The sequence below is a fragment of the Urocitellus parryii genome, chromosome 5 (assembly GCF_045843805.1).
Source record: "Urocitellus parryii isolate mUroPar1 chromosome 5, mUroPar1.hap1, whole genome shotgun sequence".
NCBI classification, from domain to species: domain Eukaryota; kingdom Metazoa; phylum Chordata; class Mammalia; order Rodentia; family Sciuridae; genus Urocitellus; species Urocitellus parryii.
Window position 1 is genome coordinate 207,144,515 of NC_135535.1, and position 141,734 is coordinate 207,286,248.

The window sequence follows — 141,734 nt, forward strand, 5'->3', positions numbered from 1 at the left end:
TCGCTCAGACCTGGGGGGTGTCACTCAGACCTGGGGGTGTCGCTCAGACCTGGGGGTGTCGCTCAGACCTGGAGGTATCACTCAGACCTGGGGGGTGTCACTCAGACCTGGGGGTGTCGCTAAGACCTGGGGGTGTCACTCAGACCTGGGGGTGTCACTCAGACCTGGGGGGTGTCATTCAGATCTGGGGGTGTCGCTCAGACCTGGGGGGTGTCATTCAGACCTGGGGGTGTCGCTCAGACCTGGGGGTGTCTCTCAGACCTGGGGGTATCACTCAGACCTGGGGGGTGTCACTCAGACCTGGGGGTGTCGCTCACACCTGGGGGTGTCACTCAGACCTGGGGGTGCCAGGGGGCTCACAGGTGGCCCCATGCTGGACGTGGCAGTGGCCCAGGCGATGGCCTGGCTGAAGGGCACCGGCTGCCGTGAGCGTGAGGACCCTGGGACTGGTCTAGGACTTCCCACTGGCAGAGGGCGGCAGAGCAGATGGAAACATGGCTGGAAGTTGCAGCTGCGTATTTTTGACACTTCTAGAACAATTCCAACAATGCCCCTTTTTTCTTGGAAGTTTTGAGGGATGATGTAAAGCCTGCCCCTCGCCCTCCCAACATGCGGAGAGTCTGGTACACTGGACGTTTTCCCAAGGCCAAGCAAACGAGGCAAAGCTGGCCTTGGGCAGAGAGCATCAGATTCCTGGAGCCAGGACTGGACTTAGGTTGTGGGTGGGAGAGAGTGTCTTGGGTGGCAGGGGGCAGAGGCTATGATTTGGGGGGCTCAGACCCTCTTTGGTCCTTGGTCCCTCTGAGGTGAGCTGAGGGGCTCACAGGTACGTCTTGGGAGCCTGCCTTCATCCTCCACATTGCAAGCGTTCTGTGACACTCAGAGCCCCCTGCAGGGCCCCAAGCCCAATGGGCACTGAGGACAAGGCCTAGGGAGGTGGCACACCCCTGGGATATCTCCCCCAAGCTCTCAGAGGGTGGATGATGAGGTCAAGAAGGCTCTGAGAAGCTGGGCTGGGGATCCCAGAGCCTTGCCTTAGCTGAGTGTGCTGCAGGGACCCTCAGGGGCAGCCCAGGGGGACAAAAGGCATAGCCAGGAACTTAGTGCAGCCAGTTCCTAAGGGCTCAGGGAGGCAGAGAAGGCAGGGGCAGCCTGGGTCCCATTGCACTCTTCTGTGGTAGCGCACTTTGTGGCAAATGATTTACCTCTCTGGGGCTTGGTTTCCTCATCTACAAAGCGGATCTAGAACAGACTCCTCCTGGGAGTGTGGAGAGGGGTCAGAGGTCCCTGTTCATGCTTAGCAGGGCATCTGGCATGGACCCTGCTTTATGGTGGTGCTTCTCCAAGGAGCTTCCCTGATGCAGCTGTCCATAGCATCCCAAGCTGGAGCCCCTGCAGGGAAGCTGCTCATGGGACAAAGATTTGTTTAGAAAACCTGACAATGACTGTCACTATCTGAGAAATGGATACGCCCTGCACCAAGAGGCGAGAAAATCATTAAAGTGCCCTCTGGGGCTGGAGCAGACCCTGGCCCTCGGAAGACAACTGGTTCAAGTCACTGTGCTCCTAAAGTCCACAGTGATGTTAAGGGCACAGACAGACGACAGACTCAACAGTAAGGAAACCAGAGACATTTGTTCTCCCCAAAATGAGTCCCTCTGGCTTGCCGATTTGCATTGTTTCTAAATCCAAAGAGGGTGCTCCGGCCGGCCGTGGAGTAGTAAGAGAGGCACCTTGTGTGTGCTTGGGCTGGGGGTGCTGAGGGCAGGGTGTGCATGCATCTTTGTCAAGCAGCTGCCCATGAATACCTTCCTAAAAGTCGCCAAACATTTAGGAGTCTTGCTGTGTGTTGGCAGAATGCGTGGTTGAGGAAGTGGATACTTTTTTCCCTGCCTTTGCAGAATTATTTTTGAAGGTTTCAGCCCCTTTCCAGGTGGCTTGAGGCCTTGGGCAGGTGGATAAGGCTCAGCCAGACTCCTTCATGTCAGGGCGGCCTCCCTCCCACCCGCCCCGGCTGCAGCGGCTCCTTCCAGCCTTTCTTTCCTACATCAGAGAAAGTAACAGCTTTGCTGATGCTTGGATGGTAAACAAGGAACTGTGAGACTTGGCAGAGGGCGGCAGCGTGAGACTCTGAAGCCTGATGATTCAGAAACATGGTGCACTTCCCTCCTTGTCGTAGTCCCTGTGCTTGGAGGTCGCCGTGATCGGGAGAGAGTGGCAGTGTGTGCACCCCCCCATACCCGTGCTCTCTTATTCATGTCATCAGGCCAGCCCACTGTCTTTGCAGTGGGGGGCAGAAAGGGGAGCCCAAGAGAACACATCCAGGATGGAGGAATGTGGCCTGCGTTGTGATCTCACCACAGAACTTCTTCAAGATCCTTGTCCCCATTATTTAATTACATGAAGTATCATCATGTGTGACCGTGCTTTAGAAAAAATTCCATGCATCATTTAAAAGTTCGTATTTTAGGTATGTTTCACATGTAGAAATGTGTATGTAAACATTTTTAAATAAAATGCAAATCTGTATCTGAGCAACAAGGGAAGCTTACAGATTCGCACGCCGCTCAGCACCGTGATGCTGCCCACTCAGATGCTTGCAATGCTTTTAGCCCTGGGTGTGCGCGAGAGACATTTTGCTTTTGTCTGAGTTTGGAAAGATTGGCCCATTCTGTCCGTCTCGGAAATAACTGATTTCCCTGCAGTGGAACAGTTCCAACGGGCTGATTCTCACACCATAGACCTGTTTTCTTCTTCGCAGAGTTGGAGCCCACAATTACTTCCCCATCATCTCTCCATATCCAGAGCCACCAGGTTGAGCCCGCTCTGGCCACCCCCTTCAGGAGCTCCTGCCTCCTTATCTGAACTTGGCCCGCCCTCCCGCCTCTCTTGGGGCTGACTTTCCCTATTCCAGGTTGTCACAGCTGCTTTCCCAGGGTTTCCCAGGGCGGGCTGCGCTTCCTTCCTGTTCAGCTCCTGGAAGCAGAGTGGCAGCAACTGTGCACTCTGGGGACCCACCTGCCCAGCGCCAGCTCAGGGACCAGGCCACCCCCAGAGACCCAGTTCTCCCTGCAGGAAGGATGTGGACAACTGTCCTTCCAGGTGTTTTATGGAGCAGAGAACCCAGTGGCCTCTCCCTAGGACTGGAAGAGATTTCAAGGAATGAAGGATCCAATGTCACTGAGGCCCTCAGTAAAGTGCACTTTGGGGCTCCCCCTCCCTGTGAGCAGGACCCAGCCACTAGGAAAGCAGAGAGAGGAAGCGAGCCCTGCCTGAAGGGATTGCCACCTCCCTGGGGGAGCAAACCCCAAGCAAACCAAGGTGAAAGGCCATGCAGATGGCTTTCCCCAGAGGCCCAGCAGGGGGACTGGGCGGCCATTCCTGCTGCTCCTCCTGGCTCTGCAACCTGTGGAGAAGCTCTCCAAGCCTCAGCGTCCTCCTCTTAACAATGGTCTCCTCGCCTGTTGGGAGATGAGGCGGAGCAGCCCCGGGCACTCCATGGGCACTGTGAAGCTCAGCCCTCCTTCCCCTGCTGGAGGATGCTGCCCCCCAGGATACGGCAGGCAGCTTCCAGCTTGTGCAAGGAGGCTGCGCAGCCCTGGAGCCCCCAACCCATGGCCCTCATGTGCTTCTTTCACATTCTCCAACACTCTGCTCGGTGTCACAGTGACCATTCCCACTGGGGCCTTGGGAGGAGGTGTACTCGGGGACAGGTGTAGTTTAGGGAACAGGTAGTTGTCTGGGTTTTGCTCTACTTCTGTACTTAGAGAAGCTGAAGTTGTGGTTTCATGAACCACAAACGAACAAAATACATAATCTATTTGCAGTACCATTCTTCAATTATTCTTTGTTTAAAAAATCTTATTCAAAGTTAGGTTTTTAATGATCTGTGTTTGATCAGGGTTTTGTCGATTGCTTTATTCATTTATTTATCCAGTTGTTGACAAAATGCCCTCCTGAATTCATGCCGGGCTGGCTTTTCCTTGTGGTTTGACTTGAGCTTGCTGCCTCTGCTTGCCGCCCTGCTCCAAAAGCTGCTACTTACCACCAGGTTTCTTTAACTGCACTGAAGAATAGTTTTGAACATTTGTATCAACCCTCCTGAGAGAGTGGAGGCAATGTCCACACCTGGCTTCTCCCCTTTCTTGGCCTCAAGCAAACACAAGTCACACTTTCCAGAATCTTCCCTGGGTCTTGTAAAGTAAGAGCGGTGGACTCTTGTAATACGCTACTACAAAAAAAGCAGTTCAACTATCCCCAGCAATCCCCAGTGACCACCTCCTGCCCAGTCCTGAGTGCCCCTCTTCACCACTAGTGGGCTCTATGTTATGTGGGGCTTCACAGCTCCCCACCCAGAAACCCTCCATGATTTCACGAGTTGTTCCACAGATTGTCTCCCCATTGTTTTATACAGGTTTCCTAGGAGATACTTCTTTCCTAGTAGTGGCATCTTATTTTCTATGCAGACTATCACATCATTTGAGACTAAAACCTTATTCTTTTTTCCTTTCTAATTCCTGTGTATTTTATTTATTTTTCTTATCTTATTATATTGGCTAAGATTTCCAGCAGGATGATAAATATGAGTGATGAGAGCAGATATCTTTGTTTTGTTCTTCTTATTGGAGAAGGAAGCAATCCATCTTCCACCATTAAGATTAATTTTAGCTATAGATTTGCACAAGCAGATTTAAAATCGCTTAGTAACCACAACTATTTCTTTTGCTTCTTTGGCTTCAAACCTATTTCATGAGTCAATTTTTAATTTAACAATATAGTGATTTTATAACAACCTGTTATCATTTGTACTGTAGAGTCTTTATTGTGTTTGGTTTAAAATAACCAGCCTTGCCAGGACTCAGATAACAAGCAGTCTGTTTTGGTAGAAAACATCATGTACTGCTTTAGCTATTTTAAAACAGCAACAATCAAAACATGATTCCACCCCTCATCAGTGCAAGTATGCACTCCCAGCTGAGCACGGTGTCCACTAGCCCCAGTACCGACCACTCACACAGGAACATGAGCACTGTGTCCACCAACAGAATAGTGGGTAAAAAAACAAATGTGGTCATGAAAGATTAGTTTTCTGTAAAGTGTTGGCACACTCTGCATCATGGATGGACCATGACGCTCCGTGACAGAGCCAGTTGTAAAAAGGTCACATGTTGAGTGAACCCATTTAGGTGGATTGTCCAGAACAGGGAAATCCACAGAGATGGAAAGTAGCTGAGTGTCTCCAGGCCGAGGTGGAAGGGCAAAGCTGGGAGCCAGTGGGTGTGAGGCTTCCTTTGGGGTGAAAAAAATGTTCTAATATTAGATTCTAGTGATGGTTGCAAATTTTGTGAATATACTAAAAAACTGTTGAACCATACACTTTAAACAAGTGAATTTTGTCATGTCAATTATACCTTTAGAAAACCTTTTCCTTAATTAAAAAAAAAAAATCTAACATGAGAGCTAAGTGAATGGTCAGGCTGGATACTGGTGGCACTGCGAAACAGGGTGCCCCAGCCAGGTCTCACGGGGCCATCCTCAAAGGCAAGGAAACACACACGACGTTAGGAGCAGCAGACTGTGGGGGTCTTAGGGGCTGGACACCAGGCATCGGGGCCTATCAGGGGTCTCCCTTGGTGGACTGGCAGCCAGAGACCACAGCAGAGGTTGGGTCTGGACGCTGTCTGAAGCATGGACACCCGGAGTTCTCCAGGAGACTGACACTGTCTCTTCTTCTTTCTTTTTCAGACTATAGCCCTCGTTTTCACTTGGTGAGTACGAAACTTTTTTTTAAATTTGTTTTCACTGTAGAGTTAACTAGCTATAAGACTGTGTGGGATTCCACTGAGGGGCTTGTTTTCCTGAGGGCCAGGGGGCTTCACACTTGTAGTCCCATCTTTTTGTACCTCTGGCTCGGCTGCACCGGATCCTGAACTGTGTTGTTGAGAGCACCCTCTGCACGTGCTTCCTTTCTCTGACTCATGGGTACTTTCCAAAGGGCTTCCCTTATCTCGGTGGCACACATTTGACGCCTATTAGGGCACACGGAGGTGCATAATTGCACGGGTGGTAATTGCTTCTTAAATTGATCTGCTGTGGGGAAAACTGCTGAAAAGGAGATTTTCTGGATTGCACGCCTGGTAAAAACCGTGTCGCTGTCACACATTTTATGCCGTTGGGGGACCAGGCCACAGCAAAATTCCATGGCTTTGATGTCCTTAGAAAGGGAAAACTTTAAACACCATAGCTGTTTTGTGATCTATTTAATCAACTTAATGCTGTTTCGTTTCCTGCAGAAAGCCAGGGAAGGAAATCTGAGTGTCCGCAGTGTGTGTAAGAGGCGCATGGAACCCTCTCAACCCCTACCTAGCATCATGACCCTGGCCACTGGGAAGCTTTGTTTCCTAAACGCATAACCTTATTTGAGATTTGCTGTGGCCCAGAATTATTTTAAGGCCAATGGCTCAGCTCTTTTGTCCTGGCTGCCCCCTCTTATAGGCAGAGGCCCTTTACAGCATCATTCCATCTGGGCATGAATGTTTGTGGCTATTCCTGGTGTCACCAAAGGCGTTTCGGTTGCCTGGATATCTCTCCTTACTTCAGTAAAGAAATGTGAAATATAGTGAAAGATTTATTGAGTTAGAGAAGAGCTACCTACTAAACTGGTTTTGCTACCATTGTTGGCACCTGTTGCACCATGACTGGGTGTCATCCATTCTGAGTGGCATACCCTGCATGGGTAAACGTTAATGGTGGGATCAAAGAGGAGGATCTTACTGGAATAACATTTGTGGGATGGAGACATAATTACACGAAGTCTGCAATCCCTGTTGCCTCAGAGTCCCAGCCAGAGGTGTTGGCTTGTCCACGACGGCTAGGACGCATATGAAACATGATGCTCATCAAAACCGTGGATCCAAGGGCTTTGAGAATGCACCTCCCAGGCTGGAATGAAATATTTGAGGGTCAGACCCCACAAATGCATCTCCTTCTGAAGCCCAGGGGGCCTATTCTGGCTTGTTCCCAGCAAGACCTGGGCACTGCTCGGCTCCCTATTCTTGCTGGCCCTCCACTTGCAGCCTTGCCTTCCGCCGGTTCTAGGAGTTCCAGTCTCTTGGCCAGTGGACCCACTGCTGGGCAGTGAGTCAGCAGCTCTCCAGCGGAGAGATCCTGTGACAGGTGCTGGCTCAGTCCCCTCCTCCCCAGCATGTCTCAACCCCGGCTAGAAGTTTAGAAGTTGGGGCCCTGCCCAGACGCACCTATGTCCAGGAGCTGGCTCCGGTGCCTCCTGGTCTCTACCCGGGATGCGTGGTAGCCAGAGCAGCTCTGGGCAGCACCTCCTGTCCTCCTGGCCCCATCCCCGGCCACTATTTCAGTTCTGCTTAGGGAACTGCTGAGTTCCTGGATTTAAATTGCTTCCAATTTCAGGAATCTTTGTCTTTGGCATGAGGAGCAGATATTTGAAGTGTGGGCCTCCTGCCCACTGTACCTCATGCTGCCTTCATCTGGAACCAGTTACTGGGCTGCCCGGAGGACAATCCGGCTGGTCTTTTAACCTGTTGCATTTCCATTGCTGACCATTTTAGACTTCCCAGAGCCTCGGGATATCAATTAATAGAAGGAAAACTATTTCTAACTTGTGGGATTAGAGACTTACTTCTGAGTCAGTGAGAACTACATAAGAATCCCTGTTGGGCAGGGCAGGGCAGCCTCCTGTGATTGGAGACATCACAAACCAGGAGCCAGGCAGCCCCTTGCTGAGTGAATATGCCACCCCATGAATGAGTCTCTGGTTGTGATATCTAAATATGTGGCCCAAGGTAAGCATTTAATAAATGCCAGCTACTGTTATTACTGCTCTTCTAATTCTTAACCTCATCACAGAATTAAGACAACTGTTTTTAACTTTTAAAGGAGGCATTTAACTGGGCTGTTGTGTATGTGTCCCCCCTTTTGTGGATATCAGAGTTCCCTTTATAGAAATAATCCCTGATTTTTTCATTAAAAACCCAAATTAATATTTGACTTTCAAAAAATGAATCAGATTTTTTTCCTTATTGAGTCGAATTAGGGGTCTTTAGCCAGGCCCCATTCTCAAGCTTCTTTTCCTTTTCTTTTCCTTGCATGTAACCGTGTGCTTGTAGAAATGCCGCTGTCAACTGCTCACATTGGGTTTCAAGTGGACCGAGTTTCTTTCAGCCGGAGCGTGCTCACATCCCTGGGGGTTTCCGTGGCTCAGTATTTCATGCAAAGGAATTTAAAAACTAATAATTTATGGAAGACACACAATTGAAGTTAAATATTTCCTGCAAACTCTTTAAGGTCTTATATTTTTAAGCCTAGGGGTATCCACCATTAGGTAAAATTAAATGATATTGTCAGTTGACTGTTCCACTTTGGTTCATGGAAATACCAAAGGAACAAAAAAACCAACTAAACTAAAGCACAACTATTAGGCCGCCATGGATTTTTATTTTGAAGTTTAGTGGGACGGTCACCCACCAGCTGCCCTTCAGTGGTGCGCTGTGCTTCCTCCTCGGTCACTTTTGGTACCAGCCTGGTCATTTTTCTTTCTTGCTGTGGGTGTGAATGGCTACCACGACAGGGAAAAAAAGAATCTGCAGTTTTTAAAATTAAGCTCCTGGGCCTAGTATCATTCTGACGGGGCCGGTGAGCAGGCTAGCTGGCTGGCTGGCTGTGCAGCTGGGGAGACGGGCTTCAGGTGGCAGGACAGGAGGCATGTGCCCTGGGCTGGCCTTCAGGTCACAGGAGCGAGAGAGCTGCTGCAGGTCAGAGGAAGAGGGATGGTGTGCCCCTCTGTTGGTGCCATGGAGCCCAGGGGCACCCACTTGGAGGGACTGTGCTTCTTCCCATTGTGGGAAGGTTCTCCCAATGACTACTCCCGGAAGAGGCGGCAGGGGAAAGAATGCCTCAGGAAATGAGGTGACCCGCAGATAAGTCCACATGCGGCTCTGTTTCCACCCCCTGGGAAAGATTCCGCATTCTTTCAAGAAGTGCCTCCAGCAGGGAATCATTGGTCATAGAGGGAAGGCCCGGTGCTCAAGCGCAGTTTCCACTTGGAGGAAATGGGAACAGACTCCCCTTAGAAGCCAGCCTGCTCACTGCCTGTGCAGCAGACTCGGTTCAGAGCTGGGGTTCTTCTAGAAATCCTTTTGAGTGGACAAGGAAACATGGATTCCCCAAGGCCAGGATGTCTCCCCAGCGTCACCCCAGCAGGACAAGAGGTAAAGGGGGATTTTCCGGTTACTCTGAATTTATATCATGCTTGCTTGTAATTTCTAAGGTATCCAAAAATTCGGTTAAAGACTAACATCAAGAAGCCTTCATTAAATGAACCTTTGGCAACCACTTCAGCTGACTTTGCCCAACTGGTGCAGGAAATCTGGGGTTTATGTTTCAGGAAGCCATTTCTAATCCACCATAGCTCAGCCAGGCGTGCACGGGGGATGGCAGGAGGAACTTGCTTGGGCCTGCTGGGTTGTCAGACAGCCAGGAGTCAAAGGTTAAGTCACCTCTCTAGAAAAACAAACCTAACAATTGCAGAGGCCCTAGGCTGGCTGGACAACCTGTGGAAATCCCACCCATGGAAAGCTGGACCTTTCCTATATTTATTATCAAAACTGCCTTGTTGATTTTCCCTCCCAGCTGAATTTGTGAAGCAGCATTTTAAATTGACAGTGGTGCACTGAGAAATAGGAGATGACTGAGGCCAGGCAGCATGTAGCACTTCCAGGACTGTCCTGGCTGCACCAGGCCAGGCGGGCGGGCAGTGTGCGGTTTTCCTGTCTGTGAGCTCACAATGTGGGGACAGATGGCCCTGGTGGCTGCAGACATGGACCTTCTGCCTGAAAGGTGGCATCCTCCACTTTGGGGGACAGGAGGCCAGACGTTCATGAGCCCTTTGGAGTGCGAGAGTTACAGGTAGAGTGCTCAAGCCCAGCAGGCCACTGCATCAGGAACAATGTCAGGTGCCAAGTGCAAGGACAGGGACCAATGCCCCCAACACAGGAACTCATTGTCTCGGGCAGCACCGTCCCCTGGGCATCCACGTGAATGGGGACATCAAGCACCATCTAATCTGCCAATCCAAATGACTTTTCAAAGCTGCTTATTATGACGCAGAGTTTGGTATTAAAGTATTTTTTTTAAGTTAGAAAGGGAAAAAAAGGATCCTTATGGAATTCCTGAACAAAAAGGTGTCACATGGTGGATTCTTGGGACAGCTTTTCTCCTCAGTGAATAGAGGGAAGCACAAGCAAAACACAAAAACTGGGTTCGTGTTGTTTTTATGATGAGAGCTGATTGAATTCTAACAACGTTTAAAAATACCTCAATGGTATTTAACTGATTCAAACAAGTTTACCAAGACTGATTCACTGTCAGAAATGGTGTAAATTTCATGTTCAAATGAGACGCATGTGTGCGAGTATGTGTGTGTGTGTGTGTGTGTGTGTGTGTGTGTGTGTTAAAGCTATCACATTCCCATGTTGCTGATGAAAACTGAAATTTTAGGAAACATCACGCTGGTGGAAATTATTATTCAGAAAAAGAGGGTTTGGTCTATTTCCTGTTTTCCCAGATAACTTAAATGCCCGTGCTTAAAACATGCATTGAATTTAGACAGGACACGCGCATGTAGGGCCGTTGACAAAGCTGCTCAGATTCCTTATCTCGTGTGGGCTTCATAAATCCCTGGAGGAAGCCCAGGTGTGATTCATCACCTCTGCCTCCAAGATGAGCCAGCAGAGCCCGCAGGCTGGAGAGCGAGTTGCCAGGACCCTGAGAAAGGACAGTGGTCAGCAGCACCTGGTACCTCGCTGGCTCTCTTTCCCGTGGTCATGACGACACGTGCACGGTTTGTGATACCAGGTCAATCTTGGCAGAGCTGTTTGGAATCCATTAAAAACCCTCCAGCCACGTTCCTCCCAAGCTGGAACGCCAGTCGCTCCTCTCTCGACGGCCAAGGTGAAGTTCAGACCTGCCAGAGGAAAGCTCTTCCATTGAGAGAAGGGTGGTTTTCAGTGATGCGAGCAGTCGAGAGCGTTAACAAACAAGAACACATCCTGTGGGTTGGGCAGACTGTTTGGGAGGAGATCACTGTATTTTGGAACAACTTCATGATCATTGGAGTTGATCTTGGCCAGGGTTTCCAATGGCTTCCGCATGTTATCTGCTGACCAGACTCAGTTTTCTAATCTCCTTCCACACATTTGCCAGGCTTCCGCTCGCTCGCGGTAGTTGGTGGCTTGTGCGCCCCTCACCGAGCGCTTATCAGGTGTCTCCTGTGGGCTCAGAGTTGTGCAAAGTCTTGAAAAATGAAGTGCTAGCTCATAGTCCTGATTTCAGCAAGTCCGGTCGGTAGGCCGGCAGCTCGGGCCTCCTCTGGTGAGTGTGAATGGGGGTTCTGCACAGGAGCCTGAGTGCACAGAAGCAGTTTCATTCTAGAAAGCTGAATGACTTAGTCACCTCATCACTCTGAGTCAGACTTCTTGGTCTAAAAATAAAAGGCTGAGTGAGAATGTTTAAAGGTCCTTCAAGACACCGGGTTCTACAACAGAGGACAGTGCTTATCTGGATTTGGAGCTACCCAGAAACCCCCAGGAAGCCCTCGCTGCCAAGCATCCCTGACGACTGGCCAGTGTGTCCCCCCTTCCCTTCCGGGGCGAGGCAGCACATCATGATGAACGTGCCGATAATTTTTGCTTTGACAAGAGAGCAGCTGTCCTGAGGTCCTTTCTCTGCCCTTCTCCCTCATTTGTGTTCTCTCCCGCTGCCTCCACAAGAAGCAAGCACATATGATGGAGGGTTTTATTAATGGAAAATTGTCATTTGTAAAACAGTGATTTTCCCCCCATAATGTTGCTTATGTGCAGGAAGAAAATGCTGAGCATCCATGGGCTTTGGTTTTAAGGCTTAGGCAGAAACAGTAGTTAATATATTTTTAAAATATGGTTTCTTCACCGTTCAAAGCCCATTTTAGCAAAGGGTCCTGGGAGCCGCGTGATGGTTTATGTGACTTGCAGGTGTGGTTCACTGCAAAGGACAGTCATCTGCTTAGAAGCCATAGACCCCCCAGCCCTCCTACGACCCTCTTGGGGGGGTTCTCTGAAGAAGCCCAATGGCAAATGCCTGGCTGAGATGGCTGAGCACACACCCTGGAGCCAGATCACATTCAGAGGAATCACTGTTTTCCAAACCTGCTTTGGCTTCCTTCCAATCTGAAGCCAGCTCTGACATTCTGTCTTGCTGTTTCCTGTTGTGGGCGGATTGATTTAATTTTTAATGAGTGATTCACTGCCCATGGCTGTGTGTTTTCCTCCTGTTGAGATGAGAATTAAGTCATGTTTCCTTTAAAACATTATTTTTTATATAAACTGGGTAACATGGTACTCAGAGTTGGAGACAAAGAGACAGAGTAATATCCCTTAAGAGAGGGCCTCCGGCCCTTAGGAAATGGCAATCACATGACCAAGATGTTCTTCAAAGAGATATGTTGCTAAACACCAAAAACACTTCTTGCTCTAGCAATGTTTTCAAAAGTTGTGTAATTTTTCTAAAAACTTTTTCAAGGGGTTTCTACAAACTTCATGCATTTGGGAAACCGTGTGGTAGGTGTCCCTGATGGGAAGCCCAGCAATGTCATCCTTCTCTGGTGCGTGTGTGGGGCTTCCTTCCTGTCCACTGTGTTTACTCCAAGTGGCCTCTGACTGCGAAGCTGGGGCCTAGCGGCTTCTCTGTTGCCTGGATGCTGCTCCCTCAGGATGAGCTGAGCACCCGGCCGGGAGCCCGCCAGACAAGCTGTCCCTGCTTCGTCCTGACCCCCAGCATCGTGAGGTCCCCAGCATCGGATTTTACAAGCTGGTACCCAGGAACTTGCTGTCCACAAGAATGACAAGCACAGCCACCAAAGAGTGTCCAGAGGTGGAGGGAAAGGTACGGTCAGAGGAGAAACAAGGAAGGAAAACGCAGTGAGAGGACAAGGATGGTGGCCATTGGTGGAACAGTAAGATCTGGAGACGCAGAGGACGGGAAGCCCAAGAAGAGCTTGGATCACTGGGCTCACTGTGTGTGGCTGTCATCAGTCGCCTTCTTCTTGGACCTTGGTCTCCTCAGCCTCCCAGGCAGCACCTGGAGTCTCTTCTGCAAGGCTCTGGAATTGTCTGCTCAAGGTGGGGCCCCGGAGGAAACCGCAAAACTAATCTGCAAAAAAAATGGTCCATGCTGGAGGTGGGAACTCTGAAATGTGCCACAGGCAGCAACTGGGGTTGCTTTTGAGACAGTGCACCCCTGAGTGTCCAGGAGACTGAACCCAGGGCATGCTGGGTAAGAGCTTCGAGGTGCAGCCCCACCCCGAGCGGCTCTGCTCTCAACCCAGGATCTTGGCCTGGATGCAGGGCTTGCTGTTGCGCAGCGTCCATGCAGAGGAGACGCCCAGGCCTGGTGGAGCCCAGGAAGCACCCAGGACCTGAGGGCCCAGCGGCAGGCCTGAAGCAGCAGCCTCCATCCCTCCCCAGGGAGATGTGCCCCCATCAGAAACCCAGTGCTGGACCAGAAACGCAATGCCCCGTCAGATCTCCAAACATCACGTAAAAAGCTGCAAGACCTCTTACCCGACCAGAAAGCAGAGTCGTCCCTCAGGCAGTGACACTGATGATGCACCCAGCCATCTTCATGTTCCACCAGAACATGTTGACACCTTCCTGAAGGTGACGCCTGCCTTAATGATTAAAAAAGAAAGTCATTGTTTTATTTCAGCTGTGCTTTGACATGTATCATAAATGCGCCTGCTATACATATGGCTCCATTTGGGAAAATGTTAATGGCTCCAGCCACAGAACCTAGTGGCCTGGTTGGAAATAAGCAGAGGACAGAGGAGGCAGAATCGCTGAAATTCCTAATCCGCATTCTGTGAAAGACAAGAGAATCATGTCCAGGGGGCTCAGCGACCCTGGTGTGGCTCGTCTAAGCCTGTTAAATCCACAGCAAATGGTTTGCTTCAGGACCTGACTACACGAGGATGAAATACTGATCTTGGGAAGAAAAAGGTCAGCTTGGAAATGGCCTGATGATCCAGAGGTGTCCGTTCAGCTGCACAAAATGCATGTTTTCTGCTTTCTCCATAGTTTCTCTAGTGTGTGACATATAACCCGAAGCTCACGCTTGGCTGGATCATTGCCTAGAGACAGTGAACAGCTGATTTGGACCCCATGCCTGACTGTGACGGGGGGTGGGGACCAGGGTCTCAGATCATGGAGACCAGGAAATGAGCTCATTGTCTTTGCCCCACAGGGCCTGCCAGCACCTAGCAGACAGGGGGTGAGTGACCCAGAGGCCTGGCATGGGGGTCGGGATTGTGTCTCACAGCACCTGGGGCAGCACTTCAGCATGAAACGTGGGGTCACTGGCTCAAAGGCAGAAAAAGCTTCCTCTTTTCTTCGGTGTTCTCTCTGGGCCTGTCATAGTGGTTTTTGTTTTGTTTTGTTTTGTCTTAACTTCCTGTTGAACGTCTCATTCCTTCAAGCACCTGGTGCCCTTCAACCTTTTACCCGGTGGGTAGAAGCAGTGTTCATGCAGCCCCCAGCCTCCAACCTGGGCTCAGGCCTCTACAGGAAGAGAGGAACGTGGGCCTTACTCGTGGGGCTAGAGAGCAGACCGCCTGCAGGTGGGGACAGATAGTGGACCAGGCGTAAGTTGAGGCTCCAAGCCTCTGGCAAGTGTGCTATTGCCCTGTTTCCATTTGTAAAATGTAAATTCAAAAATGAAAGTATTAAGATGAATTTTAAGGCAGCCCCAAGCCTGGGCCTCTTCTGAGCAAGGCTGAGGGACCACTCTGACTCCCTGAAGCTGGCCCTGGCTGTGCCAACTGGTGGCCAGAGCACTGGTGTGTCCACCCAAGACAGGAAGTGCCTTCTTTTCCCCAAGAGCATGATCCTTTTGCAGCTACCATGCCAGTGGCCCCAGTTGCTTAGCAGTTTCTGGAAAGTTCTCCCTGCCCTCTCTCCCTGATGCCCTCTACGCAATGCCTGGTCCTGGGCTTTTTCTGCAACCCTGTCTTACTCTCTACGTTGTCATGGATGCCTGTGTCACTCTTTGGACCCACCATGTTTGTTCATCTTCTCCCATGAGAACACAGACCTCCAGCTCTGGTCCCTGCTCCTCCCACACATGCTGTCACAAGAGTGACACCAGCGAACTTCAGTGGCACAAATGGGTACAAGGAATCTTTCTCACAAAGCTTTATATCCTTTTTGAAGCAAGGCATAAATACATACATGAAGCCAGCTCACACTCGCAAGCGTGGCAGACAATCTTCAGCAGTTTTCTCTGCACAACACCAGACGGGTGCCATGGACGTGGCCGAGTTTATCTTGTTGCACTGTGTGGCCACGTAGCCGATGTGCAAGGGGCATGGGGTACTTCGGAGTCACTCCCTCTGAGCTCAGGGAAGAGCCCCGAGTCTGCTCTTTTGGTTTAGTCTGGGTTTCTGATGGGACTTCTCCTCCCAATGTCCCGCCCCCCAGGACTTCTGAGCTAAATGAATGTGGCAGAGCTCCTCCTCTGAGCCTCCTCGTCTTGACATGTTTCTGAATCGGTCACTGAAAGACCTATTCTAAGATGAGGTGTTGATACCAACTAAGTTCTATACACCAGGAAGAGTGGATCTGCCCTCAGCGCCAGGCCATCAGGACACCGTGACAGCAACTAGCTAGAGAGGGCTCTGTCTTGCCAGGAAGCAGGAGGTGCCAGTGGTCAATGGACATTCTTCTGAGGAGGAAAACCCAAAGTCCCCCTCCCAGGTCCTGGGTTCTGAGGATGGTGCAGGAACTGGAAGGATGCCCTGCCACTCAATATCAAGGACATCCATTTCCCTGGAGACCGGGTGTGCTGGGCCTCTTGCTAAACACACCCAGAAGTGGTGACAGCTGGGAGGGGCCTGGAGTACTCCCACTGGAGCATCCTCACCAGGAGCTCCGGAGATGCCAAGGAAATCCAAGCTGCAGGGCAGGTGGAGTCAGTCTGGCCATGAGGGTGTCTCCAGCAGGTGGGAGGAACCCTGAGGTGGAGAGACTCATTCAGCATGATTCTTTCCAGTACAGGAGGCTGCCCAAGCTGACCTGCTGGAAATTCCAGGGGGCTGATGACACACATGGTAACAAGGAGGTCAATTTCGAGTTCCCGTACCACCACCCTGGGCCACTTGAGTCGAGAGTGATGTGTTTTGCACATTCAGATTTCTTCCACCTAACTTCCTACGGTTTTCATCAGACACCCAAGTCGCCTGTTTTGCCAGGATTTGGAAGTTACCAGTGGACCTTGGCAGCCTGATGCAGGAAGTGATAACAAGAGCGCTCTGGCTCCAGGTGGTCACCTTCTCTCCTGGAATCAGAACCACCCTAATGGCTGCCTCTGGCTCTTGCCTCTGGTGCACCCTGTGCTCGGCCTGAGGTCGCATCACTGCTGGTTTGTGCAGCGATGCACTACCCTGGAACCTCGGTCTGTTTTGACTTCCATGTACCTGATGTTAGCCCCTGAACTGGATGGGGGCCATTTCTCTCCTCTCTGGAACCAAGGTGGTCAGTCCATGGTGTCCACCACCAGGAAGAGAGGTGCTCAGTGGGGACTTGACAGAGCCTGGGCAGGCAGGAAACCAAGTTCAAACACCAGCTCTGCCCTTACCAGACTCCTGACAGCAAATGAGTTGTATGCCTACTAGGACCTCCATTTGAAGGTTCTAGTGAGTTCTCCAAGGCCCCTGATATTTGTAGGGACTGGATGCAGAACAGCAGTACAGAAGTACCCAGCTGGTGCTTAGCTCACAGTCCAGACCTGATGTGAGGGTTTAGAGCAGGACAGTATTCGAGACTTGCTGTGATTTCATTGGAAGCATCGTATAATCACCTATGGGAAAAGCTATTTTCAGTGATGCTGCAACGTTTGATTAATTCTTCTGGAAGGGATAATGGGACACCTCTAGTCAGCACTGGGGTGAATTTGCCGAGTATCAAAGGAAAATTGTCATGAGCCTCCTCACTCTGCGTGCCCCATTTAGCATTCTGTCCGTGTTGATCCTAACTTGACAAACGCACACACAGAGGAAGAAAATGTCCAAGCCCACCTTGAACCAAATGGATTTGACCTCTATTAATAAATGTGCTTTGGTGTGAAAGAGGGAGCTCTCCCTGAGAGTTCAGCAGCCATCTCCCCACCCGCTCCTGCATAAGAGGCCAGCCTGGGTGCGAGAGTCTCTTGTCTCTCATAAAATTTGAGTCAGGGGCATCTCATTGCCAGGAATGGGCGAGATTCGCTTTTCATTCCAGGGGAATGTCACGTCCTGGGTGTCACTGCCACTGTGGACATGGAGCAGTGAATGGCGTCTGACCGTTTGGAAAGGAGCGTGTGTCTGAAAGGCTGCACAGTGTCAGATGCGTGCCTGGCTTTCCCTGTGCTCATCAGAGGAGGTTTAAATGGCCGACGACACCCCGTCTGACAGCTGCATGTCTCAGAACCTGCCCTGTTAAGACCATTACTGCCACAAGAGAAGGCAAGACCGAATAGCCCGTCCGAGCAGGGGCTGGTTGCAGGCTGCATCCCAGGGCACAGGTGTGAAGGAAGCCGGGCAGCCCCGTTTCTCCTGAACCGCACTCACGGCTGACATAGTCTGTTCACGTCCCTCATTTCTAACAGCGTGCTTCCAATCGGGGAATCTCCTTCAGAAAATGTGCCCCTGGACCAGGGAACACGGGGCACCAAGTCCCGGTCATCCAGCACTCCCATGGGCGGCAGCTCGACTCTAGAAAACGCTTCCTTCCCGTGAGGGAGGAAGAGCAGCGAGCTCTCAACAGGGCCCGTGCCTGCTCTGCACCCGGGAGCTCAGGCTGGCACCTGGGGGCTGCCCTGAGCTACTGCAAAGGCCCCAGCCCTCCCTTCTTTGCACAGTGGGTGTGGTAAGACGTGGGTCCATTGACTGTCGCAGCCTCCTTTTTGAGGCCCCCACAACATTCTTTCCTATGTGGAGAGTGTTTCTTTTGTGTTTCTAAAACAACAAAACCTCCAAGCTGGCAGCCAGGCGAATCTCTATTTAATGCCGTGGCAGAGTAAGGCAAAGTAGGAAGGAAGGAAGGAGAGCCACACAGCCACATAAATGGGGGGCGGGGGGTGCATTGCACAATCACAATGACCCACTCAGGTCAGCTTAATTAATTTGTGCCAAACTTGCATTTCATGCTTTCCTGGGAGCCCAGCTTCAGTAATTACCTGTCTTTTCCAAATAGCAGTATCTGAAGTTCCATCCGGGTTACCCATCCCCTTGATTGGCCCCTTGCTGGGAGTGGAAGCGGATCTCAGGAGCATTCCCAGGGCTGGAGCCCTGAGCATGCAGAGAAGCTGAGAAGGTGAAGGTGTTCCACTCAGGACTCCACAGGAGGCTCTCCCCTGCCTTTTTTAAGGCCCTTTCCCCTGACCCTCCGCTGCTGCTGGGCAGCGTCCAGCTTACTCCCATAAGCCAGCATCATGAGCTAGGACCTCAGGGTGTCAGTGTCCGCAAGTTGAAGTCCAGCTCAGCCCTCGAAGAGTCCATCCCATGGGCAGGTAGGTCAGTGAGACAGGAATCACATGAATAGTCTGCATATTTTCCTGGTAGAGGTCACAGATTCTCGACCTTAGGAATTAATAAAAGCCATACGTCACACCTGCGATGTGTATGTGTGAGTGGGTGTGCAGCTGCTGCAAATCAAAACAACATAGGAGGGCTGGGCTGGGGTGCAGTGGTGGAGCACTTGCCCCCCATGTGTGAGGCCTGGGTTTGATTCTCAGCGCCACATATCAGTAAATGAATAAAATAAAGGTCCGTCAACAACTAAAAAATTAAAAAAAAAAAAAAACAAGATAGGAGGCGTACAAATGGGGCAACAAAGCACCCTCATTCAAGACGAATATGGCAAAGGCTCAATTAACATGAATTCCTAAACAGAAACACCCTGTTCCTCATTTCTAGGTAAACGACTTCTGGTTTTTGAAAGTTTCTCAACTGATCAATGATGATAAGTATTCCCTCTCCTAAAGTCATTTGCTGAGGTGAACAAATTAATGGATTAAGGTGTTCTTTTTAAATCCGCGTCTGTCACAGTTTCACTGGCGTACACCCATACATTCATCTGTCCCCACCCGTCACCACTGAGATGACGCTGAGTCTGACTAACTGCAGTTTATACAGCCAGGTGTTTGTTTTCCAAAAAACCTGGACCACGTGAGGGAGATGGCTTGATTTAAGAGCGTGGTGCGCCTGCGGTGGGACGCGCGGTCGAGCACACAGCCTGCGTGCAGCAGCATCGCCATGGCAACCGGTGGAAATAATGGCCCCCTTCGGGAATAAGGGAGATCTCAAGTTCTCTTGCAGTCAGTGGCCTTGGCTGCCTGCACTGAGATGGTTCCAGTGATTGTTTCAGAAATTCCTTATCAGCAGAGAACGAGTGGGAAGGGGAATTTTCGGAAAATAAATGGATCTACAGGCAATAAATGTGGTCATCTCAGCCACCGAGGAACGCATGGCCGCGGTTGGGAAGCGGTGATGAAGTACCAGGGGCGTTCCTGCAGGGCTGCTGCTCCTCCAGCTGTCTGAAGCCAGGTCCTTGTCCCTGACATGCAGAATGAATCTCTAGCACCAATGCGGACCTGTGCTGCCGTCTCAGGCAGCCTGTCCATTTCTGTCTGGAGTTATTTTTCCTTTGTTGGAGGCAGAAATAACAGTGGATTAAAGATATGGAAGTCTAACAAATATCTAACACGCTCCATGGCATATAAAAAGCACTCAGCAAACAATGATTCAAATTAAATTCTCAGGATTAAAGTAAAGTGAATGCCTGGGTTGTTCACAGGAATTTTAATAGTTTTTTTTAAAAAAAAAAAGGGGGAAAGTACATCACGGCAGCCAACCGTTCTGCCAGCATGGTGTACGGCTTTGGCACACACCCCTGTCTCCTCTGAAGGCTGGAAGTTGTGTTGGGGCTCCGCACACACTGCTAGTGCACACGCCACCCATCCTGGGGAGGCACACTTTCCTGGGGAAGCTACCATGTTCCCAGGGCTGCCGTTCTCCCCATGCCACCTGAAATAAAGAAACTACAGAAAAATGTCCGTCACAAGAGAAAGAGCTTTGCTACGGGAGGCAGCCGCAGGAGCTTCAGATCTTCAGATAACAGAATAGAGAGAAAAACTTGAGAGTGCACTTCCCTATTTATTTTAGGAAGTGCTGTAGAAGAAAAAAGATCATTCTGATATGAGAGGTTATCTCTTGGAGGCAGCATGGTGCCTGAAATAGCATTGTTCCCTCAGCCCGGGGAGGGGAAGCCCGAGTTGTCAGTCAGTCAGGGGGGATAAAGTTTCAGTTATTCAAGATGAACAGGTCCCAGAGATCTGCTGCACAGCCCGAGCCTGTGGCCAATGACACCGTTCTTGGTACACTGCAACGTTGTTAAAGAGCAGACCTCATGTTTCATGTGTCTACTGCAGTGAAGAACTCTAGCCCACGCTGGAGGCGAGGCACCCGCACATGTGCTCCGAGTCTCCTTTGCGAGGCTTCCCTTCCTGATGGAGATCCATTAGCTCTCTTGGAAGCACCCTTTCAAGGTGCACCGTCAGCAGCGACTTCTCTCTGAGAGCCACGTCTGAAGCCTGGGGAGATATCATGGCTGAGTTGCTCCTTGTCCTCTCTTCCTCCCTGTGGGCTGAGAATCCAACGGGTCCAGGAGCAGGGTGCTCTCTCCTCTGTTCCTTCCCAAGCTCAGTGCACGGAGGCTTCGGATGACCCAGTGGGGACTGCCCACTGCAGCTAGACTGTGACTTTGCGCTGCCTTTCTTACTGATTTAAATTTACCCCCCAAACCCCTGTGCTGCCACGAATTGTGAATGTATTTTTAAGCATCTATTTCAACTAGAGATGAGCGATCTGTCCCGTGAATGTTTCCCTGCTGCACTTCTGCTGTGGTTTCTGATGACATGGTATGAGTGCCGGCAGCCGCAGGCCTCAGAAGGAAACGACAGAGGGAATACCCGCGTCAATAATGCATCAGCTTTTGCATGAGCGGCTGCCTGGAAGCGTTCAGCTGAGCAGCCATTGAGACTCTGGCGCGGTGGATATGGGTTTGAATGAGTTGATCACCTGGGGGCTGCTGTGTAAGGACCTATGGATACACAATACAGACGTTAGGAGGAATTTCCGGAATGTTCCTTCCCTCGCTGCTTTCAGTTATAAGAAAAATGCATTCTCCAACAGTTTTTAATTGAATCTCTAATGTTGCTACTTGCAGGGGAAATTTCGGAAAGTCACAGCAATTTTATTTCCCGACAAGTTTGAGTCGGAGCTTCGGCTGCCAGTTTGTAAAACGTGACATCACTTAGGAGGCAGGTTAGCAGCATTCGTGCAAATGAGTCCTACCTGTGTATGTCTTCGTACTTCATGAAGCTGCTCCTTAACACGTGATTCCTCTTGTGCTTAAAATATAAAAACTGAAAATTCCTTAAGCAAAGATAACATGCTTAAAATTTTGAATATGCATCTTTCATCTAATATGAAAATGTTAAAGGCATTTTGGGAAATATTTGACATGAAGCTGACTAACCAATGATTCAAAATGTCATGCCAAAATTAGAGGAAGAGGTTTTTCCTAGCTGCATTTTTTTTCTCCATCCCTATTATTTTAAGCATCCTGCCTATCACTTAAGACTGCATCACATTGAATGAATGGCATCTGTTCTCAGAGGCTGGGTATTTGCTAAATGCTCAGATTGCTTTAAATTGCCAACGCTGCCGTGTGGGTAAGCGCAGATACAGCTCACCTGTGAATCGTTTCTGATACTTATCGTGTGAACAGGCTTCCTGCAGAGAGCAAGTACCAGGTTTCATTCTATGTGGGGGTGTCTCTGAATGGGTTTGTCCCTGAGCCCTAGTCTTGTCGGGCCTCTTTGGCAAGCCCTGGCACTCCAAGGACAAGCTCTCCCCAGGTTCTGTAAGAATTCCACCCTGTCACTGCCCTGAAAAGCTGAGCATGTTCAGATGTGTCACTGAGCTCAGTGACAGGGAGGTGCTGTCTGGGCCCATGGTGGCGTGGAGCCATGGACAGTGGGAGAGGCCCTGTGCATCTGACCTCCACCTGAGCATACTGAGGGGTCCTCCAGCCCTCTGTGATGTGTGCTGTATTATGTTCACACGGACAGAGCGCATCCAACTGTGGCCGACTCTGTCTGGCCTGTGATGGGAAGGGGTTTCCGTTCCCTCTGGTCGGCTCATGTTAAAGAGCGGTCTGTGTGTGTGTGCATGTGCGTGGGTGTGTGTGTGCACGCATAAGGGGACAGCACACTGGAAGAAATGGAAGCTTATTATGGAAGTTGAAAGTTCTCAAGGAGCATTCAGTTTCTTTGTTTTCATCTTCTTATTTCTCCCACGAGTGCCCATCACAGTGCTGCACGTACAGAAGGTGCCCTGGAACTTCCCTGATGGACAGGACACTTGGTTTTACATGAGCGTCCACCTGGAGTGGCCTGTTATCTTGGTTGTCTATGTGGTGCAGAAAGGCTCATGGAAAGCAAACTTTGGGTGCCACCGGAGTGCTGGGGACTTTCTTTGCATGGTGTTTTGGCCCAGTGTGTGCACTGGGTGGCTCTGAGCATTTGATAAGATTTTGCTCCTTTTTTGATGGCAATTGAATCGATCTACTCCCAGAATCACTTCTTCAGGGGTTTCTCAGCAGTGCTCTGGGCCTGGGGCTATTTCCCACTTCTGCACCCCAGCAGACCCCAGGTCCTGCAGGGGGAGGGTGGCACATCTGCTCAGGGCCAGCAGAGGAGGAAGCGTCCTCCTAACAAGGCAGACTAAAGACTGTGGGCTGCAGGTCCTGAACAGTGGGCCTCCAGGGGCGCTGAGATGCTTGGGGAGTTAATGTACAGGAGGTTCTCGGTGTTGGGAAAATCCGTCGTGTGTTCGTTGGGCACGCAGGAGTAAGCCTGATGGTCACTGCACCAAGGGGTCAGTCAATGCTTGGAAACATTCCAGGGCTCTGAGGCTTGTGGAGGGCATGGTCTTTGCCTGGCTTCTCCTCATTCCTACCCCAGAAACTAGCTCCTTGACCCTTCTGAGAAGCAGGACCACGGCAGCGTGCCCTCTTATCACTCTGCAGGTTGGAGGGCAGTTCTGCTGCCAGCTGCACCCAGTGGGCCCCACTGCTGCCTCAGGACACCATTCCCAGCTGTGCCAAGGGACGACTCCAGTCCCCAGGCCACCGGGTCTCAGCTGTTCGCCTCTTAGAACCAGAGTAAATGTGCCCGTGGTGGGAAGAGCCAGGCTGTCACAGGAGCAAACGTGCAGCTCAGCCTGAACAGCTCCCTGCCACTTCTTGCTATGACCTCTCAGGGCTGTGGGGACCTGGAGCAGTGAGTCCATCCAGAAGAAGTGGGTGAGAACAAAGGGTTTCCAGGGAGTTTGTGTGAAGGGGCCACCTGCAGGAGCCACCAAGCAGACCCCGCAGGTGAGACATGCTCCGCCAGAGAGGCCAGTAGTGAGCATCCTTCTCTAACCGCAGGGGCCCTAGCAACTGGAACAGGTGCAGAGGAGGGGCCAGCAGGAAAAGCCAGTGACGGCAGAATGGCACAGGAGGGGAGCACGCGGCTGCGTTTGCTCATCTTCTGCCCAGCTCCTGGCACCCTGTGTGGCTCAGGCGTGTGCCCGAGCAGTGATTTCTGAATGGATGCAGATGAATGGATGAACATCACCTCGCCCGCAGCCTCTGGGAGTCTGTCTCCTGAGTGACGGCGCCGGCTGTCTACGTGCATGCATGCACATCTGCCCTGAGTCTGGAAAGATGGAGTGGGCTTTGGACAGACCCAGGGTCCTGGTTCACCACTTCTCTGCCGAGACCTTGCGGAGGTGGCCCGACCTCCATGAGGTGTTGCCATACCTCCCTCGGGGATCCTGCCCAGCACGCAGCGTGGTGGGCCCGGTGCCTACAGTGACTGTGGTTCATGGCAGTTCTTTCTTTGTGATCTCCGAACCATAATCATGGCGGTCATTTTCATTTATTTGTGGACAAAAATTTTAAAACCTGTTTTCTAATACAATGAGAAAAGAGCACCCCAGATATTGAGTGTGCTGTATGACTCTTGTTTTAAAGCTCTGCTCTGCTCCATTCATCCTGATAATAGCGTAAGAAAAGGAAACAAAGAAAGCAGCGTAATCGTGTTGGTAAGCAGTTTTTAAGGGTAAAATGATCTTGAATAGCTAGAAATGAAAAGCACATTTTGCTCCTCCCATCTGTGGCAGTTCACACGCGGACAGAGGGCTCTGGAGCCCTGCCAGTGTTTTAAAATTAGAGCCAAAGAAACGAGCCCAACTTAATTAGTATAAATGCTGCTGTGTAACTTCTAATAATGAGTGCAATTTGCAATGCATGCTCACCATGTAATTTAGCACAATGGGGCCTGCAGAACGTAGGACTCATATTTAATCAAGAAATGATTAATACAGCAGAGGACAAAGTCCATACTGGAAGCACTTGTGGGGCCTGCAGGAGCTTGGTGGGATGTCTCTATCCATGCCATCATCCCCAACACCATGCCTGCTCCCTGCCCTCAGTGTCCATGCCCACCCGGCCCATAGAGAGGAAGCTGTGCCACCCAGGTGACTGGCTCTAGCAAGGGGCTCAGCGTTTCTGTGTCTCAGCTTCCTCATCTGTGAAATGAAGGTAATGATAAGCCCAAGTCTTATTCTTGTTAGAATTAAATGAGTTAGTGATGTTAGGCATTTAGAAAATGACCCTGTGCCTGGCACTTGACAGATGGTACTCATTCTTGCTTTTGTGAACATTGTTAACCATGAGATTCTTGGATGCCAGGTTCAGAAAGGTATCATTCATCCCAAAGCACAGTGTCTGCATTAGTCAGTTTTTTGTTACTATAACAAAATGCCAGAAAAAAATCTACTTCATAAAGAAAAGAGGTCTATTTGGACTCACATTTCTTGAGGTACAAGGTTCAAATGCTGTGCTGCAGGCTCTGACCATTTGTGGGGACTTTACCCACCTAATCACTCTCCACAGCCCCCACCTCTGAACACCACAGTTAAGGTTTCCACCCCGATAACACCATTCACATGTGACTTTGGGATTTAAACTCCTGCATGAGTTCCAGTAAAAAAAATCATATTCAAACCAAGGCAGTATTGGTAGTCAGATATTTTATGAAAGTGACATAACCTAAAATTTGTTGCTCTGTGGTGTACAATCCAGTGGCGTCGACTACGTTCCTAGTGTTGTGCAACCGTGAGCTCTACCTCACTCCTTCTTGTCCATATCCCCCCAGAAGGAAGCCATCACCCATTAAGCAGCCCCCTCCTCCCAGGCCTGGCACTGCCCATCTGCGTTCTGTCCCCATGGAGTTACATGTTCTGGGTATTTTATATGAATGAAGTCACATGGTCTGTGTGGCCTTTGGGGTCCGGCCTCTTTCACTCAGCAGCATGCTTTTGCACTTTGTTGGAGCAACAGTTTATAGTATTACTTCCTTCTTGCAGGCTGAATATCCCCTCGTGTGGATACGCCCCTCTGCTTACCCACTGGCCAGCAGGGCGACATTTGGACTGTGAAGAGGGCTTCTGTGGATAGGCACTGCAGGGCGGGGTTTTGAGCACCTGTTCTCAGTTCCTTTGGGCGCAGGCCTGAGGGGAATTGACACAACCTCTAGGCTAAGATGGAGGAGCTGCCCAACTTTCCCACAGTGGCTGCCCCAGCTGGCTCCCACCAGTGCCTGAGGCTGTTCTTCTGCCTCCTCCCATGCTGTCTTCCTCCTGGCCCCCCAGTTAGCCGTCCAGCAGCTGGGAAGGCCTAGCGCTGGCTTGGTTTGCCCTGCCCAGGGCCAGCACTGCGCCTGTCCATGCGCTCGCCGGCTGTTTGTTGTCTTCTTTGGAGAAATGTCCCTTCAGATCCCTTGTGCATTCTGGGTGCTACGGCCTGACCACACTCAATTTATAAGCATGCCTCCTTTCTGAGGACTGTCTTTCTGCTTTCTGGAGAATGTCCTTTGGGGACAAGACTTGAGTCCGGGGGCTTTGGGTACACTTGAGGGCACCGTGAGAGAAGCTAGGACCATGAAGGGGTCAGCGCCTTCCTGTTCTGTTCCCATCCTCCTCACACTCAAAAAGAAAGGGTTGGTCTGACATTGCTGTGCCCAGAATGCCCGCCTAACCCTTGCCAATCTACCTTCTTAGGGGGAGAGAGAGAGACAGAGACAGAGACACAGAGAGAGAGAGAGTGCATGGGCTGTAGCCCAAGAACCTCCCCGGTGGTGCTTCCCAGGAACCTGGTACGGCCCTGCCCTCCTTCACTGCAGGTGGGCAGTGAAGGTCTTGAAGGCACCTCTAACCCCCTGAGGGTCCCTGAGGCCCGCCTAGTGTGAGCATCTCCTCTCTGGAGGTCCAGCCTTGTGGAGTCCATCCGCCAGGGTCTCTGGGGATTTCACAGCCAGAGGAGGAAGCAAATCCTCAGAGCCAGGATGAAACCTTAATTCGGAGCCCAAGAATTGTACACATAATCAGGTGCCCCACTCCCTTGGCCTTGACCATCACTGCTGAATTCAAGTCTGTTCCCTTCGGTCTGAGCTAAGGCTTCAGGAGGGCCAAGCATTTCCAGCTGGCCACGGTGTCTCACAGAGTTTCTAACTAGGAACAAGAGATGGAGCAACACTTGGGCCATGTCACCAGGGTCCTGCCTCATAGAGAACCTGACCACGTGGAGTTGGAGGACCTCGGGTGCCAGATTTGCCCTTTATTTCTGTTGCTTTGCTGTGCCGGGCCTGGATCCAGGAGAAAGGTCAGGAAGCATTTGTGGGTGAAGGATGCAGAAAGCACGTGCTGCCAGAGGGGGCCGGAAGGGCCCTGTCAGTCCCACAGAAGACCATTTTCTACCAGGAGGAGGTGTGTGTGGCCGCGGGCCGTCTTCTCTGCCCTCGTGGCCTCCTCCCTGCGGTACTTCAGCTAAGACTCTGCTCACACCCAGACTGCCTGCTCTCCAGGGGTCGCCCCAGGGGTCGCCCTGGCTCCCCCCAACACCTCCAAGCCCAACCCAACAAACTCAAAACTGCTGCTCGCAGCCTGCGTCCTTTTCCTGTCACCTGCCCTTCTGCTGGACGGCGGCGACCACTTCCTTTGCGGTTTCTTCTCTTCCGTTCTTCAACAGAGCAAGGAATCCTCTCGGGGACATTAAGAGCTGTGACTCTCTGTTGATGCACATTTGAGGAGAGGCAGCCACTGTTTATAGAGACATCGGTCAGGAGAGAATAAAGCTCAACTTGGGACTTTTCTTGTATAAACCTTTTGGCGATTTCCTACACCCACTGAGCAAATATTTATAAGGCTCCTATTTTAAGGATGCCAAGGTTCGTTCCAGGTAGGCGGCAGTACACGAAGCTCTGAGTGCAGATGTTTACAATCCAAACCCCACAAATGCTAACGTTGGTTGGTGCCAAAATAACTGAAGGGTCACTTTTTGGGTGGGGGGAGGAGGCAAAGTAAATATTTTCAGTGAATTTTGAAATTTATGAAATGTATGTGCGTTTGTCCTGAAGGAAACGTCTGGCTGTTTGGAAGAGTCTCTGCTCCCCTGGGCTCTTCCTGATGAAGTCCTGGTTTCAGGAGAGGGCACAGGAAGGGCTTCTAGGGTCTGGTTGCTTTGGGGCTGCCTGACTCTGAATTCAGGCCAGCTGAGTGGCCTTAGGCAGGTTGCTTAGCCTCTGATCCTCAGAGTCCCCAACTACGCGAAGCAGGCTCAAGCAGTCTCTTGACTGTCCCAGAGAGGCAGAGCAGGCAGGATTCTGGTCTGGCGGCAGCGGGGACCCTGTGTGGCCTTCCCGGCCAGGTCTGCTTGGGAACTACAGTGTCACTCCCGCTGTGGCCCAGTCCTGTCAGAAGCCCATGGAGGCCCCTTCTACTGTCCAGGAGGTATCGCACAGTCAGGGTTCCCCATCCTGAAGCCTGCTGGTTCTGGGGGCTCTGGTGTTGGGGACTGGAAAGGGAAAGCCCCTTTAGTGCTCCCACTCAGCCACAGCAGGGAGATCGGGGTTCTGCTGCCCCTTCCCCTTTAAGCCGAACACATTCTAAAGTGTCTATTTACACTGCAGAAAGGGGTGAGTATCAAAGGCTCCACGTTCTCCTTCTTCCTGAGAAACTGGGAAAGTTTCCTTGTGATCAAGTTAGGGAGAGACACAGGGACGCTTCCATCTGCCCCTGATGGCTGCCTGAGGCCTCGGGACACCACTCCAGAAGGCTCCTCCTGCCAGGGCCTTTCTTCTTACCTCCCATCCCCCTGAGGGACAGGTAGCTCAGGGAGGGAAAGAGCTGGCCCAAGGCCATTCGGCTAACTGGACTGGAGCCAGGGTCATCTTGAACTTGTGGTCCAGGCTCTCTACAGTGTTCGTGCTACAGGGACAGCAACTGTGGTTGGAAAGATGCTACAGTGTACAGTGCTGGGCTATCAGTTCCTTAATTGACTGAATGTCTTGATTGAACTGGGGGGGGGGGGTATTTAACATATTATTATTTGATTGGGTTTCATATACAGACAACAAAATCCCTCTCCTGTTTCAGTGTGCTGACCTCAACTCCCCCCGTGGTTCACTGTCAGGTGGACATGGGTATGACCCCCAAGGCCTGAGCGACAGCCAGAACGGACAGTCCAGGGCCCGCAGGGAGGGTGGAGGCTCTGTGATGGAGCATAGGGGTGGCATTCCCTCATTCCCTCGTTCCCTTTCATTTCTTCTGCAAGTCCCTGGGGCCACCCTCTGCTGAGGGCCACCCACCTTCCCTGCCCATTACCTGTGGAGCTCCAGCACTTCTGCACACCTGGCCTTGCTCACCTGGCCTGGGCTGACTTGGCACCAGAGAGGACTCCGTTTCACAGGTGTCATGACTTGCCCCACCTCTCGCACTTGGGAGCCCTCATACCTGGGGAGTGGCAGAGCCAGGGGACTTGGAAGCAGGTTCTCTCAGATGTCATGCTCTGCACAACAGGGGACTGACATCTTGCCTTGACTGAGGAACAAAGAAGCTGTGTCACCCACTGGTCACAGGCCCATGCCCACATGTGGGAAGAGAGGCACACTGCACCCAGCCCGCCCCTCTCCCTCCCTGTCTCTTTCTCTCTCTCCTTCTTCCCCATCTCCTTCTCTCCTACTTTGTTCCCGGGACCGAATGTCACAACCCCATGGCTGTCCTCAGTAGGCTTATTACACAGCTGATAACTGGCCCATTAAGCACAGGCAGGAAGCAGCGGGAGCCTCCATGCACTGCCCCCTCTGCCCTTGTGCTTCCCGTGACGTGTCTGGGCGCCTTGAGTGATGGTCTCCAGAGTAAGTAATGTCCATGTGCGCTGCAGAGTGGATCCTGGGAAGAAAGCCTTCCCCCCCCCACCCACCCCGAGCGCCATAGGGCCTGACGGTAATTGCTCTCTCATCTCAGGCAAGGAACTTCCTCGAGTGTTAAATTTCTTGGCTGGGGAAGAGCTAACAGGTCCATGGATTATGGAATGGAACTGCGGGCGGGCGGGCGACCTGGGTGGGCGCCGCATCCTGGAGAACTCAGGTGCATCCCAATTAGCCGCTTGGCAGAGTGCATGAATGGAGCGGGAAGGACTCAAGAACAAACGTTTATCCTGGCCTTGGTGCGGCCGTTTGGGGTTGCTGAGGGACCAGAGCCACGTTTCTGGAGTGACCCTGCCAAGATGCCGGCGGGTGGGAGCGCGGCCTTGCAGGAGACTCGCGCTGGACCAGGCAGGAGCGCCGGGATGGCTACGCCTCCCGATGGCGCCACCTGCTGGTCATCGCCGGCTTTGAACACGGGTTTCCAGAGCTGCGCATGCGCGAATCGGTCTCCTCCCCAGCTCTGAGGTTCCTAAATGCGTCAAGTTGAATCCAAACAATATGAAACAGTACTTAAATCATTTGAAATTCCTTCTCAGACATCCTGTGACTCTGCTTCCTCTTGAATATTCATCATGTTTGTTGAGTGTCCGTCTGCCTACTGGGCTGTGAGCAACCTGGAGCCCCCTGTACCAGTCTGCACCCCAGGACAGAGGTGTGAGTCCTTCCCTGTCCCCCCATCACCATCCCCAGGCCAAAGCCGAGCAGAACAGAACTGAGCAAAGCAGTACCCTCCCTTCCTAAAGATGCTCCGGATTACAGAGGAGGAGAGGGAGGTCATTGCCAGTGGCAGGTAGTGAGTTCAACTCTCCCTCCCGGCTGCCTCCAGATCCTCCCGTTGAGTTCCCAGGATGATTCCAGGACAGTAAAATGCTCAGCAATGACTCTGATGTCATGGTCACTCTGACTGTGAGACCAGACCCAGCATCCCCTTGAGCTGAAACAGTGACATTGCCGTGTTACCTTCCCTCTTGCTCTGCTGCAAGCCCCGGGAAAGCTCCTGCCCAGGGCAGGAAGAGCGGGACTCTGACCTCAGGGAAGAGGCACATCCAGCTTTCTGCTGACCATCCGGACCTCTGGGCAACTCAGGTTCCACTGAGGTGACCCACTACCTAGGAGGCATGGAAGATGCATAGTTTTCTGTCATAGGAGTGACAGGAGGGCAGAGGTGGGCACTTAGGGCCCTCGGCCTCTCCAACACCCAGGACATCTGGTGATGTCAGGAATCGAGGAAATCTTTAAAGGGTCCAGCACCTGCCATTCCCCTATCCCCCCTTGAACCTACTCAAGCTTTCCTCAAGGAAACTTAATCTCCCAGTGAGAGTGAAAACCCTTAGAAGGCAGCATGTTTGTCTAATCTCATCAATTAAACTATGCCTCCATGTCCAGTGGATACTTAGTAAATATTTCCTTAACAAGTGAACAGAAACAAATCTGAAAAAAAAAATCTCTATTACTGGCTCCTGGTCATACTAAATTCAACATTTCTTTAAAAATTCATGAGCACCATAATGTTTCCTGGTGTGAGAGCAAACCATTTTATGAAATTAGTATGAATTTTCTATTAAAGAAAAGAGTTCTATTTATTAATATTCCCCAAAGATAGCTTTTTGGTTTACTGTTATACTTCTGTTATAATTTTCCTTAATGGTATTGATTTGTAGTTTACCAACAAAGCATCAATAAAGAGAAATGTAACCCTGGAACTATATTACTTAAAGCATGCAGCCTTAATGAGTAAAAAGTACAGAGTTGGCTGGGCCATGGGTGGCAGAGAAGAACCTCCCCCAAAACCATGAGTAGAGAGAGTGCAGCTGCCCTGCGGATCTCCAGGTGTGCAGGCGGCACAACAGCACAGAGGATTCCCATTAGGACACTTGTTGGATCCTGTAGAAATGGAGAGAGAATTTTTTTTTCCTCTTTGTGGTGCTAGAGATGGAACCCAGGACCTTGCATGTGCTGGGAAATGCTCTTCCACTGATCTACACCCCCACCCCCCACCCCAGGAATCCTGTTTATGAGTACCACTAGGGACCAGGGGTAGAAAGCAGTTTGACAGAAGTCACCATGAAGGGACAGAGCCATAGATGAACCAGGAAGCAGCTTCCACCAGACACCAAACTTGCTGGCAACTTGATCTTGAACTTTCCGTCCTCTAGAACGGGGAAATCTCTGCTGTGTGATCGCTCTGTGGTCACTCAATCTAAGGTCTCTTGCTAGAGCGGCCTGAACTGACCGTGTGTGAAGAGAGGTCCCTAGGGACAGGTCTGTGTTTGCTTTGTTCACCTTTGGAACAATAAATAGTTGGATGAGTAATTGGATGAATGAATGAAGCTACGAAAAATTTGCTTCTATGAGACCCAAAGGTGGCCTCTGCCCCTCTCTACATGTGTGACTTGAGCTGAATGGCTTTGCTCTCTGGTGTGTGATCATCTCAGATCTAGAAGGAAATTCTGATTCCTCCTTCCCACATGGCCCAGCATAAAACAGGGGCAGTAAAACTGTTCAGCAGGTAATGTTCCCAGTGGGCCATGGGGTACCCATTGCTCCCTTATCAGGAATCTCAGGGGAGATTGGGAGGAAGCTGCTCTTCAGATTGACCGACAGAGCATCAAATGTGCCACCCTGGGCAGGTGAGTGATGGGCCAGGGCTGCGCAGGCCCCAGCCCCACGTGTCCCCTCAAGCAGCCGTGGGGCTGCCTGTGCCCACACAGTTGGGGTGTCCAAAGAAGGTCCAAACAGCTTCTCTGAGTTGTCAAATAGGGAGGCTTCTTTACTTAGCTGCAATTTGGGGTCAAGTTTTCTCCCAAATAAGCAGAGGAGCAGTTATAAATGATCCATGCACATTGTGTGGCCCAATTAGCATTCCTCAGAACACGGGGCAAGTCTTTGAAGTCGGTTCCCTTCTAGAGGGACGTCGTCACACCCCTGTTGGGCTAGGCCAAGTGTTTGCCCTAATTAGATATTTACACAAGGGACCCAAGTGAATAGGGTGGATTTATTTTTAATAAAAGAAGATTAAAATCTGTATATCTGCAGCATATTAAGGAAGACCAAACTAAATTAAAATCCTCCCACAACTTGGCACAGTGAGGGGCTGGAAGGAGGCATTTCACTTGGAAGTACTGCAACTTGTTATATTGAGTCAGGAGAAAGGAATTAGGCTTCCCTGGTCCAGACCCCAATTTCAAACTGGTTGGTTGGAGCTCTGAGTGAGAGAGCTGGCGATAAGACTGAGGCGCCCTCTGCATCTGGAGAGCCCCTTCAAACCCAGCCCCTGAGGCCAGGTGTCTACCTGTGGAGTGGCAGCCATAGACTGTGAGGGAGGAGGCAGGTGGGGGTGACACTGCCTGGAATAGGGTGGAGTGGGGACACTTTGGTTCATGCGGGAATGCATGCCACACCTGGTCTTCCCAAGAAAAGCCAAATTGTCAGACTTTTATGTGAAAGGTTTTCATTTGCAAATAATTCAAATTAATTTAACCTTCAGAAAGGTAAGTGTGCAGCTACTTCCTGAGCCAGCAACTCCAGGCAGAAGCATTAACTCCCAACACAGAAAGAACACTGATCCATGGAAAGACTTGTACCCAAGGGTCTAGCAGCTGGACTGGGAGTAGAAATTTCCAGAGAGCAAAAAAGGGAATGTCTTCCAGGAGGCAGGGCATTTGGGGTGGGGACATGAGGTAACTTCTTAGAGCCTCTGTTCCCAGGGGAACCTGGAGACCTGAATTCTCGGGCGCCTTCGTTCTTGCTCCAGCTCCAGGGCTGCTGGTCACCACCCCCCCCCCGCCCCGCGGTTCTCCAGAGGAGCCTTCCCACAGACAGGTGAATCAAGGCATCTCCCCAGCGTTTTCCAGCTGCAGGTCCAACAGGTCACCATCATCTTGCAGATCTTTCCACCTCTTGAATTTCCTTCCCTTGGTCCAATCAAAATAGACTGACCCAGCCCAGACTCTGTCCCCTGCTTTGCCAGGCAGGAGATTCTTGCTGTTCCTAGAGGCCAAGCAGGGTGGAGGCAGTGTTGGTTGAGCCCCTGCTGACAGCCATGCCCCAGGGGAGGGTCTGACAGAGGAATGGGGTCTGCTGAGCCTCACCACCGCCCCGATCTCCTCTGTGATCAGGGACCTCACCCTTCTGTTATCAAGCCTAATGCGGCCCTGCCCAGGGCTCCCAGACCAGCCCCATGGGAGACAGCAGCAGTGGAAAACCAGGACAGTGGGAAAACGGGGGCTTCTCAGCCTGGGGGGAGAGCTGAGACCTGGACTCTCCCATCCCCTCACCCACTCTGACCCCCGTGCCACTTACACACAGTGTTTTTGGTGGGTTTCTCAAGAAGTGACTGATTTGACACAGGCTTCACCAGGGAAGCACCACACACTAAGACGAGGATTCCAACCCTCTTGAGCCAAAGGTGTCGGCAGAGCTGTTCACCAAACTCTGGCCCAGTCCACAGACCAACCCACAGAGCCCTGATCTAGAGAAAGGTCGTTAACATGTGCCTTCCAGGACGCAGCCCGCCACACCAGCAGCTCCTCGGCCCTGGGCAAGCCCCCCTCAGGCCCTGGGGTCTTCTCCTGCGCCTGGTCCCAGCTCCCCCACCAACCCCAGGCAGCATGCGCAGGGTTCAGGTGGGACCTTGGGGGTCTGAGAGGGCTGGCTTCTAGCCCTCGTTCTTCTGCTTGTTTGGCTGAATGACCTTGGCCCTTCACTTGGCCGTCTAGGGCCTCCGTTTCCCCACGTGGGAGAGATGACAGTGCCTGCCTCCTGGGTGCCTGGAGCAGGAGACACGGTGCGGAATGTGCTTGGCACCAGCCTCGGAGGGTCTCCATGACGCTGCAGCTCCGGAGTGCGGCTGGCTCCTTCTGGCCCCCACTTGGCCTTGACCTCCAATAGCTCAAACCTGGGAGCAGGCAATCAGGACTAGACCTGTAAAGTACCAAAGGTCCAGGGTCTTCACCGGGACTTGCCTCGAGTAGCCAGAGCTGGCAGGAAACAGGATCTGCCCTTCTGCAGCGTGTCTGGTCCAGCCTGTTCGTTCATCCTCTCATCCTGATGATTTGCTCACCGGGCACCCCTCAGCATCCCCTGAGCATCCCCTGAGCATCTACCATCTGCACTGAGGTTGTCCCCCAAGCCTCTGTGGGTGGGGACCCAGACTGAGGTCAGATGGGCAAATGGGAGGGGGAGAGGGAGTGTCATGCAGGTCCTATGGGAGGTACAGGGTACTCGGTCACCACCACACACCTCCCTGAGGACCCTTACCCCTTTGCATGTCCCTGTGCAACACCCTGGTTACATTCTCAGGGAAACACTTGGAGTCTCTCAGGACAGTCCAGGTTTTTCCCTGGACTCCCCAAAGCCTTTTCCAGGAGGTCAGAGCTATGTGTGTGTGTGCACATGTGTGTGCGTGTGTCTGTGAATGCCCTGGACACCGGGCTGCGTGTGATCCTCCATTAAAGGCCGGGTACTCGTGCTCCAGGTGCGGCAGCTGGTCAGCCCGCCTTCTGAGGATGCACCAGAACTCAAGCAGCACGGTGCTGTGTGTTGCATACGAGGTGAAGACCCGCCGTCCTTGGCTCAGCTGGTGCCTCTGCGTCAGCACAGGTCCATTCCTCTCTCCACACTGGCTTGCTGATCAATTTTATTGACCTAAGCTCAGGCATGTGACCAGATCACAAACGGAAGCAGTTTTCACTGAATTTCTGCTATTTGGGTTCCCACAACAGAAACCTACTTAAGGACATATTAGCAGAAAACGAGCACAACCACCACTTCAACTTTGTGTGGCTTGGTATTTGGGTTTCAGAGCCTGGGAACTCAGATCTACCTGGATCAATCCTGTTCTTGGTTTATATTTAAGAGGAGAAATGAGCCCTGCGGGCGCAGCATCCTCTGGTGGAACAGTAGAGCCCTCAAGGAGAGCGTGTGCACAGGCTGTGGAGTTGCTGTGTACATTGGGGTTTGGCGCCCCAAGGGGCAGGGGCCATTTGTCCCCCACATGCTGTGCTGCTTCTGAGAAGACCATGGCCTCACTGGGACAGGTCCCTGACATTCTGAGAACTTCCTGAGCACTGAGCAAACTCCAGGGGCTTAGAAGGCATTTGCCAAATTGAGCCCAGTTGGATTTGAGGGCCGCAAAGAGCAGTGGCCTGCCTGAGCCTCAGGGTGCCTTGGCACCTGGCCAAGTGGCCACCTTCCCCTCCCCCAGAAGCGTGCTCAGGAGATAGTCCACGTCCAGAATTAGCACCATGGCGACTCAGCCCCTAAAGAGTGCCATGCCCTCTGGAGCCCCGTGGTGGGCATTAAAAGGTCATTGCCCATCCTGGTCATTAGCCAGGGTCACACTGAGTCTTCCTGCTGCTCGCTGTGCCCCAGAGTCTCACCAGAACCTGCTACAGTACCAAGGGCGCCTGCAGGAGGGACAGCAGAAAACCGGGAGGCCCAGGAAGCACCACTCAGGAGGCCGGAGTGCTGCCGGGTGCACCGTCCGCTCCCCACCAGGCTGCTTTAGCGAGGGTCAAGCATCTTTCTTCAGCTCTGGGTCAATTCCCCCTTCCTTTCCCAGGGCTCCGATTCCCAGAGTGATCCGCCTCAGCCTCCGAGAAGGACCCTAGACCGTGCATCCAGTCATTGACAGTCCATAGTGCTGTGTGCCCAGGCGATGGGGTCATTGCTGAGAGACCCTCTTAAGCATTCAGGCGGGGAACATTAGCCTCTCCTCCTGCTGCAGCTTCTGCCCTGGGAGCGCTGATGGCAGTGTAGGGTGATTTATGGGTTCTGTTTGAAGGACGACGTCAAAATTGATCTACAGTCCAGGTGAAGTCAAAGGAAAGTCACAGGATAGAGGAAGTGGTCTTTGTCTGATTATCCCATATGGAAGCTCTGGAGAGCTCCCAAGATGCCACCCTCAGAGCACAGGCCCCCAACAGAGCAGCCCTCCAGGGTCCCCAGGGTAGCCGGCCCACCTGTTCCCTGAGGTGGGCTTCACAGGCAGGGGCCAGGGATGCCAGTGGGGGGCAGGCAGAGGCACCGCCACTTCCAGGCTTTGTGAAAATGGGGGATGTGTCTCCCTCACCCTCCTGCACCTCCAGGTGGAACACAGCCCCGAGGGGCATCCTTTGGGCCCTTGTGAAAGGCAGGTCCTGAGAAGCACGTCCTGCTGACCGTCCTACGGGAGAAGCACAAGCCTGCCCTGTCCCTGAGCCAGGCTGTCTCCCTCAGCAGGGACCGCGCTTCCTTCCCCACTGTCCTGGGAACACCTCTGCAGTGTTCCTGCTGGCCTCTGCCTTCTCCCTCCAGGAAATGCAGGACCAAGAGAGGGCGCTGACTGACAGGAGCTCACGTGCAGCGGAGGAGCAGGCAGCAGACAAACGGCTGCCATCAGCAGCCGAGAGGAGTGGTCTCTCAAGAGTGCTGAGGGTTGGTGTGGTGACAGCAGGGCTCCCCAGGGTCAGTGACCATTGAGGAGCCCACCAGGGGAAAGCTGAAGTGGACAGAACAGAGAGCAGGGCACCTGCCCGGGAGAGCCACGGGGACAAGGCCCTGGAAAGGACAGAGAATTAGAAACCATCATCACTCCAAAGTCACCTGACGGTTTTGACAGTTTTGACACCTGAACATGTTCATTAATGCGACGACACAATAACGATAACGAGAGTGGACGCTAACCTGAGTGGCCTTCCCAGCGGGCAGAGCTCACCGTCCACACTGACTTCATGTACCTCCACAGGAACAGGGTCAGACACGGGTGAGACAGCTCCAGAGACCGGGGGTCTGGAGGTGCATCCATGAGCCTGTGAGCTGGGGACCACGTACATCTGCGGAGGTTCAGCCTCTGTCCTCAGGGCACTTCTAACGGAGTCATGAATGGCTGGGTCTCCAGTGAGAATGTGGTTTAGGTGAGGATCCAAAGACTGTCACCAATGAAATGGTCTCAGTGTGGCTTACCTGGTGATTTTTAATGAATTAAGGATTCAGTGGTGTCCTATCTGATTTGAAGTGATGGCTACTACAAGGGTAGGAAAAAAAAATTATTGGTGATTTTTGAAGCTCATGAAGAATCGTGGGACACTGTAGGTCTTCACCGCCCTGAGATCAGGCAGAGGAGCCTTCAGCTCTGCGCTTGGTCCTCTGCCATCCTTCATGCACTTGCCACCTGTCAGCTTGCCGGGGCTTCGTGGGCTTGTTCTTTAAAGACAAGAGGGATGGTTCTCTTTCCCGGGGAGAGAGACTTAGCCCATGTCTGTCTGGCTAAGTCTCTTCACTTCACCATCTGGCCCAGCTACAGCAGCCCTGAGCGTCCTGCTCTCTGAACGGGTGTTGGTGAGAGGGCTTGCTTGCTGTTCATTAAGTGGATTCCACAACGGCTCAGGGTCTGTGAAGCTTCTGAGAGGCTTCCTTGGATCTTCAGCTGTCCTGGGTCTGCCTGGGAAAGGAGGAAACTGACTTCCCCCAGGATAAGCTCTTCCCTTTTTATTCACCTTCAAAAGGGCACCATTCATAATTGGGGTTATGCAAATTAGCATCGCCACATAAGAATTGGCAGTTGTCCCTAAGAGACCTACTGAAGGCCAGCAGGCTTCTGGTTCTCCCTGTGACCTGGGTAGAGCATGGCTGTGTCCTCGGGAGGCCCCTTGCCTGTGCCATCCATCCCCTAAGCATCAGGTCTTGCCCAGTAGAGCCAAGCAGGAAGCCAGAGTGGCCCCACCAGGACTGGGATACAGTGTGTGTGTGTGTGTGTGTGTGTGTGTGTGTGTGCATGCGTGTGATTCCTGATGAAATCAAGGTCAGCATGTGATACACAAACATGGGCACGAGTCTTTAGCCATGTTCATGTCAGAGCCCCAAAATGGATTAAGAAGCCATTGGCACAGACCTAACGGATTCCCACATGAATTGGGGATGATTCTGCTACTGTTGGCTTCGGGGAGAGGCCTTGCTCCTCTGTCCCCACCTTCGGCTCTCCCACCCTTTACTCCAGGAGTGGCCGTCTCCACTTGGGAAGGTCAGTGTGGCCAGCCAAGCATGGGGGAGCCATAGTGCTACTGCCCCAGGGGCCAGAGGAACCCTGACCTGGGTCCCTCATAGTCTGCAGTGCAGCTGAGAGGGGGAGCCTGGCCCTGCCCCCACTGAGCACTCCCTCCAGCCTGACAACTCCACATCCCTCCACCGCCACCAACACCCCAAACTCAAAACTCCTCCTTGGCTCCCACAGGCTCCAGGTCACCCCCTCTCCCAAGGTGTTCTGTCTGTTCTCAGAGACATCAGACATCTCTGAACACACCTGGCCTAGGTGGGCACTTTTCACTTAGTCGTGAATGGCTGGGTCTCTAGTGGGAATGTGGTTTAGGTGAGGATCCAAAGACTGTCACCAGTGAAATTATCTCAGTGTGGCTTACCTGGTGATTTACCCTGGCGTGGCGGGGGGAAGAGGCAAATCTCTGTCCCTGTCAGCCTTCCACTGACCACCAGGGTGGGTACCTCCAGAGTTTTGAAGAGTGTGCTCTGAATTCAGTTTCCTGAACCCTGAGACTCCTTCCATGTACCTCAGAGATGCCACAAGTGCATCAGTCCATATAGGCAGGCCTGTATGCACAGAAGGCAGCTGTGGGGCTGCACTGCCCGGCCCTGGACAGGCCTCAGGCTGCAGAAGTGTGGCACCTCCTCACCCCTCGCAGTTCTTTCCAGGAAGCCAGTGTAGCAGGCAAGTACCTCGCCATCTCCAGCCATCATATCAGTCAGTGCAAGGTAGAGGATGTTAGAGGAGAGGAAGCCAGAGCCCAACTAGCCAGCACAAAGCAGTCCCTCCTGCCTCCTGCTTCCTGCTTCCTGCCTCCTGCCTACCTGCCTGCACTCCAACCCACAGGCCCCAGTCCTCGCCCCATCCATCCTGGTGTGGGAAGAGGCACAGGATAACCTCTCACTCCAGGGAGCCAGCCCTGCTTATCGATGAGTCCCCTGCCTGGGCCCAGAAGGACACCCTAAGCCAGTGCAGGCCCTTGTTTGGTGACATTCAGCCAGGTCTGGGACACCACCAAGCCTCCCATCCTCCTTTCTTTCTAGCTATTTTCTTTTCCTTTTTCCTTCTTGGTGCATGGACTTCTTTGCCACTCTCCTTTCAACAATATGTCCGTGATTTTGCATTTAGACAAATGCAATTACCTTTGTTCAAAAGCAATTAAGTTCCAGTCTTCACCACAGAGATAACAAGCCCGTCCTTGGCGCCTCTTTCTTTTTAACAAGCAAAGCCCGCTCTAAAGAGGCGGGAATCACTGTGGAGATATCTGAAACACAGTCTATGAATTTTACTGTTTTGTTATTATTTAAATATTCCACCCATGTAAGTATATTCACACCTAAAACTTGTGATCTGGCTGGACTTTGCTGCTTCTTCACCATGAAAAGGCATCATTTTGTCTGCATTTTTGTTTTTCCCCAATGTGTTAAGGAATAATCGTCTTGTCCTGGAGCCACACCTTCCTGATTTCATATAAAACAGTTTCAGTGGTTCTAGACAAAGACACTGAGAGCAGGGAGCCCCCAGCTGCAGATTCTTGTCTCTGGACAAGGCTCAGAGGAGGGCCTTCTGCCCAAGCAGGTTCCAAGAGGCAGGATGAAGGCTGGTAGGGGCGATCATGGTACCTGGACGGTGCCCCAGAAGGCTTGGCTAGTTCAGATTATTTCAGAAAGTGGCACTGTCCTTCCCGGCCTGCACTTCTGTGGCAAGGCCCGAGGCCACTCTCCGTCTGTGCTCACTGTGGCTGTGCATCAGGCTGCCTCCGGGGTGGAGGCAGGCCCAGTCCCCAGGACCCAGTCCTTGCTAGCCAGAGTCCCACAAATGCCCATTAAGGAGAGCCCTGAGCCCTAGGTGAAAAGGAAGCCCTGGTCACTGTCTGGCCACATCTGTTCCTGTCTACAGTCATCCAAGTTGAGGCCAAGGACTTTCCACTCTGGGCATTTGGCAGTAGGTTCAGGGGTCCAGCCCACCCTCTGGACCTTCACTCTCCTGCCTAACCAGGACACTCCGGGCAGCGTTCGTGCAAAGGGGAAATGCATGTTGGGAAAGGGCGGAGGGGTCCTGTGATGGGTACGATGGCACTCGCTATATCCACAGTCGCGATGTTTCTTGGCGTGTAGATGGGACTTCAAGGGAACCCAGATTGAGAGCATCTGAAAGGGGATGTTGTGTCTTTCTCTTTTGCTGGTGGAAGATCCTGAATGAACAGGAATGGAGAGAGAGCCTCGTCTAGCCGGGGTACTCTCTGCCTTCTGCTCTAGACAGGCACTTGATGGCAGGTGAGGAGTCCACTCACCTCTGGATGTTCACTCTCCCCTAACCTATGCTTCATTTCTGGGGAAACCTGATTGGCCACCCTCTCCCCATTCCTTGGCACTGTAGCACCACTGCAGATCGCCGGGGGCTACCCAGGAGCCGTCCTTTCCCCTGTACTCACAGCTCAGTGAGCTACTGGAGGGCAGAGATGAGACAGTATTCAGCTTTGCACCTCCAAGCCCTAGCAGGCTGCCTGACCCCAGCCAATGCCCAGCAAAGAGTATGGAAACGCATTGAGTAGAATTAAAAAAAAAAAATTGGTTTCTATTCAAATGGATAGCTGGGAAACTTTTGAGGCAAATAAAAATAAAGTCTGCTTTGGTAGGAGTATACTATTTTGATCTTCTATTCTGGAGATCACATATGCTTTATGCCCCTCACACATCGTTTGGCACCCAACAGGTGCTGTTTAAATACAAATCCTTAAACTTCAGCATGGATTTAATTCCTATTTCAGACACTATTTCTGAACAGTTTTATGCCTGTGCTTACCAGGTAGCTTGCATAAGCCCTACGAGAGTGGATGGTGAGGGATAACAGGTACGGAGTCATTGGTCTTGGACTCTAAGTGGGACTATAAAGGGACTCCAGATAGTGGGATGGGTTTTGAAGTCTGCAGAGTTTATCGCCCTCTGCTGATCATACCAGGAAACTCGCCTGCTGCTCCGTTGAGTTTCTGCAGACCTGGATGTCAGAGAGGAGTGAAATGACCTTCCTCATTCTCAAGAATGTCCGCCCTCCTTAGGCGAGCATCAGGAGAGGAGTGTTATCAAGTTAATGCATGAGATGGGGGAAATGTTTCTACTAGGAATCCTGCATCTCTGGAGTTGTATTAAGCCAGTTAATACTTCCCAATCGATTACTCAGTAATTTGCTCAAGTATATTACAAGTATCATGGCTGCCTGCAGTGACAGATTTTAAAAGAGATGTGCAGCGCTGCCTGTCGTGGGAGGCCCAGGGAAGCCTGGGTGGTCTCGAGGGCTGTCATCTCCAGCCCTGGGTTCAAACCATGGTCCTCTCCCGACTCTTCCCCTCTCGGAGCCTCCATTCTTTAGGCCTGGAGGTCTACTGAGCTGACAGTACCCATGTGAGGGGCCCAGCACGTGTAGGCACTGGCTTAGGGGACAAGCGCCATTTGTGTGTACGTGGCTCACTTTGTAAACCTAAACTGTGTGTTTTGGAAATCAAAGAGGAGAGATGGGCAAGTGCTGACTGTCACTGTCCTACTGGCCTGGGTTAACTGGTACAATGTGCGCCCATGTGGCTTCATCTTAGTGGTGGTGATGGCTGAGACGAGATTCGGTTTCCACGCTCATTCCGCATCTTCCCTAAGGACACTAGTGTTCACTGTGCCAACGGCCTGAGTGTTTCTTGGCCTCGGTTCTGAGACCAGCTCCTTTTGCATCCCCCAGGGAGGCCTCGGACAGGAAGGTGCTGACAGTGGGCTAACTGGATGGGGCTCAGTGGACAGGAGCCCTCCCCTCAACCCTCGTTTACCTTGTAAGCACCAAGGTTCACTGGGCAGCTTCTGCCACCCACCACCTGCCACAGCTCATCACAGGTGCTGCCAGCTCCACTGATCCTCTCAGGTGACTGGGCAAAACCGAGCTCCAGCGGGGATCTGAGGTGACTGCACCTGTGTGTCCCTCGTGTGTAAGGGCCTTTCCTTGTGTGGGGGCACTTTGCGGTTGGGTCTGCCCCAGGCGCCCACCTGGACACGGCAGTGAACACTCGGCTCCCTTAGCCAGGTGCCCGCCTCGACACCCAGCAAACCCCTGGCTTCCTTCACCAGCTCTGTCGAGCAGGAGCTTGCCTCTGCTTCACCTGGGAGTGAGCACATCAGACGCAAGGGCCAGTGGGAGCTGCCAGGGCTGGACCAGGGGTGCTGACACAGCCAGGAACAGGGAAGACCCTCGAAGCCAGCCTGTGAGCTGCCTTCCAAGCCCAGGGCCTCTGAGCTGGGCCTTGAAGGGAGGGAGACCCCCCAGGCAGCGTGGGGGGTACCAAGAAGCAGAGGGAAAGCACCTGCCCTGCTGGGTGCCATGAGGTGGGAGTGGAAGGGAGGGCCGTCAGCAAGAGTGGGGGCCAGAAGGCCAAGGACCCAGGATGCCAGGTGGGCTGTCCAGATGTGGGTCCCGGCAAGAGGTGTTGGCATGGGCAGGCATCTGGGCTCCAGTGTCCCCCCACCCTTACCAGCCATCAGCAACACTGGACCCCTGAGCCTGGGGTGGCTCCTCCGACTGAACCCAGTGGACATGATGACATCACCATGGAGGGGTGGGGAGAAGATAAAATGAAAGCAGCAGGCAGAGTTCTTGGCTCAGGCTAAACCTCAAATGGGGCTCGTCCCCATCCTGGCCATGAGACACTGCAGGTGAGCCCTCTGAGCCTGTCCCTGTCCTTGCAGGTTTACCATGGAGCCCTTCTGTCCACTCCTGCTGGCAGGTTTTAGCTTGCCGCTCACCAGAGCGCTCAAGAGCAACGAGACCACCACAGCGGAGAGCAACTGGACCAGCACCACTGCAGGTGAGGAGCCCCCGCTCTTAGCTGGCCTGCCAAGGCCCCCACGCCACCCCTGGGCACCTGGGAATGACAGGTGGTCCAGGGTGGTGAGGGCTGGTGAGAGGCGAGAAGGGCGTGGCTGGCTTTCTTAGTGTGCTCCCAACAAACAGGCAGCTGGGTGAGCTGCTGTTCAGCATTTGACTGCAGCCAGCTTAGCCCAGGTGCTGGTCCTCAGCCCCCTCTGAGGGCTGGTGGCAGCCGTAGTGGGAGGCAGGAGAGCAGAAGGGTTAAAATTTCCTTGGTGCAGCCAGGTGTAGTGGTGCACGCCTGTGATCCAGCAGCTGTGGGGGGCCGGGGTGCTGAGGCAGGAGGATTGCAAGTTCAAAGCCAGCTTTAGCAACTTAGCAAGGCCCTAAGCCACTCAGTTAGACCTTGTCTCAAAAAAAAGTAAAAAGGGCTGGGATGGGGCTCAGTGGTTAAGCACCCCTGGGTTCAATCCCTGGTACCAAAATAAATAAATAAATAAATAAATAAAATGGTGCTGCCCCACTCACACGGGGTGGAGTATTATTTTCTATTCTCCCACATTCTTTATAGTTTAAAAGTTAAACAAAGAGAAAGAAAAGAGTACACGTAATAGCATGGAGGAACCTTTAGAAACAAGCCCAAGCAACCCAAAAGACCACGCTGTAGGATTCCATGGTATGGAGTGTCCGGTGGGGAGGAAATGTCCACGGGGGCTGGGGTGGGAGCAGGGAGTGACCCAGAGGCAGGCGAGGTCTTATGAGGAGCATGGACATGTGCTAACTGGATTGGGCGAGAGGTACACAACTCCATGATCCAACAAACATCACAGACTCAGACACTTAAAGGGGGTGTGCTGTATGGCATCTAAGTGTTACCCCCATGAAACAAACAAAAGCCCTGCAAAGTTAACGGGAGGCAGAGGAAGAGAGGAAGCAGGGAGGGAGGTGAGCAAACCCTCTCCAGTCACGCTGCCTGGCTCTGAACTCCACCTCTGTCGGTGTTGGCTGGGTGTCCTGGGGTAAATCACAGAGCCCCTCTGTGCCTCAGTACCCCACTTGGGAGGTGGAGGTGATGGCAGTGCCTGCTATTGAGGGTGCAGTGAGTATTAGAGATCAGTGCTCTGGAACTTTCCCTGGACCACAGAGGGCTCATCCACGCTGGCCTTAGTGATCAGCAGGGAGCATGGGGCAGGGTCATCTGGCCCGCCTCATTGCCTGCAGTGGAACTTTGATTCTTTAGTCCCCTCCTGAGCTGACACAGGAGACCTAGGCCAGATTGGGTGAGTTCAGTTCCCCGAGGGGCTGACACAGTTCCCTGGGCAGCCTCCGTGGGCCCCAGGTAGACTTCTAGGCCCCTGTGGCTGCAGAGCCCCTGGTGGTGACGGTCAAGGCTGGTCCCTCTCACACACCTCCTGGGCCTTCCCGCTCCATCCCCAACATGAGTGACTTCCCTGACGGTGTCTCCTGCTGTGTCAGGGCTCCCCCTGAAAGCAGAACCTTAGGACACGTACAGACAGAAATCTAGAACTACACACTCGCTATAAGGAACTGAAAATTGTGTATTTATAACTTCTATGTGTGGTAAGAAGACATGCATCGCTCATCATAAGACAGGCTCGCAGTCACAGAGGCAGCCAGTCCAAGGTCTGCACAGCACAGCCCCAGAGGACTGGCACGAGGCCAGGAAGGGCTGGAGGCACAAGGGTGTCGCAGGTGTCCTCTCCCCAGGAGGCTCAGCCTCTGTGTCCGGCCAGACCTCCCCCTGGTTGGACGGGGCCGTCTGCTGCATTCGGTCTGCAGGTTCAAATGTCAGTCTAAATGCCTGGTAACCAGGGCCCAGCAAGTTGACACATAAAACGAAGCATCATGCTTGGCCCTTGCAAGGTTTAAGGAAAACCAAAATTATCAGCAGCCCTCCATAAATATAAGCCTGTTAGAAAAGCAGTTAGCAGTCAGTAGCATGAGGTGGGCCAGGGGCTCAAGTCCCCAGTCAAGGGCTTTCACTGATGACCAGACCTGGACTAATGTCCTCTGGACACAAGAGGGAAGAGGTGTGGATCTGCAGCTGATGCCAGCCCCTGACTGGGAGAGCAACTCCAAGGGCCCCGTCTTCTACCTCACACTGACCCCCGCCCGCCCCCCCACACACACCCCGGAGCTGCCAGCTCATGTAAGCTGCATGTAACATACTGGCCTCTTAGCCAGCCAGCTCTCCAGGTGCATGTCATTAGCAAGGTCCCATAGCCTGGGAGGTCCCAGACCCACCCAAGGACAGTGAGCCCCTCTACAGACAGAGCAGCTAGCCCCGCTGGCCATGCCCAACACCTACAGAACATTCAGCGAAACATCTCAGCCTGCAGACCTAGCTTTTCTTGCCAACAGTAATCACCTGGCTTCTTAGGAACACCTGGCAAATGGCCAGGACACACCTGCACACATCTGGGAAGCCTACAGACGCAGCATCCCTCTGTCTCCCCAGAGTAGGTCAGAATCTGCTCAGCCCCGTGACACCCCTGAGGTCTCCAGCAAGATGATGCCACGTTCCCTGCTTGGGGCTTCTCAGTCATTTGAAAAATAAATAAATGTATTGGCTTATGGTATTGCCATGGCCGGGCTGTTGCTTTGAGGAAGAGGGGGCTGCCACATGACCTTGGCACCAGAACAGAACCTAGTGTGAAACTCACGCCTGGGTGCAGCCTCTTCCGGGACCTCTCTGCGTAGCAGTGGCCACTGGTCATGCAAGCAAGAGTGACACAGGGCTCTGGTTACAAGCTGCAGAGAGCTCCTCTGGCCGAGCCCTCTGCAGGGGCCCCCAACTGTGTGGGAGAGTCTTTAAACCTAATATGAAGAAGTATGAAGCATCATTTTAGATGTTCACATGTTGCCACAATGTGCCAAAACAACAGGAAATGTTTTTTTTTTTTACTCATTGAACAAAATGAAATCAGTATTCATCATGACACATTTTTTACACAAGGAATTGAAGGTGAATTGTTCAGATCACATAAGAAAATATCACAGGACGACTCCCCCAAGAGGAGCAAGTAGGAAACCAGTAAAGGATATGACCAGGCAAAACGCAAGGATCTAATTAACCATGTTTCACTCGTCATGAAACGATGATCAACTCCAAAGAAATTAGAGAAGTGAAAATTAAAATGACATTAGGATTGTGCCTATCAGATTAACAAAATGAGAAGCATTGTTAATCTCCAGGAGAAACTGGCTTTATCAGGGATACTTTGGGGAGGGCAATTTGGTAATTTCTATTAAAATTTAACATGTGTGCAGTGGACACAGAAGGTCCAATTTTAGGAGTTACCTGCAGAAACACTGGTGAGATACACAAAGTTACACCCACACAAGGTGCAGAATTGCAAGGAAATGCAAAGAAGTTGGAAACAACTTCTTGGAAAGAGTCCATGCACTCACTCTTGATCCATCTGAATTGTGGAAACGGAGCATCCCTTGCACAGAGCGCGGGAGCCCCACCGTGCTGCCGTGGAAACTCCCCAAGACTGATGGGAGAGGCGAGCGCCGACCTGCCCCACAGTGCTTCATCTGTTCTCTCATATGTATCATTGCTATATCGGGATGTGTCTTAAAATGGGTAGCTCTTTACAATTATAATTAGTAACTCCTTTTTCTTCCTTAGTGGTTCATAGAATAACAGCACTTCTTACAATTCATGAGGTTTGGGATGAAATGAGAGTAGTAAGTCCATTATTTACCAAACCTGCATATTTATGAATGTAACTGCATAGGAGAAAATTCTGGGAAAGACACACTCCACAGTCCTAACTATGATTGACGAAGGGAAAGAGAAAGTGTTGACTCACGCACACTTATTCTTTATTTTTGTGCTAGTGGGAACATTTTCAACAGACCTCTATCCTATTTTCACTTGGCCCTGTGTGCCAGGCAGAGGTGAAGGAAGAGGGGACACTGGGCACTCTGTCCTCGACGCTGGGTCACCTTGGCTCAGTCCCAGAGCACAGCTGCTCGCTCTGTGTCCCCACCCTCTTTCCTTCCTCTCCTCCCCCTTTACCCCAACTCTTCCTTCTCCCAGGGACCCCTGGAGATGAAGCATGGGGCAGTGGAGAGCTTGGCCCACTACCGCCTCCCGCAGAGCTCCCTGGGCCGGGGAGGCTGGGGGCTTTTACATCTGGGTAGTGCCCTCCCTCTGACACAGCAGGAGGTTCCCTCCTGGATAGGTGCATAGGGAGTGGTTCAGGGTCCCACCTCGCACACCGGGTGGTACTTTCCTATCTTTCCAGGTTCTTTGTAAGCAAACAAGCACGTGCCCCCGCTGCGTGCACTCTCTCAACTTGCTGGTGTGCATGTGCACGCAGGGAATTGGTGTGACAATACACACACTGGCTTTGTGAGTCTGCCATCCAGCCCTGGGAACAGGCTGTTCTCTGCTCAGCACCCGGGAGGCTTGCTCTGCTCCTCCCCAGCTGGACCCTCTGCCACCCAGCAGGAGCCAAGTCAGCATGGGTCAGAACAGAACTCCAGAACTCCCTCTGGGCGCCCGGAGCACAGCCAGTGCTCAAGGGACGCCACCCAGTGTGCAGAGGGTTTTCTCTTCTGGTCCATGCTGTTGTTCAAAATAATATTTGAATTCAATTTAATTACTTACCAATATTTAAAAATTAGAATGTCTTTACATAAATTTATTCTTAGAATGATGGAGATTAAGTGGTCTGGGCCCACCTTCCCATTGGCCCCAAAATGCCAACTTTGGGCGTTCCCTTCTGACCTCAGGAGGCCTTGGGGTCTGTGATCTTGATCTCCACCCTCCGCAGCAGAGGCAGCTGCTGATGAATAACAGAAACCAGGGTGGGGACCCATTGGCCCTCTGACCTGTCACTTCTGTCCCTGTTCAGCCCATCTCTGTGGAATCCCCATGTCTGTCACTGCAGCCTGTACTCCAGGAGGCTGGAGTCCCCAGACAAGGCACAGGGTGACCTGGCAAGGCCCCGGTGCTCCCTTCCCCTGACCCAGCAGACCCTACAGCCAGTTTAGTCACCACCTTGGAGAAGTGGGCCAGGGCCTGACCTCTGCGTGATGCGGAAGCTGGGGGTTTCACCATAGTGATGCCCCAGGAGAGGAGAGCATGTGCCCCCGGGAACCAGGAGGGGACCTACCACCCTCCTAACTGCCTGGCTGCCTTGGGCCCAGAAGGAAGAGGTGGAAAGGCTCTCGGAAATACCTGGAGCACCCAGGCCCTCCATGGAGCAGCCTCAGCTCTGACCCTCCGTGGCAGGAGGCTCGCTCAGCGTGGACTGGGGTTGCTCCCAGGCTTGGCAGGGATGCTGGTGCTCTCTGAGCTGCAGGTGACAGCCGCGGGCCAGGCTGCTGAGAGGGAAGCTCTGTGGTAGGAGGTGGGATAGTTTAGATTGGAAGGGAGGGAGCAGGATGGTCATTCCCCAGCACTCAGCCTGGGCAAACCTGACCAGAAGAAGCCTCTGGCCGGTTGTGGCCTGCAGAACACGTGCAGAAGTCCAGCTGGTTTCTTCCCCTCCGTGGATGTGTCTGCTCGCTCCTAGCAGAGTGTGGCCCATGCCTCTGGCCACACAGAGTCCCTCTAAATCCAAAGGAGAGGAGCTAAGAGGGCTTCCTGGAGGAGGGGGGCCTCTGAGGTTGTCCTTGGACTGGGACCTTTGATAAGGGGCAGCATGGAAAACTGGGGAGTGAGGGACAATAAAGCCACCAATGCCCATCAGAATTCAGACACACAAGGCAGGAGCAAGTGCTAGCAGCCACTAGGTCATGGAGCTGGGTGCAGGGGTGTGTGCCTGTCTCTGGTTGAGGACAGTCAGTGTGGCAGGTGTGAAACGTGGACAATGAGGGAAGGGTGGTGCCTGGTGGCCAGTCTCCCACATGGTCCTGACATGTCCTTGAGAAATAAAGCTGGCAGCTCTGGACGGTGGGTCCTGGTGTGCCTGTCCATGAGGTCTGCACCCAGCCCCAGGGCCAGGCGACTGGCCTGTGCCCGGGGCCCCTGCCCCAGCCAAGAGGCCTGGACACCGAGCAGCAAGGCAGGCTCCAAGGTGTCCTGACATCCAGCAGCAGCAGCCACCCGCTGCCATCTCCAGCTCCTCGTCCCTGGGCAGGCACCCTGGAGACTCAGAGAAACAGGCAGCTCGGCCAGCGTGAGCCATGTGGCCCGTGAACTCTCCCCCAAACCTTCCCCAGGGGCCTGGACAAGTGGCATCACCCACTCACTCCTCAGGCCTGGTTCCCTAGTGTCCACAGCAACAGCTCAAGTCCCTTGTTCGTTACATGGCCGCTTCTCTGTGGACACCGCGGGCAGAGAGTGGAACCGGCCTGCAGACGACCAGTGCCGTCCTGGTGTCAGGAGGGCTGCGAGGGGGACACTCTGCCGACTGTCATGGGCAGCGTGCTGTGGGAATCCTTCCTTGCCTGGCCTGGGGTCCTGACAGGGCTCTCCTCCCGCCACTCGCAGGCCCTCCAGACCCTGGCACCTCCCAGTCGCTGCTCACCTGGCTGCTGCTGCCCCTGCTGCTGTTCCTCCTCTTGCTCCTCCTCACCGCCTACTTCTTCAGGTAGGAGTGTCCCCAGGCGCTGACTTGCCCCGACCAGCTCGGATGAGGAAATGAGCCTTCTTGAGGCTGCAGGGTGTGGGCCCCGGCCACTGAGATGAGCAGCGGGCCTGGCCCCAGCAGGCTCAGCCATGAGCAGCAGGAAGAGCTTTTCCCGGCTCACCTGGTGGGTATCCCTGGGCCCCGGGCCCCGGGCTCCCTGGCCAGCCTAGGCGCACGGAGGACTGACCCATCTTGTGCCTCCCAGGTTCAGAAAGCAGAGGAAAGCCGTGGTCAGCAGCAGTGACAAGAAGATGCCCAACGGGATCCTGGAGGAGCAAGGTATGGGTGCTGGCTCCCCTGTGGGGTCTCTAGCAGGCCTGGGGGTCCCTCTCTTTGTGTTTGTCTTTTCCTTTACGATGAAAGTTGGTCTTAAGTCCCTCCGGCTTTGAGACTCTCGTCCCCTCCCTGGTGCTGTGCTGTCCTTTTCTGCCTTACTAACGACTGCGGAACGTCTCTGTTTCTAGACTGTATTGAAGTTGCCTTCCCTCCCGAGTGGAACAGATGTCTGAGGTGTTTCAGTTTGTGGCTTTTCCGGAGAGACTGCTCATATCCTGTCCTTTGCACAGGGTTTGGGCATGTAACGTTTTTCAATAAGGCCTTTCACATCACTCTGATAAGAGCCTCTGGCTCACAATCTAAAGTGCTCAAACTGAAAATCGCACTGTCTTAGGGTCTGGCTGAAGAGAAGGAAATCGCTCAGAGGTGTTGGGACACTCCCAACCTTTAGATTCAAAGTTCAGTTTCTAACTGGTAAATGCTACTTACCGAGGCTTTTATTTATTTTATTTTTTCTTTCAACACATTGAGTTGACTGAGAAAGATAAAGCTGAGGCTTTACAAAATACTGGTGCATAGCAGTGACTACGACGACTTCCTGTCCTCCGCTTCCTACCAGCTGTGCTGGGGCTTGAGGAAACACACACACAAAGCAGAGATAAGAGTATCAGCAACAGAAGACCTGGCCAGACAGGGCTCTGGAGGGCCTTCCAGCCCCCCTGACACTTGGTAGATGATAATTTGGTCCCCAGCGCCATCCTCCCACCCTCGATCCCACCCCGCACATTCCAACAGGCTTGGGAGGAAGAGGGTGTGGCTGGTGAGGGGCAGAGAAGCCCAGGGGCACACATGGGAACCTGTTTGTCTCTTGGGGAAGGGACCCTGTGGGGAGATTCAAGGTGACCTCAGAAGGCTCTGCCGGTGGGACAGGCCTTTTGCAAGGGTGGCAGTCCAGTTTCCCCATGAACCTGGTTGATTTCAGCTCATCCCAGGAGGAGAAGCGCAGGCCCCTGACTTCTTGTGTCTCACTCTGAGCTTGGGGAAGCGTCCTGTGCGGTACCTACCCCTTGCAGCTCGCCCTTTTCCTTTGCAATGCCACACTGCCCTCCTCCTTAGACAAGGACAGCTTCTCTTATCTGGAGCTTACGGATCTGGGGGAGCAGGCCTATTTGTTACAAAAAGGAGAAAGCCAAAAGAGGTGCATACCCTAGTGGATTTCCAGTCCCCTCGAGCTTGCTCCGGACCCTATAATTGCTCTCTCTAGTTCCAAACCTGGAAACCCAAGCTGCAGAATGAAGCTGCTCTGGCCATCTGGGGAGGAGCAGGGCTGGAGGGAAGGACAGGCCATGGCAGCTGGGGAGTGAGGGGGGCGAGTGGGTGGGAGACACACTGTCCATGATGTCCATGGACAGTAAGATCAGGGATGCTGCCATCACTAGCAGAGGACTCATATCAGGAGGCAGATGTTTGATTCAGCTGCTCGGGGCCCTGGTGAGCCTCGGTTCCCCTCCAGCTGTGCACTTCTTTGGGAATGTTGTCATTAGATCTGGCCAATGAGTCAGCCCTGGGAATGGGGCTAAGTGGCCCCTGTTCCTTCTGATCCACAGAACAGCAGAGAGTGATGCTACTGAGCAGGTCCCCCTCGGGGCCCAAGAAGTACTTTCCCATCCCCTTGGAGCACCTGGAGGAGGAGATCCGCCTGCGCTCGGCAGACGACTTCAAGCGGTTCCGGGAGGAGTTCACGGTGAGTGCGGAGGTCCCTCCTGCCCTGTCAGGTGGTGGGGAGTGCCCAGGGCCCATCCCCGAGGACTAGTGACCTGGTGGGGTCAGTCAGAACACAGTCCTGGGGCGGAGGGTCTGGGAACCTGGTCCCTGGGGCAGCTCCCCTCCTTGGCACTCATTGCCCATTATAAGGTGCTATGGTTGGGTCTGAGGCTCAGGAAGCCATGTTCTGAAATGGGTGAGACAAAAACACCATTATTTCCACACTGTGGCAAACGAGCCCTCACAGGACAGTGGTTTCATGCTGAAAGCAGGGAGCCCCCAGCCATCCCATCACAGTTTCTGATTGGAGTGGAGAATGTCCCTCTTCTGAGTCCCCACCCAGCACTGACCAAGCCGTCCCAGAGACTGCCTTTAGGAGACACTAGCTCAGCCTGTTGATGGCTGTGCTGCATGTGAGGTGCAGAGAGTCCTGCGGTTTTCACCTGCTCCTGCTGTTTGGGATGAACGGTCTCCACAAACGCAGTGAGGCCACGGCTCGCCAGGACCATGGGCCAACCAACTGGTACAGTCCCCAAGGGGGCAAACTAATTAACTCTCCACCAGAAAACATAAATCTAGACTTAACGATGCCTTCCCAAGTGCCGTTGACTTTTACAATTTAATGTGCTGTGAGTTTTGAATTTGCTGCACATATCCAGATAGACAGACAGACAGGTGCAGACGCACACTCAGGCAGTGCTGCCTTAGACACGGCCCCTCACTGTCCTGCCTGCGTTTTGAGTTCTGCCGTGAGCATCCTCAGCTTCGTGTGCATGGCTGTATGACGAGTGCTGAGCCTGAAAGGGTCAGTGCTGAGCCAATGGGACTGCCGCCCGCCTCTGGCCCAGCCATTGCACCCTGGCCTTGGCACATCCTTCACCTCCTCCAAGCCGGCTTCCACCATCTATGAAGGGGGCACAGGGATGGATCCTGCCTCGGCAACCTCCAGCTCAAATGTCGGGCTGGGACGATGGGCTTCATGAACAGCCCCATGTGGCCCAGTTGTTGTATCCAGAGCTGGCACGCACACTGCTGCAGACCAGTGACTTTTTATACAGAAAGGTGATGGCGAATTTGAACTCTACTAATTTTTTAGCACAAACCTCCTCTGCCTTGATCTTGCTTCCTTTTTATTATTTTCAAATGTACCCTTCCCCCCTTTGTCTTTCTTTTTTTTTTTTTCCTTGAGAAATTAGGTCATATTGAAAGACAGCTCCAAGCACTATTGTTTTGCAATCTCTCAGCTTGACAAGAGAAGTTAATTCTCCATTTTCAAAATAACTCTCCATGTTTGCAGCTAGACTCTCTCCTCCCCCTCTCTTGTCCCATTTCTCCTTCCACTTTGGTTTCTCCTTGTGCAGGAGGCTGGTGGCTGGCTCCCTGGTGGAGGGCCATGAGTCAGAACCATTAGCTCTGGCACCATCACAAAAGGGAGGGAGGGCCACGCCTGGAGGGGCCAGGGTGGGGCCAGAGAGGCTCTTGCCCTGGGTGCGAAGTCTGAGAACACACCTAAAATCTCAATAGTCAGGCTAAGTCGTGTTTTGATGCATCACTTAAAATTACTGAAATTAATACAAGAGATTTATGATGAACAGAACAGCACCATTATAGACAAGGAGAGGACCAGTGGGGACAGATCTTTTCTTATTGTCCCAGACTCCAGTAAATACACAGTTGCTGATTCTATCATTAATTAAGTCTGTTATTCTGGTCACTGTGGATTTTGTACATCGGGTTGGATTTTTTTTTTTTTCTTTTCTTTCTGGTGCTAGAATTGAACCCAGGGCCTCCTGCATGCTAGGCAGGCCCTCTACCACTGAGCTCTGCCCCCTGCCCTGGATTTTTCAAAATATTTGTTCTCTCTCTGATTCCTAAGTTTTTTGGGGGTGCCCCTTTAAAATGTGTGCCCAGGGCAAATGCCCCTCAGCTCCCAGCCCTGCCTTTGGGCAGCCGCCCCCCCCCCCCGCCCCCAGCTGTGAGCCAAGTTGTCACAGGCTGGCTGAGGTCGCACAGCCCCATCTCCAGGTTTCAAATCTTGGGCAGCTACTGGGTCCATCCTCCCCACCAAACCCCTCTGGCCACCACACCACAGCCACTTGCCTGACAAGGAAGAGGGAGGCTTCTCTATTTTTTTTTTGTCAATTTATTATTTTTAGTAGACTTTGTTTGGTGAGCGGTTTTAAGCTTACAGAAGAGTAGCGCCTGAGCTGCAGAGCTCCGAGCTCCCGCCTCTGCCCAGAGAGCAGCTTCCTCTGCTGCCCGCTCTTGTCCCAGCCTGTTACAACTGACACATTGTTGCCACCTGAAGGCCAGAGTGCTTGTCTGCTCCTTCTGTCATCTTGCCAAGTACTTTGCACCATGTGCCTGGGTTCCAGCTTCTCGCCTGGATTTTATGTCCAGCGCTAGGGGCAAAACAGCTTTTGAGGGTAGAGAAAGAGAAGACCTGAAAGTGTCATCACAAACCCAACATCTAGGTAAGGCCAAGGAGGGAGTATTCAGACAGCCCTGACCAAGAATGAGGCACTCAAGGGACAGGGGTCGGAGGCTGGGGTAAGGCTGAGAATTGCTGCTGGCCCTGCTGAGGTGCCCACCGTGCTGGACCCTCCACGCTGCCCCAGGAGGAGCTTCTGCCTGTGTCTACAGGGTATAGCAGCCCCAAAGTAGAGGAAAGGTGGCTGATGGGAGCACTTGCCAGGGATAAGAGAGTCTGCACTGGAGAAGCATCTACCTGAGAGGAGGGGGCTCAGGCCTTGATCCAAAGTGTGAGCAAGCCCAGGGCAGCGTGGCTTTAACCTGAGGCTGCACTGCGAGCCGGCCCCAGGCTCCTGGGTCGAGCCCATGCTGGCCTGGTGACCCTGGACACAGCCACAACCACATTGCCTTGAATTTCAGACCTGGTCCCTACCACAGGGGCGATCCTAGTCACCTGATAATAGGGGAGCTGTGACAGACAGGGAGGATGGCCCAGCTCCCCATGGTGCCAGCACCTCCTAAGCACTCGGTAGAGTCCAGATCCAGCCAGTGGGCAGGTTGGTGTTGAGGCCGTGACTCGGGGTTCAGCATGCTCTTTCACACTGTGCACCAGGAGGGGCGCCCCTGCACGTGGGATGTGTCCCAACAGTGAGCAAACAGCACAGCTGGAGACAGCCCAGAACCAGAAGTGGTGGCTCCGGGGAGTAGGAACTAGGGGCTCAGAGGCCTGCATACACACCTGCCATGCTGTCATCGGATTTAGCATCCTGGTCCTCATTTCACACCCCCTCCTCATCTGGGACCAAGGCCTTGTGAAGGGGTGTGTCCCAAACCCCAGTGGGCCCTGAACCAGGTCACTGGGGAACTTAGAGAATAGGAGCTGGCTCACTGGGTCTGGGTAGGAAGGGCTGAAGAGTCGCCTTGGAACAAGCTCCCAGCCGTGACCTCACTGGTCCACAGAGACCCCTTGAGTCCTGAGCAAAGCCAGGGCTGTGTCTGTGGTCGCCTCCCTCTCCACTTCCCTGGGTCATTTTACTCCTCTCAGCCCTGCCCCTGAGTCACGGCATCCCTTCTCAGCCCTCCTTGCTCTCCCTCCTGGTCACTCCATCCCTCCTTGGGGAGGACGCCTGGGCTGTGCCCATACAGGGTCTGAAGCGGAGATGGATGATGGGCAGAGGAGGATGGCTTGAGGTGCCTTTGATTCCTGTGCCTGGCAGGGAAGCTCTGGGGGACAGAGGTGGATTCATCATATTTAGCTCCAACTCTGCATTTTCTTCCAGTCGTTGCCATCTGGACACATACAAGGGACGTTCGAACTGGCAAATAAAGAAGAAAACAGAGAGAAAAACAGATATCCCAACATCCTTCCCAGTAAGATTTTACTTATTTTGCATGGTTGGTGCCATCTAGGCTAAACTTGGCGTTCTCTTATAGCTCCCAGTGGCTGTGTCTGTCCAGCAAACACAGCATCCTGCTGCTCAGCAGTAGACACCCCCACTCACACCAGGAGCAGTGCAGCTCTCCTCTCTGGGTCTGTCTCCCTGCAGGAGGCTTGGGCCCCATTACTGCTCGGGGATCTGGTGCTAAGCCTGTGTTCATTGTTCAGGCCTGGATGCCCGGGGACAGGCAGGGCAGGGGTGCTGCTGCCTGGTCTTGGGCATCACCAGGCAGAGCCCCTCCTATCAGAATCAGTCCTAGGCCCCCTCTAGGCCTGCTGGTGCCCTGGACAGCTCCTCTCCCTCAGACTCAGTGCTCTTGGCCACAAGCATAAAATCCCCAGCATTCTGTAGGGTCCTGGACCGAGGACAGAAGTAACAGAATAAGAAACCTATCGGGGTCTGGCATCTTGGTGGGAAGGCTTAGAATCCAATTTTCACCCAAGAGCTAACGGTGGCTGTGGACCAGGGACAGTGTCAGAGCTGGGTGCGACAGCTCAGCACAGGGCTTCTCATGATCTGCTGCAGCTGTCTAGGCCGTGCCAGCCCAAACCCTCAGGTTCCCAGCAGCCTTTGCAAGGCTGGTAGTGACAGCCTGCACCTAGTCTGGACCCCTCCTGCCGGGCCAATGGAGCAGCAGTCCGCAAGGACTCCACCAAATGCAGCTTGAATCCCGAGCCCCGCCCTCCTCATGGCCCACAGACCACGCTCCTGGGCAGTGCCCCATGGGGTCGGGGAACTCAGGATGGTGGGCTTCCTGTTGCTCCTAGATGCCGTTTCAGGGTAGAATGGCATCTACTCTGTGTGTATGAGCTCTGTGGTCTGTCCTTTCTGTGGTGACTGGTCTCCCGCGTTTCTAGAATTATCCTTACCCATTTTACATGCCTGGGGTTCATAGGTGGTTTGACAGAGCCCTGTGTGAGCCCACGACACAACTAAAACTAGGCCATCAAGTAGTCTTTCATTGTAGGGGCAGCCTGGGGAGACCCAGGTCAGGAGCTGAGCTGTGAGGGGGGCTGGGTCCAGGGTCAGATTCTGGGCACAGAGTGAGACCAAGTCAGAGGGCCTGCTGCTGGAAGAACTGAAGGAATCCAAGGCGGGGGTGGGGGGGGGGCACTTGCGTGGCTCCACAGTTTGAAGGAAGGCATGACCACCAGAGGAGGAGTCGGGCTCTAAAGAGTGATACATGTCCAATAGAAGTCAGGGTGGTCAAGATGAGTATCCGTTTCTCATTTAGTCACCTTGGTCCACCAGCTCAACTGACGCTGCATTGCTCATGTGGGTGAAGGACCTAGTCAGCACCAAGCACCTTCCCAGGGGCCTCTCTTGTGTGAGGACTCTTGTCCTCTCTCTTAATCACTGAACCCTTGCTGCTTAAAGCACACCTACATTGTTAATTCAGGGTATTCCTGGGGATCTTGGTGGACCAGAGTCGGTGGGAAGGGAATCTCCTCCACTCTGGCCATGGGCACGCCCTTCCCCTGGGAGTCCTGCCTGGACTGGGCAGGGCCTCTCCTGCTGGTCTCCCAGCAGCTTGCACTGTGAAAGGAAGCAGCCTTCCTCCAGGCAAGGAAGGGCAGCAGGTGCTGGCCAGGTGGCTGAGCTTCCCGGGGGTCCTCCCCACCCCACCCTGCCCGGGAGGCCCCTCCGCAGGAACTGCTGGGTGCTGGCAGCCCTCCAGGGCCAGGGGTGCTGCAGGGAGTTCTGTGTTTCACACGGGTGGTGGGAGGTAGGATTCAGGAAGGGTGGCTGGAGACATTGTCCCTGGCATGAACCAACTAGGTGGCATTCAGCTGAGAGAGAGGTGCCCCTGAGAGCCCTGCTGGTGCCAGGATAGTGGCTGGGTCTTGGGACAACAGAGGGCTCTCAGGGCTGCTGCCAGGGCCAAGCTGTGAGGCCCCTTCTCACCCAGGGTGGGAGCAAAGGTTGGTGGGGGAGGGGAGGGGAGACCCTGCCTTTCCTCTCCTTCCCAAGCCTGGGGCAGCTCATACCAGGTTGAAAGGTGCCCCTGAAGCTCCTGCACCTTCTGCAAGCCCAGGAGCTGAGGTCAAGGTCTTCCTGGGGGGACGGGACTTGCACCGGCTGAAAGGCTCCAGGGGTCTCTTTTTCTGGAATAAATGCCAAAGGCTGATGATTTTTAGAAATAATGTTTTGAAAGTGAAGTGTGACTTTTTAGAATAAAAAACAGGAAGCTCATAGAACTGCAAGATGCTAAATCTAACCAGAGGCTATTTTCCCTCTGCTGGTCTATAACCGTCCTCCAGTGTAAGTCATCACGGTATTTTGAGCCAGCCCTGCACGTGCTCTGCCAGCGCTGCTTCCGCTGGGCTGTCAGGCTGGGCAGGAGCGAGGGGGTGAGGTCGGCATGGCTGTGGGCTTGGGCTTGAACGCCCTGCCTGCGTGTCACTGTGACTGTCCCTGGGGCTTCATGACTCCCTCTGCCAGCAGCAGGGCAGATCTGGCCCCCCAATGCCGCCCAGGCACAGGGGTCAGGGCCACTAGCACTGGCCAAGTGGACAGACTTCCTGTGAGTTCAGACCCCAGCATGTGACGTGAGACGGGGCCGTGCTCCAGCACCACAGCCACCACGGCCCCAGGAGGAGGATGAAAGGGAGCAGCGGCAGTGTCACCCACTCACCGCGCCTGAGCCCGGACACTCGGATGGACGTGGGCTGGGTCCCAGGCTGGGTGGCACCTCCAGGGCCATGGAGATGGCCCTGTTCCTTGAGACTCAGACACGCTGCAGAGTCCAGCTTCGGTCGCAGCTGCCTGCTCAGTGACTTCTCACACAGTGGAAGGAGGACAGCTTTCACTTTTTTCTGAACCAAAGGCCCAAGAAGGCAGAAGTCACGGGGCCCACAAAGGCTGTAGCCTCCCCAGTGAGCGCACAACACCACAGTCACACCAGAGCACACACAATAGAGCACACATATAGAGCACACACATGCAACACATTCACACACAACACACAGAGTATGCCACAAACACACCACACATGTATACATGGGCCGCACATGACACACTCAGCTCACACTGACATCCCAGCATATTGCACACCACACACACACACACACACACACCACAGGAGACACCACAAACACACCCCTCCACAAGCATGCACATAGCGCACACACACACACATGCATGTACACACAGACAGCACCCCGTCCACTCCCACTCTGGAAAGCCCACCCCAGCAGGCTGGACTCCAGCTCAGGCCGGGCTGGGCTTGCGTGAGCCCTGCTTGCTTCCAGCCCCTTGCAGACGGCCAGGGATGGGGGTGGGGCTCAAGGTCCCGAACCCCACACCCAGCTCCCAGCTTCCAGGTACCCTGGAGAGCCTGCGAAGGTGGACCCAAGTCCTGTCCTGAGGTTCTCCTGTGTACTCCACACTTGTGAATACTGGGCCCACAGTGCCCAGTCATCTGCTGGCAGGGGCCCCAGCGTGCTCTGTCATGCCTGTGTACATGTTCACCCAGCAGTCCTGACGCGACACTGACGTCCCACTGCTGTCATCCCACAGCTGTGGGAATCAAGGTGGCCCAGAGTAGGTACCCTTGCAGCCTCAGGGCGCCCGCAGCCCCACGGCAGCTGAAGAACGTGCCTGTGCTGCCCAGCACTGCTGGGGGCCGCCCAGTCGGGTCCTTGCTGGTGCTAACACTTCAGGTGAAGGAAGTGCAGGTTCCTCCCCTGACAACACGGGTTTGTCTGGTTTTTCCAGATGACCACTCCAGGGTAATTTTGAGCCAAGTGGACGGAATCCCCGGCTCGGACTACATCAACGCCTCCTACATAGACGTAAGTCACGCGGCTTTGCATCCCCTGGCCGGGGAACCAGCGCCCACAGGCACTTGGACTGAGTCTGAGTCATGACAGGGGCATTTTCTTCTATGGCCTTTCTGGGCACTTGGCCACACAGAGCACCAAGGGCACAGAGCCACCAGCACCCAGGAACCTGCTGTCTAGAAGTCAGAACATGGAGGTCACACCAGACTGTAACAGAGATAACCACATGACAGCCGTGTTGATCCCATGACACGAGAACCAGCTGGTTCAGTGATGACTGGTTAAATAAATTATGGTAAAACCATATACAATCAATGATTAAAATTTGTTTAAATTGATCTCTAAAAGATGACTAATATAAATTATAAAATTCACATTTAAAATACAAGGACCCAAAAGGATTTGTAAATTTTGCCCCAATTTTTAAAATATAAATGTCCAAGGTCCTGCTTATGTGCATGTGTGTCTGGGGAAGTTGGCAGGAAGAAAACACCATGGAAGGGACCCAGGAGAAGAGCTTTTGCCATTTCTGAAATTGCTAGTGAGTTTTCTCTCCCCACTTTTATCTGTCACATCCTCTGTGGTGACACAGATTCCCTTTCTGATGACACTAAGATCTTTTCATCAGATCATTCTGAATAATTAAAAATCTGATTTTATTTTTCTAGGGCTACAAAGAGAAGAATAAATTCATAGCAGCTCAAGGTAAGCTTTTTACTAAATTAACTTCTGAGCATTATTTAGGTAAAATCATGTGACTATCTACCTGCCAAAGATACCAGTCATCGATATTGGATTTTTCGGTGTGTGTGTGTGTGTGTGTGTGTGCTGCTGTGGTTAGCAGGCATGTCCAATGTCCGTGCACACCGTGGGAGTGTGTAGACAGACACACGGTCTATTCCACACCTGCACCATCTGCACACAACCCACAGCAGCCCACTGCTGCTCTTCCGGCACATTTGGTGGGCTGGACCCCTTCACTTTCTCTCCCTGGTCTCCTTGTAGCTCCAAGGCTGGGGGCCGGGGGCTGGGTTGCCTCTTAGATGAAGGCCCCCGCCAGGAGGACTCGGCCATAAAATCACGCTCTTGGCCTTGAACACTGTCTTGCACTTGAGCCCTTTGGCCCAGCTCCCCCGCCTCCAGCAGATGCTGACTCTGCAGGCGCCCCTGCTGCGCGCAGTGGGAGCTAACGAGAGTTCCCTGACTGCCTCCTCTTGGGCCAAGAGTCTATAGGTGGGTCCCAAGACTCACAGTTTATGACAATAACCTGGAAAGCTTGTCATAACCCAGATTCCCTGGGAAACAGGAACCCACCCACATTCCCGCACAGAGGATCAGAGCTATGTCTAGCCGAAAGTGTCAGGAGGCCTGACAAACATTGGCTAAAAAGAGATAAAAGCATGTTTTCCTCTCCTATGAGCAGGCATCTGGGGGAGGCAGCCCAAGGCTGGGACAACAGCTCAAGGGAGGGGCTGCTTTATCTTTCTGCCCTGCCCTCCTTCTCCTGTTGCTCCCAGCCTCAAGGTCACAAAATGGCTGGTGCGCCTCCAGGCACTGTGTCTTTAGTGGACAGGAAGTGGACAAAGGGCAGGAGACTTTCTTCTAGAGACACACTAAATTTTGTTCACATCTTATTGGACAGTTTTATGCTAAGAGATTGAGATCTTGACCAAAGGGGGGGGGGGTGAGAAGTGGAAGGTGAGTCATCAACCTGCAATCTCCCCCCCTTTCACACCACACACACACACACACACACACACACACACACACACACACACGTCTTTTATGAATCAGAAGTTCTGGAGGGGCCTGCTATTCTGAGAAATGAACAGGTCACTTTGAAGGGTAGCATTAGACCCAACCCTCCTCTGAATACCCCTTTAATGCCCATGAATGTAAGAATCCAAACGCAGCCGGCATTCACTTGGGTGTCCTGGGTGTCCTGATGCAGGACAGGCAGGGATGGCCGTCACTGGCTCTGGCATCTCAGGGTCTGAAATGCCCAACCAGCTGTGCTGTGCCCAGGAAGGACAGTGCAGTGGTGCAGGCCAGCAGGAGCCAGGCTGGGGCCCAGGGGCTTCTGCTCATGCCCTTGACTCTGGACCTGTCCTCTGGGCTCAGGCCCTAAACAGGAGACTGTGAACGACTTCTGGAGAATGGTCTGGGAGCAGAAGTCTGCCACCATCGTCATGTTGACCAACCTGAAAGAAAGAAAAGAGGTGAGTCCCCACCTCGGGCTTAGTGCCTGTCCCTCCCCATCCTTTGCCATGTCCGTCCCTTCTAGCCAGCAGTGCAGGGAAAAGCACTCAGGGACTTACAGCATTTTCATCTTAAAATAAATTCACCATGCTCCTGGGCCCTCGCCCCCCTGCTCTACACACAAACAACCGGCCCAGGTGTCAACCCAGCACTGGCCGAGGGCTGTCTCCCCACAGGGAGCAGTGGATTCCAGAATCGAGACCCGTATGTGTGGGGTGTGGATGTGGAAGGCCTCAGACCCGGGAAGCACCGTCGCCTACTTGTCCTGCAGATGAGAGATGCACGTGGGAGGGAGGAAGGGGACCCCAGCCACCAGGAACAGCCACAAAGGACGGCTGAGCTGCCTCACGCCGAATGCAACAAGTCTTCCTCAGTGTCCCCCGACAGATGGGCTCCCTCCCAGATGCCAGGATCAGGCTGGAGCAGGGCTGCAGAGGGCCACGGAGGGCCAGGAGGGCCGCGGAGCCCCTGGAGGCCTGTGGCCCAGGCAGGACCTGGTGTGGGTAGTGAGCTTGTTCTCCAAATGGAAGAAGGACCCAGAGCCCGAAGGAGGCTTCTTCAGTGGAGCAACCCCGTGGGCAGAGCGTGTCCCAGCATGTCCAGCGTGAAGGGCCTGCATGGGGGGAACGTCTGTCCTGCCAGCCCCTGCCCAGGCCTCTCCTGCACGGCAGGTGATGGCCAGGCCCAAGGGCACCTGGGCATGCTGAGGACTGTGGGGGAACTGAGCTTTCAGGCCAAATGGTGGGTCCTGGGGGCGCAGCCAGGGCGGAAGCCTTCCTAAGGGTTTCCACCTGAAACGCACAGGAAAAAGCCTTAGTCACGGATTCCGGCCTTCGGGTTGGTGGGAATGGCGTGGTGGTTTCTGTTCAGGTTTTGAGGGACAGGGCTGGGCAGTACCACGCCTTCTCACAGTGACTCTGCCTCCTCATCCTCTGTCACTCACGGAAAGAATGACGGAAGGGAAGGAAGCAGGGCCCAGAATGCTGCCTTTCCTTCCCTGGGCAGCTGTGGAGGAGCCTCCACACTGTGGACCAGCAGGTCACCCTTCCCCGGGCCCGGGACCCCTGTGACTGGCCACCCACTCAGGCAGGCTTCCCGGGGCTGCTTCTCCAAACAGGAAGCACAGGCCCAGTGCAGAAGCTGTGGCTGGAGGACCCCCACCCCCGAGTCCCCCACGTGCTGTTGCCCAGGGCTTGGCCCTGCTCTCTGATCCTCCTCTGGGCCTCCTTCCGTGGGTGTCCCTCCTGTGACTCAGTGCTGCCTGCCGGAGCCCAGATGAAACCATTTCTCAAGAGAGTTCCTTTTTCTCAGCTGCTTGCACTTTGCTTGTGGTCTCCTGCGTCCACTTCCTGAGGAGCACGTTGTGAAATGAGGCTGGCATCTCATGATTGATGGAGGGAGGGGAGGCGAGGACCCAGGGACAGTCACCCGGAGCCTGTCAGGGCCTGAGCCTGAGCTCCTTCTTGCTAGAACCTTTCCAGGCAGGAATTGCGGGCTGGTCCCAACAGCCCCAGGGCAGGGCAAGATTCACCCAAACCAGGACCCTGGGGTGTTCTCTGGCTGCTTCAGAGACTCCCTGTGAACATCGGGGAGCCTGGGCCAGGATGTGGTGGGTGGGGGCTGCGGGAGGTGTCCCATGGGTGTCATAACACCAGGATGCTGGTCTCTGGTAAATACCAGGCATTTCATGCTCTAGAGGATTATTAATCCTGGAAAATTGGCCAGTTAGCTGTGCCACCCCTGGGCCATTCCCAAGACAAACTGTCAGATGCCTGGAGGCTGGTTAACTTTCAGAGACTTCTCAGTGCAGCACCCACATAGCTCCCCTCTTGCTGCGGGTCCCCATTCATTCATGTGCTCGTGCCGAGAGAAAACTCCCACAGGTAGATGCTAGGGGCACCAGGAAATAAGGGCTTCTGGAGCCTGTGTTTGGGGCCGTTTCAACTTCAGAGTGTGAGATGGTAAGGAAATGGCCTCTCTGTAGCCAAGTGCCACCTGGCAGATCCTGCATCAGCCCATCCTCCTGGCTTCAGGCTTCTGCCCTCGAACAGGGCCAGGAGGTGCTGCTAACAAGTGCTTGGTGAACAGGCAGAGGGAGGACCCACTGCTCAGCCCTGTGTGAAGTGTCTGCAGGCGTCCTTGGGGACGAGGAGTGAGCTTCACTCTAGCCTGAGGGCTATCTTGGGTCAGGTTGTCCAGCTCTGAACAGAGCAGGCTGAGGCCAGCTCCACACGTGTGTGGCTTCAGTGAGCAAGCAGACCAAGAGACCACAGCTGAAACCAGCAAGCCCGGCCAGGCCTGGTCCTGGGGCTGCTTTCCTATGGTGCGACCTCACCTGCCCCACTGATAAGGGAAACGTTCTCCTGCCTGCTTTCCCATCCCCAGGAACTGTGTCTCCATCCTGGTCCAGGGGCCCTGTGTGGCCGGTGGGGGCTGGGCCGGGTGAGGAGGCACCCTTGAGGATCTGTTTGTTTCTGTGTGTTGCTCCATGCAGGAAAAGTGCTATCAGTACTGGCCTGACCAGGGCTGCTGGACCTACGGGAACATCCGGGTGTGCGTGGAGGACTGCGTGGTCCTGGTGGACTACACCATCCGCAAGTTCTGCATACAGCCGGTGAGCACGCCCCGGGGCCACCCCGCCAGGGCCACTCCTGGGAGCACAGGCTGGGGTCAACACATTTCTACACTCTACAACACGGGAAGCTGCGTCCCTCCTGCAAGACCCTCACGGAGGGGGCTGTGACAAGTCTGCAGAGAGGCCGTCTGTTCTGTGGCTCCCTGGGAAGGAGGAAGAGTCATTTGGTAGGGCAGGGCATCCGAGTCCCCCTCAGTAGCAAGCTGTCATTTCACGTGACGTGGAAGGCAGCTTATTTTTGTTTAATTAGTTTATTTATTTTAGTCTAAAAGTAGCCCATGTGTAGATGGCCATTTCCGTTTTTTTCCCATTTTCTACCTGGTGCATTACGGTTGCACACGCTGATGGGATTCGTCGCCGCATATTCACACATGCGCACAGTGCACAGTAGGTGACAATGCCATGTGGCCTAGCCAGGCCCCGGCCCTCCTCCCTGCCTGCTGCCCCCACTCCCGCTGGTCCTTTCCTCCACTGGCCTCCCGTCATGTTCATGAGATCCCTGCCCGCCCCACCCTGCCTTTCTTCTCCTTCTTCCTCTCCAGCCTCCACACAGGACAGAAAACATGTGACCCTGGACCTTCTGAGTTTGGCTTAGCTCACTGAACATGTTGTTTTCAAGTTCTATCCATTTTCCTGCAAATGACAGAATTTCATTTTTCTTTATGGCTGAATAAAACTCCAAATATACCGCATTTTCTTTATCCATTTATCTGTTGATGGCCACCTGGGCCGGTTCCATAGTTTGGCTGTGGTGAATTGAGCTGCTATAAACACGGGTGTGCACGTCTCACTGTGGTGTGATGGCTTTAACTCACTGGGGAGAATACCAGGGAGTGGCTTGGCTGGGCCGTGTGGTGGCTCCACGCCTGGCGTTTGGAGGAGCCTCCTGAGTGGTCGTACTAATCTACGACCCGCAGTGTGGAAGGGCCCCTTTTCCCCACATCCTCTCCAGCATTTTTGCTTGTGTTCTTGATGGTTGAGGCAGCATTTTTTAAAACAGTTTCAAAATGTGTCCAAAACCTCCTGGTTGTTTTTCACACTTCCTGTAGTTCCCCACTAAAAGCATAAGGCAGACATTTTATCAGAATTCAAGGATAGAGTGATTGGTATAATTAAATTTAAAAATATGAGGCTGAGATTACTAGAAGCCACAGCAAGAAAGGGAGAGAGTAAGTTTTATTGTTCTTCTTCTCACCCCTGCTTTCCTCTCTCCTGGATGCACAGGCACTTGCACACACACGTGCACATGCCAACACACACACACCCCTCCAGACATACCTCGAGCCTTCCATGGTCTGGGGCCAGTGAACAAACCCACAGGCTCTGGGTCCCAAGAGCAGAGAGGTTCTGGGGGACCTGGGGTCTCTAATGAACAGACCCCCTTCTTTTCTCCCCAAGTTGAGACACTCCGAGGGGGGAGGTGCTGTTGCTGATGGCTCAGGACACGGGAGAGAAGTGGGGCTGTGCAGGGAGAGCAGGGTAGGCCCCTCCTTGAAGTGGGCTCTCTGAGGACCTGCTCTGGGGATGTCTGGCTACTTGAGGTCTGCGTGGCCTGGGCATGGCCAGGTGCCCACCGCCCTGCTCCCTGCCCCCTGCAAGAGCCCGTGGTGTCAGGTCCAGAGTCAGCAGTGGCCAGGCCCAGGGTTCCCACTTGGGCATTCTTCACATTGATGGGCACTGACACCCAAAGAGCCCCTGCTGCCACAGCCTGATGGCCCTGTGGAGCCCAGGCAAGGACCTCAGTAGGGATGTGGGTGGGCAGGGCGAGGGCCATCCGGCCCCTGACTCACTGTGCCCTCCACAGCAGCTGGCCGAGGGCTGCAAGGCCCCGCGGCTGGTCTCGCAGCTGCACTTCACCAGCTGGCCTGACTTTGGAGTGCCTTTCACCCCCATCGGGATGCTCAAGTTCCTCAAGAAAGTGCGGACACTTAACCCCGCCCACGCCGGGCCCATCGTGGTTCACTGCAGGTACGAGGGTGGGCCGTGGAGGGAAGCCTTGCTCTTGGGACAGTGACCAGTGGACAATGTCAAGGTGTCAGAGGGGCAGGTCGGGGGGGGGGGGGCGGGACACAGATGTGCCGTTCCTGAGTGGCAGCTCCGACAGCCCTGCAGGGAGAGAGCAGGGGCAAGTTCAGGGTCTCCCCAGCACATCCCATGTAGCAGAGCCTGGCTCCGGTGGCTTTTGAGAAAAGACCCCAATATGTAAAACCAACCAAACAGAGAGACCCAGATTGACCGTGGGAGTGGGGCCACAGGCCCCCCCTGGGCCTTCCCCTCCGCTCCCCCAGGGACCTCATGATCCCTTGGATCCCAGGGGACACACCCAGGATGTCCTCCCTTGCCAGGACACAATGATGCCCATGATAACCAGAAGAAAATGTTTGGCTGCTGATAAAATCCCCCAAACAGCCTCCCAGAAAGCTGCCGGTGCCTGTGGCCCTGGGAGAAGGTTACTGGGGGCGCAGCGCCCTCTGGTGGTCACACCGGAGACTCACCCCTCAAGCACCCGGGAGAAGTTTCCCTAAGTGACTTTCCTCCGGCTCTGTCCTGGAGCTCCAGCCTACCCCAGGCTCTCCCCAGGCTCCTGGCTTCAGGGGACTGTGACCCAGGAGGTGGCATCTCTCTTCTTCTCCAAAGCGCGGGTGTGGGCCGGACGGGCACCTTCATCGTGATCGACGCCATGATGGATATGATACACTCGGAGCAGAAGGTCGATGTCTTCGAGTTTGTGTCACGAATCCGCAATCAGCGCCCTCAGATGGTTCAGACAGATGTGAGTGACGCCTTCTCCCACCCTGGTCTGAGCTTGCCACACAGCCTCAGGGCCCTGGCCAGACAGGCACCTTGGGGCTCGCGGCCCCTCCCCTGTGGCCCAGGTGTCGATAGGCAGGTAGCGTCCAGGAGCACGCTAAGCGTCAGGCCTGGCTCCCTGCTCATTCTGCCCTCCCTCCCTTGGGCCCTGGGGACTGCCCAGCCTTGTCCTCCATGTCTTCATAGGCCATGGGTGACTGTGCTACCCCAGGTGGCCCCTGGTGTCCTCAGTTTACACCAGTGTCTACCATCCTCTTTACTGGAGGGCCTAAATGACCAATCTCTGTGGCCATGAATCTGACTTTTGCCCCCAACCTCCCTCCATGGGCAAACAGAGATGAGAACAGCCCCACTGTGCCCAGGGCAGAGTCGAGGCTGGGCACCCCGGGTCTCCCGCAGGTGCAATACACATTCATCTACCAAGCCTTGCTGGAGTACTACCTCTACGGGGACACGGAGCTGGACGTGTCCTCCCTGGAGAGGCACCTGCAGACTTTGCATGGCACCGCCACCCACTTGGACAAGATCGGGCTGGAGGAGGAGTTCAGGGTGAGTGGGCCAGGGTGCACCACCTCCTGGTGGGCGGCCGAGGAGAAGGGATGACAGTGACCCTTGAGATGGAGCCTTCCCTCATTTACCCTCTTGGCTAACCCCGGAGGAGCAGGGCACGTGCTGGATCACGATTTCAAGGAAGAATGGTGAGGGGCTTTCATAGCTTTGGAAGCAGGGGGTGAGGCTTGAGGCCACCTGTTATCTCCTAATGCGAGGCGACTTATTGGAATGGAGACAGGTGTTCCCCGTGTACAGGGGCCCCCACAGTAGGACTGTTATTGGCTGAGCACTTTTCCCAGGAGTTATAACTGCATCACTGTGTCCTCTCAATTGTGCAGAAGTTGACCAATGTCCGGATCATGAAGGAGAACATGAGGACCGGCAACTTACCAGCGAACATGAAGAAGGCCCGAGTCATCCAGATCATCCCGTGTAAGGCCGCCTGCTCAGGCCGACACCCCTCAGGGCAGACTGGGGCAGGGGCTGGGATGGGCTGCTCTCAGTGGCTGAGAGCCTGCTGACCAACCACCTCTATAAACCAGGGTCAGGAGCAGGTGCCCTCAGATCCAGAGTCTGGGCCCCTGGATGCTATTATCAAATATTGAGAAGACAAGACCTTTCTGGGGTACCCAGGTAGCCCAAGCAGTCCAGGTGTGTCCCAGCCTGGGATGTGGCCCAGAGGCAGGGGGAGGCCCCGGACTGCCCTGCAGGGAGGGCTCAGGGAAGCTGAAAGGGTGGCCACGGGCAGGCCAGGCCTGGGCCCTTATTCTGAACCCCTGCAGAGGGGAGCGTGAGTGTGGGCTGAGGCTACGTGGACAGCCAGATCAGAGCCCGAGGCAGCTGGGCCTTTCCAGGGGAAAGCTGGGGAGGGTAAGACCAGGGCCGCAAGTGGAGCTGGGGCTCTGCTGACTCTGTGGGCACAGGAGGCAATGGTCAGCAAGGAGGTAGGAGCCCACATCTGGGGTCTCATCCAGTGGGGGATAAAGAGAAGTTAGGGTGAAGAGTGGACACTGAGGGCACCAACGCACATGGGAGGGAGGTGGGACAGCGCCCGGCCAAGAAGAGGGCAAGCCGTGTTGCAGACAACGTGCCCTTGACGGACCCACTGCTCAACAAATGCCTGCCGCGGCAATGCTGGAGCGGGCTTGCTCTCGCCGCGGTCACCTGTGCTGCGGAGAGCAGAAGTTCCTGGGGCTGGGCCAGCTTTCCCCACTCAGACCTGTGATTCTCCATGGCCACAGTATCCTCAGGCCGCCAGTTCCAGCTCCTACTGGCTACACTCTGTATTCCTTAAAGTCAGTGGTTTTAATATTTGCAGTTTAGTATGTATCATATCAATTCATGAAACATGAAAGGAATAACTGGATTATTTCCAGAGCTTTCCAAAGAAACAAAAGAAAACTTCCCTAGAAAACTTTATTAACCTGCTTTATATGGTAAAGGCCCCAAAGAGGTGGCCTCACGTTTTGGAAGTGTGTAGCCAGAGGTCAAGGTTTTCAGGGCAGGACAGTATCTGTTCTCACTGAAACATAATGCCATTTGCAGATGACTTCAACCGAGTGATCCTCTCCATGAAAAGGGGTCAGGAGTACACGGACTACATCAATGCATCTTTCATAGACGTAAGTACTGTAGCCTAAGGTGTGCATGGTGTGTGTGTGCCTTCCTGTGTGGCCACACTCTCTGGTACCTTCTTTTCACCATAGAAGGCACTGGCAAGTCTGCAGAAACTCAGCTGCTGGTAGCCAAGTTGCTTGCTTAAAAAAAAAAAAAAGATTGTGCTTGGGAATAGGCCATGACACTGCGGGGTCAGTGGCCATTTCTTCACCAGCTTCCACTTTGAGCTGCTTTTCTCAAACATACCCATTACACCCCAGCCATACCTCCAGGGCTTCTGAGGCTTCCTCCCTGGGCTATTTCTGTGACTTGTACCAACGATATGGACCATAGGATCATGTGTCCAGGCCACAGCATGTCCTTATGCACAATGGCATCTGCAGAAAAGCAGGCAGGATAGACCTTATGGCCAAATGCACACTAGTGTTCCCGTTTGCAGTTGAGGAGATGACTCCAGATGTCAGTGGGGCCCTGGTGGAACTGGGATTTGAAGCACCTTCCTCTGGCTCCACGCCTAGGTCCCTGCCCAGGCCCCCGCCCCACCAACATGCTGTAGTTGGTAGTTCACAGTAGCTATTCAGAGGGGACCTCCGTTGCTGGAGGTGGAGGCCAGGTGTGGAGTGCTCAGGTGAAGTGGGCATCCTGGCCTGCTTCATGGGTGTGGGGGGTGTGCGTGTGCACACACGTGTACAACTTGGCTTTGGTTCAGGCCATGAAGATCAAGTTTGCCTCCTCAGGCCTGGGGCTGTGCTAAGCGCTCCTGGCAAGTGGTGGCATCAGAGATCAGGAAGCCGGATTCTAACCTCTCTCCCCCACTTGAAGGGCTACCGCCAGAAGGACTATTTCATCGCCACCCAGGGGCCGCTGGCGCACACCGTCGAGGACTTCTGGAGGATGGTGTGGGAGTGGAAGTGCCACACGATCGTGATGCTGACCGAGGTGCAGGAGCGAGAGCAGGTGAGCACTGTCGCCGGCTCAGGTCCTCCAGGGCATCTGGGCACCTGCAGTGGCCAAGGCTGCCCCGTACGGCACCTCATCTGCTTGTGTCCTGCAGACAGGCTGGTGAGGCCCAGCCTGGCAGGTGGGGGAGAGGTCAGAGATGAGAAGGGTCCTACTCCACCCTCTGCTTTTCTGGGGGTGGAGGGGGTGTCGGCCTAAACACCCCTCTTAGCCTTAGTTCAAATCCTGATCCTGTGTCAGTCGAGATCACCACCCGCTGAAGAAAGAGACAGACGTTGACATGCGTCCCCTGTTGATATTGTCCTAGTCAAATCAAGCACGTTTCTGTTTCGTTTTCCCAGAAACCCACCCTTGGCCCTCTTGTATTTACTTCATAATGTGACAAACATTCATGAACCCAACAGAGAAAGCTTCGTGTAGGTGAACGAGCCCAGCACCACCCAGGATGAGTCTGTTTATCTTAATGTCTAGAACAGCAAATCCTTGGGGTCCAAAAGGAGGCCACCTGTTGCCAGGCTGAGGGGAGGGGAAGGGGGGGCCACAAAAAAGACTTTTGCTTATGTCTGAACTTTATATAAAGAGTAGTGTTACATGTGTGCTCCTCGAAGTCTGGATTTTTCCACTTAAGTCTGGGCTTGGGTTGATTTTCTGTGTTGGCATCGCCCCATTTCATTACGCCCCTCCTTTACCTTCCTCCTGCCGTTTTCCTTTTTACCAATGGTGCTGCTGCCCCTTCTTGTACATGTCTCACGCTGTACTGGGTGGGGTCTCCAGTGTGCCCTCCCCTGCAGAGCTCCTGCAGTGGGAATCTGCCAGATGATTCTCAGCTGCTTTCCTTCCAAACTGGTCTGCAGAGGGCTCACCTGGGATGTGTAGGATCTATCACCTAGTGTTACACGCCTAGTGTTCTGGGCACCCTGATCCGTGTGAGTAAATAAATGTAGACACACCTCTTCCTGGTCCTGATTTGCATCCCCCTGACTCCTCCAAGGTGGAGCACACTTCCCCCATCTGTGGCTGGCACTTTTCCTCTTGTGTAAAACGCCGGCTCAGCTCTGCACCATGCTCCCTCCTACGGGGCAGGGGGCCCGTTCCTGATGATTTGTTAGACCTCTCTGCATGCTCTCCGTGCTCATCCTGGCTGGTTTCATGCATTGCAAACACCTCTCTGCAGTTGGTGGCCTGTCTTTTCACTCTCGATGATGTCTGTTAATAAGAGATGTGAGTTTCACTCCAATCAGCTGTTTTTAATAGTACCTCATTTGGGGCTCACTCATTGGGGGTCTTATTTAGTCAATCCTTCTGTATCCCAAAGTGAAAGGATATTTTATTCTTCTAAGGGTTTCACAGTCTTGTTTTTAGCCTTAAGTCTTAGCCTATCCAGTTTGTTGTTGTGAGGGTTCCAGGCTACTATTATGGAAGACAGCCCCTATCCGGCCACCTCCAGGAGGCACATCAGTCCTGCAGGGTAAGGGCCAGGGATCCAGTTTTATTTTTCCAGCTCACTTTGTTGAATAATCTCTCCTTTCTGTTCTGTATGAAGTTCCATGTATGTATTTATTTCTAGACTCTATTCTGGGCCCTTGATCAACAGGCATTAATGGATATCACATTCAGATTCATATGTCATTTTCTTGGACAGGTGAAATATCTTAAATGGTTTGACAACAATTCTACATCATCAGATCAAAAGCAGTAGTAGCCAGGTGTTACCAGACTTAACATTTCATTTCATCTCTCAAGGATAAATGCTACCAGTACTGGCCGACAGAGGGCTCAGTCACTCATGGAGAAATAACCATTGAGATCAAGAGCGATACCCTTTCTGATGCCATCAGTATACGCGACTTCCTGGTCACCTTCAATCAGGTATTGTTGCCCTGGCTCTTTCAGCTCTTGCAGACCTCATGAAGCCTCCTCACTCAGGGATCTGCTGGTCACGGTGCCAGACCCAGGCCTGTGCCTGTTACCTGCCAGGCTCTATCTGCCTTTTCCTGAGTCCCAGAGCACATGAAGAGCTATCCAGTGGCCAGTCTCCCATTGAATCCATACCTCCTGGTGGTCACCTGCATCCTGGCTGGAAGCTGAGGCTGTGAGGCAGAGGCCCACCCATCCAGCATTTCGCTCCCATTCCAGCCAGAGCAGTGACCTCAGTAGTGAGCAGGAGAGGATGAGATGGATGAAGCCACCGAGGCCTCTTGGGGCCCTCTGCCATGGACCTCCTCAGAACCCCCATCCAGGTCCCCTTTAGGTCCAGGGCTCTGATCACCTTTGCAAAAACTCTCCGTGACCTCGGGGTCAGCAGGGTGAGACGACTCACCTGTGGGTCCTGGTTCTGAATTCCAGCCAGCCAGTCCAGGGGGCCACACAGCTGCTAGGCATAAGCAGGACTTGCCTCCAGCCCCTGAGCCCTGACATCTCAGAAAGAGGATGTCCTTCCCTGAGTCCAGCTGTCCTTATATGTCTTGGACCCAGGTCTAGCCAGGCCCCTTGGATAGCCTGGGGGGGAGGGAGATGACGTTGGTGTCCACAGAGGGGCCAGGGAGGGCTCTGGGCCCAGCCAGACTGGTGACAGGTCGGTAGACCCAGCGGGCGTGGACCTGCAGTGCTGAGACCCTTCTCCCCTGCAGCCCCTGGCCCGCCAGGAAGGGCAGGTCCGAACCGTGCGCCAGTTCCACTTCCACGGCTGGCCCGAGATCGGAATTCCCGCCGAGGGCAAAGGCATGATCGACCTCATCGCGGCGGTGCAGAAGCAGCAGCAGCAGACCGGCAACCACCCCATCACGGTGCACTGCAGGTGAGCGCGCCCACAGACCCTGCCGCCCACCCGGCAGCTGGGGAACAGAGCCCGGGAGTGCTGCGGGCATGTGAGTCCCCAGATGTGTCCCTTCCCTTACACACTTCACGCATGACATCACATAGCACGTGAATGCCATCCCAGTATACACGCAGAAAGCACCTGCAGGAGGCTTTGGGAACGTGGTCCTGAATATCGTTCCGGGCCTCTCTAGCCATCCTCCCTCCTGCTCCAGGAACAGTCGGTGCGGCCGAAGGACCACGAGGGTGGGGGTGGGGGTTGGCCACGTGAGGGGATTCAGGTTGGGATCCCTCATCGCCACCCCCCACCCCATCATGGGCAGGGGAAGAGGGACATCCCAGAGTAGAGTGTCCCTGGAGGCAGTGGATTTCCCCCTGGAGGACCTGACAGCACCTTGCAGAGAGCATAGAGTAAATCCCGCCAGATCTGAAGACCCGCCCTCCATAACCTTAACCCCAACAGGCCGTCCGTCCTGTTAATAAAAATAATAGCAATCATAATGGTTACTAAGAATTTAATAAGAACCCCTTTTTGGTCTCCCTCTGGGCATCTTCTAGTCCTGCCTGAGCAGTCATAAGTATAAGAGAAAGATACACTGTGAGAACCCTGTGACCCTTGGCCTCCAGGACAGCATCTTGGCCACAATGGGACTCTCCCAAGGCTCTGCCGACTTGGGTTTGGGGTGTTTCATTCTTGGTGGTGATGATTTGCTTCTAAAGCTGTGATTCTGTTTCACTTCCCACTTCTTATGACCTGCCTTTCCTCCACCCGCTGCCCCATAGAGTGTGGCCACCAGAGCCCCTGCCTAACTAAGAGGGGTGGGACTCTTTCCCAGCGTGAGGCCACCTGAGTGCACTCCTGTCCTGACCAGGAAGCGGAGCTCACACCTGGCGCTCAGTTCCAGAGGGCTTTGCAGAGGTCATTTAGAATAAAGTAGAAAGGCGCGGCTTCCTGAAGAGTTCAGCACATCGAGGGCACAAGGGGTCCCACCTGAGGAAAGGCAGGTGTGGGAGAAGGCAACACAGCAGGTCAGAGCTGCTGGAAGAGGCTGGGCAGTCCCACCTCCTGTCGGCCTCTGGCTTGGGCTACACTAAGAGCATCTGGCCCTGGATATTCACATTCACTCCACGCTCACTGCTGGAAATCCGAGGTCTGACCACCCTCAGCAGTGAGCACCTGCTGTCTTAACATCCCTTAAGTGCCACTTTTCAGGTCCCCTGTTCCAGAAGACAGGCCTGCACAGTAAGGAGGGTGTGGGCCAGGATCCTCCTCCCTCCCTGGACCTGAATGGCAGTGTTCCCATTTCTAATGAGTTCCCAGGTGATGCTGAGCCCACTGCTCCCTGAACCACACTTGGGGAACCCCTGGTCTGCACAAGGAAAAAGGGAAATGCTTAAAAACTGTAACTGATTCATTTCACAAACCAGCTGGTTCCTGTAAATGGGGACGTGCTCTGGCAATGGTAGGTTTGCTGAATCTTGCTCAGAAACTCAGCTCCAGGAAAGATCACTAAAGATCCAGTCAAACTCTGTTCCTTTCCAGTGACTGTCCCTTCCGTGCTGGTGTGCAGGGGTGGCTGTAAGCTCTCTGTGTACAAGCTGAATGATCATCACCACGTACTTTCTGTCCACAGTGCGGGAGCTGGGCGAACAGGTACATTCATAGCCCTCAGCAACATTTTGGAACGAGTAAAAGCTGAGGGACTCTTAGATGTATTTCAAGCTGTGAAGAGCTTACGACTTCAGAGGCCACACATGGTGCAAACCCTGGTAAGAACCTGAACGATAAGGATGTTTCCAGAAGAGTGGAGGATTGTGTCGTGTGTTTGATGTCTGTTTCATGAAAGGTGCTCCAGCGTGGGGAGGCGGAGGGTGCGATTCCCGGGGCAGAGAGCCGCTGCAGCTTTCCACAGTGAAGCCGCAGACCCTCCCTTCCTGGGTCTCACACACTTCTGTCCTGTGGGCAAGACCAAGAGGAGGGGCTTGCCCACAAATTCCACCACATTTAAAGATCACATCATTATCAAGTTCAAAAGCAGCACCGAAATGTCTTGTCATTTTCATTCTTACACTATGGCGTTTAGTTGGTCTGATTTCCTTGGAGAGTCTCACCTAACCTCAAGACCCTGCCCAGGGACATAAGGGACCCAGCTGGTAGATGATTGCCCTACACATTGTCTTATGTTACATGCTTCCTGCTTTGGGAATTGAGTCTTCCTCACCAAATTCAGGAAGGGCACTTGCTACACCAGAAGGTATGATTTTAAGACTGTTAGAGCTCCTCATTTTCCCTAAAGCTCCCTGGTTTAGGACTTTTCCTCCCTGCCTGCTCCTTCTCCACATTGGCACAAAGCTGCCTTGAGCAGCCTGGTCCCCACTGAAAGAAAGGAGGAGAGAGGACCTTCCCACAGCTTTCCTGTCACAGCAGGGCACAGCAGCCACAGCAACCACTGAGCCAAGAGTAGGTGTGCCTTGGTGACTGAGACCAGGGTTGTCTGTCCTGGCTGCAGGGTACACTCACCTGGAGATTTTAACTTGCCTCCAGTTGCCCAAATGGCCCCTCAAACCAATTAAGTGGAATCTAATCCCCTATTGGGGGACCCAGGTATCAGCCTATTTAAAGTCCCACAGCTGGTAGCAAAGTGAACCCAAGTTTGAGAGCCCCTGGACTGGAAGGAGCTTGGTGCTTGCTGGATCCCTTGCACTGTAGGTCTCTGCACCCTGCAAGCTCTGACCCCCTTGGGAACCTGGATGGCTGGCAACAGTCGGAAGGATGAGGCACCCAGAGCTCTCCACTGGCCTTGGCCCTAGTCTCAGCTCTGTTGGTCCCTGTGGGGCTCTGAGGAAATGCCTCCTGTGCCTTACACCTGCCTCCTGGTAGTTCCTGCCCCACATGTCACAGCTGAACAATGCTGGGTGTGGGAAAAATGGCACAGAGCACTCCACAAAGTGTTGAAATATCAAATGAACTCCATTAATTCGTTCAGTTAATACGTGTTAATAAAAATAATAGCAATCATAATGGTTACTAAGAATTTAATAAGAACCCCTTTTTGGTCTCCCTCTGGGCATCTTCTAGTCCTGCCTGAGCAGTCATAAGTATAAGAGAAAGATACACTGTGAGAACCCTGTGACCCTTGGCCTCCAGGACAACATCTTGGCCACAATGGGACTCTCCCAAGGCTCTGCCGACTTGGACAAGCTCCTTCTGCTTTTGGGGTTTCTGTGGGAAATGGGCTGATGGCACTGTCCTTAAGCCACTGTGCAAAATTTGCTTTCAAGTTCTACTAGTGCCTGGCCCCAGGGGAGGCACCAGCAACTGTACCAAAGATCATCTTGCAGAGAAGCTGCTTGCAGAACTTCCTTGGACTCTGAGAGTAAATGGCTCATGTAATTTTCCTGTCTGGCCCAGTGCATCAGGTCCAAGTGCCCTGCCATCCCAGCTCTGCTCCCTCATCCCTTCTCCCCCGCTCCTCCTGTCCCCCTCATTGGGAAGCTGCCCTGGGATTTTTTTCTGGCTCTCCTGCCTAGTGGCAGCTTCACACCCCCACATCCAGCACATAGTGTGCCTTCCAAAACAGAGGCCAACGAGCAGACAAATAGGGACAAATCGGCCATTGCGTGATGACTATCAGGTATCAGGCACTTTACAGACATCCTTCTCGTCTCCTTGCGTATCCTGATGTCCACGGGGCATGTTCTTGCAGTCATCCCCTTTGGAATAGTCAAGCAGACTGCTCGGGTTTTACGTGTCAGAACAAGATTCAAACCCAACCTACCTGACTACAGAATTAAAGGGTAGAACCACTATTCTGTGCTGCCAGACCTGTCTCTTAGCAGGGTATTTGGGCAAAGAACACAGGGTGCAAAACCTCAGTTGGGTAAAGAGAGGCTCACTGGTGCAGGTTGACTTGGCACACAAACCAGTTTCTAATTGCTGACCACTTAGTCTTGTTTCCCGCATCCTGGACTGAGTTTGGCAGGGACTGGCATTCATGCACTCTCAGGTCCAGGCTTTTGGTCCTACTTTCTTTTTCTGGAAACCATGTGCCATCCCATCCTGATCATACTGAGACTCCCGGAAAGGCTGAGCAGCTGAGGTTTGCCGTCTTTAGGGCATGTTCTGACCTTTGTTGGACCTGTGATTTGAAGAGGCTGCATCCCATATGTTGGGAAAGAAGAGAGGAGGCCGCTGAGGACGGCTCCCAGCCTCTCTGGCCTCCTGAGCCCTTGGCTAAGGCTCCCAGTTCACATGTGCCCCGTGAGCTGCCCCCTTTTACAGGACAGGCAGGATCACCCCTGTCGGCTGTCACTGGAACCTTTGGAGAACCTCCTCTGCCTGTGCTGGATTATGTCCACTTGCTTGTCTGAATATTCAGTAGGTTTTTCAGGAAAAATTCAGCAATTATCATTTTCTTCACCTTCCTTTCTTCCCACTGATGGTCACCACAGGCAGTGCGGGATGGTCACCCTCATGGGGTGGCTGAGACAAGGAGCCTGGCAATATGTACAAGGTCATACTAACAGAAATGCCTTACACAAATGTAAGGCAGTTATTCTTTTGACTTCTAGTAAAAGTCACATGAAACCAAGTCCTCTAGTGGAGTAAATTTACATTTGCAATAATCCAGATCTTTGTTTTATTTAACATTCATGAAATACTTTTTGTTACATTATGAACTTTATCTGATAGAACTTTTGGGGTTTTTTTGTTTAAAAAATGTTTGTTTTACAGTTTAAATATAAGAACTAAAGATATTTTACTTGAACTACTGGAGAATGCACTAATCTGAAACTAAATCCTGACACTTTCTATGAAAGGAAAAGCTTTATTTGGAAATTTTTATGGGCCTGAAAACTAAACTGTGTTACAGAAGCTGATATGCATGTGGGCAGACGGTATTTCAGTAAGCAGGCAGAATTTAATTTTTTTAATGGTTTTTATTTTAATGAGTAGTCAAATATGGGTTTTGAAGCATCATTTCACTGTTTCTTATTTTTCTTTTCAGGAACAGTATGAATTCTGCTACAAAGTGGTACAAGATTTTATTGATATATTTTCTGATTATGCTAATTTCAAATGAAGATTCCTGCCTTAAAATATTTTTTAATTTAATTGTCAGTATATTTTGTAAAAATTATGTTAATTTATTTCATAGTTGACATTAATGCCCTTCCTAATTTCTTTGTATATATTTTGTCATGCTTTAAAGGCCACCTGCTATAAAGTTATTAAATCTTAAATATCTTTTTTTAAAAATTGGAATAATATGTTAAGGTCAAATAATATCCCACAAAATATATATTTCTGCTAATATCAGTAAATACCTTCATTCTTCATTAGATTCATATCATGTAATTTCACACATTGTGCATCTCTAAATGTTGGAATTCTTAATATGCCAAGTGTGCTTATGCAAGACCCTAAACACAAAGGCCATTGTCAAGACAGTTGAGGACTCAGAAATCAGTTGAATAGTGAGAATCCAAGTGCTGATCTTACAACCCTGAGCAACAGCATTATTTCTGAAAGCAATGCACTAAGGACTTTTGCAAAATCCTCAGCCTCAGCCACGTGATTTATCTTTCCATTGTAAAGGTCTAAGACTTTCCAACCTGAATCCAGGCCCACAACACAGCAGTGTGGTCAGTGGCTGTGTGTTCAAGAGGCTGCGGTGTGAGCCATGTTTGTAGATGACATGGATGATGGCCAGGTCGTCCATCCACCCGTGGCCTTGGGTATAGCAAAGTCAGCCATGGGGGCTACACTCCCAAAGCACCACTTATGGTCCATCTGTCTGTCCAACCCAGAGCATTCTCCTTCTCCCTCCTAGGCATGGCAGCTGCCTGTGCAGGCCTTGAGCTAGGCCTGTAGGCTCAGTGCAGAATCCTCCCGTCCAAACATACAGTGTCTTATGCACGCACAGTCGAGGAGCACACATTTGGGTAGACATCCGAGGATGATCACAAACACACTGTAAATTTTCTGAGAAGCATTTTGGTATTTAAAAGTTTCTTGTAAAAAGCTAAGATTGTTTGTAAGAAAAGAAATCTTAAAAAAAATCTAGATTTGTACAGTTTTTAAACATCCCACTCTTCAATGTTTAATAAAAAACAAAGACAGAGAAATCCTTAATCTAAAGTCTTAACTTATTTTTGAATGGAAATATTGCTGAGACCTTTGGCACTAGGTAATAATAGTGATCCTGCTGCCAATGGGATTGGCTGAGGGGCAGAGGAGAAGGTGGGGGAATGAGTGTCCAAACCTCTACCTCGGCTATGATCTTCCCATGGCCATCAGGCACCTAGCAGAAGAGCACAGTATTAACAGCAGATGTCTGGTCTGACATACTGAAAGCATTGAACATGTGCAGTTATGGTACTTTTTTTTTTTTTTTTTTTTGCTTTTAAAAGAGGTATGAAATTATAGTGGCCTTATTTGGCATTTTCACTGAGAACCCAGGGTGCCCACCTGCTGCACTGTTTATCCCCTGTTCGTTTACAGTATATGCAGGTGTGACTGGCTCAGTCACTGTCCTCCACAGGCTCATAGGTAACCAAGCTCCTCTCCCTCCCCACGGCTCAGAGCCCCGCCCCAGGGACCACAGTAGCTGCCCTTCTGGAAGGAGGAAAGCCTGCTCCCTCACCACCGCCACCGCTGCCACCGCCACCGCACTGCACCAGGCCCGGCAAGCTGCCTGCACCCTGTCCTCTGCAGCAGTCAGGCACCTGGGGAAAGACCCGAAAGGAAGGAGCTCTCTGTAACTTGCCAATTGCTACTTTTGTTTTCCATTGTTAACATCCCAAGCCCTGAGCCTTTCTTTGACTAAAGGAGAAAAAGAGGGCCATGTACTTTCATTCAGCCCCTGGCAAGGGCACTGTCGAGCTGGTGATTTATTAGAGTTTAACGTCAAAGCCAAGGGCCAGGAATTCCGTCCCCATTTAGGAGCTGGTAGTCAGAATTCTTGAAGCCCTTTTATGGTCTACCTGGCAACTCTTGTATCAAGAAGTGCCTTAAGGTAGATGTGCAGGGAAAGTGTCCTCAGGAAAGTGCCCTGTTTATGTGTTTATCTGACCCCCACCCCCATCCCTGGGGACCATCCCAGGGATTATCCCAGGTGTCCCCTTTTGGGTTTTGCCTGTTCCCAAACTTATCCCTTTCCAGAAACAACCAGAAGCCACCCTCCTGTGGATGTAGGGTCCCTTCCCAGTCTGGGCAGACTTGCCTTCACAGGGGCTGGTCCCTACAGCCTTGCAACCTCCCCCAAGGCCAAGTTCAGACCCTCTCCCTGGGCAGCTGTGCGGAGAGGGAGTACAGCTGGAAGCCCTGGCATCTAATCTGTGCACTTGGCACATTCATCTCTTCTTCCCTCAGTCAAAGAAAGTCCAGTGTACAGAACACAACGGCCCAGGGCTGGCCACCACAGGGCCCCTCCGCCTTTCTCTGCTGCATGCATTGCGTTCAAATGCCAAATAGAGATCAGAAGCTTCCCGTTCTGATCAGAATGCTCCGTGGTCACTATGTGACTTAATTTATTCTCTCGATGTGCTAGACAGATGAAGAATGCATACTGGTGTTTTCAAAGGTATTTTTATGTGTTTTTAAAAACTTTTTAAAATGAGCCTGATACCTGTGTTTCAGCATTTGGAGACATACCCATGTTATTTTTTAAAATGTATGATAACTGATACATTTTCGTTTATTTAACTAAGTTGTGCATAATTTATGTGCAGTCTTTATATGTATGTATGACAATTCCAACTATCATATTTTCTTTTATTAGATTTATGATTTGATCTTGCTCTCAGTATAATGCCAGTGAATGTTGCTGAATTCTTTGTATATGCAAATTGCAAGATCTAAAACATTCAGATGCGAGGATAAACCATTACTTTGACTACCAGCCTCTGTCTCTTTCTTCACATTTCTTAATTTTATTTCTGTGCCTTAAGTCCTTATAGACAAGACCTGCATTAGGGGCTGGGTGTAGCTCAGTGGTGGAGCACCTGCGTAGCATACATGAGGATCCAGGTCAATGCCCAGTGCCCCACATACGTGCACACCAAGTGCCCTACATCAGGAAGTGGGAACTAATTTACATACAATGATTTTAAAACTTTAAAGTTTAGCTCTGACCCAGCACAGCCCCTAAAGGTGAGTGAGTGGGCACTGTGGCCAGAGGCTGCCGGCTCTCAGCTACCTGCAACGGTGTGTGACAGCGAGGACTTTAAAGGCTCAGGTCAACCAAGGACACAGCACCCAGCACTGCTCCCCTGAAGGGCCTTGTGTCTTGTGCTGGGCACAGCCCCACTCCTCTGTGGCCGCACAACTGCCTCTGCCCTGGTGGAGCTTTCTAGACGCCCTTCCCAGCCCCATTCTGCAGCCTCCTTTGAGAATAACCTGTCACCATCACAGCTTCTCTTGGCAGCCAACGTAGAATTGACCACGAGGGGTCCAGCCAGCCGCTCCAGGCTCCTGCCTTCATTTAGTACCTGTAGAATGTGCACCTGGCTCCACACCAGACACAGGGTGACAAAAATGGATGGGACAGGCACCACCCTTCATGGGCACATCACACCATGTGGCTCCATATCCAGTCTGCTGCCACCCTCACACCTGACAAGGGCAGGTAGGTGGTTGGACAGGGTGCAGACAGCTACCCGGGGGACAGTGTGCTATTTTCTGATTTAGAAAACAGAAAGGGAACAGAATACAAGGTAGAAATAGGAAGATATATGCAAGTTGTCTACAGGTCTAAAATTGAGATATCTGGGCTTAAAACGAGATTCAGGAAACGTGTGCTCACAAGAAAGAGAGGGAATAATGTGTGAAGGAATTCCATGCTCCCTCCTAGATGGATTCTCCTCTAAGGGAGTTTGTATTACCTCTTGTGCCCGGTGATGTCAGGCAGGCGCACTCAGGAAAAAAGTCTGACATGGGAGCAGAACCCAGGAAGGATGTAGTTTGGAATGGAGTGGCACACAAGCTGATGGCCCCAAAATGCTGTGGCAGAGACTGTCTCAGACAAGAGCAGCCCTGGGCAGACTCAGATTCAGTGGAAAAGCAAACCCCTGATCATTCCCTAACAGGACCCCATGACTCCAAAGACAGGATCGCCAACCACCCCCCATTGGCTCCATTACCCTAAAGGGCAAGGACACCAAACATGACCAATAGCCTAATTAATGTCGGCCCAGAATGCTCCCTATGGTAGACTCTTGTAAATTCCACTGGTCTAATCACTCAGGCATTGCTGATTAACTGATGACTGCCAAGAAGTTCTTACCTTTCAAACTATATGCAAGACACAGACTCTCACATGACCAAAGAGGATACACTACGACACAAGCCACAAAGAAGCCAAAACTGACATCAGGATCAGGGCTTTATTCTGCAATATGGAGCAAACATGCTTTGTCCACCTGCCCCAAACATGAATCGTTACCACTCAGGAACTGGCCGGCAATGCCCCTTGTGGACCCCTTGCAGGGTTATAAAGACAAACCAGAGCCTGAAAATTCTTTCTTCTCTTAAACACACCCATATTATTATTTACACAATTCATTTTTATACTGGTATCAAAAATTATACTAAAAATTCAACACTAAACTAACTTTATTATATATTTTCCCTCTTAAATTTACTTGCTAAATATCTTCCCTGTGCCGGTGACTTCTGCTCCTTAGTTTCTTGGTGTCCACTGTGTCCTTAACCTGTGTAAAGAAAATAAAACAGTTCTTAAGTACTTTAAAATAATGATTTTTGTAATGAACCCTGCTCTAAAAAATATGCAAATTATTATTAGAATTTGTGCAGGTCCTTAGTTCAAAAAAATTCATTTTGAGGTTAGAGATTTGTTTTCAGATAAATCACCTTAAAAGTAGTTTCTTTCCTAAACTTTTTATTATTAAACTTAAAATATCATTTAGAAAACATAAATTCAACCTGGATTAAAAATGTGAATCTCCTAAACCAAAAGCAAACCACCCCAGGGGACAATCTCTGGACAGAGTGTGACCTGAGCAGTCCTGCAGTGAGTCTCCTCCAGAAGGGCGGGGAGATGGAGCATCCCTTTTAAGCAGATCAACTCTAAAGGCACAAAGATGACTACAGCCGTTCAGACAGAACCTCAGCCCTGGGGTCTGCATGCTGCTGAACACAGACCCCTCCCCAAACCCACAAGGAAGAGCAAGTGTGATGTAGACACTCCTGAGAAGCAGCACTATGACAAAATCACACGGTAGTGAAACAAGCCTAGAATTCAAGACACAAAGCTTGGTGTGAGTGAAAGAAAGATCTAGGTGTACTTATTTGTCGAGTTCTAGAACCTGTAGTCAAAAGGCAGGAAGCACTAAGGGCCCAGCACCATGATAGCAGAGGGTGGGCACATGGTGGTTGAGTCCCGCTCTACCAGCAAATAGGTAGGGACGGACCCCATCACGCGTCTTAGATGTCCACAGGCCACCTCACCCACTTGTAGCTGTTCCTTCAGGACTCTAGGGTGAAAGGGACACTAAACAAGACCCCAGGTGAATGCAGGTCAGAGTTTTGACCACTACTCCAGCTTACAACAAATGAGATTTCTGCCTCTCCAGGTCACACAACCTTTCTCAGACCAGTGAATTCACACATCCATGCTGAGCTGTGGCCACAGCCCTGGTCTCCAGAGTCCCCTCCTGTCCCCTCCTGGTGGTCCTTCCTCAGCCTCAACATTACTCACCACATGAGACCATCTTTGCTTCTCTCATCAATGCCAGGACGTGTCCCTGCACCCCACCCTGCCCCCAGTCAACTTTCCACCAGCCCTTGGTTCCTGTCTGCTTCCCCTAAGGGGGAAGGAACACAGAAAATGTGACCAAGCTGGGAACTTGTACCTGGAGAAACCGACTTCTTACAGAAGCAGTCTGGGCCTCTGGACAGCCAGAGCTGGAGCCCATGGTGGGCGCCGGGTGAGAAACCCTGCAGAAGCCCATCACTGTGTGTTGGGAGTCTTCATGGCTGCTGGTGGGTGACAAGGAAGAGGCCAGAGTGTCCCTGACAAAACTGTCAGGACTGGCTCTCCCTTGGGCCAGGCTGCTGTGGGGTTAGGATCATCCCAGGGAGAAGAGCGGTGGCTTTCACTCCTCAGCTCCACTCTGATGAAGCACAACCTTCCACACTAGAGCGTGTACATGTTTGCAGCCCGACCTTTTGGGTAAAATTGGCGCCGAGGGCCACTGTTAAACTCGTGAGGCTACTGAGGCCTGCAGGACCATGCCTTGCCACCATCAGGTGGCTTCTGCTTCCGGCCAGCCCCTGGCACAGCTTCTGACTTACAACCTCTTCCTGGACATCACTCTCTCCTGAGCCTCTCCTCCTCCCTCTCTGGAACCTTCTATCAATACCCCCACTAGGGCTTCCTGCCACCACCAGAGGCAGGAGTCTTCCTACCCAGCTCACTGATGGTCTTGGGGCACCTGGGAGTCTGACTGTATCATCCTTGGTGGTATCAGCTCAAGATTCCTGGCTTGTCCAAGGGTGTGCCAGTCGGACACCTGCACCTGACATATCAAGGTGGCCACTGCTACCTTCTGTCACTGACTGATCTCAGGATAGGCCAGTGTTAGGTCCAGATTGTGTGTGCTGAGAGCAACTCTGAGGCCACACACACACACACACACACAGACACACACACACACACCCCTCCTGTCCACCCTGCCCTTTTTCGTATCTATTCATTTTACTTTTGGGCAGAGGGCAGAGGGTTGGGGGACAGGTCTCCCAGGCTGGCCTGGAGCTCTCAATCCTCCTGCCTCAGCCTCCACAGCAGCTGGGACCACAGGCCTCCAGCTCAATCAAGGATTCTCCAGGAAAACACTCATGAGTTTAATGATGCACTGTGGGTTATTGGAATTAGAAGTGGCTCCGGTAGGTAGGTCAGATACTGTCCTGACCCTCCTGGGAGGGTTTTATGGACTTCTTTTCCTGGGGAAGGGGAATGTCACACCCACTCCCCTGCATGGAACTTAACACAGTGCTAGTTGCCTTCTGGACCCCCCAGCCTTTGTTTGTTCAGTGTTTCTAAACAAGGGTCCAGACAGGACCAGCTTTCCTCAGCAAGTTTTGCAGAACCCAGGATAGACTGAAGACATTCCATACCATCTTAGTGAGAGCTATGTCACAAGCAGTCAGACAGTGGGATGACCTGGTACATTCCCAGCCCATCCTGAATGAAGCCTTCCATGACCTGCATTCACTATTGGAAGTGGAATTCCCAAAGAAAATACAACTCAGGACAAAATGTGTGACCTAGATTAGTACTTCTAAAAGTTTTAATGGTCAGCTGATAACATGACGTTATGTATGTGCTTCTCTTTGGCCTTTGCAACACTGCATAAACACACCCATTCTCTGCGTGTATGTATATAATTAGTTACCTTTAGGTTTTCTGCACATCTCTTGGCACCTCGAGTGACTCTCTGCTCAGATTCACTCTCCAGACTAGGCTGCATGCCTGGTTTTCTGGACCTCAGACACCTGAAGTCTGAATTTGCAGCTGCTCCTTTCTCTTCCTGGTTCTTCATGGGGACTCCCACACTTCTCTGCGTCACTTCCTCCTCTGCTGTGTGAGGCTGGGAAATCTGATTCCCAATTCCAGCTCTCTTTCCCCTGACTTTGGCCCTGGACTCAGCTTTCTCGTCTCCATCACCTGGGCCCTGCAGCCCCACCTCCTGGGAGGGTTCCGTGGGTTTCTTCCCCTCTCTCTTTATTCTCATCTTTTCTGCTGATACAGTGATCTCTGGTCTTGGCTCTTCTCCTTCAGTTGTGTTTTGGTGTCTGGTTCGCAGCAAAATTCCCTAAAGAAATGAAAAACCGGAAAACAAAATTTTGAAACTTAGTAAAACAAATCTTAAAATTTAACAGAGAAAAATTTTCAAAAGAAAAGTGACATTAAAAAAAAAAATCATTTGCATATTTCGCACTTTCTAATTTCTTTTTTTTTAAATATTTTTTAGTTGTCAATGGACATTTATTCTTTATTTATTTATATGCAGTGCTGAAAATCGAACCCAGTGGCTCACACATGCTAGGTAAGCTGAGCCACAACCCCCGCCCCTCAATTCCCAATTTCTAAGACACGAGTTATCTAGGATATTCAAGCTAATGCTCTGCAACTTTGTTCCTATAGAAATGATCCCTACTGATAAATTACAAATTAGAAATTCAGAATAAACTTCAATCACAATGCCTAATATAACGTGCCACATGTAAATGCTGCTGCTTACATCACAGAGTTGGCAAGTGAACTGCTGTTTCTTAATGGTCACACTAAAGCACAGGGCAATTCAGCATTCCTGGGGGATGCTGCGTGGCAATCTTACAGTTCCTCTTCTCAAGGGTACACATGCAGTATAATATTCTCCTCATTGTTAAAGTACTGTCACACACTCTCCTTGAACCCTGCCCTGACCTTTCGGGTATTTTAAACATGGAACGCAATTATCCACCTGCTTTATCCTCAATTTCTCAAACTGAATATGAATATGTCACGCACTCCCTGAAACACCGTTCAGGTTGAGTCATCATTTTGATTGGTACTTTTCAGACTCAGAATTAGCCTGTTCCCTCCATGGATCCCCCCAAAGACCCTTGCCTTCGCCCGACAATAGTTATTGATCCTGTTTGGTAGACACCCCTGTGGGAGAGATATCTGCCCACTACTACACAAGAAGGAGCTGGCCCCAGACGACCCGGGGAGTACTTAGCACTGCCATCACCTTATCCGCAGGCGCCGAGTCTTCCACTTTGAGTTTCCTCTTTCCCGCTTCCCTGCTGGAGTTGTGATCTTCCACGGGTTCAATTCTGTTTATTAAAATTTTTAGATCCTTATTGATTATCAGGGGCTCAGGAGATCTGCCTCTCTTCCTGGGAGCGGCCCTCTTTTTCCCGTGGACTGCCTTGGCCTGCACCGTATCCTGCAGCCCAGTCTCTGAGCACGGCGCCCCGACTCCTGCGAGAAGTCCATCTGCTCCAGATTGACCCGTGGGCAGGGACATGTTGCTTCTGCTTCGCGGTGCTGTCGGGTGTCCTTTGCCCTCTCGGTCTCCCACTGGCTTTCCTTTAGGGGCCCTAAGGACTCTCGAGCTCCTCAGCAGAGGCTTGGCTCTTTCAGCTGTTCGCTCTGGAGTGCTCTTTCGACTCTGAGCATCATGTTGCAGTCCCTCTGTGGGGCCTGGTGCTGGGATCAGTTCTTTGGAGCCAGCCAGGTCTTCCAGGGGCTGGTCCTCAGGTGCCCCTCGCAGCCGCCTGATGCCAGTTGCTCTCGCTGCTGGGGCCCGGGCCTGCTGTGCAGACCCCTCAGAAGCTCTGCTGCCTTGGTCCTCACCTCCTGGTGCCGTGCGCGTGTGCCTGGTGGCCCGTGATGTCCGCGCTGGCTTCCTCACTGCCAGGGGCTCCTCTTTCACCTCTGCTGTCCGGAGCCGTGTCCTGGGCCGTCCCTTTGTGTTTGCTGGTGTGTCCCCTGGTTCTGGCTGTGGAGATCTGGAGGGCGTTTCTGTGGTCTTCTCGTCCCTTGTGGGTTCCTCAGAGGGGCCTGGGGCTTGGATCAGTTCTTTGGAGCCAGCCAGGTCTTCCAGGGCCTGGGCCTGGCCCTCAGCTGTCCCTCGCAGCCGCCTGATGCCAGTTGCTCTCGCTGCTGGGGCCAGGGCTTGTTGTGCAGACCCCTCAGAAGCTCTGCTGCCTTGGTCCTCACCTCCTGGTGCCGTGCGCGTGTGCCTGGTGGCCCGTGATGTCCGCGCTGGCTTCCTCACTGCCAGGGGCTCCTCTTTCACCTCTGCTGTCCGGAGCCGTGTCCTGGGCCGTCCCTTTGTGCTTGCTGGCGTGTGCCCTGGTTCTGGCTGTGGAGATCTGCAGGGCGTTTCTGTGGTCTTCTCGTCCCTTGTGGGTTCCTCAGAGGGGCCTGGAGCTGGGATTGGATCTTTGGAGCCAGCCATGTCCTCCAGGGGCTGGGCCTCTCCCTCAGCTGCCCCTCGGCGCCTCTTGCTGCCCCTCGTACCCGCAGCAGGATCCAGTTTCCTCTTTACAGGTTCTTTGAGCACGTTGATATTTTTACTATCACCTTTGGGTTCTGGGTGTGTGTGCACGGGTCCCCCTGAGGTCCCTGCTACCTCTCCCTGCACTGAGACCTCCTCTGTCACAGGTGCTTTCCTGAGCCCTGCCCTGGGCTGTCTCTTTGGGGGTGCTGGGGTTGCCACGGGCTCTGCTTCTGGGGATTCACAGGGTATTTTCGTGGTTTTTCCTTCACCTGCCAATCCCTCTGTGGGGCCTGGTGCTGGGATCAGTTCTTTGGAGCCAGCCAGGTCCTCCAGGGGCTGGCCCTCAGCTGTCCCTCGCAGCCGCCTGATGCCAGTTGCTCTCGCTGCTGGGGCCCGGGCCTGCTGTGCAGACCCCTCAGAAGCTCTGCTGCCTTGGTCCTCACCTCCTGGTGCCGTGTGCGTGTGCCTGGTGGCCCGTGATGTCCGCGCTGGCTTCCTCACTGCCAGGGGCTCCTCTTTCACCTCTGCTGTCCGGAGCCGTGTCCTGGGCCGTCCCTTTGTGCTTGCTGGCGTGTGCCCTGGTTCTGGTTGTGGAGATCTGCAGGGCGTTTCTGTGGTCTTCTCGTCCCTTGTGGGTTCCTCAGAGGGACCTGGTGCTGAGATTGGATCTTTGGAGCCAGCCAGGTCCTCCGGGGGCTGGGCTTCTCCCTCAGCTGCCCCTCGGCGCCTCTTGCTGCCAGTTACTTTTTCTGTTGTGTCCAGTTTCCGCTTTACAGGTTTCTTGACCATTTTAACACCTTTATCATCACCTGTAAATTCCGCCTCGGTATGTGCAGCATCCCCTAAGATTTGCTTTGGTTTTATCACTGGTGAGAGCTCTTCCTTCTCCTCCACGTTCTGCAGACTTGTCCTTGGCCAGCTCTTAGAGGGTGTTACAGTACCCCTGGGTTCTGGTTCTATAGTTTTGCAAGGAGCATCTGTGGTTTCTCCAGCAGTCTTCAGGTCCTTGTCCCACCCTGGTGTTTGGAAGAGCTCCTGGAAGCCAGCCAGGTCCTCCAGGGGCTGGGCCTTTTCCTTAGGGGTGCGTCGTTGTCTTTTCAGTCCACTTAGGTTGTCAGTCAGGTCCAGTTTCTGCCTTGGAGTCCCAAGAGCTCTGGTGCCTTTCTCCTCCTGCACGGGTCCCGCGGGTGTGTGCATGGCTCTGCCTGGTGACTGTGAGAGCTCTTCCTGCTCCTCCAGTTTCCCCACACCTGCCTTAGACCTTCTCTTTGTGCTTGCTGTTGCTCTGACACCTTCTGACCCTGCAGATTTGCAAGGTGCATCTCTGGTTTCTCCAGGAGTCTTTGGATCCTTGTCCCACCCTGGTGTTTGGAAGAGCTCCTGGAAGCCAGCCAGGTCCTCCAGGGGCTGGGCCTTTTCCTTAGGTGTGCGTCGTCTTTTCAGTCCACTTAGGTTGTCAGTCAGGTCCATTTTCTGCCTTGGAGTTCCAAGTGCTCTGGCGCCTTTCTCCTCCTGCACGGGTCCTGTGGGTGTGTGCATGGCTCTGCCTGGTGACTGTGACAGTTTGCTGAGTACGGAGAGCTCTTCCTTCTCCACTTTCTGCAGACTTGTCCTTGGCCGTCTCTTGGAGGGTGTTGGAGTACCCCTGGGTTCTGGTCCTGTAGATTTGTAAGGTGCATCTGTGGTTTCTCCAGTAGTCTTTGGGTCCTCGCCACGGCCAGGTGTTTGGAAAAGTTCTTGGAAGCCAGCCAGGTCCTCCAGGGGCTGGGCCTTTTCCCTGGGTGCCGCTGGCTGCCGCCTGCTCCCTGTTACCTTTGCTGCTGGGCGCAGGGCCTGCTGTGCAGGTTCCTCCAAAGCTCTGATGGCTTTATCATCACCTCCCGGACCTCTGGGTGTCTGCGTGACTTCCTGTGACATTTGAGTGAACTCCCTCAGCACAGAGGTCTCCTCTTTCACCTCCACTTTCCCCACACTTGTCTTAGACCGTCTTCTTGTGCTTGCTGGTGCATTGACTAGTTCCAGTCCTGTAGATTCGCAAAGGACATCTGTGGTTTCTCCAGCAATCTTAGGGTCCTTGTCCCACCCTGGTGTTTGGAAGAGCTCCTGGAAGCCAGCCAGGTCCTCCAGGGGCTGGGCCTTTTCCTTAGGTGTGCGTCGTCTTTTCAGTCCACTTAGGTTGTCAGTCAGGTCCATTTTCTGCCTTGGAGTTCCAAGTGCTCTGGCGCCTTTCTCCTCCTGCACGGGTCCTGTGGGTGTGTGCATGGCTCTGCCTGGTGACTGTGACAGTTTGCTGAGTACGGAGAGCTCTTCCTTCTCCACTTTCTGCAGACTTGTCCTTGGCCGTCTCTTGGAGGGTGTTGGAGTACCCCTGGGTTCTGGTCCTGTAGATTTGTAAGGTGCATCTGTGGTTTCTCCAGTAGTCTTTGGGTCCTCGCCACGGCCAGGTGTTTGGAAAAGTTCTTGGAAGCCAGCCAGGTCCTCCAGGGGCTGGGCCTTTTCCCTGGGTGCCGCTGGCTGCCGCCTGCTCCCTGTTACCTTTGCTGCTGGGCGCAGGGCCTGCTGTGCAGGTTCCTCCAAAGCTCTGATGGCTTTATCATCACCTCCCGGACCTCTGGGTGTCTGCGTGACTTCCTGTGACATTTGAGTGAACTCCCTCAGCACAGAGGTCTCCTCTTTCACCTCCACTTTCCCCACACTTGTCTTAGACCGTCTTCTTGTGCTTGCTGGTGCATTGACTAGTTCCAGTCCTGTAGATTCGCAAAGGACATCTGTGGTTTCTCCAGCAATCTTAGGGTCCTTGTCCCACCCTGGTGTTTGGAAGAGCTCCTGGAAGCCAGCCAGGTCCTCCAGGGGCTGGGCCTTTTCCTTAGGGGTGCGTCGTTGTCTTTTCAGTCCACTTAGGTTGTCAGTCAGGTCCAGTTTCTGCCTTGGAGTCCCAAGAGCTCTGGTGCCTTTCTCCTCCTGCACGGGTCCCGCGGGTGTGTGCATGGCTCTGCCTGGTGACTGTGAGAGCTCTTCCTGCTCCTCCAGTTTCCCCACACCTGCCTTAGACCTTCTCTTTGTGCTTGCTGTTGCTCTGACACCTTCTGACCCTGCAGATTTGCAAGGTGCATCTCTGGTTTCTCCAGGAGTCTTTGGATCCTTGTCCCACCCTGGTGTTTGGAAGAGCTCCTGGAAGCCAGCCAGGTCCTCCAGGGGCTGGGCCTTTTCCTTAGGTGTGCGTCGTCTTTTCAGTCCACTTAGGTTGTCAGTCAGGTCCATTTTCTGCCTTGGAGTTCCAAGTGCTCTGGCGCCTTTCTCCTCCTGCACGGGTCCTGTGGGTGTGTGCATGGCTCTGCCTGGTGACTGTGACAGTTTGCTGAGTACGGAGAGCTCTTCCTTCTCCACTTTCTGCAGACTTGTCCTTGGCCGTCTCTTGGAGGGTGTTGGAGTACCCCTGGGTTCTGGTCCTGTAGATTTGTAAGGTGCATCTGTGGTTTCTCCAGTAGTCTTTGGGTCCTCGCCACGGCCAGGTGTTTGGAAAAGTTCTTGGAAGCCAGCCAGGTCCTCCAGGGGCTGGGCCTTTTCCCTGGGTGCCGCTGGCTGCCGCCTGCTCCCTGTTACCTTTGCTGCTGGGCGCAGGGCCTGCTGTGCAGGTTCCTCCAAAGCTCTGATGGCTTTATCATCACCTCCCGGACCTCTGGGTGTCTGCGTGACTTCCTGTGACATTTGAGTGAACTCCCTCAGCACAGAGGTCTCCTCTTTCACCTCCACTTTCCCCACACTTGTCTTAGACCGTCTTCTTGTGCTTGCTGGTGCATTGACTAGTTCCAGTCCTGTAGATTCGCAAAGGACATCTGTGGTTTCTCCAGCAATCTTAGGGTCCTTGTCCCACCCTGGTGTTTGGAAGAGCTCCTGGAAGCCAGCCAGGTCCTCCAGGGGCTGGGCCTTTTCCTTAGGGGTGCGTCGTTGTCTTTTCAGTCCACTTAGGTTGTCAGTCAGGTCCAGTTTCTGCCTTGGAGTCCTAAGTGCTCTGGCGCCTTTCTCCTCCTGCACGGTTCCCGCGGGTGTGTGCATGGCTCTGCCTGGTGACTGTGAGAGCTCTTCCTGCTCCTCCAGTTTCCCCACACCTGCCTTAGACCTTCTCTTTGTGCTTGCTGTTGCTCTGACACCTTCTGACCCTGCAGATTTGCAAGGTGCATCTGTGGTTTCTCCAGGAGTCTTTGGGTCCTTGTCCCACCCTGGTGTTTGGAAGAGCTCCTGGAAGCCAGCCAGGTCCTCCAGGGGCTGGGCCTTTTCTTTAGGGGTGCGTCGTTGTCTTTTCAGTCCACTTAGGTTGTCAGTCAGGTCCAGTTTCTGCCTTGGAGTTCCAAGTGCTCTGGTGCCTTTCTCCTCCTGCACGGGTCCTGTGGGTGTGTGCATGGCTCTACCTGGTGACTGTGACAGTTTGCTAAGTGCAGAGAGCTCTTTCTGCTCCTCCAGTTTCCCCACACCTGCCTTAGACCTTCTCTTTGTGCTTGCTGTTGCTCTGACACCTTCTGACCCTGCAGATTTGCAAGGTGCATCTCTGGTTTCTCCAGGAGTCTTTGGGTCCTTGTCCCACCCTGGTGTTTGGAAGAGCTCCTGGAAGCCAGCCAGGTCCTCCAGGGGCTGGGCCTTTTCCTTAGGGGTGCGTCGTTGTCTTTTCAGTCCACTTAGGTTGTCAGTCAGGTCCAGTTTCTGCCTTGGAGTTCCAAGTGCTCTGGCGCCTTTCTCCTCCTGCACGGGTCCTGTGGGTGTGTGCATGGCTCTGCCTGGTGACTGTGAGAGCTCTTCCTGCTCCTCCAGTTTCCCCACACCTGCCTTAGACCTTCTCTTTGTGCTTGCTGTTGCTCTGACACCTTCTGACCCTGCAGATTTGCAAGGTGCATCTCTGGTTTCTCCAGGAGTCTTTGGATCCTTGTCCCACCCTGGTGTTTGGAAGAGCTCCTGGAAGCCAGCCATGTCCTCCAGAGGCTGGGCCTTTTCCTTAGGGGTGCGTCGTCGTCTTTTCAGTCCACTTAGATTGTCAGTCAGGTCCAGTTTCTGCCTTGGAGTTCCAAGTGCTCTGGCGCCTTTCTCCTCCTGTACTGGTCCTGTGGGTGTGTGCATGGCTCTACCTGGTGACTGTGACAGTTTGCTGAGTGCTGGGAGTGCTTCCTTCTCCTCCACTTTCTGCAGACTTGTCCTTGGCCGTCTCTTGAAGGGTGTTGGAGTACCCCTGGGTTCTGGTCCTGTAGATTTGTAAGGTACATCTCTGGTTTCTCCAGTAGTCTTCGGGTCCTCGCCACGGCCAGGTGTTTGGAAAAGTTCTTGGAAGCCAGCCAGGTCCTCCAGGGGCTGGGCCTTTTCCCTGGGTGCCGCTGGCTGCCGCCTGCTCCCTGTTACCTTTGCTGCTGGGCGCAGGGCCTGCTGTGCAGGTTCCTCCAAAGCTCTGATGGCTTTATCATCACCTCCCAGACCTCTGGGTGTCTGCGTGACTTCCTGTGACATTTGTGTGAGCTCCCTCAGCACAGAGGTTTCCTCTTTCACCTCCACTTTCCCCACACTTGTCTTAGACCGTCTTCTTGTGCTTGCTGGTGCATTGACTAGTTCCAGTCCTGTAGATTCGCAAAGGACATCTGTGGTTTCTCCAGCAATCTTAGGGTCCTTGTCCCACCCTGGTGTTTGGAAGAGCTCCTGGAAGCCAGCCAGGTCCTCCAGGGGCTGGGCCTTTTCCTTAGGGGTGCGTCGTTGTCTTTTCAGTCCACTTAGGTTGTCAGTCAGGTCCAGTTTCTGCCTTGGAGTTCCAAGTGCTCTGGTGCCTTTCTCCTCCTGCACGGGTCCCGCGGGTGTGTGCATGGCTCTACCTGGTGACTGTGACAGTTTGCTGAGTGCAGAGAGCTCTTTCTGCTCCTCCAGTTTCCCCACACCTGCCTTAGACCTTCTCTTTGTGCTTGCTGTTGCTCTGACACCTTCTGACCCTGCAGATTTGCAAGGTGCATCTCTGGTTTCTCCAGGAGTCTTTGGGTCCTTGTCCCACCCTGGTGTTTGGAAGAGCTCCTGGAAGCCAGCCAGGTCCTCCAGGGGCTGGGCCTTTTCCTTAGGTGTGCGTCGTTGTCTTTTTAGTCCACTTAGGTTGTCAGTCAGGTCCAGTTTCTGCCTTGGAGTTCCAAGTGCTCTGGCACCTTTCTCCTCCTGCACGGGTCCTGTGGGTGTGTGCATGGCTCTGCCTGGTGACTGTGACAGTTTGCTGAGTACTGAGAGCTCTTCCTTCTCCACTTTCTGCAGACTTGTCCTTGGCCGTCTCTTGGAGGGTGTTGGAGTACCCCTGGGTTCTGGTTCTATAGATTTGCAAGGTACATCTGTGGTTTCTCCAGTAGCCTTCAGGGCCTTGCCACGGCCTGGTGTTTGGAAAAGTTCTTGGAAGCCAGCCAGGTCCTCCAGGGGCTGGGCCTTTTCCCTGGGTGTCCCTGGCTGCCGCCTGCTCCCTGTTACCTTTGCTGCTGGGAGCAGGGCCTGCTGTGCAGAGGCCTCCAGAGCTCTGCCTGCACTGCCACCCGCTCCTGACGCCCTGCCTGTGTGCCTGGCTTCCCTGGGCGTGTCTCTGAGCCTCTCTGGTGCAGGGCACTCTTGTTTCACATCTACTCTTCCTTGCAGCGTGTTGACTTGTGTTTTTGTGCTTGTTGAGGTTCCCACAGGTCCTGGTTCGGGCAATTTGACTAGCAATCTTGTTTTATCGGCTGCCATAGACTCTTCAATGTGTTTTGGGGTTTGGAATAGTTCTTTGAAGCCAGCCAGGTCCTCTAGGGGTTGGGTCTTTTTCTTAGGAGTTCGTGGCCCCCTCTTCACTCCAGTTCCATACACCACTGAGTCCTCCTTCTGCTCTGGAGTTCCCCTCGACACCCCAGTGCTTTCCTCATCTCCTCCTGGCGCTGCATGGGAGTGCGTGGCTTCTGTTGGCAGGTGGGCGCGCTTCCTCAGCGCAGAGGCCTCCTCCTGTACATCCACCTTTCCCAGAGATCTCTTGCGCCGTCTCTTCCCACTGGCGGTGGGAGTTGCTGGACTGGGCAGAGGAGTTCCACAGGGCAGTTTAGTGGCTTCCTCCTCCTCGTTCACTGTTTCCTGGGTGCCCCCTGGTGTTCGGGGCAGCCGCTGGCTACCCGACGGGTCTTCCCAGGGTTCCACGTTGAGTGTCTTCTCCGGGTCTGTGAGGCTGGCTGTGGGTTCACTCTTCAGGCCCCCAGTTCTCGATCTCCTTCCATCTGTCACCCTGCCACCCTTTCCTTCTGACTGGGCACTTTCCTCTCGGCCCCCCGCCTGTCCTCCCCGGGGCGTCTCCCTCAGGCGTCTTCCTGGGAGGGCCCGGGCAGCGTCTGCTCCTGCTTCGGTCTTGCTCTCCACCCGGGGCACCTCTGCGTTTCTGAGCTCCACGGATCTTCTGAGCTTGTTGGCACTGGACACCGTCTTCAGAGGCTCTGGTGAAAACCCCCGAGTTCTCATCTCCAAATGAGTCATTGTACTGATGTTCCTGGGAGCTTTCTCTGTGTTTCCATCTTTTCTAATACTCTGCCGTCTTAAGGATGGGCTTGCAAAACACGTCTCAGATGGTTCTGCTGTTTTCTGTGTACCGGAGAGCACACTTGATCCTATAACAAAAGTATATTAGCTCTTATATTTATTGTTTTAAATCAACTTAGTATTTTATTCTCAAGAAATATAGTGTCTGAACCAATAATCCAGCTTCCTCTCAACATTCTAGGAATGTGAGGCTGCTAACATGGACATAAATCTGTCTCATCAGTGAGCCATGTACCCTTCAGTGCGATGTCACTGGTGATAAAGTGGGGCCATCACTAAGTGGTAGTTAGGGTTTGTAGTGATTACTTGGGGAAAGGTGCCTAATGCTGGCTCTTCTGAAGGCTGCCAGGCCAGGGCCACAGACCTGAATGTAGGCAATTATTTTCTCAGATATGAGAAACAGGTATTTCTTGGCTTAAACCATTAATGAAGTTAATTAACAAGACTTCTACCCTGTATGCTTGGGGTCCATATCATGCAGGAAACGCCTACATTTCAACAGCAGCAACATTCCGAAAGGCAGCGAGCTGCTCCCTCCGTAGCAGGGATGCAATGACTAGCACCAAAGGAAAGGGGCTCCTGGGGCTCCTCCCACCCACACCATTAAGAGGGATAATTAGTGCACAGATCACTGTCTTTCTCTTCTATAATTCGCAATTATTCTGAATATGAGTGATTCATAAGTATGAGAGCAAGTATACCTTTCTGCCACATCATTCTCTTAGAATACATAAAGAAGCTAAAAGTGTGTGGGAACCTTTGAACTTATTGGCTGTTTCTATCCACGTGGTAAGTGGACGCAGTGGTAGTTCACAGCCAACAGGAATCTCTGCTTGAACAGAGCAGAGAAGGCAGAAAGGGTGTTTCATCAGGGGCCTCTGTGTGAAGTAACACTACAGCGCCTGAAGGTTTAGAGATGAAGCCATCTCTGAGTTCCCAGTGCAGGACAGTCTAGGAGGAAAGCCAACCAACCCGGAATCTCCAAAGTGAGGGGCAGAGGTTTTCCTCCGGAGTTAGTTACTTGAGGCTTTTCTCCAAGCGATTTCTCTGAACTGGAAAGAGTGCTGGGAGACGTGGTTGTCCTTCGAGTTGTCTCCTTCACTGGGGTCTTGAACATTTCAGTGAGCCCTGGAAAATGAAAACATCTTGAACATATTACTTATGTACACTTAGCCACCCCAGTTCTCATACCAAACAGACTGAATGATGGGAGGCAAACTCCTAAGCCCCAGGACGCCTAGGACTCAGGGTCTCATTAGCTATTAATAATGTGCTCATTTTTAAAAGAGGACAATGAGAAAACAGGTGGATACAGCTTCTCCTCTACCCCTTTCTCACAGGAGAGGAAATCAAATGAGGGAGTCGTCCTCTATGGTCTTCCAAACTAGTCCGCCAACAAAAGAGCCGGCAGGACAGAAACTGGTGGTGGGCCTGTTCCCTCAGGGTCTCCCCCCCGGGCATCCAGTCCCAAGGGCCTGCTGCTTCCCCAAGAGTTCTGGTTCCTCCAAGATTTTGCGTACAAATAATATCTCCCCACCTTTTAGAAAGTGACGGGATGCTGCCCATTTTTAGTTTGGACAAGTCATGGTATGTATTTTTAAAAATCCAAATAGCATTGCATACCATTTTAACACCAACAAAGCAGTAGTGACATCTCAGAAAAAGAAAGAATACAGTATCTCATGTGTAAGATTGCACTCCTGTTCTCCTGTGCTGCAGCCGCGGAGAGGGAGCCCGCATTCCTGGGCCAGCGCCCTCTGCAGGATCGTCTGGGAAGCCAGCTGAGGCTCCCAACTGACCCAGTCCTTCACAGAGGTCTCCTTCCTCTCAGCCCTCCAGGCCTTCCCCAAAGCACCCAGGGCCTAGGTCCAGCAGTTACTGTTTCTAAGTGGACAGCAACACCCAGGGGTGAAACTGCAGGACTCCTACAAGGGTCTTGAAGGAAGAAGTGCTTGGGACAACCCAGTGTCCTAGGCACAGAGTATTTAAGATCTCATTTTTATCTTAAAAGGGGCCGCAGGATGGGGGTGGGGGGACCTATTAAAATAAAAGGCAGTGGGCGAAGCTGACCCAGCTCTGCTATGCAAGTCTCTGGGCATTCCACAGAGCAGCTCACCTTCACCAATACCGGCAAGACACCAAAACCCAGCTGAAAGTGAATAAAGATCAGTAGAGAAGCGGGAAGGGACCAGGAGAGGGAGGATAGGAGGGAAAGGACAAGTACTGGGGACTGAAATGGAGCGAACTTATGTTCCATGTTTTTATAATTATGCCAAATCAAATCCTAGTGTTATGCATAACTAAAAAAAAATTCAAATTAGAGGTTGATATATAAAAAGAAGTACTTTTGAGCTGTTTTTAACATTTTGTAAAATGTGCATCAGTATCCTATACATACTCACAATTTACAAGTATACATATATACATTCACCTACTGTTTCTGTTTTGCTCTTCTTTTTAAAGATAAATGAATTGATCCAAGTATTACTCTTATTAATGCACTTTGCCTACTGAGCAGTACGATGACTTTCAATTCCCAACATGCCATGAAATAAAAATAAGGTTGCAAAATCCAGTCAATTCAAAACTCAGCTCCCTCCTGAGCTGCACAGTGGAAACCACTCATCTACCATGTGATATGGAACCTAAAACCTGCTTCCTCGCCATAGCTGTGATCTCTAAGCAAGTCAGCTCACACCTTCATAAGAATGTGAACAGTGTGGAAGCATTGGCTCAATTAATGGTCTAAAGACCCTCCTGGTAGGTTCTCCTAGAGCCTTTCTTTCAAGATACAGTTAAGTTTCAAAGAAAGAAAGCTTTGCTTGAAGAAGCGAAGCACTGCTCAAAAACACCTGTTCCAGCTCCGCCAAGAGCAGCCATAACAACTGCACAGCAAAGGGAACTAAGAAAAGGTGGCCTTCTCCCCCCAAAGCATTTTCAGTTCCCTGCTCCGATGCTGCCGTCCGGGAAAAAGCATGCAAAGCAGCTGCCATGTTCAGAGGTGCTTTCTGGAGGACACATGATCCCAATGTGCAGACATGGCCTTGTACTCCCAACCAGCTTCCCGTATTGAAGTCTGTGACCCTGGCCAGCTGCCTCGGTTGTTGCTCTATGATGGCACGCACAGCAGATGAGCAAAGGTGGCAAACAGCATCAGAGTCACAGTCAGGACATCAAGAGTTACGATCACAGGAACTCTGCTGCTTTACCTGAAAGGTCTTCATTATAGTCCATTTTCTGACTGAAGACCAAGTTGTTCAGCATCCTGTAGGGCCGAGCAGGCGCGGTCACTTTTTCAATCTGAGCCTTCCCTATTATTATGGTACAAGGAGAGTTTGCATGGCCCGTGCTAAACTGATGGTGAACGGGGCCTGTGGGCTTCTGTGGAAAGAGGTGAGAGGGACAAAACAGCAGAGCATGAGCACACACTTCAGGCGACCTGAGCAGCAGCAGGTGTGCACAAGCCACCCACAGGAATCTCCTACCTTGGGAGTGTTGGGTCTTCTCTGTCTTCTGTTCACCTGCCTCTGGGGGCCATGCTTCACAACTTTTGTTTGTGTTTGCTTTGCACCGAGTTTAACTACATCTGCCCACGATTTTGCAACTGTCAGAGAAAAGATGGTGAAACTTAAACAAAAACTGGGACTAATTAATGAGAAAAAATGACCTTAAAACATATTCTCCAACCCAACACTAACCAATGAGGTTGGCCTCAGAAGCACCGCTTCTCCTTTTGGAACAAATCATCTGCAAAATGCCATGTTGGCTTCGGCTAATAGAAGTCCTCTTTGAAGACAGTTGGCCACTCTTCCTCCCAGCTTTCTTAGGAGTGTCTTGAGGGGACTTGTTGCCACCAGAGGTAGCTGAGGCCTTGCCTGATCTGCGTCTTTCATCACCTGGCCCTGCTGCAGTTATTCTGGGACTAGCAGCTAGGAACCCTGTAGACACACTCTGTGCTTTTACTTCCCAGCAGACTCCTGAAGACTCTGTTCCTAGTGACGCAGGCTGTTCCTGATGGGAAGAAATGGTCAAGAGAAACTTTCCCCAAAACATAACATCTCTGTCAGGCCTGCCAAAATGTTTTCAATGAAGAATTTAAGCTGTTAAAATCTCAAAGCACCCAATGTTTAAAGCACTGTCTTACAAGGTTAAGGCAGAGCTGAGCTTGTCCCATTCACTTAGGGAAGGAAAATGGAGACAAAGCAGAAATCCAGTCGGACTGGAGGTATTCCCAGCGGAAAGATGGAGGGACAGCCTGCTGAGTGAGATGACCCAGCTCCGAGCTCAGTCCTGGCCCAGCCCACTGCAGGTGTCTGGTCACGAGACTGGCCACTGCGAGCCAGGGTAAAACAGGAAGGAGAGAGGTGGGCCTTGCCACTTCTTCTTGTTACTAAGAGAGAGTAAAGCTGGACAGTCCTGGCTACAGTGAGCCACGCAGTCCCACTCCCCAGGGGCTGAAGACAGGGAGGGAGGCAGAGCACCAGGGACAAAAATGCCTACAAAGCTGACTGTGCAAAAGAGACGGATTTACCAAAGATTTTCCTCCTTCCCAGTCAAAAGCCCTGACTTCACCTTCAACCCTGAAGAAGATGAAATGATCCCGTGGCTATGAGTCAATGAACCCAGAATCTTTCTAACTGGACATCTGTAGTGTGACACAGGTGGGTCTGTGGCACAGGTGTATATAGGCACAGGTGTCGGGGGTCTTGAGCTCCAAAAGTAAAAGTGTCACACACGCCCGACCCACTGAGCCACCTTACAGCCAACTGGGAGCTGATGTCTACCTTCCCAGACCAAATAAGATAAGTGACTGAGTGCCGTAAAAGCTTATTGATTAGAAGACTGCAGATCTGACTGGCCACTCTGCTTGGAGCAGCATCTGGGCAGGAGGTGTGTCCCTGTGAGCCCTGCAGAGAAGGCCACCGCCTGTCCAGCCTACCTTGATGATCTTCTTCAGGACAGCTGGACTGTGAGCTGCAAGAGACTTCCTCTTGGCTGGTGTCTCCCCTTTCTTGAGAGGGGTATTAGGAGGTAAGTTTTCATCAAATAATTCAGGTCTTAGACGACCACCAAAGGACACGCGCCTTCTCTTCAAGGACAAGTCCTCACTCTTGTCTAAGGAAGGACGGCAGATGTGAAAAGGGCCATGAGTAAACCTCACAGGAGGCATGATTATTTCAAACTACTATTAAAATCTAACCAACTGGAACCTGACACCTGGGTTCTTCTAAACCTTGGTGAAGCCAAAGCTACCCTGGGACTCCCGAAAATACCTCGGGAGGAGCAACTGAGACAGCAAGTGTCTAGTGCACAGTGCAGAGCTTTTCTCTAACACTGAAGAGAGTGACCAGTCTGTAGCAGCGGCTGGCACTGGGGCAGAGGGATGATGGAGACAAACACTAACAGTGGCCAGAGAGAACTTTCTAAGACACACATGCTTGGGCCTGACCCACACCTACAAATAGTGAGCAGAATGTGAGCCATAAAAACTTATCTGGGGGGTTCATGTGACTCAGCCCCCCGCCCAACCTCCTGAACCACCCATCAGCACAAATCTCTGACCAAGTGAGGAGCCCCTGTAGGAGGCTTAGTGGACAGACACAGTGGTCCAGCTGCAGCAAGTAGGAAGAAGCCAGAGCTCCACTCCTGGTATGAAAGACACTCACTCTGGGACTTTGGGTTGTTAGCTGCCCCACTTGCAATAGGAATATAAGAACACTTCATGGACGTTCCTCCCGGTGTCAGTGGCTACAAAGCCCAACACCTAGTCCAGTGTTTATAACACAGTGCTTGGAAGAGACTCTGAGAACAAAGCATTAATCTCTGAGAGCTACCACTATGTTCAGTGATTCTCACAGGGTTTCCAGGGGTTTATTCCAACCTAATGCATAGGATTCAGTAAGCTGTAGTTCACAACTGAACCCTAAATCAAAAGCAATTATAAATATTCCCCTTCCTATTTTGAGATAGAAGGAAAGAGAACCACATGCTTTGGGGTTACCTATCCCAGGTGGCCTGTGCATACTTCCCTACTAGTGCACCTTCCCATTGTGGCTGGCTACAATAATCCAGGTCTTTAGACTCATCTATACCTGAAATGGAAACATGCCTCGTCATTGCACCCTCGGGCTTAAGTAGGTTCCTCACCACAAAGCTCATATTTATTGACAGTCTCATTAGTATCTATATATACAGTAGATATTAAACTTTGGGGGAAAGTAGATTTATCATTAAACAAACTTACTAATGGAATCACCAAAGTTGCTGATATCAACCGAACTAAGACCAGGTAACCCAGAACAAATCTGTCCAGCCGCTGTGCCCAATTTCTCAGGCTTATTGAAGGAATCCTTTTGAATCTTCTTTTCAACTTGAGTGAGATACTGAGTTAAAAAAGGCTGGCTCTGGATTTCTGTGGGCAGCACTTCCATATTTGTAGGAACACTCCTCCTGCTTCTAGAAGAAAGATTTTCTGGCTTTTTGTTGGGGTTGGCAGTGCCTTCGGCTTTGACTGGTGCTTGATTTCTAATTAAAAGCTTCCCAGGAGGACCTGTCACATCGACTGCCTTGACACCGGCACTTTCACTCAGAGTCACACGCAGGTCTTCATTCTTATGTTCCTGAGCAAAACTTGGCAGCTGTGGACACGGCACAGGGGCCTTCTCTCTGGTCATCTTAGAGAGAGGAGTGCCGGGACCCACAAGCCTCTTCGAGGCCTCCATGGGCTCCAAGTCACTTCCCTTCTCAGTCTGGCCGGTCTCTGGTTCTGGGAAAGGGTCTTCCTTCATGGGGGGGCTCCTCCCAGATTTCCGTCTTGGTTGACATGACAGCACCAGCTGGGGCTCCCTCTGCAAACTACCAGTGCTTCCTCTCTCTGCTGGGCCACCACTGTGTGCTCCTGATTTCCTCTGGCATTGTACATTTTGTCCTGCTGGGTTTGCATCCAACTCCTCCTTCATCGACTGATAAAGCTTCTTAAAGGGGGATTCACTTCTCTTGCTGTTGTCCAAGCACTGCGCAGAGGCAACAGACCTCGGTGTTCCATGGCTGCTCACTAACGTTACTCTGGGCTTTGCCTTAGAGTCCCCAGAAGAGGTATCCCCTGCATTTCTGCCATCCTGCCCCTGATGTTCTGAGGGCCGAGCGCTAGGTGGTTCTGGGTCAGCATCATCCAAGGCAGGACTGTCTCCTGTGATCTCCTTGGCACACTCCACAGGCTTTCCCCAAGCATTTCTTCCCATGATCTTTGAATGGGCTTTGGAATCTTGCTCTTTCCCATCTTGACAATAAATTTTGAAATAAGAAACAGAAATTCAAGATTTTCTCAATGATTAAAACTTGTAGAATTTAGTATCATAATTGTTTCAAATTGCCTTATAACCTTGCTTTTCCCTTAGTCTACAAATTATTTACTGCCTAAACTCTGTAAGCCTTAAGATATTAATATTTTGATTCAAATAAATAAAAAAAAATCACATTAGCCTCCAATCAAGATGAAGTGACAATAATCTATTGAATGACTCAGAATTAAACTGACAACTGAAAATTCAATTTATGTGAACTTGGACTCTACCCTAAACTCAGTAACCCATCAATTACTAGGGAAACGGTGACAGCTCTGCCTAGGCTTGACGGGTCACATGGCACACCTCCTAGAGTCTCACACTTGTGCCCCCACTAGCCCTCCCCTGGCCACTGTGCAGTGGTCTGGCCCTGAGGATCCCAGAAGTGAACCCAACCAAGTACAAACCAGGGTCAGCTGAAGAGCCAGCTCTCGAGGCACGCCGCGCTGGTCCCTGTGCATTGGGAAAGCAAGAACAATGATTTCAGTGCCTTCCTAAATGTTGGTGGTCATCACAATGAAAATATTCTTTTTTACTAATTATCTTCTTTGCAAAGCTGCTCCTTTGACATTTAGAGACTTTGAGAAGCTAGTGGTCAAGATCCAGACACATCTTAGCTGGCTTTTAAATAAGAGCAAGTGATAGAATAAAAAAACAAACCCCAGGCATAAAATGACTTAACTTAAACCTCAGAAAGATTCTATAACTTCAAGTGATGGCCCCGTATCATATGAGAGAGGAATCAAGCTAAAATCGAGCATTGTCTACACCTATTCACCCACCCCAAGCAGAACTATTGACCACAAGCTTCAGCAGAAATGGGTCCAGGACCTGTGGGTGAACCATGGCCACAAGCATGTTCAGTGCTGTCACCTGAGAGCCCAGGTGAAGGCACAGTGGAAGCAACTCAGCCAGGGGCACTGCAGCCTCAGCCTGCATATTAGACCCCCACACACCCTGGCAGCCCAACAGGAAAGAAATAACAAATGACATGTAGACAAGTCGCAGAAGCCTGAGACTCCAGAGGAAAAGTGTATCACCTAGAATACTAAGAAAATTTCCAAAAGCTATTACCAAAGGCAAAGAGTCTAACCGCTTCACTGAGTCCCTTCAAGTTTGATATTTAACACCTTCTAAAACTATCTATGAAAGATGAGTTTTATTTTATTTCCAATCCAAAATGGACCAGAATCTTATGACTAAACAACAAAAATGAACTACTAATAAAATTTAAAATATGTGTGATATATATAATCCCATTTTTGTGCCATTTTATTGATAGCCATAAAATCCCTGTCAAATTACTATAATTTTCTCAACATATGCAACTTTAATATTTACTTTAATCACAGGTGACAAGTGATACAGACTGCCAAGAAGTCCAGTCCATAGTTCCATAACTACTTGGCTAACTTCTTTACACCTAATAACAAGTTGGATAACGGCTGGTGTGTGGGATAACCCCCCAAAATAGTTTGCAGCACAGGAGCAGATGAGCCCCGACTCAATGAGCTACCCCCGTCACCAGGCTGTGGCAGAGCTCTTGAGCTCAAGTGCCTGTTGCTGACTTCCAAACCAACAACTCCACCTGGCCCCACACAAAGCTGCTCGTGAGCAGCTTCCCAAAGAGCAGAAAAGACAAATTCTCAGGACACGTCCTAGAGCGGCTGCGCCCCACAAAGTCTCCAAGCACTAAGTCTCCAAGCATGTGACCAGAATCGTGCTTAATAAGCTGTGCCCCTGGTGTACCCATTGTGCACTGACAGTCTAGATAGCCAGGGCTTCTCACATGGCCTATCCCTGGGACTGGCTTCACATCACAACAGGAAGCATCTTGGTTCTCACGATCTTTACATGATTACTTTAGACACACAGATGGATGAGAATAATGAGAGGAGGACAAAAGCTACTATGAGGCAGTGCAGATCCCAAGGTTTATGTCCCTGGGTCAGGGCTGCTCCAACCACAGGCTTCCAGGAAGAGCACAGCATACTAGAGGAGACGTTCTGGCCAAAAGCATAAGACAATGCAGTACCCTCATTCTGAATCACAAAGAAACAGTTTTAGATTATTTCACTGTGTCTAAGGTTCAACTTGTTTTCGTATCTTATTTTTCTGCTATAGCCAGAAAGCCATCCTCGCTGATTTAAAGTAAGAAAAAATCATTTGTCAAAATGCCTCTAAATGATTTCCTATCATCAAAGAAGAATCAGAGCCCCAATCCAAATGGTCCTTCCCATCACCTGTTCACGAGTCCTCCCAGGACTTTCAGTTGACTTGCTGCCATTCTGTCGACTTTCATCTTCATACCTACAGCACAGGGAAGGATGGCAGAGTTAGTCTGGGATTCACACCCTCTAGCTGAAGCCTCCATATTGGGTCATGTGCAAGAAAAAACTTCAGGCTCTGTTCGGAACATTACCTTCTACACTGAAATGAACTTAGAGCTGAAACTTGAATCAATTTTCTCAGGTTTCTTTTGGAACACTGTTGTCAGAGGTGGGAACCCAGATTAACTCCTACTGACTGGCCTGGGAATGGCTAGACAATCTCTCTGAGCACCTCTGTGTGAATGCCTACTGAATAGGAGCAGAGCCAGCTTCCTCTCCCCCACACTCCTGGAAGCCAGTGAACAGCATGAAGCACACCTCCTGCAACCCGGAGGTAACTCGCTCTTCACTCACCGTGGAGTGACACACTTCAGGTGAACATAAAGCTGTGACTTCACTTCAGGGAACTGCAGGGCTGTTTCAGAACACCATGATCATCTACTCCCACTTACTCTGTGCCTAGGATCTTAGTGGGGCTCCATAACTGTTGTGACTGATCTGAGATCAAATCCATGGAAGCAATCCATTATTCTACAGGATTTTTGAAAGAGCCTGATTTGAATTTTGATCCTACCCGGATTGAAAGTCTTTAGGTATCTGGAATGGTTTCTTATGATATCAGAGGGCTGAATCAAATCCTTTTCCCTAAGGCCTGTTTTCTATTCTTCACTAGAGATCTCTAATCATCTCAACTGATCTCCATCTAACGGTATTTTCTTTGGGGAAAATAGTGCTGGTCTCCATTCCAGATCAGATACTTCCTACCTAGAAGTCTACATTCAATAAGAATGTCCTTTAAAATTGCACATAGAGACAAAGGACATTTTATCATGATACAAAGTTCAATCCATCCAGAAGATATTCCAATTAAAACAAGTCACTTGACAGTAGGTTCAAAGAGGCCATACGAATGATGGAAAGTTAAGATTAAAGGGGTGGAAAAAACTACACTGTGTAAGCACTAATCAGAAAGAAATTAATTTATCTACAATTATTATCCAAAAGAAATATGGGTAAAAGGTAGAGGAAGTTTATAAGTGACAGAGTTCTGTGCCAGAGCTCTGATGACAGCCATATGTTCAGGGCCAGCTCCAGGGGGACTTTTGTATGCCATTATATGCCATTTGGAGGCTTCCAAACATGGTAAAAACCAAAAAGGCTAAAAAATGGAATAAATGAATCCTCAGAAGGTGATTTCAACATCTTAGAGTAATTAATAAATAGGGTAATAATTCAATATAGAGGATTTGAATCTAATCTATCAATTTAGATAGAACACGGCATTCAGTAGCTAGATAATACACTGTTTTCAAATACACAGACTTAGTGAGAAATTAACCATATCTGATCATAAAGAAAGCCTCAACATATTTCAAAAAGAGAATTACCTCTCCTCCACACTCCTGGAATGAGCTGTTTGTATTTACACTTGAATTTTCTGTTATGATGCATGCTGTGCACATTTTTAAATCAAATATTTATGCAATGAGGGGGAACAATAGAGACACCCAACATGCTAGAGGGCCTCACAGAGCAGCAGCCAGACGCACAACCGCTGTATTCCTTCACTGTTAGGGAGCATCTAGAAGACAGACATCTCTAGTGCCTGGAGATCATGCTCAAGCAGCAAAACTCCAAAGACAGATGTGTTCTACTACCATGGTGACTTTCTTGGAAAAAGAAGTAGTGACCAGAGAGAGCACAGAAGAACTTCTGGAAATCTCCTAAGACATGGGTGGTGTATTAAGTCTGCTAGGACTGCCACAATGAGTCACCATAAGGTGTCTTCAACAGAACTTTGCTGCTCTCAGCCATGGAGGCTGGAAGGCCAAGACCAAGGGTTCTAGAGGCTGGCTTCCTCTGCCCTTCCTCGGCTCCTGCTGGCTGCCCTCCCGCTCTGGCCTCTTCACACACTTGCCCTCTGGACTTGCCCTCTGGCGTCTGCATCCTAGGCCCACCCAAGGGCTCAGTGTAACTTCTCTTTAAAGCCCTCGCTCACACACTCTAAGGTACTCAGGGTGAGGAATTCAAAATACAGGTGCCGAGGGAGCACAGTTCAGTCCATCCAGGTAGTAACCAATCGCAAGAGCGTTCATCTTGCTTTGTAGCTATCTATGAATGCATTCGGCTTAAAATAAAAAGCAACTAAAAAAGCACAGTTTCATAACATTCACAAGAAAATAACAGCCTCCTTTAAGATGAGTTTACCTATCTTCCACTTAATGCTGGAATTCCATCTTATCTGGGTACAGTGTCACTCCTAGAGACCTATGCTTCTAGATTATCAAGACTGCAAGTGAAGCCTGAAGCCCTTCCACGTCACCACCATCAGGAGGAATCACAGCCAAATAGCAGCACTGTCCACGGTTAATCAGAGCAGGCCATTTGTTGTTAGCTGAACTAATTTCTACCTACCTGAAAGAACGGTCAATAATAGTTATTATATCTCCATGCTTTAGTGGTACGGGTTCTTGAATAGCAGACCCATTTACTTGTGCTGGATTAGTGGAACTGAAGTTACACAATATTGCCTACAAGTGTTAAAAAAAAAGGGGGAAAATATGTAATTAATGACAAGATAAAAAAGCAAATTAAAGTTTCAAAAATCAACTTCCAAAAACCCACTCACTTACCTTCTGTTCCTTGATTTCAATTTTGCAATGTTGTTTTGACACTACAGGAAGCTGGATACGAATGTCACATTCGGTACCCCTTAATATAAAAGAGTTAAGATTTTTTTTTGGTTGTTGTAACTGCTTAAAAATTCATCCCAAATTGTCAAAACAAAACAGAATTGGACTAATGTGCTTGATCTATAAATGTAATGACCAGGAATAACCAAAAAAAAAAAAACAACAACACATAAAACAATGCAGTGTAAATGGTCTTCATATTTTGCAAAAGTTTTTACAAATGTTGCATAAAAAGCTATTTGAAATCTTTAAAACTTAGAGTACTTAATTTTTTTGGTGGGGGGGGGGTACCAGGGGAACTTCACCACTGAGCCACATCTCCAGCTCTCTTTTGTATTTTATTTAAAGACAGGGTCTCACAGAGTTGCTTAGTGCCTAGCTTTTGCTGAGGCAGGCTTTGAACTCACCATCCTCCTGCCTCAGCCTTCCAAGCCACTGGGATTAGAGGCATGTGCCACCAAGCCCAGTAGAGTATTTAATTAGAACTGAAAAATACTACAATACAAATTTAATTACCCTTTACAAAAATAGCTACGCTTATAAGACTTTAATGCTTTGCTTTGTGTTTTTAAGTAGTTTATGTACGATTAAAGATTTAACCAACCCCAAAGTTCAGTATTTCCTGCTAGCAACCCCCTGTGCTTCAGCTTCTTCATATACAGAAAGGTTTCTTTAGTGTCCAGGTCGGTGTTGTTCAAACAATGCACGTGTCACCCTGTGCCTGGCACCAAGTCATGTCAAGTGTGAGCTCTTCACTGCTGTTTTAAAACTACACCTTACTAACAAATAGATTCAAAAGTCTCCTAACATCAAAAATCCTGATAGGCCAGCAACAAAAAACAATATCTAGAATCAACTGTCTGTGCACAGAAAGCTGACATGGTGGCAAAGCACAGAAGGAAACCCTAAATGCCCAGTGCTGGGGAGCCTCTGGTACTGCACTCCCTCTGGGGTTTTAGGAGTGGACAGACTTTTATTTCCTGTAGGGGCTCCACATGAACCTCCAGGCTCAGCACAGCTGCATCTATCACAGCACTTATGTACTGCTCTAAAATAATAAAAACCTGCAAAATCTATGCTGCAGTACTATTTATAATAACCAAAATGAATGCCATTCAAGACTGGACTTTTTTTTTTCTTTTGAAGAGAAAGGAAATTAGGCAAAGTGACAGCTTCTTTAAAATCAAGAAGAGAATCTGAATTTTAGGTACCAGAACATTGCAGCAAAGAAGAACTTTTTCATTAGAAGTGGGTTTTGTTGGCAGAACCCATTAGTGCTTCTTTTCTTTAGCTGTTGATGGACCTTTATTTTATTCATTTATTTATATGCTGTGCTGACAATCGATTCCAGTGCCTTACACATGCTGGGCAAGCGCTCTACCACTGAGCCCCAGCCCCAGCCCCAACCCTAGTGTTTCTTAATGTCAACACTGCTGTTGACATTTTGAGCCAGAGAAGACTTCAAGGTTGGGCTGTCTTGTGCATTGCTGAGTGTTTCCTAGTAACCCTGCCCTCTGCCACACACCTCTCCAGAAGTGACATGGAAAAATGTCCCCAGACCTTGCCCAATGGCCCCTGAAAGGTAAAATGGTGTTGTTTCTCAAGAACCACTATTATTCACTGATTTTAAATCCAAATCTCCAGCATATCTTTCTACTAGACATGTACTCATGGTATAGATTGATCACCTCTCATGTGCCAGACTCCACACCTTGTTCTGGGTGCATAACTATTAAGACAGCCCTTGCCCTTGGGGCCCAGACTTCCAGGAGAAACAAACCAAAAACACTAATCATCCATGTGATAATGCTAGGAAAAACATGTGCTCATTAAAGGCTGGCTTCCAATAACAATTTAAACAGATACTTGAAAGACAGAAAGGAATACCTCAAGCACAAGAGTAGGGGGAATAATGCAGCCATCAAGTTCAAACTTTTAAAAATACCAACACAAGTAAGAGGTTGGAATGCCTCAGGAAGATGGTGAGAGATGAAGGAATCCAGAGGATGGGGTGATGCCAGAATGCAGGACAGGGACCAGACAGTGGGAGGTGACCTTATCACACACCTAGAGGACACCTTAGAGGGTGAGGGGGTGCCATTAGTAACTGTGTGCATCGTTCCGGGACCAGGGATATTACTGCACCCAAAGAGAAAGCCAACCGCTGAGGGGTTTCAGAGCACAGCAGCAGGTGTGGGGGAGGCTTTCCTTCCGGTTTTTATTTTTTGAAACAGAGCAGCAGCCCAGTGAATGCTGAGGTCCAGAGCAGCCAGGTCGTGTCTACTGGGGAGGGACAGTGTCTTTTAAAGACAGTCGGGTTTAAGAATCATCTACACCTCTCTGCACTGCAAAATATTTATCAAACCAACTGCAAAATCTGTTTGATCAAAAACGCGCATAACGCATGTCAATCACCACAGCACACGTACCAAGGATGTAGTCAACCTTTCCCTAGCAGATCAGCCGGGTCGAGCAGCTGCCACGTCCAGGAAGCGCAGCGACCTGCGCGCCGGAGCCGCGAGCCCTCCACCCGCCCAGGCCGGCGAGCTCACCTTCCGAACAAGCAGCTACTGAGGCTCAGCGGGAAGTGGGCTCCGTCCGCCCCGCTCCTCTTGATGGTCACCAGGCGCCCCGCGGGCCGCATTGTACCCTATCTGTGCGCCGGGTCGCAGGACCCAGGATTCCGACTGCACCTGCGAAGTTCGCCGCGCTCCCTGCAGAAGAGGTGGGTGCTACCGGGAGCGGCTCAGAGTGGCGGCGACACCCAGGGCCCAACCCCGGGGTCCGCGGCCAAGACGTCGGCGCCGGCCGCCGCGGCTCCGGCCCCAGCCACCCGTGCCCGGCCTGCTCACCTAGCGCCGTCTACGCCGCCCGCAGTGCGCGGCAGGGGAGCGGGACGCGAGCGGTGTCCACGCGCCCCCGCGCCGCCCCCACTGCCGCCCGCCGCCGCCGCCCGCCGCGCCCGGTGTCCTGGCTACTCCGCGCCAGGGCCCGCCGCGCCGCCAATTCAAACCAAAACGGCGGTTCAAATTGTGGCGCTAAAGGCCACGATTGGGCGAGGAGGCGCGGCGCGGAGCCAATGGGAAGGGCGAGGGCAGCGTGGGCGGGGCCGAGGGCGGAAAAGCCGGGCTCCTCTCCCGGACGCTGTCAGGGCAGGTAAAATGGCCCAGCCCGGCAGCACCCTGCACCCCAAGTGCGGAAATGGGACGTGACCCCGTCACCGAGAGAACCCCCTCCTGCCTTCTTTTAATTTAAGGGCCAAACACAAGCGTCGCCATGTGTCACTCGTTGCTGGAAGACTTAAATTTTTAAAAAATTAAAAACCTGTCTCCCCGGTTTCTCCATCTCACCAAACACAATCAGTCATCTTGAGGAGTTTCCTGTGTCTTTTCCAGTTGCACGCGTTTCACTGTCTTTTAAAAACGCGGGAGCAACGTGATGCACAGCGTCCCATGGTGCGGGTTCTCTGCTAAGTGCAGAGGGTACTTCTAATTGCACAATATCCTCCCTGTTTATCTTCTGTTCGGTGGCGACTGACTATTCAGTTTCAAGAACCCAAGATTTATTTTAATCATTTCTATCTCCACACATTTAGGGTTAGAGTGCTTAGCTGTTAGAAAAAGTTCAATTAAGACATCTTGTGCACGACCATGCGCATGAACCTGTCTTTGGTGACTCCTCCAGGTATGGCCACCCGCTGCCCTGACCCTGGCCCTGACCCTGGCTTCCGGGATCCGGGGCCCAGTGCGCACACCCGTGGGACCATTCAGGGGCTTATGGAATCAAACCTGGCGCCCAGAGGCCCTCGCTATTGTTCACCCTTTCCACCACCTTCCTCTAGGGAGCAGGTGGAGTCTGCAGAATGCTTAAGCCCTTGGAGAATCAAAGGCCTGTCTTCCATCAGGCCTGGCAGTACAGAGATTTGTGAAAATATGAAAAGATGCTGCTCTTTTTACTAGGGTTGTTTTTGGTTTGTTTGTTTGGGGTTTTGTTTGGAATGGGGTAATATAGATTTTTTTTCATAGAAATAAGTCATATTCACATAAAGTGGGTTCATCATTTACTTAAAAATAAATTAATGAAACATTATTTAAATTCCTGTTTTAATTTCAAATCTAGTAATTATAGATAGACAAGACCCACATCCAATTTTAGGAGTGAAAAGGGGGCACAAAACCCAAGGGTTTGAGCCCTCTGCTCAGGCAGCAACCAGGGAGCTGGCCTGGGATTTGACAACCCTCTCGTTCACATGCAGCCACATCTATATCAGATGGGCAGACAGGTGCAGTTGAATTAAACATTAGTTTTTATCTCTTCCCCCCCCCCCCATTCAACAATCAAACTTAAAATACTGCTTTTTTCTCTAATTGCTTTCAGCTCTTCCATCCTCAGAGGCAACTTAATTAGAGCTGAAAGGGTAGAATGTCACTAATCTCTGGAAAGTTGTAGAGTACGCACCAGCTACTTTCCAGAGAGCAGGAAATGAAAGACCCGGGAATGGTCAGAGCTGTGGTCTCAAGATCTGTGGGAGGGCCTGTCTCTGTGACAGACTTTTGAGGTGGTGCTTTCTGTTGAATTTGAAGCTTGCCCCACAGCCCACCATTTAATTACAAAACATAGATTTCACTGCTATAAGGAGAATCTCACAGGTCGTTTTATAAGGCTGGCTTCTGGCTCTGCGGTCCCTCCAGCATTATCAGTCCCAGGACTACAGACCCTGTAGTTAGAGACCCCAGGACCCAGGATGACTGGAAAAGCCTCCCAGGGGCCATGTGGACCTGAGCGTTTCGGGGATTAATTTCCATAGCTTCAGAGTGCACAGGCCCAAACCATATCAGCCAGAAGGGACATCTCCAGGGAGTTCCCTGCCCCGGTGCCCCTCACTTCTCCCAGGGCCTATCTCACCTGCCAGAGTCTGAGAGTGGGCAGTGCCCTGGGGGGCTGGCAAAGGGACCACTCCACATTTCCCTTAACCCTGCACCCGTCCATCTGACTCCAGGGCTGATTCCAAAAGGTGTTGAGTTTATATTTGATACATATTTATTAAAGTTTGAAGATATTCATGTTGCTTGATCAACTATTTTAGTGAATATTACATGTAAATATGTGTACATAATATATATGAAGAGAGAGAGGAAGAGATAAGTAGAATGAGAGTGAATAAAAGATTTAAGCATACAAGAACATGAATTGTTTTATAGTAAAATTAATAGAAACACAGTTTCCAAGAGCAAAGAAACTCGACAGAGAAATGCCTCTGAAGCCTCTTATCACTCTGGGTGGGTCCCCCAGGCGGCCCCTCTTACTATCAGGGAAGCTGCTAACTCTGGCTGTATCCCTGTTGCTTTGTGAATTTCCTTCATGAATTTCACTGGAGGCTCCTTCCTGCATCGCCATTTATAGTGCAGGGGTCTGGTCGGGCCAGGAGTACCTTCTAAAATCCTGGATCCGAGAGCAAAAGAAGGAAGCACAGGGTGGGATTCTCCTGGCCCCACTCCTGGGCAGCCTGGGCCCAAAGAAGTGTCCCCTAACAAATGTAGTCAGCTCAGGCAAGGTCTCACCCCAACACTCCAAGAACAGTGAGTGACCGTGCCCCAGGCCACTGCAAGCCAGGGATCCTTGTCATCTCCAGTCCCTACCTGGGCCTGAGACCCTCAAGTGGCTGCAGATAGGGACCTCTGCAACAATCAGTGGAGCACAGGGCATCCTGAACTTTGCTTCCCAGTCTCCTAGTCACTGTCAGTGGGCTCCTCCCAGCCTTTCAGTCGGTGGAGACAGAGACCTTAATGTGGGGGTGTGAGTTGGGGTCATATATCAACCTGCTGGCCGGGGAAGAGCAGGGCTGGGTTCTTCTGAGATGAGGCCAGCGGAGAGGGCAGCTGTGTCACTGAGATCCCCTGTCAGTCCCAAAGATAGGGAGCCAACAATACAAAGCAGCACCTGCCAGGGCTCAATCTTGACCAGGGCAGGGCCAGGGCCCCAGGTCAGAAGTGGGCTCCTCCCTGCACTTGTGTTCTGCTGGTGGGGTGACAGCATTGTTAGGAAGCACTCGACACAGCAGCACCATTTTAAAATGCACCCTCCACCTTGGAACAGCAGTCACCCAGGGTGGGCCACTCCGACCCAGCCCTACCTAAACTCCAGACAACACTCATCTTCACACTTGAAGGGAGTTATTATCTGGGTCTGCAATCCTGAACAGCAGCTGGTTCTGCATAGAGCAGTGACCACCACAAAGAAGGAAGGTGGTGAGACAGGACCTTCCCCCACCGCCCCCTGACTGGGGCCTAACCACAGAAATCCCGCCCCCCATGCCCCTGTAACTACCCTAGGCTGTAAGCAGAAGACAGGTTCCAGCCACCACGGCTGGACCCTTCCTGCAGGTGTGTGCCAGTACACCTGTGTTCCTGTTGAGCCCTCTCCCTTCTCTCTACTTCCTTCGTTGGGTTCTTCACTTGCAAGGGTCTGCAGGATTACCCTCCCTAATACCCCATCTCTGGCCCCACTCTGGGCCTGACCCTACATACCTGGCTGTCTGGGAGGCGGCCTCCATCAGGGCAACTTGCCCCAGCACAGGAGGGACATGCCTTTTCCTCCCCTCAAATTCTGTTAGCACTTCCCTGTTCCTCATGACCCAGCTCTGAAGATGATGTAACCTAACCCACTGCTGACCTCTGGGAGCCCTGCAGGATGATCTCCATAGACAGTGTGAGCTCGGCAGAGTCCCACCAGGGCATGTGACTCCTGGGCTCACATCCTTCAGGGCTTCTAATTGCTGTTTGAACAGAGTCCAAACTCCTGCCAGGCCCTCTGAGGGACATGTGCCTCCTGCCTCCTGCCTCCTGGATCCTCTTGATCTCTCAGTCCACTCTGTGAGCTCAGACCCCCAGGGCTTCCTCCTTCCTGGGAGATGCCAAGCTCCCTGTAGGCTCAGGCTGACTCTGCTCTTCCTGCCTCTTGGGGAGAAGAGGAGCTGAGCCCTGCAGTCTGGTTGGGCCCTCCTGGAACAGGTAGAGACTCCAGGAGAAGAGTCACCCTGGCTGTGCCCTCACCAGTGCAGACTGCTGCAGCCAGGGGCTTCTGTGTGAGCTCGAGTGCCCACATGGGACCAAACTGCCTGGAGAAATGGGACCAGGGCTCTGACCTTAACTAACTCTCTGAGTTGAGAAAAGGAGACAAACAAAGCATAACACTGAAAATATAAATGAGGTTTTGAGACTTTTAAAACTTTTTTTTAAGCTGATACTGTATGTTTTCAGTATAGAATATTTGGAAAATACACAATGGGGAAGCTAAAAAGGTCACCCAAAGATGCCAAAAAATGGAATTGTGTTTTTTAATGTATATTTCCAGAAGAAAGCATCACACAGTGTGTACACATACTCTGTCTCTATCCTCAGTTTTCATTAATTTATACACCAACATTTTCTCATTCATTCTTGGTGACTGTCATCTTGGAACCCTCCCCTAGGCCCCTGTGTTTGAATGTTCAGGTTTTTCATCTGGTACATTATTATAACAAGTCATGCTATGAAGAACATATGGAGAAAAGCCTTGTTTTAATATTACAAATTATGTTAAGTGTAGACCTCCCAACATCCAGCTTCTGCATCAAGTAGCATTTGTTTCATATCGAATGATGACCTTTCTGAAGAATTGTGACATTCCACCAACTATTTTATCACCAGTGCTTTGGGTCCTTGTGTTAAATTTCTTTTCTAATTTGATAAGGCAAAGATAGATCATCATTTCAATTCATATTTTAAAGTGAACAGTGAGGTTGAACACTTTTCCCAATCTTTTGCCTAATAGCAGTTAATGTCTTAGAATTTTCTTCATCAATTTATTAAACAAGTACATCAATCCTTTTCCTGCAGACTGAGTAGAGTTTTTAAAAAAGTCATCCAGCCAAGAAATATTGAAAACCACAGTCCTGGAGTTCTTGGGGAAAACAGTATAGGATTAAGAACTCTACAGCTCTTCTAGAAAAATTCCAGGTGTGACTCATCACCATGGTTTGGATGTGGATTGTCTCTCAAAAGCACGTGTTGAAGGCCTGGCCCAGCCCTTGGTGCTATTGGGAGACGGTAGAACCTTTAGGAGGTGGGGCCTGATGGAAGGAGGTTATGCTGTTGGGGGCATAGCCTCAAAAGGGGTATAGGGCCCTGGCTCCGCTTCTGTGTCCTTTTGCTTCCCAGCCACCAAGAGTGAACAGGCCTCCTCCACAAGCACTCTGCTGTGATACACTGTGCTTCCACAGGCCCAAAACAACACAGCCACGTGACCATGGACTGAAGCTCTGAGCCAAAATAAACCTTCCTTCTTTCAAGTTGTTTATGTTAGGTATTTTGTCACAGCAATGGAAAGGTGACTGACACTAAAAATACCTGGTGGGAACAAAGAAGGGAGGAATGAGATTGAAAGAGCCCTCTTCAAAGATAATCCAAAAGCCAATGGCAGACCTCCAAAAACAGGGTCACTGAGTGTAAAACAAAGAAGTAAAATGAAAATCCAGTTAGAAAGGACAGACACACTCAGTCTACTGCAGGAACAGGAAGAGTGACATTAATAAAAATTGCACACAAGACATGATAGCACATAGAGATACTTCAAAGATGTGAATGGAATTACAGAAATAAAATTATATTTATATGTGATTAATCATCTAATAGGAAAGGTCATACTTTGCACTACCAAATCTTTGAATAACTAAAGACTTGGAACTCCCAAGGTGACTCTTCATGATCTTGGCTCCTGTTGGGAGCACCTCACACATCCTCCCTCTGCAGAGTGAGGGAGCTCAAAAACTGATTTTCTTTTTTTTTTTTTTTAAAGAGAGAGTGAGAGAGGAGAGAGAGAGAGAGAGAATTTTTTAATATTTATTTTTTAGTTCTCAGCAGACACAACATCTTTGTTGGTATGTGGTGCTGAGGATCGAACCCGGGCCGCACGCATGCCAGGCGAGCGCGCTACCGCTTGAGCCACATCCCCAGCCCTCAAAAACTGATTTTCCCCATCTGATTCTTGCAAAGTAATTAAGGAGATCAGTAAAGCTGAATTCAGAGATTGGCTTGAGGACAGAGCTCCAACTGATCAATATTCTAATCATTTAAACAGATAAGTTTCTATATTACAATAACTTTTTTTTATTTCAACTCATTTGTTTTTCTTACTGATGATTCCACCCAGGACCTCACACAGGTTAGGCAAGCCCTCTACCACTGAGCTTCACCCACAGCCCTATTTCAGCCAGTAGTTTAAGGATGATTCATGACTAAATGAACCCATGGGCCAAGATAAGGTAAGGTACTACATAAGGGAGGCAGAGGAAGGCAGGAAAAGAATGAGTAAAAAGCCCAGGAGGGCTGGGGTTGTGGCTCAGTGGTAGAACACTTGCCTACCATGTGTGAAGCACTGGGTTCAATTTTCAGCACCACATATAAATAAAGTTCATTGACAACTAAGAAAAAAAAAAGCCCAAGAGAGTGTGGGGTCTTTAGATCACACAGGGGCTTGGAGGGGGAAAACACACACACACACACACACACACACACACACACACACACATTCCCTGTACTAAAAACTTCTCATTAGAGGGATTTTACTGACTTGGAAACTGAAGCACATAGAAATTTCATATATGCCGTAGGTGGGTGTTTGTTTCTATTCTGATTGAAAACATATAATTAACCTCTTTTCCTAATTCATTATGAGATGGGAAAGAACAAGATTGCAACACCCTTTCGGGAAAAAAAAAAAAATGCTTCAGGAAGGCCTCTGGCACCTGTCAGGAAAGTCAAAGGAGATGGAACTGTCTCGCTGGCTCAGAAGAACATGTCACCAGGAAAATCTCTTTGGTTCATTCTCAAAATGTCCTGGGAATGACAGCAGAAATGCAGCTGAGACCCCTGCAGGGGTTGTAAAGAAAGTCCAGCACAGTGTTAGGGAGCTAGAGTGAAGAACAGGGCCTTTTCCCTTTAAAGAATACCTGGAGAATGGCGGGGCTGGGGGTGTCTTTCTTTAGAAAACATTATGAGCAATGAAAAAAGAGTTAGATTGAAATCACAGGTTTATAGAAAATCAGAATCACAAACAAGGCAACAGAAAAATAAAGGGCTGGTGGTTCATACAAGGAGGCATCACCATTGGTGTCAAGTCAGTCATGACCCAAATCTGGAGGAGGCATCCACACTGAGGCAGGACCCACTGCATGTGAACAAGAGACTCGCCAGGGGGGGCCTTGCATGAAGCAGACACGTGCAGGTTAAAGCAGAAGATCTCCACCTCAAGGGAAACATACATAGAGAAAATTGGAGCTAGTTTTTAGTGCAGAAAGCTAGCTTGCTCTTATTATGTCTCCTCCTTGTAGTCATACTAATTCATTGTTCTAGAACTGGAGCATTTGGTTTTGACCAATATTTTGCTGCTTTAAGTAATCATTTTCTTCTTTAGGCATAAAGATTTACTCTCAAGAAGAACAACTTCCCTTACATCTAGGAAGCTAAACCACCTAGCTTAGTTAGATAGACATGAACCTGAATTATTCACGCTCAGTAACTGTACCAAGTAAGACACTAAGTTTGGTCCCCAGGGCGAAGAGAATACACATATTGTATATTTTGTTTTCTTACAGGAGACAATGTGTTTGCAAGCTCAGAGTGCCACAAAGGAGCCATCCAATAAAGTTTCTGCAAGCCATTTGCTAAGAAACTTTATGAAAGAAAATGAAAATATCCTGAAAAGCCCCAGGATCCTCAGTAAAGCAGCAGCTGTGGAGTCAAACTCCAGATCTCATGACAGAGCCTCCCAGGCAGCACTCAGGGCCAACAAGTTTAGGTTTCGGGAGCTGAGAAATGCAGAGATGCCAGTTGAGGGCAGGGTGCAGAAACAAGAGCAGCCACTGCTGAGAACATTAGAGGAAGACATCTGGGCAGACACAGCTGGGAGGAAGCCAAGAGAGATGGAGGTAGGCATAGAACTTCAGAAACACGAGGAAGCACTGAATCCAAAGAAAATCCCCAAAAGGTGATAGCTGTGAGGAATCATGGACTGTGGGCAGAAGTGTGAGCCCAAGGTCCACCTGGGAGTTCCTGAGCGGCTGCACCAGGCTCCCCCACAGAAGACCCAGCAGATGGCACAGGGCTGTCTACACCCGACTGTGCGGGGGAACCCACGGGAGGAGGGTGAAACCACAGAAGCCCTGTGATCTTCACAGTCAGAAGTAGCCCACACCCACCATGCAGGGGGAGGGGCTCAGGGCACTTCTGGGAAGAAGAGCTCCCAGGGGTCAGGAAGTTGACAGCAGGGTCAGAGCCATGCCCCAGGTATTGATAAAGGCATTGAGGGTCTTAAGGAAGCTCCAAAGCAGAAAATGGAACTGGAACAGAGGCTGCCCAAGAACCCCCAAGGAAAAGGCCCACCCAAGACCCCAGGTAGCTTTGAAGAGATCTATCAAATGCCAGGGCACTGTGAGAAAGGATGCTTATGGCCTGCTGAGCGCAGCTCTCCCGGCTGACGTTTGAGGAAGAACTCAACTCTCCCTCACTGGGAAACTCTTCAACGTTTGCCCTCATCCTTTGGCCAGTTCTTCCCCGGTCAGTCCTGGAGGCTCTTTCTCGAGATCTGCACTTATTCCCAGGTGAAGGCACACCTCTGAAGCTTTACGTTCAGGTCCCAGGCATATTTGCACAGATGTGGAGAACACCTATCTCCAATGACATGTACCAACTTTGTACCTGTGTCCATTGCCCTACCTGGATTGCCCTAACCTCACAGCAGCCATTCCTCAAAGAGAGCCAGGCCTGGCTGTTCTGTCAGGGACACTCTGGCCTCTTCCTTGTCACTCACCAGCAGCCATGAAGACTCCCAACTCACAGCGATGGGCTTCTGCAGGGTTTCTCACCCGGCGCCCACCATGGGCTCCAGCTCTGGCTGTCCAGAGGCCCAGACTGCTTCTGTAAGAAGTCGGTTTCTCCAGGTACAAGTTCCCAGCTTGGTCACATTTTCTGTGTTCCTTCCCCCTTAGGGGAAGCAGACAGGAACCAAGGGCTGGTGGAAAGTTGACTGGGGGGGTGGGGGGCGGACACGTCCTGGCATTGATGAGAGAAGCAAAGATGGTCTCATGTGGTGAGTAATGTTGAGGCTGAGGAAGGACCACCAGGAGGGGACAGGAGGGGACTCTGGAGACCAGGGCTGTGGCCACAGCTCAGCATGGATGTGTGAACACACCGCTCTGTGAATGGGCCTCCTGAAAAGGCAGAGGAGAGTTCACCAGCCCCCTGATAGTGTGTGGTGTGGCGTTCTCCTTCCTTCTTTCTTGGAGTGCAGCTCCCAGTGGGGAGGCGCGCAGGACGCACGGTGTCTTCTGAAGACCATCTTCAGCCAATCAGGGTTGAAAATCCCTTTCTCTGCATCGCAAGGTTTTTATCAAGCCATTTTAACATTTTCGTTTGATTTTTTAAAGCGCATTTAACTACATACATATAAACATTAGTTTCAAAGCTCTACTGGAGGAAAAAAAACTACCATAGAGTTGTAAATATACACAGCCTTAAGGAAATGTGGGGGCAGAAAGCACCCCAAGAGATCTGGGAGACAGCGCCCTCTTTCTCAGCGACAAGCCCCGCGCGGGGTCGCCTTCCGAACGGGCGGGTGCAGAGGCTCAATGACAGGGGGAGCGTGGTCCCCGCTGGGTTGAGCGGAAACCTGTCGTCCCGCGGGTCCCCTCTTAGACGCGAGTGCGTCCTCTAAGGAGGGCGGGTTCCAGGTTTCCAAGCTGCGGAGCTCCCCCTCCCAGCAAGACCTGCGCCCGGGCGGCCAGGATCGCGGCAAGTAAAGGAGTTCAGCGACCTTCAGCCCCTCGGGAGCCCCGCGGACGCCGCCGGGGGTCCGCCTCCCGCGCCACCCGAGCCCGAGCACAGCCGGGACCGCAGTGCCCGCCGCCCGGGCCGCCGCCGCCGCCTAAGCCGGGCTCACTCGCCCGGCCTCCCGCCAGATCCAAGGCCAAGGGCGCTCTGGAAGCTGCCCGGATAAGAGCCCTTCACTCTCTTGACTCCGGAGGGTGCGCGGGGGTGGGGGTGGGGGTGGGTAAGCAGCGTTATCGAAGTACATTTTGAATACATGCACTTTTAGTCTTCCAATTATATCTCAATAAAGTTGCTTTAAAAATATCCCAGGCGTGCTTTCGGACACGCAGGAGGGTTCGAGCCTAGCGGTTCATCTGTTGGAACAGAGGACATGTCTCTGCAAAGCTGAGATGCTCATTCCGAACTGACCTCTTAATGTTTGAGTTTTTTTTTTTTTTTTAATTCTTCACCAATAGAGACCTTAATTTCCCTCCCCTGACTGGCTCAAGGGTGTTAATCTCGTTCTCATCTTATCGTTCTGCATGCAGTTCTCTTATCTGCCCGCCTGCCTATGTGATCTGGGGCTCTATCTCCATTAACATTTGAATTTACATTTATGTTATTTGACAACTGTTTTAGTAAAATTTGTGTGTATGAAATTTTTGTGTGTGATTTCGAAAGGGAGAGAGGGAGGAAAGAAGGAAGGGATAAGAAAGAAATTGCAATAATTAGGTTGCATGTGAATAAATGATAGCAGTCTTATAAGCTCCCAGTTATTTGAGTGACTTGAGGATAAAATATGGTGGGAGAGTAGAGTAGAAATACAAGTCTATCTACTGTATGCCCAGATCAAAGTATCACATTGTACTCTCCAAAACACACACAATTATTTGTTACAGGAAGGGAAGGCTTGATTCACATCTGGGTCCTAGGGGTCTGGCCACACAGTAGCCTGGAGAAAGTTCCAAAGGATGCTTTAGGCTAGAAGAGCAATCTAGTGGATGCTATGGTCCAAGGCAAATTTACATGCCATGTTAAAATAATTTAACACATTGGTTCATAATATTTGCTGGGATATATTTATATATATTTAAAGGAGAGTAGACCTGTGCTATGTGGGAAAACCTCCCATTCTATGTGGAATTGAATTTTCAGACCCTGTTATCAGTCTGGGTGGGTGTCCCTGCCTGCCCTGGCCCTCCCTATCAATAGGGTGGCCTTTTTAGTGCTCATTGCACTAATCACAGGAAAACCTGGCCTTGCAAACTTGACTTCCCTGCCACAGGCCTCAGCCATCACACCCTCTCCAGCCTCCTTGCAGGTGAGGCTCAAGGCTTACAGAGGGAATCTTAGGCCTGAGGCAGTCATGGGGGCAGCTAGGAGGGCCTGACTTTTTCTGTAATGCTCCTGGGCACACTCTTCCTTCTCAGGGCAAACAAACGGCCGAACCCAGAACCAGAAAGTGTCTTGCAGCAGTGTCCCCTGCTCCAAGTCCCACACCCAGGGCCCCTTCCTGGGTACAGCCTGGGCTCCAGGACTGAACTCTGCTCCTGCAGCCCTGAACTCATGCAGTATGAGTGCCTCCAGGCCTCCTGGGCCTCTGTGCTGGTCACAAGCTGGAGTCCTCCGTTCTCCCATTTTGCCAGGTAGGGTGCCAGGGTCTGCAATGCTGTCTTGTTTCCACCATCTGTAGCCCCACTCTGACAAAAAGAAAAGACCAGTGTTCAAAAGTCTACAAATTAAAATTTTAAACGTGTAAGGAAAGTATTCGAACTTTCGAACCTGGCTGTCTGGGAGGTGTCCTCCATCAGGGAAATTTGCCCAAGCACAGGTGGGCCACACCTCTTCCCTCAAATTCTGTAAGCACTTTCCTGTGTCCCAACTCTGAAGATGATGTGTCCTAACCCACTGATGAAGTCTGGGACCCCATCTGAGGTCCCCCTGTAGAGCAGTCTCCACAGAGAGATTCCCACCAGGGCATGTGACTCCTGGGCTCACATCCTTCAGGGCTTCTAATTGCTGTTTGAACAGAGTCCAAACTCCTGCCAGACCCTCTGAGGGACATGTGCCTCCTGCCTCCTGCCTCCTGGATCCTCTTGATCTCTCAGTCCACTCTGTGAGCTCAGACCCCCAGGGCTTCCTCCCTCCTGGAAGATGCCAAGCTCCCTGTAGGCTCAGGCTGACTCTGCTCTTCCTGCCTCTTGGGGAGAAGAGGAGCTGAGCCCTGCAGTCTGGGTGGGCCCTCCTGGAACAGGTAGAGACTCCAGGAGAAGAGTCACCCTGGCTGTGCCCTCACCAGTGCAGACTGCTGCAGCCAGGGGGTTCTGTGTGAGCCCAAGTGCCCACATGGGACCAAACTGCCTGGAGAAATGGGACCAGGGCTCTGACCTTAACTCTGAGTTCAGAAAAGGAGACAAATAAAGCATGACACTGAAAACATGAATGAAGTTTTGATAAACATTGTTTTCTTTTAATTTAGGGAATTAATAATATGTATTTTCATTATAGAATATCTGGAAAATATACAAATGTAGTAGGAAGATAAGTCACTTAGGGATGCACAAAAACTAGAACCATGTTTTCTTCTGTGTAATCTTTATTTTACATAGGAAATGTCACAGGTGTGTATGTACAACTCTTTTTAAATTTCTTAAGCTTTCCTTTCATTTAGCATTACAAGCATTTTTTTTAATTCGCTTTTGGCAAATATCATTTTGATACTGGGAATTGAATATCACTTTGACAACTCTATTTCCTTCTGCTTGAGTCTTGCTTATTTCCCTCACATTTTACTGATCCATGTAATGCTGTGATGAACTTGTTAAGAAACAGGCCTGTTCTGATGTTTTGGATTATGTTCTAAGTGCAGATCTCCCAGAATCTAGTTGCTCAATCAGGGAGTGCTTGCTTCCAATATCACCTTTGCTTTCTTTTCAAAAGGTTGTAACAATTTATTCACCCAATTCAGTGTCTAAGAATGCCTGTTAGTTACCATTTTTCATTAGCGTTTTAAATTCTCTGCTATTTTGATAAGCCAAAGATGGAATGTCATTTCAATTTGAATTTTAAAATTACTGGTGAGTCCGAATACTTTCCTTACATGTTTAAATTTTTAATTTGTAGACTTTTGAACACTGGTCTTTTTTGTCATTTGTGTTATTATCTGTTACTATTTTAAATATGCCTATTGATTTCTTTAACCATACATATATTTTGTTCTGCAGAGCTCCCAGAATTGTAAAAGTCAGTCATCAGGCCAAAAAAATATTGAAAGCCACTATACTGGATTCTTTGAAAAAGTGTGCAAAAAGGCTGAGAATGGTACAGTTCTTTAAGCAAACTCCATGTGCAACTGACACATTTGGTGGCAGTAAAGAGGGGAGCAATGGGACCTATAAAGCCCTCTTGAAATATGACCCCAAAATCAATGGTTAAGGTCCCAGAAGAGAGTTACTTGAGAAAAGAAATTAAGCAAAGGAAGTTTAAAAGGGATGTTGGTGTGCATGTGGATTCCTGTGCAAGAATGGCTGGAATCCCAGCAGGGGAGACTGGCTTGTCAGCAGTAAATTCCAGCCCTGGCTCTACTGCAAATGGAGGTACCTGAGGATGATGGGTGAGTTCAAATGGCAACTGCAACACAAATGGGGAACATTGCTAGTTCTGGGTGTAAATGACAAGTGAGAAGCTAAACTAGATATGTAATTGGTCTAGTCTAAAAGATCATTCTTTCCACAGCCAGAAGTTTGAGTAACTAGAAATTTGAAACTCCCAAAGCTGTAGTCCTGTAATTCTTGGAATCTCAGGGCTGGAGTTGCCTATAGAGGCATTTGTAGAACTTCCTCCATGGGACGATGGCTGTCTCTTCATTGAAGCTCTTCTGGAAAGGAGATATGACAAACCTTTACACATTTAATTCTCACTTAATAAAGGAAGGATCCATAAGTGTGAGTTGAGATGCTTTGTATTGCTTTAGAACAGTTTCAACAATCATTATTAATACAGTACAGAAAATTTCCATATTATAATCTTTTTCACTTCAACATGGTATTTAGACATAATCAATGATTAATTTTATGTGGCTAGGAAATTTTAGATCCTGAGTTTATAACTATTGTTAGAAAAACCTCTCATTTTCCTAATATTTGCCTTTGAAATCTGACATTTCTCAACAGGGAAGGTCATTTTCCTGGGAAAATGACCCATTTCCGTTTTGCCAGTTTTTTTTTTTTTTTAAGTATCTTTTACATATGTTCTCTTGCAGAACAGATTCATTGTATGGTGTGCTGAAAAGCTAGTAACCAGCAAGGTTTAGAAATTTACTCTACAAGAATTCAACAGTGTGTCTGGGCATCCAGACTCCCCTGGGGGATGAAATTCAAACTGGGCAGAAGTGGAACACTAAGACCAACAGGAAGAGGGGCTGTAGGTAGGTCAGACAGGGAATCAGGAAACTTGAAGGAAGTCCCAGTCATTCTGAATGTGTCTTGCTAAAAATAGAATCAGGACTTCTAGAGTTCTGAAGCTAAAAGGCCTTCTGGTCTAACCTATTCCAATACTGTAGGAGTGCTGCAGTCTGGCTGGGCACAAATAACCAGGAGATCACTAGCCACTTGTAGATTCAATCAGGAACGAACTTTATTTCTGAACCCATGCGAACGCCACCCACGCGAACTCTCCAAAAACTCCGCTAGACCTCCACCAGAACTCAATGGGAACTCCGCGAACCCACGTGAACTCTCTAGGAACTCCGTGAGAGCTCAACCTGAACTCAACGGGAACCCCGCGAGAACTCAACCATCACCATCCTAATGGCTTGCTGGTGTCACCTCTCAACCATTCCCCCTGGCAAAATGCCAGGCGCTATCCCTACTCGGCTGCGGCTCTCAACATCTCCTCTCTTCTGCTTAATTAAACAACAAGCATGTGGCTTAGGGACCGTGCCTGTCTTAGGTCGTCCAATACTACATATGGTCCTTACCCGTCATGGGATGAGCTGACCTCAAGGCGTCAGCCTCCTGTCTTAGGTTGGTACCATTGCAATTGGATCTTACCCTTCATTGACTACCGGCCCAGCATTTAGCCACACTTGTGGATAGTGGTTTTTACACAAACACCATAAACAACCTGCTACAAGCAGAAAGGGGAGGATACAAAATGCCACGACACCAAGCCAATTGACGGCCCCTTTTGAAAAAATTGTACCACTGATGACATCATCAGCAAAGATACCCCGGCACTACCCCAATTCACTGTACCAACAGATAGTTCAAAATGCATACAAGTGATACATAGTCCACCAAGTTCTGCAAGTAGTTCAAAGCAGAGGAATCCATTAATATGTCCATTTCCTCCCAAAGTAAATCAACTCCTTGATTGAGCATCACTTGTTTTTTTTAAAGTATCTTTTACATATGTTCTCTTGCAAAACAGATTCATTGTATGGTATGCTGAAAAGCTAGTAACCAGCAAGGTTTAGAAATTTACTCTACAAGAATTCAAAAACTCCGTATAAATTGATGCATCAGTTTATACAGTTTGTTGTGATAGCTATTGCAGAAGCTGTAGTTTGGTTTTATCTTTGTCTTCACCGGCACTGGGATGAAGATAGGAATTCTGGCAGTGATGGCTAAAAAAAATTATGTAACATTCCAGCAGGCACTAAAAAAAAAAGATTTTCTAAACAATTTAGTATCCTGAATAGAATTAAATGTAATGAAAAAAAAGGTGAAAGTAAACAAACAGATCCGTTAACCACATTTTAAAACAATCTTCAACAGCTGTTTACCTAATTTAAATTAAACCGTTTAAATCATGTGAATAAAAAACATATTTGAATCCATTTTTTCATGAGTGCTCCTCATATATGATATATGGACATACGCACATACAGACATACAACACATAACACAAGTGTGCACACATAACACAATACATACAACACATAACATAATAGTAAAGGCCTTGTAGCTTTGCACAGGTGAAATCCCCATTGCAATGCTCAAAAACTCCACAGTCAAAAAATAGAACTGATCAGAAAAACATTAACCTAGGTCTGTATGAGCTCAAAAACAAAATAGAACTTCATGATGTGGGAAAGGGCAATAATAAAATAGATATTGAAAAAAAACATCCTGGTTACCACCTGGGTTTGACTCTTCTTTGGATATCCCATCCTTCTTCCTGTAACTTGCATATGGGTCTGAAGGTATTCCCACAAGCAAGCCCCAAGGTTTCTTACATTTGAAATAGGCCTTAATGGTGTTCATTATTCATTAGCCTCCAGGTGTGGGAGAACCACTGTCGAAGATGTAAGGATAGCCAAACTGGAGTTCTGGATATCAGCTGTTATGGATTTGAGCCAAATCATCTTCTTTTTGGTCTGTAGAAATCGCTTTAGTTAGTCTCTCTGGAATCCAAATCAGCTGCTGTTCTCCCTGTGGAAACACACAAACAGAACCCCGACTCCAGACAGTCACTGGGTCAGGACCTTTCCACTGTCCTGTTAGAATATCCTTCCAAAGTACCTTGGGCTTATGTACATTTTTTGGGCACATATGCCTTTCTGCAGCACTAAGCCCTGATGAATCCAAATTTAAAAAGTTTAGAGTAAAAAGGTTATTTTAAGTTTATCTTTGGGGGATATATACCCCTTTCCAATTCCCTCTTTTTGCTTTAATAACTACATTTTAATAGTTTGATGAGCTCTTTCAACTATGCCTTGTCCCTGTGGATTGTATGGGATTCCTGTTATATGAGTAATGCCAAATGATGAGCAAAATTGTTTAAAAGAGGTAGAAGTATAACCAGGGCCATTATCTGTTTTTAACTGTTTTGGAATGCCCACAGTGGCAAAATTTTGTAAGCAATGAGCTATAATATCTTTAGTTTTTTCTCCGGCCTGAAGGGAGCCCATCAAAAATCCGGAAGAAGTATCAGCTGTAACATGCAAATATTTTAATTTTCCAAATTCTGGCAAGTGTGTGACGTCCATCTGCCAAATATGGTTAGGTATCAGTCCTCTAGGATTGACTCCAAGATTAACTTGTGGTAAAAAGGTCACACAATTTTGACATTGTTTTATTATATGTTTTTATCTTTGTGTGCTAATAATACATCATCCATATAGTGAAATATTTGTAGTTCAGGATTTTGATTTCTAAGTGGCTGGATCACTTTGTTAACATAAATTTGACACATAGTTGGGCTGTTAGCCATCCCTTGAGGGAGTACTTTACATTCATATCTCTGATCAGGACCTTCATGATTCAGTGCAGGGATAGTAAATGCAAAACGTGGACTATCCTCAGGATGAATTGGAATTGAAAAAAAAAAACAATCTTTAATATCTATAGCCAAAACATACCAGGTTTTTGGCAAAGCAGACAATTGAGGAATCCTCGATTGAGCAAGTCCCATAATAACCATCTCATTATTAATAGCTCTTAAATCTTGCAATAATCTCCATTTACCAGATTTCTTTTTGATGACAAAAATGGGAGTATTATAGAGAGATACAGAAGGTTGTATATGTCCTTCCGCTAATTGTTGTTTGACCAGATCATGGGCTTCTTGTATCTTTTCTTTAGTCAGGGGCCACTGAGGAACCCACACTGGTCTTTCTGATTTCCAAGTAATTTTTTTTTGTCTCAGTGACCCCTCCTGAAAACCCAATCCATGTCTATCTATTTCTTGATCTATTTGTATTGGTGCCACTATACTTTGTCCTTTTTCTTCTAATCCTTTTCCTTTCCTAAAATCTTGTCTAGCCATAATAGTGGGCACATTTGAATTGATGTTATTTGTTAATGTTAGTCCTAATTGATCTAGGACATCTCGTCCCCATAAATTTATAGGAAGATGATCCAATACATATGACTCTATAGTTCCCTTACATCCTTCAGGACCCTTCCAATCTAATACCATCACACTTCTATGGGGATTAATTGCCACTCCTAGGCCTCGAAGCATTTGAGTGGCTTGTTGTAATGGCCAATGTTTTGGCCATTCTTGACGAGAGATGATGCTAAGGTCTGCAGCTGTATCCAGTAGCCCATTAAATTCATGTCCTTGAATATTTAGTTTTAGCATTGGGCAAGAATCTAAATTTAAAGAAAGCATAGCCCAATCTACACCTGTGGAGCCTAATCCCCTGGAACCTCTTTCTATAGTATGACTGGAAAATTTATCATGTAGGCTGGGTATTATTAATAACTGTGCTATTCTATCTCCTGGTGAAATTACTGATAAACCCCTTGGATAAATGGCTATAATTTTTATTTCACCTTCATAATTGGGATCAATTACCCCAGGACTTATCATAAGTCCTTTTAGAGTAAAGAGCTTCGTCCCAATAATAAGCCTACTGTTCCTTGGGGAAGAGGTCCTTTTACCCCTATGGGAATAATTTGAACTTCCATCTCTGGAGTTAGTACTGCTCTGGCGGAGGCGCAGATGTCCAACCCTGCGCTCCCTCTGGTTTCTCTAATGAGGGATCTAATGGATAATGTGTCCTGGGCACTACCCTGATGGTGTTGCTGGGTTCTTCCAATGCCCCGTATATTTGTGGTAGTGGGCCCTGGAGCATTGGGCCCCCCTGTCCGTTTTTGACAATGGAGCCCAATGTTTTTCTCCATGATATCGTGGGTAAACACCTGGTCCTTGTCCATTTTTTGATAACAGAGTACCCTGTATAGTGGTTTGAGAATGGCATTCATTAGCCCAATGTCTCCCTCTATGGCATCATGGGCAAATAACCAGTATTCTACTTGTAGATATTCTACTTGTACGAGCCACTTGTAGATTCAATTAGGAACGAACTTTATTTCTGAACCCACGAGAATGTCACTCACTCGAACTCTCTAGGAACTGCGAGAGAGCTCCACCAGAACTCAATGGGAACTCCGGGAGAACTCAACCATCACCATCCTAATGGCTCGCTGGCGCCACCTATCAACCATTCCCCCTGGCAAAACGCCAGGTGCCATCCCGACTTGGCTGTGGCTCTAAACATAGGAGAAGCCCCTGGTCTCGGTAACAGAGAAGACTGCAGTGTGAGTTTCCTCAAATTCATCACAACAAAAAAAAAAATATTAAGGAACAGAATAACTTCCCTAGAAAAAACCAAAACCATTGCAGAAATAAATGTCCACAAAGAACCCTTCTAAGAGCTCTTTTGGTATAAGGACTGCAGAAAAGTGTCTTTGAATCTGGAAGAACTTTTACTCAGATCCAGCTTCAGGTAATCAGCATGACTGAAGACACACTGAAGTACCGGTGTTGAGAATTCAATGCATAAATGCACATGCAGAATTTAGAGGAATAGTTTCAAGGAAAACACATGATGCAGAGGTATGTGCTCTGGTAATGTGTGCATAACACAGTGGGCTGTAGCTGGAGGTGGGGGCGGGCAAAGGGAATGTACAGGAAAATAAGCTTCCAACTGAAAAAAAATATTACTTCAAATTAAATGCTGTTCAGGAGAAGATTTCAGCTAATTTTCAATAATCTCATAATATGGGATCAATTGATTATAAAAGAAGGGATTAAGGTGACACCTAATACATTAGTACAAAGATAACCATCAGACCAGAGATATAAATGATCTTCAATATAAAATGATACAACCAGGAGAGACAGAGAGCACCGTCAACATAGTGAGGCATTGTGTTTCGGTATCTATTTATCTTAATGAAACAGAACTGGTGCCAGATGTGTTGATTGATGCAATACATTTTAGTGGCCTTAATTAGTCTACCAACAATCAATCTACTAATCTATCACAACAAAAAGATTTCAATATTTCTGTATAATGCAATAGAGTGAGTGATGCCAGATATTATCAAATGCATAAAGTATGATGTATGCCAAAAAAGTCGTGTATACCATGCTAAGTTTATCTAAAAATGGGTTTATGAACATGTGTAGACATTTGCTTTGTTAAAAAGATATAGTGGAGGGGCTGGGTCTGTAGCTCAGTGGTAGAACCCTTGCCTTGAACATGTGAGGCATTGGGTTTGATCCTCAAACCACAATTTATATATATATATATATATATATATATATATATATATATATATATATATATATATATAATTTTTTTTTTAAAAAGAACCAGTGCAAAGATAAACCATATGATGTAAAAATGCAGGGGAGAAAATAGGGATAGAAGCCAGATTCCACTTAACCTGTGTTCTTAGTAGATTTGACTTTCAAACCACATGAATATTTCAAAACAATATAAACCAATTAAATAAAAAAGAAAAAGCACCAAAAGTTGAAATTAAAATAAAATTGTGTATAAGGCAGAAGTTTAGCTACATAGAGGAAAAACAGTCATTGAAAATACAATAATTTAATGGCAAATCCTTACATAGACAGCCTCTAAAGATAAAATGACCTGAAAATTATATTGAGTGTTGGCGGCAATATTGGGTTACCACGCTGAACTTATATGTTATTATAAGACAAATTATTATATGAACTTCACTAGGAAGTTTTTTTTTAGATTAAATAAAAGAATGTAGATATAGACTTAAAAAGGTAAGTGCTGTGTGGTCCTCGCAGAAAAGCAGGCCGGGGACCCATCTCATATTTGGTTTGAAAGTGGAGACTGAGGAAGCCACAAATCCGCCAAGAGGGCCAAGAGTCTATTACTCAGGTAATTGAATTCTGGGCTGCGGGGCTCCTGCGCGGGTCTGCGCAAACTCCAGGGAGCGCAGGAGGGGCGTGGCGTGGCCGGGGCGCTCCGGGAGGGCGGAGCCTGGTGCGAGCGGAGGGCGGAGCCTGGTGCGGGCGGAGGGCGGGGCTGCAGTTTGAATCTCCCGCTGGCGCCAAAGCAGGAAAAGCCGGCTTTGTTATCAGCGGGCCCTGGCGTGGGCAGAGGGCTCGCAGGCAGGGGGAGCCTTGGAGCTCTGGCAATCCAACGTCCCTGGCGCGGCCCAGGCTTTACTACATCCCGCAGAACAGAAACTGGAAATGTGAGTAGGACTCACGGTGTGTGATCGCTATGGTTTGAACACGTGTGTGTCCTAACGTTCCTGGGTCAGGGGCACCGTTGGGAAGTGGCTTTAAGAGGAGGCGTCCAGCGCGAGGTCCTTGGGTCCCTGAGGGTTCGGGGTAGTTCCTGCCACCTCCCGAGTTCTCTCCAGAGGGCTGTCACAGAAGGACCCAGGGTGGCTCCCGCTCTGCCGGCTCCCTCCTGGTGGGAAATGGGCGGCTTCTCCCAAGCCCTCCAACATCACCTTGAAGCCAGGGGGTTTCAAGAGCTGAGTCTGTGAGCTGGGCTGACACCATACCCTTGAACCTCCAAAGCGTGAGCAAAATAAACATTTTTTCCCTTATAACTTGTGTCAGGTATTCATTAGAGTGACGAATACACGGTACCCTCACTGAAGAGACCTGGAATTTGCCCAGTAGTCATGATGTCCCTACTTCTTAGATCACTGTGTCAAAACAATTTTCCACTGAAATGAACTTAGTTCCTTCCTTAGACTCCGGATATGGAGCAGAAAGTGTGAATGATGACTTTGGACACTTTGTCATAACAAAAAGCAAAGGTGCTCTCAAAAGCTCTAAGCTCTAAGAACCCAGGGGCCAAAGGGAAGAGGCTTCCTCTGCCCAAGTTGGGAAATTTTATCTTCAGTAAAAATAATGATTGTGAATCGAAAACATGGAACATTTTTAAATTCCTCAAGTTCACAATGATATGAAAAAAAGAAGGAGAGAGAAGAAAAAAATAAATAAGAAATAAAAAAGTAACTCAATGAACACTTTTAGACCATTCAAGGAGCTCAGCCCATCTGACTATACAGAACTGAACTTTAATTCACATACACAGTGAGCATGGGGAGCTTCTCTTGACAGACATGTTCAATAAATGAATGGAGAAAGAACTTTGACATAAAATATTACAGCTATGCAAATCCTTAATGGGAAAAATAAACCCAGGCAATCACATAAATCAATGTCTGTTCACTCAGAGAGGCTTGGAGCTCCCTGCAGCCTGAGGGTGGTATCCACCCCCACCTCCCATGATCTAGAAAATAAATCAGCCAGAATCCAATCCAGCCTCAAGAACTCCCAGCTTGCAAGAGATGTGGGGACAGGGAAACCTGTAAAGGGAGGTAGGAAGCAGAATCCAGAATGTAGGTGACTCTATGGGACAATGAATGTGACTTCTTCAATATTCTGCAAAGAAACAAAAAGGAGGGTAAGGGAACCTGCATATTTAAAAACCAGACCTAAAGAACTTGGACTTCAACTGTGGTGGACTAACTAGTTTGACTTCTTCCTCCTATTGCAAACAACTCCAGTCCAACACACAATAGATCTTTCCAGGTATTCTGTCTCAGCTAGCACAAGGCTGCTCCTTACAGGAGGGAAGCATGTGCTGTGACTTGGTGCTGCATTTTGGCTAGAGCGCAGGGAAGTGAGGCCACGCGGGGACTGTGTGAGAGGTGAACACTGGAGTTTGGGGCTGCTGAGAAAGATGGATTTGCAGGCCATGATACTGTAAGGAGGAAGCTGTGCAGATTGTCCCCAGGGCGGGTGCGAGTCCTTGGCTGGGCTGGACCTCTCAAGGAGACTTCGTGAACAGTTATGGAAAAATCCCTGCCTTTAGATTTTTATGTACAAGAAGAATATCTTGTTAAAATAAGGTAAAATTAAAACACTTTCAGCTGAATAAAAACATGCCATGAGATGTAGTCACTCACCTACCCAAATGGCTCAAATTAAAAAGAGGGAGAACAGCCAATATCAGGGAGGACATGGAGCAAGTGGAATTGGCATATTTTGCTCATGAGAATATACATAATGCAACCACATTGCAGAACTTTCAGGCAGCTTCTAATAAAGTTGAAGACATATCTTCCATATGATGCAGAACTGCTACTCCTAGGCATCTGCAAAAGAGAAACAAATGCTTATTGCCACCAGAAGACTGGTAAAGGAGATTTATTCGTTATATCCAAGCTTGGGAACAACCTAGATATCCATCAACAGAGTATTTCCTAACAGGATATATCAATATAAATTGTGTTCTATTCATAACCTGAAAAGATGACAAAGAAATAAAAAGAATGAAATACTGTTCTATGCGATGCTGTGGGTTAATTTTAATAATGAAACCAAGGGCAGAAAAGAACATATTTGACTCCACTTGTGTGAAGCAGGCCAAAGGGCTGGGAGACAGATGTCAGATGAGCAGTTTCCTCAGGCTGGGGTTGGTGGGAAGATTGGGGGAGGGGAGTTTTCAACTTTCTGTTGACTGGGGGGTTGATCACACAAAGTGTTCAAATTCGTCAGCAGTTTTAGAACCATATAATTCACGGTAGAGTTTAGCACTCTAGTGCGGGGTGCAGACACCAGCCAGCCGGGAAAGTCAGTGGTCCAAGCTGAGGAATGGTACGTGGTGGTCCATTTTGTTACTCTTTCCACTCTGTTATGTTTAAATTTTCCCATGAGATAAAGGTTTTCAAAGGAAGTGTTGCAAGTCTTTAAGAACATTAGAAATGAGGTTCTTGGGTTGGAGTTGGGGTAGACAGGCAAAGAGGCCCTGCAGCGATGTTGTCTACGGTGCCTGCAAGTTAAGTCTCTAGTGCAGGCCTGGACCCGCCACCTCCTCCCCAGGCTACTCCGTGTCCTGGCCGCCTGTGGTTCTCCAGGCTTAAATCCAGGCACTAGGCAACCGCCTGGACCATCCTTCTGCCTGCACCTCCGCAGCCTCAGTCCTGCTGCGTCCCCACAGCCAAGGGGACGCCCACCCCCTCAGAAAAGGAATTTCTATTAAGTGTCTGAAAGTACGTGGATTGCTAATATTTCCACCAAAGTCCAGCTTTCTGGGATCTCTTGAGAGTAAACAATGAAGCCACTTTTACCAGGCCGACTCCACCACTGGCTGGAGGCTGGCTGTGTGCAGCCCCGCTCTCAGACGCTGGCGCGCCCCGCCCCGCGCGTCCCCGCCTCAGGTCCTCCGCAGCCTCTGCGCAGTTCGCTGTCCGCAGCTCCGCGGGTCTGGCCGCCAGAGCAGCACCGAGCCGGCGGGCCGGAGCCACGCGTTCCCGGGAGCGCGATGGTTGGGGTGCAGCGCCACCTGGCGCCCTAGCGGAGCCGCCGCGCCCTAGGGTAGAAACGCCGGCTGGGGGAGCCGAGTGCGAGAGGTGCGCACAGGCGCACAAAGGAGCACGCCGAGACTCGCCTGGACGACCTCAGTGGCACCAGCTGGGGCGGCGTTGCTGCGACCTCAGAAGGAAGACAGTTCCACATTTGCACGTAGCGGGTGTGTCTGAAGTCATTGCATCTTTCAGGGACGTGCTGACCCAGGGCGTGGAGGCCCAGTAGCGGTGTCAACCCGGGGCGTCACTGTCCTGGCCCGCAGCCTCCGGGCGCAGGGAGTCCCGGAGCCTCGAGGGCTGAAAGGCTCTCAACAACGAATTGCTGCTCTTCCAAAATATTACGGACAGACGTCTTTTCATTATCTCGTGGAACCTATGGGTCACTCCTGCAATGCTGAGCGATTTGTTTTAATTAACTTACCAAATATTGAATACTTATTAGCCTACAAAATTATAAACTCGCTAAAGTGAAAATTGAAGACATGTCTGCCCTCGCCATCCTGGGTTCAGGCGCACTCCTCTCCTGTGTCAGGCAGTGCGCTAAAGAGAAGAACGCGCCGTCCGTGCAGCCCTGGGCGCACGGCCCGCGGGGAACGCACGCCGCGGGAGGCCGGCTGCAGCCGCTCGAGGTGTTGCCGCCATCTAGAGGCCGAGCTTGGGAGGAACCTTAGCCCTGAGCCGCCACGCTGTGGGACGGAGCCGGAGGAGCCCATTGTAATTACGTTTTAGTTCTATGCTGTTGGGATGTTTAAAATTTGAATAAAAGTCATGCAGGTCGTGGAATCTGTCTTCGTGAGCTTAATGCATCAGAGCGAGTTAGCATAGCTGTAGTTCCTACTGAGGGCGGTGATTTCCATCACCACCAGGTCAGCATGAGGGTGCTGCGAGGGAGGTATGGGGTGCCCATCCAAGGAAGCCTCACCCTCAGAGCCGCCTCTCCCCTGGCGCCAGGTGCTCTCACCTGGTGATCCCATCTTACAAAGGAGGAAACGAACACAGGGAGAGGTTAGGAGCTTTTCCCAGCTGGAATATGGGCGGCGGAGACCACTGCAGCCTCTTGAACTTATCAAAGACCACAGCTTTGTTTCACTTGGTAGTCTAGGGCTTATACTGATGCTCCTAACAGGGTGTCCACAGAAGTGTCCTCACTGTTGTGAGCCAACAGGACACTACCCCTATTTTGGGTCCTGTCTCACTAACCTTCTTCCTAGTCTCATTAGAGAAACACCATCACCATTTCACAGATGGAAATTTGAACTTCAGGATGTGAAATGGTTTGGTCTGTGTCCCACAACTGTCCTGCTGCAGAAGAGGTGAAGGGCAGGTCTGTCTTCCCATTCTACTGCCCCCAGACATTCTCTTCCGCTTTTCCTGTGTCAGGTTGCCTGCAGATGCCCATTGTGTGGGCTCCACCTGCCTCAGACAGACTCTGCTGAAGTTGGGTACTCTGCTATCTTGTTTATGTGACATTTGGCTGCTAAAGGCTCGGGACAGCTAAAATAACCCTGTTATTAAAATTTTGAAAATATTTTTGAAACATTAACAGTATTCTTTAAAATTGAATATTTATAAAAAGTAATGGCCAAGGTTGGGGTTGTGGCCCAGTGGTGGAGCACTTGCCTCACACACGTGAGGCACTGGGTTTGATCCTCAGCACCACATAAAAATAAATAAAGATATTATGTCCATGTATAACTAAAAAAAATTGAAAAAAATGTAGCATGATTTAAAAAAAATAATGCCAGATTATTTTAGTAACTGCCACTAACTGCTGCATGCTAAGTGTAGAGATCAACTTTATTTCTAAACTTAACAAAGGTAAAAAGCATTCAGATTTTTTTCATATCTGGATGACATCCAGAAAATCATCTCTGGTTGTAGAAATGCACCTTCACTTATCAGTCCTGACTTTGGAGGCTGAGGAGTTGGGCTTGGGGAGAGGTGGGCTTGTGTACAATTGCTTTCCACTTTCACCAGGCATTGCTTACCTTCTCAGAGGTACAACAGGCAGGAGTGACATCGCCACGCCACCATGAATTCTGCATCCCAGACCAAACGGTGGGTCATCAGTATTTGAAACAAACAAACAAACAAAAAACAAAAACCAGTCTGTACTGAAGTGTAGAGACTCTTGTCACTATTCCCAAAATAACACAGTTTAAGGATATTTACATAGCATTTACATAGTATTAGGGATTGTAAGTAATCTGGAGATGATTTAAAGTGTGTAGGAGGATGGGTTATATGCAAATACTGCTTCATCTTGTGTGTGAGGGAGGTGGTATCCATGGGGGATCCTGGGACCAATCTCCAGTGGATATCAAGGGACAACTGTACTGACTTTGATGGTTTATTTTGAGTATCACATGAGATTGAATGACTGTTAACAGCTGAATTGTGTCCCCTGGAATTCCTGGGTGGAAATCCTAGCTCCAGAACCTCAGAATGTGTGCATTTGATGATCGGCCCTTTAAAATGAGTTCATTAGGGTGGGCGCAATACCAACACGACTGGGTCCTTACAAGGAAAAGTTAGGACACAGCCAGGAACAGAAACAAGTCCATCTGCAACCAAGGAGAGAGGCCTCAGAACAAACCAGCCCAACTGCTGCCTGGATCTTAAACTTCCAGCCTCTAGAGCTGTGAGGAGCTCATGTTCCATGGTTGAAGCCACCTGGCCTGTGGTGTTCTGTTATAGCAGCCCCAACTGAACTAACCCAGCAGCTTGCTGAGTCTTCGTCCATGTTAGGCCCTCAGGAAGTTCTGTTTTCTTTTTTTCTTCTTGCCTCTTTTCAGAGGTCTAGATTTTCTTTGTGACCTTCTGAAGGTTAAGGACCCTGTTGGGCTCACTTGGTATGTGCTGTGTCCAACGTGCATGCAGAGTTTGCTGCATGAATAAATGTACTACTCACCATTTCTCTAAGCCTGCTGTGTGGCAGAGTGTCCTGAAAGGTGGTCCACCCTGACCAGACGACTTTGGAGATGCTGTATAGCTCATTACCTGCCTGAAGGTTCACCACACACTATGCTCACAAGTGTGCAAATCTCCAAGAGGTTGCACAGCCAAGAAAAGACATTGACATCTCCCAAGTTCAGCTAGCCATGAAATGTTATATAAGACCCTTCCTTAGTGCTGGGAAGGGTGTTGCGCACGCTAGTTGGGTCACATTAGCCTGGAGGATGCACTAATTATTACTTTCATCTGGACAGAAATAGATCTGCAGAGCTGCAGGAGAAGCCTTTGACGGGCACAGGGTTTTGAATGATTAGTTTTAATTAGGCGCATTCTAGTGAAAAAGAGAATGTAGTTACTCTTTGAGGGATTTTAAAAGGAGTTTTAAAACTCTATCTCATTTTGTTCTCCTAGTGGACTGCAATTCCTTTCCCCCCCTCACATTCAGCCTCTAAAGGATGGCATATAAATAGGGGCTCGTTAGTTACGACCTGCATGTACGTTTAATATCATGCATGACTGTGTTCATCCATTTCCCCCATTTTCCTAGTTTAAAGTCCTCTCCAGTCAATGTATTCACCAAAACCAAATGAGAGTTATAGAGCTTTTTGTTACTGTAACACATACCTGAGATAATCAACTAATAAAGAGAAAAGGTTTGGGTGGGGGATGTGGCTCAGTGGTAGAGTGCTTGGTGGGTAAATGTGAGGTCCTAGGTTTGATCTCCGGATCATAAATAAGTTTATTTTGTTCATGGTTTCAGTCCCTGACCAATTTGTCCCATTGCCTTGGGCCTGTGGTAGAGTACTGTGATCAGGAACAAAAAAGAGAATAGGACCTCACAACTCCAGTTGAGGGCATGCCCCAAATGACCTAAAAACGCTCATTAGTCTCCACATTTTTTCCCCTTTTTAAGTGGAACTGGGGATAAATCCAGGGCTACATGGTTGGCAAATGCTCTACCACTGAGGCACACTCCTGGAACTTTTTATTTTATTTTGAGACAGGGTCTTGCTAAGTTGCCCAGACTGGCCTTTAACTTGCTCTCCGTCTGCCTCAGCCTCCTAATAGTGGGATTACAGGTGTGATCCATCATGCCTGGCTTGGGCTCCACCTCCTAATACTGCCAAGCAGGGGGCCAAGCCTTTGGCACTTGGGCCTTTGGGGTTATTCCAGATCCAGATGGTAGCAGGCAGATGCCAAGTACAGGATCTCTTCACACACCTGCCAGCAGAAGACGACCGTGCAGAGCAGAGGGGATGAGCAAGCTGCAGCCACATGCAGTAGCCCCGTATTGAGCTCAGAAGGCAGACAGGAAGGGCACACTCGGAGCCTCCAGGCAGGTGCTACCTCGGTGGACAGTGGCTGGGGAGTGTCCAAAGCGTCTGGTGAAGTCCTTTGGGTCTGGGCGCCTGGGACCAGGGCGTTTTCAGTTTGTGGAAAAATGAGCTGAATTCTTGTGATTTGTGCATGTTCCTATAAGCATGTTACAGTCCGATAAATCATTCCAAATTGGGTGAGAAAAGAGGCAAATGAAGCTTAGCTCTGATTTTATTTCCTGGAGGAGGTAAAGCTTCCTTAGTAAGCTTTTTGATATCTATTTCAGTTTCAGCAGTGCCCTCTAATCTTCTAGAAAGAGTTCTTAATAGGGATTCCCAAGGAGACAGCTTCTGTAAGAGAGACATGGGCGGACTCTCTGCTTCCCCTTGGGTAGTTTATCCTGCCTCAGCCTCCCTTGCAGAAGCCCTCTGCCTGGGGAGGCCTTGGGAGCTGCTGGACCACGTGCTACACTTCAGGGGGAAACAGCTCAAGGCCAAGGGCAAGAGAGAGGCCTGCTCCTGGCTCCTCAGCCCCACAGGCAGCTGAATTGCCTCCACCCTCGTGGAAGCAAGCCCCTACGGCCCCGGAGCTCCTCCACTCTAAAGATCTCCTGGTTCATCAGAGACCAACTGGGCTGCTTCTCAGCATATTGGCCTTACCTTCTTTTATTTTAGAGGCAATTCACCTCCTGCTAGCACCCATCTCCCAGTGTAGTGGTGCCCTTGGAGGGAGAACTCCCAGCGTCCTTTATTGGTTAATCATGGGGGAACTTAGAATCTGAGGCCCTGGCTTGAGCTAAGCAGGGCGAGATTTCCACGTATATCTGGGGCTCCTTCACTCTTTGCCAACATGGTGGACCTACCCCCAGGTCTGACCTGAGCAGGGCACCTTCCCATCCCTGGGTCACCTGCAAGTTGTCACACTGATAGAAAAAGACTGGCATTTATTAACACTATTTCAGGTGTCTGCTAAAATCCATGGACCATCTAATTTATCTTCCAAAAACTCTGTGAGAGGGTTCTTTGTCCATTTATAGAGGATGAGATCATAAAGACATTCTTCTTGCTGGTTTCCCAGTTAAGAGCTAATGGAGCAATAATATAAACTTATATTCTTTAAGCAAAACTGTATGTATGTATTAGCTTTCAGTTACTGTGACAAATACACGAGATAATCAACTTCTAAAGAGAGAAGGTTCATCTTGGCTCCTGGTTTCAGAGGTTTCAGTCTGTGATCACTTGGCCCCATTGCTCTTGGGTCTGTGTGAGGTGGCATGTCGTGGTGGGGAGATGTGGCAGAGCAAAGCCATTCACCTCATGGCGGGAGGTCAAAAAAGAAAGGAGGAAGAGACAGAGGTCCCACGATGCCCTTCAAGGGCTCCTCTCCAATGACTAGAAGACTCCTGTTAGGCCCCACCCCATGAAGTTTCCACTACCTCCAGATACTGCCACGGCTGTCAATAGGTGGGCCTCGAGGGTCACCCCAGTTCTACACTATAGCCATACACCTAGCTTTTAAAGAGTTTAGAGCTCCCTGCCCCTCCTCCTGCCAGGACTTCCCCAGAGGTGACCGCCTTTGCCTCTGAGCTGAACGCCTTTCTGATGAAGTCTGTGTTGGCACCTGTGCCTTGCGCCTCGGGTCCAGCCCCATCCTCCAGCCCCTTCCTTCTTCTGCTCCCACTTGCAGGCTGCACACCTGCCTACCTTCCTCACGTGCATGCGCTGTGATGGTACCGCTGTGCATGTTATCCTAACCGTGCAGGTGCCTCCAAAGCTAAGCCGTGCATGGCCATGGCTGCCATTTACTTTGGCACACTTTCTGTTGGTTTTCCCTGGGACCACTTTTCTTTAAAACGTGTCCCCATTTGCTCAGTTTTGTCAATTCATCACAAAGTCACGTATCCTAACCCTTAAGACTTTTGAGGAACCCTCCCCCAGGCTTCTGAGGAGCTTCCTGTCTGCTCCCCTGCAGCCGTGGGCCTCCCTCCCCTCCTGGGGTTCCATGCCCGTCCTTGTGCTCACCCCTAGTTACAGAGCCGTTTCTTCTTTCCTGATTCGAGCTCATCACTGGCCCCTCCTAGGAAAAGGCCCTCGACAGTGAAGTGGTGATGAACGTGAGTCTGAAATTGTCTTTTTTCCTCCTCACCCGCTCTGGTCCTCCGTGAGAAATCGCTCTCCTTCAGAGCTCTGGGGCCTCGGCCCACTGTCCTGTGCTCACGTTTGCTTGTCAGGAGCCCA

At 50.6% G+C, this 141,734-nt stretch overlaps 2 protein-coding genes across 3 annotated transcripts; one reads left to right on the forward strand and one right to left on the reverse strand.

Moving 5' to 3' along the window:
- Window positions 1-5,752: 5,752 nt before the first annotated feature.
- On the forward strand, window positions 5,753-78,421 carry Ptpre (protein tyrosine phosphatase receptor type E). 2 transcript variants are annotated; one of them, XM_026384234.2, is made up of 20 exons: window positions 5,753-5,768; window positions 43,213-43,331; window positions 49,806-49,905; window positions 50,150-50,223; window positions 51,828-51,964; window positions 55,737-55,827; window positions 59,613-59,689; window positions 60,346-60,382; window positions 61,799-61,896; window positions 64,431-64,550; window positions 66,376-66,539; window positions 67,209-67,344; window positions 67,782-67,931; window positions 68,273-68,366; window positions 69,480-69,556; window positions 70,374-70,508; window positions 72,255-72,380; window positions 73,142-73,308; window positions 74,963-75,098; window positions 78,338-78,421. In XM_026384234.2, exons 2-20 carry the CDS (start codon window positions 43,220-43,222, stop codon window positions 78,410-78,412), a joined length of 2,106 nt encoding a protein of 701 aa, XP_026240019.1. In that variant the 5' UTR covers window positions 5,753-5,768; window positions 43,213-43,219; the 3' UTR covers window positions 78,413-78,421. The 2 variants fall into 2 exon arrangements, with proteins under 2 accessions (XP_026240019.1, XP_026240020.1); XM_026384235.2 differs by lacking the exons at window positions 5,753-5,768; window positions 43,213-43,331; window positions 49,806-49,905 and adding an exon at window positions 49,987-50,068.
- Window positions 78,422-82,859: 4,438 nt separating this feature from the next.
- Mki67 (marker of proliferation Ki-67) lies at window positions 82,860-110,910 on the reverse strand. Its single transcript, XM_077799133.1, has 15 exons — window positions 110,819-110,910; window positions 108,207-108,285; window positions 107,989-108,104; window positions 105,487-105,553; window positions 103,651-103,696; window positions 102,145-103,179; window positions 100,840-101,015; window positions 99,599-99,911; window positions 99,386-99,504; window positions 99,110-99,281; window positions 96,873-97,028; window positions 89,357-95,968; window positions 87,087-88,990; window positions 85,746-86,165; window positions 82,860-83,042 (listed from the first exon to the last, which is right to left on the reverse strand). The coding sequence occupies exons 1-15, from the start codon at window positions 110,908-110,910 to the stop codon at window positions 82,977-82,979; spliced, it is 11,373 nt and encodes a 3,790-aa protein (XP_077655259.1). The 3' UTR covers window positions 82,860-82,976.
- Between the last annotated feature and the right edge of the window lie 30,824 nt (window positions 110,911-141,734).

Excerpts from the sequence above, each read along its gene's own strand:
- Ptpre (XM_026384234.2), top strand. The coding sequence starts at position 43,220 with ATGGAGCCCTTCTGTCCACTCCTGCTGGCAGGTTTTAGCTTGCCGCTC. Across the intron at positions 51,965-55,736 it reads GGTTCCGGGAGGAGTTCACG|TCGTTGCCATCTGGACACAT; the intron begins GTGAGTGCGGAG and ends ATTTTCTTCCAG. Across the intron at positions 55,828-59,612 it reads ATATCCCAACATCCTTCCCA|ATGACCACTCCAGGGTAATT; the intron begins GTAAGATTTTAC and ends TGGTTTTTCCAG.
- Mki67 (XM_077799133.1), bottom strand. The coding sequence starts at position 110,910 with ATGCGGCCCGCGGGGCGCCTGGTGACCATCAAGAGGAGCGGGGCGGAC. Across the intron at positions 103,697-105,486 it reads CTGGGAGGACTCGTGAACAG|GGACCAGCGCGGCGTGCCTC; the intron begins GTGATGGGAAGG and ends CCCAATGCACAG. Across the intron at positions 99,912-100,839 it reads TCCTGAAGAAGATCATCAAG|GAACAGCCTGCGTCACTAGG; the intron begins GTAGGCTGGACA and ends TCTTCCCATCAG.